The sequence below is a fragment of the Mobula hypostoma genome, unplaced genomic scaffold (genome assembly GCF_963921235.1).
Source record: "Mobula hypostoma unplaced genomic scaffold, sMobHyp1.1 scaffold_36, whole genome shotgun sequence".
Lineage (NCBI taxonomy): Eukaryota > Metazoa > Chordata > Chondrichthyes > Myliobatiformes > Myliobatidae > Mobula > Mobula hypostoma.
The window spans coordinates 188,625-332,803 of NW_026948187.1; the positions used below are offsets into that span (position 1 = coordinate 188,625).

The following is a 144,179-nucleotide window of genomic DNA, read 5'->3' on the forward strand; positions in this document are numbered from 1 at the left end:
GGCTACGAAGGCTGGTTCTGGCCCCAGTCCCGCGCAACGCCCCAGTCAGCTGGTCGTTTCCGCCATACCTGTGCTTCTTAGAAAAGTTCTTCCAGGAGAACGCCTTTGACCACAGGGCCATCAAGCAGTGGTCGGCACGTAATGTCCTGCAGGCACTGCAGGAGAAGGACGTGATGGACACAGTGGGGTGATTCCCTGAGCAGACCGTCCAGTTCATCTGGCAAAATGCCTCATTGCCAGACCTCACCAACAGGCACCAAGACCTCGCCTGGCTGGCGGTGAGAGGGGCCCTCCCAGTCAGAGCCCTCCTGTACGTCCGGAACGTTGTCTCCACACCCCACTGCCCATGGGAGGACTGCAGTGAGGAGGAGTCTGTGACCCACCTCTTCACACACTGTCATTTCACAAAGAGGGTGTGGAGGAGGATGGACGGGCTACTGTCACGTTACATCCCCAGCAGCTGCGTAACAGAGGACTCTCTGATCTACGGGCTGTTCCTGGGGACGCACACGGAGACCAACATCCGGTGCTGCTGGCAGATCATCAACTCGGTGAAAGACGCTTTTTGTTCGGCCCCGAAACTTGATGATCTACCAGCACATGGGAGAATGCTGCCGGCTGGCACATTCTCGACTGCAGGAGTACGTGCTGAGGGATGCACTGAAACTCGGTCCAGCCACCGCATGGGCCTGGTGGGGAAGGACCACAGTTTAAGGTTAATCAGCCGTGGGAGTGGGAGGGGTCGGGTGGGCAGTATACCCTTCATCAGCGGTGTGGATAGATAAAAAATACATAGTGCCACAGGAGTGGCTGGAAATGTGGAAAGGTATGGACTGTAAAGGAACTTCAATAAAGAAATGAGAGTCAACGGCTGACTTTTTATTGTAAATAAGTTTTATTCTTGACTAAGGTTTGAGAGTCAACGAATGATTTATTGTAAACATCTTTATTTTGAATAAGGACTGAGAGTCAACACATGATTTATTGTAAATAACTTTATTTATGGAATAAGGACAGAGTCAACGAATTTTTTTTTGTAAATATACTTTATTCAGAAATATTACAAAATAAAGTTATTTTTGGAAAAAAAAAATTGTGAAGCGTCTTCTGCGGCAGGAGTCTGATGTTTCGCTGAGGGGTAGGATGAGACCGCTCGGCCCATCGGAGATTCCGGCTCCCCGGGGTGGGTGTGAGGGTGTGATCCCGGCAGAAGAAGGAGGGAGAGGGGGGATTTTATTGAAAGGATGAAGACGGTGAGAGAGGGGGCGGACAGGATGTTTGTCCCGGTGGGGACAGGAGGGGCTCATCTGTGGAAATGTCTGAGCCCACGGTCGTGGCGAGCAGACGGATTCACCACATTGGGGGGGCAAACACCGGCAGACTGTTGCCGTGCAAGCGGGGCCAATGGTCCGGGCAAAGTGACAATTATTTGTGTTTTGTTGAGATTGTACCGGGAATATGATGTAAAATCCTGCTCCCCACACTAACACGGGTTATACAGACCAAAGAACAAACTGCCGGAGGAACTCAGTGGGTCGTGCAGCATCTGTGGAGGGAAATGGACCGTCAACATTTCGGAACGAGACCCTCCCTCTGGACTGAGGGTGGACGAGAAATAGTCAGAGAAAAGAGGTGAGGGGTGGGGATGGGGCAAGAGCTGGGGAGTGAGAGGCGGATCCAGGTGAGGGGGGAGGTGGGAAGGTGGAAATAGTGACGGGGGTGGGAGGTGTTGTGTTCACTGTTCAGTCAGCTGGTCGGGCTCATTATCCAACCCCCGATGCAGTGTCGGCCTTCCACTTGTTGGACAATACACATGTTGCATTAAGATGCACCTAACAAATTCTGCTCCATCTAAATCACTTACAGTCAGCAGGTCCCAGTTTATATTTGTCTGTTAGTTCGTCATGTACTGTGTCGCATGATAAAGGTGATTGTGGTCTTTCCATGACCGTGATTGCTCAGCAAATATTTCTACTGAGGTGGTTTGCCGTTGCCGCCTTCTGGCCAGTGTCTTTACAAGATGTGGGACCTCAGCCATTATCAATACTCTTCAGAGACTGCCTGTCCGCTGTCAGTGGACACAGTGGAACCTGTGACATTCACCGGCTGCTCATAAGATCAGCCTGATCCCATGGTTGTGCTAAGTAGGCGCCACACCTTGCCCAAGGGTGACCTGCAGGCCAGTGGATGGAAGGAGCGCCGTCAAATTCGTCCTTCCAAAGTGAGTCACTCCACACTTTACTGTGTTGAACCCCACCCGGCACTTCTCATCCCTGTTCTGCATCCTGTCAATGTCCTGTAACAGGATGCAGAACAGGGATGAGAAGTGCCAGATGGAGTTCAACACGGTAAAGTGTGGAGTGATTCTACGACAACCTTCTACACTAACCACAATTCTAGCAATCTCCATATCATCTGCAAACTTACAAATTCCACTCTTCCACTTCCTCGAACTAATCATCTATAAAAAAACACTAAAAACAGGGGATCACAGAACAGATCCTTGCACGTCACCACTGGTCATATGCATAATTATCATCTGCCTTCTGCGGACAAAAGCCAATTCTGAATGCACCAGCTAGTTTCAAAGGACTCTGCCTCAGACAGCTGGGTTGTTGCAATGCGTCTCTAAAGTCTGACAGCAGACTAACGAGTGAATCTTCGATGGAGCAGGGTCAGAAACCAAAGAGTTACCAGCCTGAGTCACAGCTTTGGGGCTCCAGAAAGAGATGGGACCTAGAGTTTACAAGAAGGAGGAAGAAGAGGAGTCAGACCAGCAGGATGTGACTACAAATGAAAGATCAGAAACATTTGGAAATTGGTTGATCGAAAAAAAAGGTGGTAATTTCTGCAAAATACTGGTGGAAATCACAAGATCAGGCAGCAGATATGGAGAGTAATAAATAGACAACGTTTGAGTCGAGCCGCTTCAGAATGCCTAGACTCTGTACTCCTCTGCTTAGTTGTTGCCTGAACTGCAGAGTTCGTCCAGCATTTTGAGTGTGTGCGTCTCCGTATTTCCAGCAACTGCAGAATCTCTTGTGTTTTATATCTGCATTTGTAAGAGGGTTGTACTTTGGCATTAGATATACGTTGATATTCAGTATATTGTTAATGGGAGCCGCTTTCTCCGTTAAAACAGCTGCTGAGTTTTCTATACAAATAAGAACTGAGGTATGGACATGGAACCGGTGTTTGCCTAAACTGTTAATGGCACCTTGATTACCCAGAAAGGCCCGCGTAAAGAAAATTCTCCGTCTCCGAAGCACCGATCAAATGCGCAAGCGTCAAGTTTGATGACGTCAGCAAATATCACGCATGCGCGCAGTGCAGAAAAGGCCGTGGATGTTCCGTTACAGGTAAGAGTAAGACTGACTTCGGGACAATTACTGTGACTCCGGACACCGTGACCCGCAATCCCGGGACAGTCCTGATCTCTTCCCTCTCTCAGCCCCACCATCCGTACACGGGCCCCGGGGAGCTTCCGGCTGATGAGGGAATGGGAACCGATGGATCTCTCAGACAGAGCTGAGCTCCAGCTGTCTAAATGCAAGGACTGGGAACTCGGAGAAAGGGAACAAAATCTTTTACATCAGCTGTTGGGAAAATCACCTTTGTTCTGCCTCCAAAAACAAACAAGAGAAAATCTGCAGATGCTGGAAATCCAAGCAACACACACGAAATGCAGGAATTCAGCATTAGTACTCTTCCTTAGATGCTGCCTGGCCTGCTGAGTTCCTCCAGCATTTTGTGTGTGTTGCTTCTTCTACCTGCTCTTGTTCTGGACTTTTCTACCCATGAGAACATGTTTTGACCAATTCTCTAAAGGTACGTAATGATATCAAACACCTTTGCCTTGGGCAACACGTAGCTTTCACATCACAAATGTGCCAGACTCCAATGAGACAGACTACTGCCCTTCCCTTCATATTCATTGGCATTACCATCAATGAGTTCAGCACCGTTAGTCACCTGGGGGGAGGGTTCAGGGGAAATATTTATGTACCATACAGAAACTGGTGTTACCTGTGTGCATTGTGGTGATGCAAAAGTTGCTGGAGAATCTACAAGTGGGAGGAAGTGGAGTGATATTTGGAAATCTGACTTTTTAAAGCGTCATTTAGCAAGCAAATCAGATATGGACAGTGTGCAAAAGCTGGAGTGAGAAAATTCTTCCTAACCCTCCACAGGCCTGCTACATAGGTTGTGTGAGAATGCAGATGAACTTGATCAAACCCAGAGGATATCAAAGTTCTTACTGACAGTGATTTACTAGCTGTTAAAATGAATACCTCTATTTAAAGTTCAGTGTGCACATATTGTTGTCACTGGGTAAAAATTGCACAGCCCAAGATTTTTTGGCACACGGCTCATTACAAATATTAGATGGGACATTGGTGGGAAGGTGGGGAGACTTCCAGTGTCCTTGGCATCGTCACCTACAAGATGTGCATCCAGCTGCAGCTTGTAACCCTGCACGTTCGGGAGTTTGAGCTGGAAATGGATGAATTCCAGATCATTTGGGAGTTGGAGGGAGTGATGGATATGACATGAAGAGAGGTGAGTTGCACCCAAGGTGCAGGACACAGTAAACTGGGTGAGAGTCAGGAAGGGGAATGAGGTTAAATAACCATCGCAGAGAACTCTTGTTGCTATCCCACACAACAACAGGTGGACCACTTTAGAAACTGTTAGGGGGGATTACCTAGCAGAGGAATGTCAAAGGGCTGATAGGGGATTGGTTAGTTAGGGAATTAAAACTAGCAGAGGTCTAATATACTAGTGGTAAGGCTTGCTAGTTAGTGCTAGTGTGTGGCAGGGGGTGATGGTTAAATTAAAGTTGCAGGCGGGATTAGAGCCAGAATGTGAGAACAGATGGTGGAGAGGGTGAATTGAAATGACTTATATCCGTAATATACATGAGGAGTAGAAATCTTTACATTAATTCTCCATCTAAATGTGCAATGTGTAATTTCTAGTAATTTATAATAAATAGTTCAGTCATTATAACATAGAAATACAATTGCATCAGTATGAATTAATCAGTCTGATGGCCTGGTGGAAGTAGCTGTCCAGGAGCCTGTTGGGCCTGGCTTTTATGCTGCGGTTCCATTTCCTGGAGGGTAGCAGCTGGAACAGTTTGTGGTTGGGGTGACTCGGATCCCCAATGATCCTTCGGGCCTTTATACGCACCTGTCTTTGTAAATGTCCTAAATAGTGGAAAGTTCACATCTACAGATGCGCTGGGCTGTCTGCACCACTCTCTTCAGGTTCCTGCGATTGAGGGAAATACAGATCCCATACCAGGCAGTGATGCAGCCGGTCAGGATGCTCTCAATTGTGTCCCTGTAGAAAATTCTTAGGATTTGGGACTCCAGACCAAACTCCTTCAACCATCTGAGGTGGAAGAGGTATACAGCCACATACCACACAGCCGGTGTGCACAGACCAGAGGAGATCCTCGGTGATGTTCATGCCAAGGAACTTAAAGCTGTTTCCTCTCTCAACTCCAGATCCATTGATGTCTCCATTCCTTCTGTAGTCCACAACCAGTTCCTTTGTTTTTGTGACATTGAGGGAGAGGTTGCTTTCTTTACACCCAGACAGATGTTGTTCACACAAAGTCAGCAATCAAAAGGTTGAGCATGGTGTGATGAATGTGCAGAGCTGAGTATATCACAATGCAAGAAGCATCGTAGGAAAGCCAGATGAGCTCAGGACAGGGAATCATGATATTGTAGCCATTACTGGGACTTGGTTGCATCCAACAGTCTGAGAGATTTAGAGGAACAAATTTGAAGACAGATTGCAGACTATGCCAAGAAATATGTGTTGATATAGTAAGTGATTTTAACTTTCCAAATATTGACTGGGTCGACCATACTGGAAAAGGACTATCTGGGGTAAAGTTTGTCAAATGTGTCCTTAATCAACATAGAAGTTGATTAAGAACCAATGTAGAAGTGTGCAAAAAGCTATTAGGAAATGATCCAGGGCTAGTGACAAAAATTAGTGTATGCGAACACTTTGTATCTTGGTGATCATAATGCCATGAGATTCCAAGTCAATATGGAAAAAGAGAGGTCTGGACCACAGGTTGAGATTCTTGGGAGCCCTCGTACAGGTTACCCTTAAAGTTAACCTGCAGGTTGAGTCAGTGGTGAAGAAGGCGAATGCAATGTTGGCATTCATTTCTAGAGGAATAGAATATAGGAGCAGGGATGTGATGTTGAGGCTCTATAAGGCGCTGGTGAGACCTCACTTGGAGTACTGTGGGCAGTTTTGGTCTCCTTATTTAAGAAAGGATGTGCTGACGTTGGAGAGGGTACAGAGGAGATTCACTAGAATGATTCCGAGAATGAGAGGGTTAACATATGAGGAAAGTTTGTCCGCTCTTGGACTGTATTCCTTGGAGTTTAGAAGAATGAGGGGAGGCCTCATAGAAACATTTCGAATGTTAAAAGGCATGGACAGAGTGGATGTGGCAAAGTTGTTTCCCATGATGGGGGAGTCTAGTACGAGAGGGCATGACTTCAGGATTGAAGGGCGCCCTTTCAGAACATTAATGCGAAGAAATTTTTTTAGTCAGAGGGTGGTGAATCTATGGAATTTGTTGCCACAGGCAGCAGTGGAGGCCAAGTCATTGGGTGTATTTAAGGCAGAGATTGATAGGTATCTGAGTAGCCAGGGCATCAAAGGTTATGGTGAGAAGGCGGGGGAGTGGGACTAAATAGGAGAATGGATCAGCTCATGATAAAATGGCGGAGCAGACTCGATGGGCCGAATGGCCGACTTCTGCTCCTTTGTCTTATGGTCTTATGGTCTAAATTGCACAAAGGTCAATTTTGATGGCATCAGAAAGGATCTGACAAGTGTGGTTTGGGACAGGCTGTTTTTTGTCAAAGGTGTACTTGGTAAGTGGGAGGCCTTCAGAAGTGGAATATTGAATATGTAGAGTTTATATGAGCATGCCAAATTAAAAGTTGAAAGGTAACTGGTGCAGGGATCCTTGGTTTTCAAGAGATATTGAGGCCCTGGAGATCTTGTTCCTCTAAATTCCTCAGACTGTTGGGTGCTACCAAGACTCATTAATGACTACAAATCATAAATCAATGTCCTGAGCATATCTGATTTTTTTTTTTAGTTGTCTCCTGTTGGTTTTAAAAACTTTCCAGTAGATTTTTTTGTATTATTTGCCCTCTCTTTGTCTTTTTTATTGGCTTTGGCTTCTCATTTCAGCCACGGTTGTGTCCTCCTGCCTTTCCAATGCTTCCACTTATTTGGGATGTATCTACCATGCGCCTCCCGAGTTGCTCCCAGAAACTCCAGCCATTGCTGCTCCGTGGTTATTCCAACCAGTTTCCCCTTCCAATCAAGTTTGGCCAGCTTCTCTGTCATAGAAACATGCAGAAATTCTGTGCAGAAACAGGCCATTTGTCCCCTCTAGACAATGATGATAACATTTAAGCTGCCTAATGCAACCACCTGCACCGGGACCATCGCCCTCCATACCCCTACCATCAAGGTACCTATCCCAGCTTTTCTTAAATGATGAAATTGATCTGGTATGAATCACTGGTGCTGGCATCTCATTCCACACTGTCACAACCATTTCAGTGAAGAGTTTTCCCACATATTCCCCTTAAATTTTCACCTTCACCACTTACCCATGACCACTGGTTATAGTCCCACCCAACCTCAGTGGAAAAAGCCTGCTTGCATTTACCTTTGTAATTCTGTATACTTTGAACAAATCCTCAAAGCAAAGTATAATTTCCTTGTTTATGTTCAGAGCCTTTTTTACGTGTATAAGATGATGAGGAGCATTGATTGTGTGGATAGCCAGAGACTTTTTCCCAGGGCTGAAATGGCTAACACGAGGGGGCACAGTTTTAAGGTGCTTGAAAATGTGTATCAAGGGGATGTCAGAGGTAAGTTTTTCACACAGAGAGTGGTGGGTAAGTAGAATGCACTGCCAGCAATGGTGGTAGAGGCGGATACAACAGGATCTTTTAAGAGACTCTTCGATAGGCACATGGAGCTTAGGGAAACAGAGGACTATGCGTTAGGAAAATTCGAGGCAGTTTCTAGAGTAGGTTACACGGTCGGCACAACTTTGTGGCCTGAAGGGTCTGTAATATGTTGTAGATTTCTATGTTCTATGTTAAACAGCGAAACAACATTGGCTGTTCTCCAATCCTCTGGTTCCTCCCCCTGTCACCAAGGATGATTTAATTATCTCTGCTAGGGGCTCCGACAATTTCTGCACTTGCCTCCCGTAGGGTCCGAGGGAGCACCTTGTCATGCCCTGGAGATTTATCCATCCTAATCTGCCTCAGGATAGCAAACATCCCCTCTTCTTTAATCTGTACAGGGTCCACGATGTTAATACCGCTTTCCCACACTTTGATAGACTCTGTGCCCATCTCCTGAGTAAATAGAGATGATCTTCCCCGTCTGCTTTGGTTCGAAACATGGATTACCATTCTGGTCTTTCAGAGGACTAACATTGTCCCTTGCAATACTTTTGTTCTTAATCTATCTCTGGAATCCCTGAGGATTATCCTATATTTTTTTTGCGAGGGCAAACTCATGCCTTCTTTTAGACATCCTGATTTATTTCTTATGTGTTCTCTTGCTTTTCTTATACTCCATAAGAACCTGCCTGCCTATCCCTGTTACACAACTCCATTTTGTGCTTCACCAGGGTCTCAATATCTCTTGAAAACCAAGGTTCCCTACAGTTTCTATCTTTACATTTTATTCTGACAAACACATATCCACTTTGTACTTCCAAAATTTCGCTTTGAAGGCCTCCCATTCACCAAGCACACCTTTGCCACAAAGCAGCCTGTCCCAGTCCACAGTTGCCAGATCCTAGTGTCATAATTCCAGTGTTGTTCCATGCCCTGAACACATCTGCCTTTCCTACGATGCTCCCTGTATTGAAATATACAGGATTGAGCATATTCACTGCACCATGCTCAACTTTTACATTCCTGACTTTGTCTGAGGACTGAACAACATCTGTCTCCACAACCCTCCACTATCTGTTCTGTTATTCAGGCTCCCATTCCCCCTGCAACTTTAGTTTAAACATCCCCCCCTACCCCTGCCTCTCGACATGCAGCTCTATCACCCCTTTGGCTTTCATCTCCCCGATCAATAAAAAGGAGGTGCATACCAGGTACAGGAAAATAGGAACAAATGGGGTACTTATGAAGTTCGAGCCTCAGCTGTGGCAGCGTGTTTGTGTCCTTGAGCAAGGCACTTAACCACACATTGCTCTAGTGTCTGTGTGAGGAGTGGCACCCCACACAGACTTCCAACCTGTGCCTTGTAAGGCATGAAAATGCCCGACGCAGGCCTCTCATGGTCTGAGTCGACGTTCCTTCCTTCCTTCCTATGAAGTACAGGAAATTCAAGTGAACACTTATGAAAGAAATAAAAGAAGGCATGAGGTTGCCCCAGCAGACAAGGTGAAGGAGACTCCTCAGGGATTCTGCAGACATGTTAAGAGCAAAAAGGTTGCAAGGGAAAAGATTAATCCTCTGGAAGATCAGATGGTAATCCATATGAGGAGATGGGGGAGATTTTTTTTTGCATCCGTATTTACTCAGGAGATGGTCACAGGGTTTATGGAAGTGAGGCAAAGCAGCATCAACTTCATGGACCCTGTACAGATTACAGAGGTGGAGGTGCTTGTTGTCTTAAGGCACATTAGCGTGGATAAATCCCCAGGGCCTGACAAGTTGTTCCCTGGGACTCTGCGGAAGACAAGTGAAGAAATTGTCGGGGCACAAGCACAGATATTTAAATCATTCTTAGTGACAGGTGAGGTACTGGAGGATTGGAGGACAGCCAATGTTGTTCCGCTGTTCAAGAAAGGCTCTAAAAATAAACTAGGAAATTGTATGTTGGTGAGCTTGACGTCAGTAGGGGAAAAGTTATTGGAACGTGTGTGCAGGAACCGGATATATAAGTACTTGGATAGATGAGGACTGATTAAGGATGGGCAGCATGGCTTTGTGCACGGTAGGTCATGTCTAACCAATCTTATAGAGTCTCTCGAGGAAGTTATCAGGAAAGTGGATGAAGGCAAGGCAGTAGATGTTGTCTACATGGACTTTAGCAAGGCACTTGACAAAGTCTCATATGGGAGGTTTGTCAAGAAGGTTCAGTCACTCAGCATTCAAGATGAGATAGTAAATTCGATAAGACACTGTCTTTGGGAGAAGCCAGACTGTGGTAGCAGACTGGAAGCCTGTGACTAGTGGTGTGCCACAGGGATCAGTGCTGGATCTGTTGTTGTTTGTCATCTATATCAGTAACCTGGATGATAACATGGTTAACTGGATCAGCAAATTCATGGATGACACCAAGATTGGTGGTGTAGTGGACAGCGGGGAAGACTACATGGCTTGTAGTGCAATCTGGACCAGCTGGAAAAATGGGTTGTGAAACCAAAAAATGGAATTTAATGCAGACAAGTGCGAGGTGTTGCTTTTTGATAGGGCATAGGCTGTACTCAGTGACTGGTAGGGCACTGAGGAGTGTTGTAGAAGAAGGGGATCTGGGAATACAGGTCGATATTTCACTGAACGTAGTATCACAGTTAGATAGGGACAGAAGTTAGAAGATGATTTCTCTCTCCAACTTGGGTTGACCCTCACTGTAACAGTGATGTCAGATCACTCCTTGGTGACTAAAGTGATCTCATCTGAAATGTTGTCCTTCACCCACTGATGGATTTTGTAAATGTTTATACAGGTTAAAAACGACAAGGAATCTATCTACAGGAATCTCGAACACAACACGCCAGTTTTTCTGTCTCTGTCCAGATATTTAAGAAGTGGGGCAAGGGATTCACTCGATCATCCTTCCTGCTCAGACTGTGGGGAGGGATTCACTCGACCTTCTGACCGACTGGCATGCCCGTCACTTCACACAGGAGAGATCCCGTTCATCTGCTCAGACACTGGGAATGGATTCAGTCCCTCATCTCAACTGAATGTACGTCAGCAAGTTCACACTGGGACAAGGCCATTTACCTGTTCTGTGTGTGAGAAGGAATTCAGTTGGTCATCCCACCTGTGGACACACTAGTCAGTTCACACTGGGAAGAGGCTGGTCATCTGCTGAATTTCTGGGGAAGGATTCACTCGGTCATCTGACCTAATGGCTCACCAGCAAGTTCACACTGGGGAGCGACCATTCACCTGCTCGGACTGTGGGAAAGGATTCACTCGGTCATCCAAACTACTGGCACACCAGTCAGTTCACACAGGGGAGTGGCCATTCACCTGCTTAGAATGCGGGAAGGGATTCTCTTTCTCATCTAATCTGAAGGTACATCAGCGAGTTCACACTGGAGAGAGGCCGTTCACCTGCTCAGACTGTGGGAAGGGATTCACTCGGTCATCCTACCTACAGAGTCACCAGCGAGTTCACACTGGGGAGAAGCCGTTCACCTGCTCAGACTGTGGGAAGAGATTCACTCGGTCATCCTACCTACAGAGTCATCAGCGAGTTCACACTGGAGAGAGGCCGTTCACCTGCTCAGACTGTGGGAAGGGATTCACTTGCTCATCTAATCTGAAGGTACATCAGCGAGTTCACACTGGAGAGAGGCCGTTCACCTGCTCAGACTGTGGGAAGGGATTCACTTGCTCATCCCAGCTACAGAGTCACCAGCAATTTCACACAGGGGAGAGGCCATTCACCTGCTCAGACTGTGGGAAGAGATTCACTCGGTCATCCTACCTACAGAGTCATCAGCGAGTTCACACCGGAGAGGGGCTGTTCACCTGCTCAGACTGTGGGAAGGAATTCACTCAGTCATCCCACCTACAGAGACACCAGCGAGTTCACACTGGGGAGAAGCCGTTCACCTGCTCAGAATGTGGGAAGGGATTCACTCGGTCATATGAACTGAAGTTACATCAGCGAGTTCACACTGGGGAGAGGCCGTTCACCTGCTTAGACTGTGGGAAGGGATTCACTCGGTCATCCCACGTACAGAGTCATCAGCGAGTTCACACTGTGGAGAGGCCGTTCACCTGCTCAGACTGTGGGAAGGGATTCACTGAGTCATCCAGCCTACAGAGACACCAGTCAGTTCACACTGTGGAGAGGCCATTCACCTGCTCTGACTGTGGGAAGAGATTCACTTCGTCATCTCACCTACTGAGACACCAGCAAATTCACATTGGGAAGAGGCCGTTCAACTGCTCAGACTGTGGAAAGGGATTCACTCAGGCATCTCACCTACTGACACACCAGTCAGTTCACACTGGGGAGAGGCCGTTCACCTGCTCAGTCTGTGGGAAGAGATTCTCTCGGTCATCCAGCCTACAGAGACACCAGTCAGTTCACACTGGGTCGAGGCCGTTCACCTGCTCAGACATTGGGAAGAGATTCTCTCAGTCATCTCCACCAAATGTGCATCATTGAGTTCGCACTGGGGAAAGGCCATACACTGCTGTGAATGTTGGAAGGGATTCGCTCAGTAAACTAAACTTGTGACACACTACAGGGTTCACACTGGGGAGGAAGTTTCAGTAAGCTGCATACCAGATATTTGTCCATCACCGTTGCTGAATGCAATTTCGAGAGTGACTGTTGGTGCTGAACTCTGCAATTACTGCTGCTGGTCACCACACCCAGTTCTGCACCATCAGCACCCAGGGCATGCCCTTTTCTCACTGTTGCCATCAGGTGGGAGATACAGAAGCCTGAAGGCACACACTCAGCGATTCAGGAACAGCTTCTTCCCTTCTGCCATCCGATTCCTGAATGGACTTTGAAAGCTTTGGACACTTTTTTAATATGCAGCATTTGTGTTTTTACACATTTTAATGTATTCATTATGCATATTTGATTTACTTGTTTATTTACTATGTTTTAATTTATGTATCATTATTATTATCTATGCCAAAATATGTATTGCATTGAACTGCTGCTGCTAAATCAACAAATTTCACTTAAAATGCTGGTGATAATAAACCTGAAACCTGAAACCCTGGTCACTGGGCACGGGAGGAGTTTCTTCTGCTACACATTCACCTTTAATGGGACTGGAGTTTAATATTCTGGATCTGAGACAAATAAATCAGTTCTATTGTAAAGTCTGTCTCCGGTACTTAGTGAATTTATGACACACCCTGTGTACAGTAAAGAGTCAACTCAGGCCGGCTGGACCCTGCCAGTGATTCTGTTCCATGACAGTCCTTTTCAATCCTCCCCTGTTGTTCCCCTCTCGCTCTCCCTGTGGTGATGGGTTCCAAAAGTCTCCACTCTGTGGGTGAAGAGGTTCCCCTTGAATTTTCTGCAGACTGAAGAAGTCAAGTTGAGGCAGTTCTATCTGACCTGTTCTTCATTCCTCAAATCTCTGGGCTGAGGAAGAATGACATTGGTAGTTAACCTCCTTATTCATGGCTCATTTCCACATTATGGGTCATTTTCCCTGCTTCTGAAGTGTTAACATAGAATAACGTACAGCACAATACAGGCCCTTCAGCCCACAAAGTTGTGCCGAACATGCCCCTACCTTAGAAATTACTAGGGTTACCCATAACTGTTTCTAAGCTCCATGTACGAATCCAAAGTCTCTTAAAATTCCCTATAGTGTCCGCCTCCCCCACTGTTGCCAGCAGCCCATTTCACGCACTCACCACTCTCTGCATACAAATCTTACCCCCGACATCTCCTCTGTACCGACTCCCAAGCTTTGTACCTACTCCCTGTGCCCTCTTGTGGCAGCCATTTCAGGCCTGGGGAAAAGCCCATGACTATCCACACAATCAATGGCTCTCATCATCTTTAACACCTCTATCAGGTCACCTCTCATCTTCCTTCGCTCTAAGGAGAAAAGGCCGAGTTCAGTCAACCTGTTTTCATAAGGCATGCTCCCCAATCCAGGCAACATCCCTGTAAATCTCCTCTGCACCCTTTCTTTTGTTTCCACATCCTTCCTGTAGTGAGGTGACCAGAACTGAGCACAGTACTCCAAGTGGGTTTTGACCAAGGTCCAATATAGCTGCAACTTTACCTCTCAGCTCTGAAATTCAATTCCACGATTGATGAAGGCCAATACACCGTATGCCTTCTTAACCACAGAGTCCACCTGTGCAGCTGCTTTGAGCGTCCTATTGACTTGGACCCCAAGATCCCTCTGATCCTCCACAATGCCAAGAGTCTTACCATTGATACTACATTCTGTCATCATATTTGACCTACCAAATTGAACCATTTCACACTTGTCTGGGTTGAACTCCATCTGCCACTTCTCAGCCCAGTTTTGCATCCTATCAATGTCCCACTGTAACCTCTGACAGGCCTCCACACTCTCCACAACACCCCCAACCTCTGTGTCATCAGCAAACTTACTAACCCATCCCTTCAATTCTTCATCCAGGTTACTTCTAAGAATCACGAAGAATAAGGGTCCGAACAGATAACTGAGGCACTCCACTGGTCACCGACCTCCTGGTTGTGCCCAGCTGGGGATCAGCATTTCTGGATTTGGTGTTGTGCAATGAACGGAATGAGATCACTTAAGATAAAAGAACCCTGAGGGGAAAGCGATCATAATATAATTGAATTCATCCTGAAATTTGAGAGGGAGAAGCTAAAGTGAGATGTATCAGTACAACTGTGGAATAAGGACAATTACAGAGGCATGAGAGAGGAATTGGCCAAATTTGATCGGAAAATAAAACACTGGTAGGGATGACGACAAAGCATCAATGGCTGTAATTACGGGAAGCAATTCTGAAGACACAGGATATATACATTCCAGAAAGGAAGAACTATTCTAAAGACAACATCATACAACCACGGCTGATGAGAAGGCAAAGCCAACGTAAAAGCTAAAGAGGGGGCAGATAACAGAGCAAAAATTGGTGGGAAGTTAGATGATTGGGAAACTTTTCTATACCAACAAGAGGCAACTAAAAAAGTAATTAAGAAAGAAAAGATGGAATATGAAGCTAGCTAATTACATCAAAGATGATACCAAATGTTTCTTCAGATACATAAAGTGTAAAACAGAGGCAAGAGTGGATATCGAACCAGGGGAACCGATGCCTGGGGAGGGTGGGGTGAGTAGTAATAGGGGACAAGGAGATGGCGGGTGAACTGAATTAGTATTTCATATCAGTCTTCATTGTGGAAGCAACCAATGGGAAGGTGGAAGACCAGATGTCCGTGGTCAGAAGTGTGTGAAGTTGCCATTACTCGAGAGAAGGTTTCTGGGAAACAGAAAGGTCTGAAGGTAAATAGATCACCTGGACCAGATGGTGTACATCCCAGATTTCTGCAAGAGGTGGCCGAAGAGATTGTAGAGATATTATTAATGATGTTTCAAGAATCAATCAAGTCTGATATGGTTGCGGAAGACTCCAAATTTGGAAATGTCACTCTGCTATTCAAGAAGGGAGAGAAATAGAAGAACGTAAGTTTTAGGACGGTTAGTCCGACCTTATTGGTTGGATAGATATTAGTGTCGGTTGTTGGAGATGTGTTTTCAGGGCACTTCGAGGCACATGATAAAATAGTCTTTCAGCATGTTTGCCTCAAGGGAAAATCTTGCCTGAAAAGTGTGTTGAAATTCTTTGAATTTATTGAAGTGGTAATAGCAAGATAGATAAATGAGAATCGGTTGATGATGTGCACCTGCACTTTCAGAGGCTGTTTGACAAGGTGCTGCACATGACGCTGGTTAACAGGTTATGAGCTGATGATATAACAGGTGTTGCATACCTCATGGGTATCTTGTGACTGTCTTATGACCATGATGATACAATGATACAAAGATTGGAGGTGTAGCAGACAGTGAGGAAGGTTTTCAGAGCCTGCAGAGGGACTTGGACCAGATGGAAAAATGGGCTGAAAAATGGCAGATGGAGTTTAATACTGACAAGTGTGAGGTATTGCACGTTGGAAGGACAAACCAAGGTAGAACATACAGGGTTAATGGTAAGGCACTGAGGAGTGCAGTGGAACAGAGGGATCTGGGAATACAGATACAAAATTCCCTAAAAGTGGCGTCACATGTAGATAGGGTCGTAAAGAGAGCTTTTGGTACATTGGCCTTTATTAATCAAAGTATTGAGTATAAGAGCTGGAATGTTATGATGAGGTTGTATAAGGCATTGGTGAGGCCGAATCTGGAGTATTGTGTTCAGTTTTGGTCACCAAATTACAGGAAGGATATAAATAAGGTTGAAAGAGTGCAGAGAAGGTTTACAAGGATGTTGCCAGGACTTGAGAAACACAGTTACAGAGAAAGGTTGAATAGGTTAGGCATTTATTCCCTGGAGCGTAGAAGAATGAGGGGAGATTTGATAGAGGTATATAAAATTATGATGGGTATAGATAGAGTGAATGCAAGCAGGCTTTTTCCACTCAGGCAAGGGGAGAGAAAAAAAAGAGGACATAGGTTAAGGGTGAGGGGGGAAAAGTTTAAAGGGAACATTAGGAGGGGCTTCTTCACATAGAGAGTGGTGGGAGTATGGAATGAGCTGCCAGATGAGGTGGTAAATGCGGGTTCTTTTTTAACATTTAAGAATAAATTGGACAGATACATAGATGGGAGGTGTATGGAGGGATATGGTCCATGTGCAGGTCAGTGGGACCAGGCAGAAAATGGTTCGGCACAGCCAAGAAGGGCCAAAAGGCCTGTTTCTGTCCTGTAGTTTCTATGGTTTCTATGGTTTCTATGATGTAATTAAGTATGTGATGAGCATGATGTAATCATCTTGTGGAGATAACATGATGTAATTTTCCCACCAATGTGAGGTCATGTGATGACATGTTCTCACCAGGTATATAAAGGGAAACCTCTGGTGCGATATAGATAGTTTTTCCAGTTGAGTTTTAAGTTTAGTTTGTTATTTAATTCGTCAGATACTCCGTTATGCTGCATATTCGTTTACTTTCCCTCTAAAGTGGAGGTCTACTTTCTATTGTAAGTAGTATTGGAGAGTGAAGACCTTACTAAAGTATAGGAACTCACAGAGTCAAGTAAAGCTGATGTCGTTCGGCTATATTGGAGAGGATTGACCTTTATTGAATCTTCGTTCAAGAAATAGTGACCTGCATCTGACATATCCTCTGCTAAAGCGGGAAGAATTGTGCAGTATCTATTCTCCAGAGGAAAAGGTCAGTTCCTTTAAACCATTTTATTTCCGTCGCCGTGAATCCTGCGGACAAGGCAGGTTCTGGCTGGGATCAGCAGTAATGTCACGTCCTCGAGGAATTCTTTACTTTCGGAAAGTCTCTCCGAACTGACTGTATAAATCTCTCGGACTTTCGAATTTACTATTCTATGAACTGGGTTCGAATTTACCACTTTAACAACTGTTTTCGCAATTACCCTTTTAAGAACTGTTTCAGAGTTGCCGTACAGCAGTTAACTTCCGGTTCAGTTAGTCGTTAAAATACATTTCGCTACTTTTGAGCAGAGTTTAATAAAATGTTTGTTTGTTTTTATAAAACCTGACTCAATTCTATATTCATTGTTACTGGTCACTTGACACGGGAAAGATTATTGCATGGATGAAACAGTGGCTGATTGGTAGTTGCAAAGGATAGTAATAAGGGGACATTTTCTGGTTGGCTGCCGGTGACTAGTGATGTTCCACAGGACTTGGATGACAGAATTAATAGCTTTATTGCAAAGTTTGCCGATCATATCAAGAGAGCTGAAGGGCCAGGTAGTTTTGAGGAAGCAGAGAGGCTATAAAAGGACTTTGGCGATTAGAGGAAAGGGCGTAAATGAAGCAGATGGAATACTGTGTCGGGAAGTGTATAGCCATGCACATTGGGGAAAGAAATACCGAATACACTGTTTTCCAAATAGTCTAAATTTGGCAGCACTTGTACAGGATTCCTTAAAGGATAATTTGTAGGTTGAGTCGGCGGTGAGGAAGACACCGAGTCCCAGACCAGACCCTGAGTCCCAGCCTAGCCCAAGGCCTGAGTCCTTGTGTTGTCATGGTCCGGTCCGTGAAGTCCGCATTCCGGTTCACGGTCCGGTCCGTGGACTCAGGACTCCGGGTCTTCCAGCTGGCCCTCGTTTGGTTGAGTTAATCATAGGCACCTGATTCCCATCTTTAGGCTTGGAATATAAGTATCGTTGGGGTTGAGTGTGGTCTGCTGGTTTGTCTCGTCAGTCCCCCTTGGAGCAACCTGCTGATGGAAGGCGAGTGAAACCATTCATGATCTATAGGCCTGGTTGGAGGACCACAGCTTCATGGAGCCTTGTTGCCACTGGTCAGAGCAGTCATCGTGGTATGGATTTGGCCGTTTCTGTAGCCAGCCAAGGTTGCTGGCTGCCATGAGATCAGAGCCACCCCGGATTGAGCTCCTTTCCTGTCCTTGCCTCTGTTGGGAAAGCCAGGCTGTAATTGCCGTTACCCTGCGGTTGGTTCCGTCCCTCCCTGTCCTTGCCTCCGTAGGGTGAAGTTCCACGTCCTGCCCAGGAGTTCCACATCCTGCTCAGGAGAAGCTCCAAGAATCCAACCCTCGAAGATCCCAAGCCAAGCTCCAAGAACGCAAGCCTTGAAGATCCCAAGCCAAGCTCCAAGAACCCAAACCTCGAAGATCCCAAGCCAAGCTCCAAGAACACAAGCCTCGAAGATCCCAACCCAAGCTCCAAGAACACAAGCCTCGAAGATCCCAAGCCAAGCTCCTAGAGCACAAGCCTCGAAGATCCCAGGCCAAGCTCCAAGAACACAAGCCTCGAAGATCCCAAGCCAAGCTCCTAGAGCACAAGCCTCGAAGATCCCAGGCCAAGCTCCAAGAACACAAGCCTCGAAGATCCCAAGCCAAGCTCCTAGAGCACAAGCCTCGAAGATCCCAGGCCAAGCTCCAAGAACACAAGACTCAAAGATCCCAACCCAAGCTCCTAGAACACAAGCCTCGAAGATCCCAAGCCAAGCTCCAAGAACACAAGCCTCGAAGATCCCAAGCCAAGCTCCTAGAGCACAAGCCTCGAAGATCCCAGGCCAAGCTCCAAGAACACAAGCCTCGAAGATCCCAAGCCAAGCTCCTAGAGCACAAGCCTCGAAGATCCCAGGCCAAGCTCCAAGAACACAAGACTCGAAGATCCGAACCCAAGCTCCTAGAACACAAGCCTCGAAGATCCCAAGCCAAGCTCCAAGAACACAAGCCTCGAAGATCCCAAGCCAAGCTCCTAGAACACAAGCCTCGAAGATCCCAACCCAAGCTCCAAGAACACAAGCCTCAAAGATCCCAAGCCAAGCTCCTAGAGCACAAGCCTCGAAGATCCCAAGCCAAGCTCCAAGAACACAAGACTCGAAGATCCCAACCCAACCTCCAAGAGCACAAGCCTCGAAGACCCAAGACCCCAGCCTGCAGCCAAGCTCAAGACCCCAGCCTGCATCCAAGCTCAGGACCCAGGACCCCAGCCTGCAGCCGCGCTCAAGGCCCAGGTCCCAGCCTGCAGCCAAGCTCGAGGCCCAGGACTCCAGCCTGCAGCCAACCTCAAGACCCAGGACCCCAGCCTGTCTCCAAGCTCAGGCCTCTAGACCCCAGCTTTGTCCTGCTCTGAAGCCATGTCATGTCCTTGCCTGGTTCTGGAGTCCGAGCCCGAGGCAAGACCCAGGTTCTGGGTCTTTGTCCAGTCTCGGGCTCGGAGTCGAAGCCTTGTCTCCTAGTCCATGGTTTCTAGTCTTGGTCCCGCTTTCCGTAGCCCAAGTCTGCGTTCTTGTCCCTGCTTCTTGCCTGTATCCTGTCACGTCCGTACTCTAATCAAGTCATGTTCCTTGTACTTCAGTGTCTGTGTCTTCCATTTACATCCGTTCCCAACGGCCCCTTTGTGACATGTCCATTACGCTTATTCCTGCTTCCGTTTTGCTCTTCCTATAACGAATAATAAAATCAATTTAGTTAACCCTACAAAACGTGTTTGTGACCTGTATTTGGGTCCGCCCCAGCTCCTCCATTATGACAGAAGGCAGGCAAGTCTCCCGGACAAATGGTGTACATTCAAGGGTTTAGAAACAGTTAGCTAAAGAGTTTGTGCAGACGTTTGGGTCATAGAGCACTACAGCACAGAGTAATGCCATACGGCCAATCTAGTCTGTGTCAACCCGTCAATCTGCCTCATTCCAGTAACCTCCACCGTGAACATATTCCCCCATACCCCTCTCATCCATGAACCCATCCAAACTTCTCTTAAATGTTGAAATCCAACCGGTCACTTGCTCTTGCAGCCCATTCCACAATATCACCACCTCTGAGTGAAGAAGCTCCCCCTCATTTTTCTCTTAAAGAATGAGCCATGATCTTTGAAGAATCACTAGATTTGGGAATGGTTATGGCGGACTAAAAAGTTGCAAATGTCACTCCATTCTTTAAGAGGGGAGGGAGGCATAAGAAATGATATTATAGGACAGTTAGTTTGACCTCAGCAGTTGGGACGATGTTAGAGTCCATTAACGATGAGGTTTCAGGGTACTTGGAGCGCATGATAAAGTACGGCCAAAGTCGGTATGGTTTTCCTCGGGAGAAATATTCCCAGATAAATCTGTTGGAATTCTTTGGTGAAATAAGAACGGCGGTGAATGTTGTTTGTTTGGATTTTCAGATGGTCTTTAACAAACAAGGTGCTGCACATGAGGCTGATTAACAAGACCACAGCTCATGGTATTTGGTGTTTTTGTGCCTGTTCCCGCTGGAGTTTAGAAGGGGGAGTTCCCGAATACTGAAAAGCCAAGATAGGGAGGATGTGGACAGGATGTTTCCCTTAAGGCAGAGCCCAGGACCGGGGGCACACCCCCAGACTACAGGGAAATCAATTCAGAAGGGAGATGAGGAGGAAGTCTTGTGGTAATATGTTTATTCAACACGGCCGTGTCTGATCTATGCTTCTGTGCCCATTCCCCTCTATCTCCACCTCAAATGTACCCAGACACCCGCCTTCACGCCCTCGGGGCAGCGAATCTTAAGAAAAACGTACATTCAACTCAGCTAGATAGATAGATAGATAGACACTTCACTGATCCTAAAATAAATTACAAGGAAGATTTAGAATTCCAATAATTTCCATATGTCTCAATTTAAAATGAACTGCCCTTTCGATCCCTCTTCGTTTCTCTCCTACTGATCCACAGAGATATCTAATAGCCTGTCTCTTACCCTCGTTTATCTCCCACCATCTCAATCTCTAGTTTCCATCGCCGTTTAACTCCCACTGCCCATCTCTCTTCCCTCCCATATTCCCTCCAATCTCTCTCTTCCGTCATTCCCTCCAACGCCACTCTCTGCCCCCTCACTTGCTCCTGATTTATTTCTCACCCCCGTCCATCTCACTTCCCGCCATTCTCTCCCCTCACTGGTTGTCGCCGCTGTCTGTCTCCCTCTGTTTCTCGCCTCGGACACTTCCCTCCCATCTCTCCTCAGTCTGTCCCGCTCACTCTCCCTCAACCAGTCTCCCCCTTCCTCTTGGTTCTCTCTCCCCCAGTGTCTGCTTCATCCGACTCCGAATGTCAGTGAGTTCCGGTGTCTAGACAGAACACCAAGGCTGGTTGCCTTGTCGACAATTGTGTCTCTGTCACCATCGCACATTGTGACGTGGGACGGGGTGCTATCCTGGTGTGAACACGGGCCGAGATTCAGTGTCGGTCTGTCATGGTTGGGAGGGGTGGGGAGCGGGTCAGGATGGTGGTGGTTTGTAGACAGAAAGGGAAGAGGAGAAGTGAGAGTGAGCGAAAGTTGAGGTGAGCGAAGTAAGAGAGGGAGGTGAGGGAGACGGAACGGGTGTAAAAGTGTGAGCGGAAAGGAGTAGAGCAGGAAGGGGAGAGTGAGAGAAGATGGAGGAGAGAAACAGGATGGTGTGCTGAGGAGTGAGAGGATGGTGAAGGGTAGGGAAGAAAGGGGTGACAGATAAAGTGAGCGCACTATGGAGAGAGGAGGGAGCAAGATGTTGAGGAAGCTGCACACATTCAGTGTTGAGGGATTTCTATTCCCTCTGTCCCACTCACAATAACTCTTCAAAGGATGTATTTTCATCAACGAAAGCAGGATCCAACACGGTGCGAGCATGTGCTATACTGAACTGAAATGAAAGGCCAACCCAGAAATATGAGGAAATTATCACAGTAGAGCAGTGATTCCCTCTGGGGGCGGTTACATGTCCTAAGACGGCTTAAGGAACAAATAACACTTGCCAGGGGGGCGTTCAAGATTCTTGGTGGGGTGGTAATCTGCTCTATCTTGAGACACCAGACCTGACCGACCGTTAGTAGAACAGGCACTTCCAAAAAAGGATGTGGCGCTGGGACACAGGAAGAAGCCTAGCACTGCAGGCCTTGAGCATTCATCATCACAACGCGTCTGACACTCGGCAATCTCGTCCGACCATACCAACGTAACAAACGTTGTTGGGGATGCATAAATTAGCAACGAGGGTGCTCGACAGTTCACCTTGACCCACGGCACTCCGGGTGAAATAGACTGGGAAACACTGCTATTGAAAAAAATAGTTAGCCAATAGATGAGTGTAATTGTCCATGGATGAGATCCCCACGATGTCAGTAAATGAGGAAAGCGTCCAACATCAGGCTCAAAGCTGGAGACCTTTTCCCATTAACTGAGTGGTTTCTTGTGCCAATACAGGACCAGGCAGTTGACACAAAAATAACGAAAATACACATTAACAGACTAACAAGTTCAAGACGAAGTGTGTTGTGCCTCTCTCGGGCTCCAAAGCAGAACCTGCCAATTGAAACGAGAAACATTAGAGTCTCCAACAACAATTAATTTCAATCTAGTTACTTACACAGGCGCCATCAAGTGGCAAGCATCATTCACCAAAATCTTGCTTTAAGACACTACAGATTACTATAAACACACGCCTGATCCCGTTTTAGAGTCAGTCTGACAATTATATTACGACCGATCCATTACACTGGATAACAAAGATTTTGCTTCCTGAATACCTTTAGGTGTATCTTTTGAATTCTGGGCTACTGATCAAGAAAATCACCATGAAATTTCCCTATCACACACCATTTTTTAATAAGCATATGTCTATTATTTCAATTCATAATTCAACTCAATTAAAATGTTGCCAACAACGTAAGCTGGAAAGTTTCTTATCTTCTCCAGGCATGCTTGGGCATACTTAGGCGGCGTGGCTGCTGCACGGCAGGACAGGTTTCAGTAATAATTATTGGGCTCAGGACTGTAAGGATGGATTTTGCTGTCACCAGGCACAAAAACTTCTATGAAGGATTTTGAAATTTGAGACAGATGCTTCCCAGAATAACTGATGCCAAGATTAAGGAAAGCCTTTTTGTTGGTCCACAAATCAAACAGGTCATCAATGACAGGCAATTTGAAGAACTTCGACTGGGTCTGGAGAAAATCACATGGACGTTGCTGAAATTTTTTTCGGCATCTACAGAGCACCAAGCTACATGCAGCTGTTTGAAAGCATGCTTCAAGCATATAAAACCATGAAATGCAACATGTCACTAAAGATTCATTTTCTGCATTCCCATTTAGACTTTTTCCCTGCAAGTCTTGGTGCTGTTAGTGATGAACATGGTGAAAGGATTCACCAGGACATCACGGTCATGGAGAAAAGTTGACAGGGCAACTGGAATCCATCAATGCTGGCGAATTATTGTGGGACGCTTAAGTGAGAATCCTCAAACACTGAGTACAAATGAAAATCATAAACAAAATATGTTTAACTTAGTTGAAGCATCAGCTCCATTAAGCAATTGAACACATTATATTCAATAAAGGTTAATTTGTTGTTTCTTCAAATCCCTACGTGAGACAAGCAGTCTGAATTTATATTTCTGTTCATCTTCAAGCAGTTATTATAGGGTGATGGACGATCACTGGACGTAAAGTCTTGGTCTCCAGAAATGCCCGTGGCAACGAATTTCACAGATTCACCACCCTCTGTCTAATCTCATCTTCGTTCCAAAAGGACGCCCCTCTGTTCTGAAACTGTTTCCTCTGTTCCTAGACTCACCCACCGTGGGACACATCTGTCTATTGAGGATTTCAACATTCGATAGGTTTCAATTATATCACCCTTCATTTTTTGAATTCCAGTGACACAGGCCCAGAGTCATCAAACACTCTTCATATGGCAATACATTCAATCCTGGAGTGATTTTCGTAAACTCATTCCAGTGTCAGCCTATCCTCTCTAAGGGGCCAAAAACTGCTGACAATATTCTAGGTGAGGTCTCACCAATGCTCTACAAAGCCTCAGCATTAAATTCCTGTTTTATATTCTCGTCCTCTTGAAATGAATGCTAAAATCGCATTTGTCTTCCTCACTGCTGACTCAACCTACAAATTATCCTTTAGGCAATCCTGCACAAGTGCTCCCAAGTTTAGAATATTTGGAAAATAGCGTACCCCAGTATTTATTTTTCCCAATGTGCATGACTATACACTCCCCGACACGGTATTCCATCTGTTCATTTACACCTATTCCTCTAATCGTCGAAGTCCTTTTATAGCCTCTCTGCTTCTTCAAAACTACCTGGCCCTCCAGCTATCTTGATATCATTAGCAAACTTTGCAATAAAGCTACCAATTCTGCCATCCAAGTCCTGTAGACATCACTAGTCACCGGCAGCCAACCAGAAAACGTCCCCTTTATTACTATCCTTTGCATCCTGCCAAACAGCCACTGTTTTATCCATGCAATAATCTTTCCTGTAATATCGTGGGTTCATAACTTGTTAACCAGCCTCATGTGTGGCATCTTGTCAAAGACCTTCTGGAAGATTAGGTGCACATCATGAACAGATTCTCATTTGTCTATCTTGGTTATTACCACTTCAATAAATCCAAAGAATTTCAACACACTTTTCAGGCAAGATTTTCCCTTGAGGCAAACATGCTGAAGGCCGATTTTATCATGTGCCTCGAAGTGCCCAGCAAACACATTCCCAACAACCGTCTCTGATGTCTACCCAAACAGTGAGGTCAGACTAACTATCCTAAAATTTCCATTCTTCTCTCTCCCTTCTTGAATAGTGCAGTGACATTTCCAAGTTTGCAGTCTTCCAGAACCATACCAGACTTCACTGATTCTTAAATCATCTTTACTAATATCTCCATAATCTCTTCAGGCACCTCTTCCAGAACTCTGGGATGTATACCATCTGGTCCAGGTGATCTATTTACCTTCAGACTGTTCTGTTTCCCAGGAGCCTTCTCTCGAGTAACGGCAACTTCACACACGTCTAACCACAAACATCTGGACTTCCACTATCCCTCTGGTTGCTTCCACAATGAAGACTGATACAAAGTACTTATTCAGTTCACACACCAACTCCTTGTCCCCCATTACTACACACCCCATACTCCCCACGCCTCTTTTCCCCTGGTCCGATACCCACTCTTGCCTCTGTTTTACACTTTATGTATCTGAAGAAACATTTGGTATCAGCCTTAATGTAACTAGCTTGCTTCATATTCCATCTTTTCTTTCGTAATTACTTTTTAAGTTGCCTCCTGTTGGTATAGAAAAGCTTCCCAATCATCCAACTTCCCACCAATTTTTGCTTTGTTATCTGCCCTCCTTTTGGCTTTTATGTTGGCTTTGCCTTCTCATTCACCAAGGTTGTATGATGTTGTCTTTAGAATAGTTCTTCCTTTTTGGAATGTATATATCCTGTGTCTTCCGAATTGCTTCCAAAAATTACAGCCATTAATGGTTTGTCGTCATCCCTGCCAGTGTATTTTTTTTTCCGATCAAATTTGGCCAATTCTTCTCTCATGCCTCTGTAATTGTCCTTATTCCGCGGTTGTACTTAGCTTCTCCCTCTCAAATTTCAGGATGAATTCAATTATATTATGATCGCTTTCCCCTCAGGGTTCTTTTACCTTAAGTGATCTCATTCCGGTCATTGCACAACACCAAATCCAGAAATGCTGATCCCCAGTTGGGTGCAACTAGGAGTCGGTGACCAGTGGAGTGCCTCAGTTATCTGTTCGGACCCTTACTCTTCGTGATATTTAGAAGTAACCTGGATGAGGAATTGAAGGGATGGGTTAGTAGGTTTGCTGATGACACAAAGGTTGGAGGTGTTAAGGATAGTGTGTAGGGCTGTCAGAGGTTACAGCGAGACATTGATAGGATGCAAAACTGGGCTGAGAAGTGGCAGATGGAGTTCAACCCAGATAAGTGTGAAGTGGTTCATTTTGGTTGGTCAAATATGATGGCAGAATGTAGCATTAATGGTAAGACTCTTGACAGTGTGGAGGTTCAGAAGGATATTGGGGTCCAAGTCCATAGAATGCTCAAAGCTGCTACGCAGGTTGACTCTGTTTTGGTGTAATGGCCTTCATCAATCGTGGGATTGAATTTAGGAGCTGGGAGGTAACGTTGCAGATATATACGACCCAGGTCAGAACCCACTTGGAGTACTGTGCTCAGTTCCAGTCGCCTCACTGCAGGAAGGATATGGAAACCATAGAAAGTATGCAGATGAGATTTACAAGGATGTTGCATGGATTGGGGGAGCATGCCTTATGAAAACAGATTGATTGAACTCGGCCTTTTCTCCTAGCAGAGACGGAGGATGAGAGGTAAACAGATAGAGGTGTAGAAGATGATGAGAGGCATTGATCGTGCAGATAGTCAGAGGCTTTTTCCCAGGGCTGAAATGGTTGCCACAAGAGGACACAGGTTTAAGATGCTGGGGAGTAGGTACAGAGGAGATGTCAGGGGTAAGTTTTTACTCAGAGAGTGGTGTGTGAGTGGAATGGGCTGCCAGCGACGGTGGTGGAGGCGGATACGATAGGGTCTTCTGAGAGACTTTTAGATAGTTACATGGAGCTTAGAAAAATAGAGGGCTATGGGTAACCGTAGTAATTTCTAAGGTAGGAATATGTTCGGCACAACTTTGTGGGCTGAAGGGCCTGTATTGTGCTGCAGGTTTTCAATGTTTCTATGTTAACCCTCTAGAAGCAGGGAAAATCACCCATAATATGGAAATGAGCCATGAATAAGGAGGTTAATTACCAATTTTATTCACCCTCAGCCCAAAGATTTGAGGGGAGAAGAACAGGTCAGAGAGACTTGCAGTCAACTTGACTTCTTTAGTTTTCAGAACATTCAAGGGGAACCCACAGGTTGATGACTGTTTGGAACGCATCACCACAGGGAGAGCAAGAGGTGAAAAACAGGGGAGGATTGAAGAGGACTGTCATGGAACAGAATCACTGGCAGGGTCCAGCCAGCCTGAGATGACTCTCTACTGTACACGAGTTTTGCTATAAATTCACTAAGTACCGGAGACAGAGTTTTAAATAGAACTGATTTATTTGTCCCAGATCCCGAATATTAAACTCCAGTCCCATTAAAGTTGAATATGCAGCAGAAGAAACTCTTCCCATGCCCAGTGACCAGGGTGCAGAACTGGGTGTGGTGAGCAGCAGCAATAATTGCAGAGTTCAGCACCGACAGTCACTCTCGAAATTGCATTCAGCAACGGTGATGGACAAATATCCAGCATGCAGTTAATTGAAACTTTCTCCCCAGTGTGAACCTGGTAGTGTGTCACAAGGTTAGATTACTGAGTGAATCCCTTCCCAAATTCACAGCAGGTGAATGACCTCTCCCCAGTGTGAACTCAATGATGCACATTTGATTGAGAAGGCTGAGAGAAGCTCTTGCCAATGTCTGAACTAGTGAATGGCCTCGACCCAGTGTGAACTCGCTGGTGTCTCTGTGGATGAGATGACCATATGAATCTTTTTCCACATTCACAGCAGGTGAACGGCCTCTCCTGTGTGGACTGACTGGTGCGCCAGTAGTTGGGATCAGTGAGTGAATCCCTTCCCACATTCTGAGCAGGTGAATGGCTTCTCCCCAGTGTGAACTCGCTGATGACTCAGTAGGTTGGATGACTGAGTGAATCTCTTCCCACAGTCTGAGCAGGTGAATGGCCACTCCCCACTGTGAACTGACTGGTGTGCCAGTCGTTTGGATGACTAAGTGAATCCTTTCCCTCATTCTGAGCAGGTGAATGGCTTCTCCCCAGTGTGAACTCGCTGATGACTCTGTAGGTGGGATGACTGAGTGAATCTCTTCCCACAGACTGAGCAGGTGAATGGCTTCTCCCCAGTGTGAACTCGCTGGTGACTCTGTAGGTGGGATAACTGTGTGAATCCTTTCCCACATTCTGAGCAGGTGAATGGCTTCTCCCCAGTGTGAGCTCGCTGATGACTCAGTAGGTTGGATGACTGAGTGAATCCCTTCCCACAGACTGAGCAGGTGAACGGCTTCTCCCCAGTGTGAAAACGCTGGTGTCTCTGTAGGGTGGATAACTGAGTAAATCCCTTCCCACATTCTGAGCAGGTGAACGGCTTCTCCCCAGTGTGAACACGCTGGTGTCTCTGTAGGGTGGACGACTGAGTGAATCTCTTCCCGCAGTCTGAGCAGGTGAATGGCCTCTCCCCAGTGTGAACTCGCTGGTGTGCCAGTAGGTCAGATGACTGAATGAATCCCTTCCCACAGTCTGAGCAGGTGAATGGCCTCTCCCCAGTGTGAACTCGCTGATGTTCCTTCAGGTTAGATGAGCAAGTGAATCCCTTCCCACACACTGAGCAGATGAACGGCCGCTCTCCGGTGTGAAATCGCTGATGTACCTTCAGTTTAGATGAGTAAGTGAATCCCTTCCCACAGTCCGAGCAGGTGAACGGCCGCTCCCCGGTGTGAACTCGCTGGTGAGGCATTAGGTCAGATGACCGAGTGAATCCTTCCCCACAAATTCAGCAGATGACCAGCCTCTGCCCAGTGTGAACTGACTGGTGTGTCCACAGGTGGGATGTCCAACTGAATCCTTTCTCACACACAGAACGGGTGCATGGCCTTGTCCAGTGTGAACTTGCTGATGTACCTTCACTTGAGATGACCGAGTGAATCCATTCCCACTGTCTGAGCAGGAAGGATGATCGAGTGAATCCCTTGCTCCACTTCTTAAATATCTGGACAGAGACAGCAAAACTGGCGTGTTGTTCTCAAGATTCCCGTAGACAAATTCCTTGCCGTTTTTAACCTGTAAAAAGATTTACAAAATCCATCAATGGGTGAAGGACAGCATTTCAGGTGAGATCACTTGAGTTGTCAAGGTGTGATCTGACATCACACTGTTACAGTGAAGTTCAACCCAAGTTGGAGAGAGAAATCATCTTCTAACCGGGCACAGTGCTGGTATCTGGAATGACCATCAAATTCTCTGATGCTCTTCCTGTCTCTATAAGAATGGGGCATTTCTACTGTCTCCAGTCTGTTACCTGGCTCAGTTTCTCTCTCCATTGGTATTATTCCCTGTTCCTGCTGAGCTGCATGGGTGCCTGGCCCCACAGTAACTGAAACACTCTCACGCAAATAGCTGGCAGTGTATTCCACATACCCACTACTCTGTGTAAAAAAAAACTTACCCCTGACATCCACTCGGTATCTATTTCCAAGCACCTTAAAACTATGCCCCCGCTTGTGTTAGCCATTTCAGCCCTGGAGGAAAAAACTTCTGACTATTCACATGATCAATACCCCTCATCATCTTATACATCTAAAAAAGGAAATTACATATTACTTTGGGATTTGTTAGACGTACACAACAGTATGAGGGTATAGATAGGGTAAATGCAAGCAGCTTTTCCCACTGAGGTTGGGTGGGACTACAACCATACGTCATGGGGAAGTGGAGAAGGTGAAAATTTAATGGGAACATGTGGAAAAGCTCTTTACTGAAATGGTCATGAGAGTGTGGAATGAGATGCCAGCACAAGTGGTGAATATAAACTCGGTTTCACCATTTAAAAAAAGTTTGGATGGCAGCCTGGATGGTAGGGGTATGGAGGGCGATGGTCCCGGTGCAGGTTGTTGCATTAGACAGCTTAAATGTTATTTACGCATTGACCAGATCAGCTAAATAGCCTGTTTGCATACTGAACTTCTCCATGTTTCTATGACAGAGAAGCTGGACAAACTTGTTTGGAAGGGAAAAGGTAGGAGTGACAACGGGGCAGCAATGGCTGGAGTTTCTGGGAGCAATTCGGGAGCTGAGTGATCGATACGTCCCAAAGAAGTGGAAGCATTGGAAAAGCAGGAGGACACAACCGTGGCTGAAATAAGAAGCTAAAGCCAATATAAAAGACAAAGAGAGGGCAAACAAAAGAGCAAACACTAACAGGGAAGCTTTTAGAAACTAACAGAAGATGACTAAAAAAAAGTCAGATGCGCTCAGGGGTGGAATTATGATATTGTAGTCATTAATGAGTCTTGGAAGCACCCAACAGTCTGAGGCATTTTAGAGGAACAAAATATCCCAGGCCTGAATATCTAATGAAAACCAAGGTTCCCTGCACCAGTTACCTTTCACCTTTTATCTTGACGGGCTCATACAAACTCTACTCACTCAAAATTCCACTTCTGAAGGCCTCCCACTTACCAAGTACTTCTTTGCCAGAAAACAGCCTGTCCCAAACCACACTTGTCAGATCATTTCTGATACCATCAAAATTGACCTTTCTCCAACTTCTACATCAGGAATTCTACGTACTGATTAAGGGCACATTTGACAAACTATCCCATCTAGTCCTTTTACAATATGGGAGTCCCAGTCAATATATGGAAAGTTAAGATCACTTACTGAATCAACTTTTGTTCTTGGCATCGTTTGTGATCTCTCTACAAATTTGTTCCTCTCAATCCCTCAGACTGTTGGGTGCAACCAAGTTCTAATAATGGCTACAATATCATAATTCCCTGTCCTGAGCTCATCTGGCTTTCCTACGATGCTTCTTGCATTGTGATATACACAGCTCAGCACATTCATCGCACCATGCTCAACCAATTGATTGCTGATTCTATCTGAAGTCTGAACAACATCTGACTGGTGTCAAGAAAACAACCTCTCCCTCATTGTCACAAAAACAAAGGAGCTGATTGTGGACGACAGGAGGAATGGAGACAGGCTAACCCCTATTGACATCAATGGATCTGGGGTTGAGAGGGTGAACAGCTTTAAGTTCCTCGGCATAAACATCACCAAGGATCTCACATGGTCTGTACATACCGGCTGTGTTGTGAAAAAAACACAACAGCACCTCTTTCACCTCAGACAGTTGAATAAGTTTTGGATGGGCCCCAAATCCTAAGAACTTTCTATAGGGACACAATTGAGAGCATCCTGACTGGCTGCATGACTGCCTGGTATGGGAACTGTACTTCCCTCAATCGCAGGAACCTGCAGAGAGTGGTGCGGACAGCCCAGATCATCTGTAGATGTGAACTTCCCACTATTCAGGACATTTACAGAGACGGGTGTAAAAAGGGCCCAAATGATACTGGGTACCCAATTCACCACAACCACAAACTGTTCCTGCTGCTACCATCCAGGAAATGGTACCACAGCAAAAGGACCAAGAGGCTCCAGGACATCATCTTCTACCAGGCTGCAGACTGATTAATTGATTTCTCTGTTATATAGACTGTCCTATGTACAAACTATATATTATAAATTACTATAAATTACACATTGCACATTTATACAGAGACATAACAGTAAAGATTTCTACTTCTCATGTATTTGAAGGATGTATGTCATAAAATCAATTCAATTCAATTCACCCTCTCCACTGTCGGATCTGTCATTCTTGCTCCCATTCTCCCTGCAACTTATTTTAACCACATCACTCCCCCACACTAGCTCTAGCAAACCTTACCAATAGGATATTAGTCCCTTCTTGTTCGGTTCCCCTAATTAACGAATCCCCTATCACCCCTTTGACTTTTCTCTGCCAGGTAATCCCCCAACAGTTTCTAAAGTGGTCCACCATTGTTCTGAGGGATGAACACAAGAGTACTCTGCGATGGTTATTCAACCTCATTCCACTTCCCGACTCTCACCCAGTTTCCTGTATCCTGCACCTTGGGTGTAACTCACCTCTCTTCATGTCATATCTATCACCCCCTCCAACACCTGGATGATCAGGAATTCATCCATTTCAAGTTCCAACTCCTCCAAGTGCAGGGTTACAAGCTGCAGCTGGATGCACATCTTGTAGGTGAGGGCATCAGGGACACTGGAGGTCTCCCCACATTCCCACCAATGTCCCCTCTAATTTGTAACAACCAGCGTGCACAAAAATCTTGTACTGTGCATTTTTCCACCCAGTGACAACATGTGCACACTTAATTTTATATAGAGAGGTATTCATTTTAACAGCTAGCAAATCATTGTCGATAGGAACTTTAATCTCCTCTTGGTTTGATCGAGTTCATCTGCACTCTCACACAACATATGTAGCAGGCCTGTAATGGGTAATGAGGTATTTTCTTACCAGAGCTTTTGCACATTGTCCATATGTGGTTTGCTTGCTAAATTACACTTAAAAAAGTCAAATTTCCAAATATCACTCCACCTCTTCCCAGCTGCAAATTCTCCAGCAACTTTTGCATCACCACAATACACACAGGTAACACCAGTTTCTGTATTGTACATAAATATTTCCCCTGAACCCTCCCCCAGGTGACTAACGGTGGTGAACTCATTGATGGCAATGCCGATGAATATGAAGGGAAACACAGTAGTCTGTCTCATTGGAGTCTGGCACATTTGTGATGTAAAAGCTATTTCTTGACCAGGACAAAGGGGTTTGATATCATTATCTTCACAGAGTGAAGACGGTCAAAACATGTTCCCACGGGTAGAAAGGTCCAGAACAAGAGGAGGTAAAACAAGCAACACACACAAAATGCTGGAGGAACTCAGCAGGCCAGGCAGCATCTACGGAAAAGAGTACTAATGCTGAATTCCGGCATTTTGTGTGTGTTGCTTGCATTTCCAGCATCTGCAGATTTTCTCTTGTTTGTGATTGGAGGTAGAAGAAAGGTGATTTTCTCACCTGGTGATGTAAAAGATTTTGTTCCCTTTCTCCGAGTTCCTAATCCTTGCATTTAGATAGCTGGAGCTCAGCTCTGTCTGAGAGATCCATCGGCTCCCATTCCCTCATCAGCCGGAATCTCCCTGGGGTCCGTGTACGGATCGTGGGGCTGAGAGAGAGGGACGAGAGCAGGACTGTCCCGGGATCGCGGGTCACAGCAATTGCCCCTCAGTCGGTAGTGGAAACGGTCTCACGGAGAAACACTCACCGGCAGCGATATCCGAGGCCTTTTGTGTACTGCGCATGCGTGATATTCGGGACCATCCGCAACCCTGACGCCTGCGCATTCGATCGGTGCTTCAGCGACGGCGAGAATTGTAACGCGGAGTTTTCAAGTTAATCACGGAGCCATTGAAAGTTTCTGCAAGCACCGGTTCAAGTACATACCTCAGATTTGTTTGTGTGTAGAAAACTCAGCACCTCTTTTAACGCAGAAAGCAGCTGTAATAAAACAATACACTTAATATCAGCAAACGTTCCGCGTGTTTAATGCCAAAGTAGAACGTCCTTACAAATGCAGATATAAAACACAAGAGATTGTGCTGTTGCTGGAGTGTGGACACATTCACACAAAATGCTGGAGGAACTCTGCAGTTCAGGCAGCGACTTGGCAGAGTACACAGTCTAGGCGTGCTGCAGGGGCTCGGCCTAAACGTTGTTTATTTGTTCCTCTCCACATTGGCTGCCTGATCTGTTGATTTCCACCAGTATTTTGCAGAAATTAACCTTTTTTTTGATCAACCAGTTTCCAAGTGTTTTTGATCTTTCATTTGTAACCACATCCTGCTGGTCTGATTCCTCTTCTTCCTCCTTGTAAACTCTAGGCCGCATCTCTTTCCGGAGCCCCAAAGCCCTGACTCAGGCTGGCAACTCTTTGGTTTCTGACTCGCTCCATCGAAGATTCACTCGCTAGTCTGCTGTCAGACTTCAGCAGTGCATTGCAACAACCCAGCTGTCGACGGCACAGTCGTTTGAAATTAGTGAAAATGGCCCCAAAAAGTTAAAAAGAGCAGGGAAGAAGGTGTTTAACCACCTCAGTCCAGAGCCCTGAAGAACGCCAAAACCACAGTGAGCTCATTGTCTTATTCAGCCTGGAGAAAATCATGCAGGAAATTCATGCAGGTGTATAAGAGGATGAGAAGCATTGGTCGTGTGGATAGCCAGAGGCTTTTCCCAGGGCTGAAATGGCTAACACGAGGGACATGGTTTTAAGCTGCTTGGAAGTAGGTACAGATGAGAAGTCAGAGCTAAGTTTATTAAACAAAGAGTTGTGTGTGTGTGGAATGCACTGCCAGCGACGGTGGTAGAGGTGAATACAATATGGTCTTTTAAGAGACTGTTAGATAGGTACATGGAGATTAGGAAAATAGAGGGCAATGTGGTAGGGTAATTCCAGGCAGTTTCTAGAGTAAGTTACATGGTCGGCACAACATTGTGGGCCGAAGGGTCTGTAATGTGCTGTAAATTTCCATGATTCCATAATATTCAAGGGAAATTTCCTATCCCACGGGGTGGCGACTAGTTGTAACCTGTCATCACAGGGAGAGTGAGAGGGGAACGACAGGGATAGATATTGATATACTGATATGGAACATGAAACATGGGCAGGGACCAGATGGGCCGAGTGGCCTCTCTAGTGTACATTGTGAGTGTGGTAGAGACAGCAAGTACCTGAGACACGGGAGTGAATACAGAACTGATTCATCTTTCACAGATCCAGAATATTAAACACTCGTCTAGTTTAAGGCTAACATCAGCAGAACAGACTTTTCCAATGCTCAGTGACCAGGGTTCAGTCCTGGGTGCGATGAGCAGCTGCAAGAACTGCAGATTCTGACAGTAACAGTCCCTCATGAACCTGCAGCTGCCTTCAGTCACCGTGATGGTTAAACATTTAACACAGAGCTGATTTGAACTTCCTCCCTGATGTGAAGTTGCTGGTGCTGCAGCAGCTGGGATGGTTTAGTAAAACTCTTTGCTCACTCCGGACAGAAATGCGGCCTCTATTTATTGTGAACTCACCGGAGCATCACAAGGTGGGTTAACTGAATGAGTCTCTTCACACACACGGAGCAGGTGAACGGCCGCTTCCCAGTGCGAAGCTGTTGGTGTATCTGCGATGGCGACTGAATCCCTTCCAAAATGAGAGCCAGTGAATGACGTCACACTGCTATCAACGTCATGGCGATGTATCCAATCAGATCACGGACATGGACACGTGATCGGGCTCTCCTTGTAGCGAGTGGGACGCTGTCTTCTCCAGCATCTCCACCTCCACATTCAAGGATCGGCGGCATTCAAGCGCTGGTGAACTGACAGATACAGCGGAACGAACGTGATGTTGTGTTTGTGATTCCCATACACAAATCCGTTTACTTTTCTACACTGTTAAAAGTTTACATAGCACGTCAGTGGGTGAAGGACAACATTTTAACTTAGATAATTTTAGTCTCCATGGTTAGTTCTGATAAAAAAAATACTGTCACAGCTCAAAACAAATTGGAGGAACAAGAAACACACACAAAAAATGCTAGTGGAACGCAGCAGGCCAGGCAGCATCTATAGGAAGAGGTACAGTCGATGATTCGGGCCGAAACCTTTCGTCAGGACTAACTGAAAGAAGAAATAGTAAGAGATTTGAAAGTGGGGGGGGGGGGGGGATCCGAAATGATAGAAGAAGACAGGAGGGGAGGGACGAGGCTAAGAGCGGGAAAGTTGATTGGCAAAAGGGATACGAGGCTGGAGAAGAGAGAGGGTCACGGGATGGGAAGCCTGGGGAGAGAGAAGCGGGAGGAGTGCCCGGAGGGTGGAGATCAGGCAAGGAGTTATAGTGAGAGGGACAGAGGGAGAGAAAAGAGAGAAAAAAGGGGGAAAATAAAAATATATATTAAATAAATAAATAAGGGATGGTCTGTGAAGGTGGGGGGGGGGGGGGAGATGCATTAACGGAAGTTAGAGATGTCAATATTCATGCCATCAGGTTGGAGGCTACCCAAACGGAATATAAGGTGTTGTTCCTCCAACCTGAGTGTGGCTTCATCTTGACAGAAGAGGAGGCCGTGGATAGACATATCAGAATGGGAATGGGACGTGGAATTAAAATGTGTGGCCACTGGAATAACAAGACCTTTCTTGGGCCTGCAGGATGTCCCAGTCGGTGTTGTAGGGGCCGGTGCTCGGAGCCCAGTTGTTCCCAAACTGTGTCAACAATTTGGCTGAGGGACCAAATCAACACTCCTCAGTCTGCTATTGACAAAAAAATGTACATTTATATCCTGAAAATGAAACCAACTGTATATTAGATCCCGAGAGTTTCGGGAGTTTGGAAAAATTAAATAAGGGTGTCTGTGGGTTTTTGTTTCCCGGGGTTTGTTTCCACGCCCTGATATCGATGGAGTGAAGCGGGAGTTCAGAGCCGACACAGCGGGGTCCGATACCGGTCAGACGGGGTAAGTTACAGGCGACACTCCGCTCCGGGACCATCAACACCGGAGCATTTAGAGTAGCGCCGCAGTAATTCAGAGCGGGTCAGGGAGAATATTAAATAAAACCAACATGGGAACTTTCTGATCCGATCCCCTGACAGAGTGTGAAGGAACCGCGGCGAAGAGTAGGTGCAGAATTTAAAATAAGTGAGCCGAGCCGGGCCCGTGTGGGCGGAAGCCGAGGAGGAGATCGATGCCTGCGAACGGGGAAAGTAAATCTGCAACGAGCTTTGGAAACTGTCCGTGGATAAAGTCGGAGACAGCGGGGCTGAGCGGTACCGGACAGTGTGAACAGATGTGACCGGATCGCGGGAATCACTGTCGCTGAGAAAGTTGCCGAGGCTTTCTCGGCTTTGCATATCAGTCAGAAACCTGATGGAAAGAGATTTACACTGATTTCCAAAGCGTTCCCGGCCTCCTTCCCGAACCCTGCTCTCCGTGCAGTCAGCGCCCCGGACCGTAACATTTCTCCCGGCATCGGCACCTTTGAGGCGCCGGCGATCCCCGCCTTCCGCGTTTTAAACCTCCGGGAATGAGCTGCTCTCCATTTCCAGCATTTCCCTGCCCCGGGACCCACGGAGCGGACAGACAGTAACTCACTCGCTCTCTCTGTTGTTTCCCAGTGAATTTAGTGGCGATGGTGATCCTGTCCCGGGGAAAGTGCGGCCTTTCCACCCGCACCACTCGCTACCTGGTGGCCACGGCAGCGGCGGATCGACTGACCATCGTGTTTGCGGTAATATTGTGGCGGGTCGGTTATTATTACTTCCCCGGGACTTTCCTGGACATCACCCCAGTGTGCAGTGTGATCTCTGTCCTGGCAGAGGCAGCCACAGAAAGTTCTGTGTGGTTCACCGTCACTTTTACATTTGATCGGTTTGTCGCCATTTGTTGCCAGATGTGGAAAATAAAATATTGCACCGGGAAAACTGCGGCTGTGGTTCTGACAACAACAGGCGTTTTGCTCTGTTTTAGTAATGTGCCCGAATTTATTATATCTCGTCCTGTGAAAGTGGTTGACAATATACCCCGGGACTGTATTGAAATACCGGGCTACTATACGGATCCCGGGTGGGTGGGATATGACCGGCTTTCTACCGTCCTAACGCCATTACTCCCGTTCGTGTTAATACTACTGTTCAACGCTCTGACAGTCAGACACATTTTAGTGACTAGTCGCGTCCGTAAGGGGCTGAGGGGTCAGAGCAAGGCGGAGAACCGCAGTGACCCGGAGATGGAGAGCAGGAGGAGGTCTGTGATCTTACTTCTCACCGTCTCCGGAAGCTTCATCGTCCTGTGGTCGGTGAGTGTTTTTGAATTCCTTTATAACACCATCGCCGGACTGGATCAAAATAATTACAACGATTCTGAATACAGTTTTCAACACACCGGAGACATGCTGATGATATTAAGTTGCTGCACAAACACGTTTATTTATGGGGTAACTCAGTCCAAGTTCAGAGAGCAGTTCATCAGCGCAGTGAAATATCCGCTCACATCAATTATTCAACGAATTAATAAACAAAATAACTAAGCTCTTCTTGGCGGCGGTTGCAATGTTTTCGATCTTGACTCTACAGAACCAACGATCATCGGAGAACGTGGCAGAGGGGAGAGTAAATCTGGTTTCGAGCCCGAGAGAAACACAGCACAGGAACAGACTCTCCGACACCCGCACCCCGCGACCTCCACTCCTACCAATTATTAAACTCATCCTACCTTTTATTTTCAGTTTTCCACTATATTCCAGCCCTCGTCACCGCCAGACCCTTTTCGGTCATGAGAAAGCGAGACAGGTTCTGGGGACATTCAAGACCAAATCGGCATAAAATGCCGCTTATTCGTTACTTTAGTCTTTTGCATAAGAATGAATGAAAAAAAAGAAAGTCAACACGAACTTACAGTGAAGCTTGGACATGTCCGTCGCATTAGACAAAGATGTTACAGAGAAATATTTAACACCACAGAACTCATTCATAATTGTGCAAATTGTTACGGAAATCTCCGGTGCCTACTCTGCTTCAAGGAAAATAATGTCATCTCACTTCCTGATTTCTAATAAATGCCCGTCGGATCAAATTGCGTGTTGACTCTCCTCTGCATTCACTCCAGTAGAATCGCATGTTTATTATTTTTACTTTTTATTTCAGCTAAAACTGATAAAAATTGCGTTATGGACATAGACGAGCACACTTATTTCTCAATCGCTTGGAACTTTTGGACTATTCTAGTGCTTTTTATTATTGTGCCTTTCTGGAGATTTGAATAAATATTGCCGTGCAGGTCGAAATGTTTAGAGCTATTGTGCAGTGATTTGGGGAAGATGCCAGTCGTGTATATTACAACTGAACAATGTATACCCTCTTCATGTACCATAGTCGTTCATTTCCCTCTTTCATCAGCTTATTTCTGGTGTTTTACACTGACTGATTTCCGTGGGTTGTATGTGTTCGGAGTGGCCATACCCATTAAATAAATTATTACTGCATATTTATCCTGTAATATTATATTCGGGCGGGTACCAGGTATTATCCCATCTCCAATAATGTATCGGTCGTAATATAATTGTAGGGTCCTGACTCTAAAACTGGATCGGATTGTATTTATAATAATGCATGGTATGTTTCATGATTTTGTATCTTAAAGCAAGAATTTGGTGAAAGATGTTTGTCGCCTGATGGTGCCTGTGTAAGTAATCGGATTGAATTAGATTGTTGCAGGATACTGTAATTGTGGGATCTTTTTTTTCCGGTTTCACATGGCATATTCTGCTTTTATCGTCTTGAATTTGTTAGCCTTTTATTGCGCATCTTTGATGTTTTTGTCTTAACCACCTGGACCAGTATTGCCAGAAGGAAACATCCAGTTTCTGGGAAGAAGTCTCCAACTTTGAGCCTGTCGTCGGACACGTTCTCGTTGACACCTAGTCTGCCATGATCGTGGGGATCCCATCCATGGACGGTTATGCTTTCCCATTGGCTAACTCTTTCTTCCAGAGCAGTGTTTGCCAACCCAACGCCCACATACTTGCTAATGCCCTCCTGAAGACCTTCATAGTCGCCATACTCGCCCCTCTGAGACCGAATATACTTTCCAGCGTTCCCATCGTGTAAAAACATGGCTATCATATGCCAGCATGAAAGAAATATTCTGCTTTGACTTTTTATTTATCTTTAAACCTAGTTTTCACAGTACCTTTACCCTGCACAGTAGCTGCGGGGTGTTGACAATGAATGACACCACGGACTTGCAATTTAAGTTTCAGAAATTCCACTAAATGGCGACCTGTCCTATATGCCGCTCTATCCATTGCACAAGAAATCCTGTTCCTAATCAAAAGAATTTTGTCATCAATATACATTTTGAGCTCTCATAGATTTATTCCATGTTAATATCTGTTTTCAACTATTTACAATAGGAAATCTCGTCATCAACGTTTCCATTTTTGATTAACCATACATATGCCATTAGCAAGGCCTCGTTGTCCCGCATAATTGACTCATACAGTTGGCTCCCAAATTCTGTTGTATTTTTTTTGTGTGTAGTTCTGTGCGTAGCGATACTTAATGTCCTTACTCATGTCATCAGTACGACGAGACACAGAGTCATTACTCAGGGGAATTGATTTTAAAATACTGGTATCCGTTTTGAGAACAGTGGCGAGCACTTCTGATACAACAGGCATTAATAATCTTTATCTAATTGTATGAGATCTTTCACACTTTGCTATCATTTTGGAAATGTTATGAGAAGCAATGAGATTGCGATCAAGGATATTTTTAGCTTTCCTGGCAAATGACTCGAGTGTACAACGCCTGTCAAACGCTTCTTTCATCCTCTGGAACTGAGTAATAACATAGGTAGCCTTTTCGGGGTGTCTTTTACGGAAGTGTTCCTGCAATCTTGATAGTTTCAGTGTTTCTTTAGACAGTACAGTATCACGAATAAGACACATGGGGCGTCGCTGATCTGACAGAAATAGAGTAAATCCATACTCCGTGTACATAAAGACGCACTTTTTGTAGTTTCTGATTCTTAGCAGAATTAGAATTCAAGTCCTCATCGCCTTAAGATTCACAGAGATCCTGCCGTACGTACTAATCCATCATTATCGGGGTTGGACTGTTAAATTGCATGAACTCGTTCCGTGCCGCGAGTCAAGGGGAATTGTTGAGCACTCTGGTTGCTAATTTATGCTTCCCCAATAATGTCTGTTAGGCTGGTAAGGTGGGAAGAGGCTGCCGAGTTTCAGACGGTTGAGACGACGAGCGTTTGCTGTCTGCGGAGCTACGGCTCTTGCTGTGGTCCAGGGCCTGCTCTACTAACAGTCGGTCAGGTCTGGTGCCTCATGTTATAGAACATAGAAACATACAGCACATTACAGGCCCTTCGGCCCACAATGTTGTGCCACCCACTTGACTTACTCTAGAAATTGCCTGGAATCTCCCCAGCGCACAACCCTCTATTTTTCTAAGCTCTATGTACCTTTCTCAGAAGCTCTTAAAAGACCCTTTTGTATCGGCGTCCAGCACTGCCGCCGGCAGTGTATTACATGCACCCACCACTCTCTGCATGACAAACTTACCCCTGCCACCCCTCGATAAGTTCGCGGCCTAAGGTAGCAGGAGATGAGTTATACAGCTCTCATTACATGCACATGCAGTCCAACTCTTTGAGTGATTATGCAGAAAGTTTGAAGTTAATTATTCATCTCCTTCTACCTTAGGCCACGAACTTATCATTCACCCCTGGTATCGACTACTTCTGCAGGTCCAAGGCGCCGGCTTCTACAAAGAAGGGATCCGTATGCTCCACCACCGCTGAACTAAGTGTGTAAATGTAGGAGGGGACTATGTTGAAAAATAAATGTGCTAGGGTTTCTAAAATTGACTCCCTCTACCTTAGGCCACGAACTTAACAATCACCACTCTTATCACGGGCTCATAACTTGTTAAGCAGACCCATGTGTGGCATCTTGTCAAGGACCTTCTGAAAGTCCGGGTGCACAACATCAACCGATTCTCCTCTGCCTGTCTTCCTTGTAACTTCGTCAATGAAATCAAAGAATGTCAACATGCTTGTCAGACAAGATTTTCCCTTGAAGACAACATGCTGAAAATGGCCGATTTTATCATGTGCCCCAGACACCCTGAAAACACATCCTCAATATCCGACTCCAATATCTTCCCAACCACTGAGGTCAGACTAACTGGCCCATAATCTTGTATCTTCTACCTCTCTACCTCCTTGAGGACTGGAGTGATATTTCCAAATTTCCAGTCTCCCAGAACCATACCAGAACCCACTGATTCTTGAAGCATCGTTACTGATCCCTCCACAATATTTTCAGCCACCACTTTCAGATGTTCACCATCTGGTCCAGGTGACCTATTTACCTGCAGACCATTCTATTTCCAAGAACCTTCTCCTGAGTAATGTAAATTTGCACAATTCAGACCACTGACATCCAGACATCCATCGTCCTACTAGTGCCATCCAGAGTGAAGACTGATGCAAAATACTTATTCAGTACTTCCGCCAGTTCCATGTCCCCCAGTACTACCCGTCCAGCATCGGTTTCCAGTTGTCCAATATCCACACTTTCCTCTCCTTAACACTTAACGTATCTGAAGAAACATTAGGCATCCTCTTTAGTATTACCGTCTAGCTTAAACTGGTGAATATGGAGCAGAACAAACTATTCCCCTGCCCAGTGACCAGGGTGCAGATATCGGTGTGGTGAGCAGCAGCAATAATTGCAGAGTTCAGCACAGACAGTCACTCTCAAAATTGCATTCAGCAACGGTGATGGACAAATATCCAGCATGCAGCTTATTGAAACTTTCTCCCCAGTGTGAACTCAATGATGCACGTTCAGTTGAGACCACTGAGAGAATCTCTTCCCACATTCTGAGCAGGTGAACGGCTTCTCCCCAGTGTGAATTCGCTGATGACTCTATAGGTTGGATGACCGAGTGAATCTCTTCTCACCGACTGAGCAAGTGAATGGCTTCTCCCCAGTGTGAACTCGCTGGTGTCTCTGTAGGTTGGATGCATGAGTGAATGTCTTCCCACAGTATGAGCAGGTGAATGGCCTCTCCCCAGTGTGAACTCGCTAGTGTGCCAGCAGAGCAGATGACCAAGTGAATCCTTTCCCACATTCTGAGCAGGTGAACCGCCTCTCCCCAGTGTGAACTGACTGGTGTCTCAGTAGGTGAGATGCCTGTGTGAATCCCTTCCCACAGACTGAGCAGGTGAACGGCCGCTCCCCAGTGTGAACTCGCTGATGTACCTTCAGTTGGGATGGCCAAGTGAATCCCTTCCCACAGTCTGAGCAGGAAGGATGATCGAGTGAATCCCTTACAGAGACAGCAAAACTGGCGTGTTGAGTTCGAAATTCCCGTAGACAAATTCCTTGTCATTTTTAACCTGTAAAAAGAGTTACAAAATCCATCAGTGGGTGTCGGACAACATTTCAGATGAGATCACTTGAGTTGTCAAGGTGTGATCTGACAACACACTGTTACAGTGAAGTTCAACCCAAGTTGGAGAGAGAAATCACTTCTAACTGGGCACTGTGCTGGTATCTGGAATGACCATCAAACTCTCTGATGCTCTTCCTGTCGCTAAAAGAATGAGGCATTTCTGCCATCTCCAATCTGTGACCTGGCTCAGTTTGACTCTCTCCATTGGTATTATTCCCTGTTCCCACTGAGCTGCATGGGTTCCTGGCCCCACAGTAACTGAAACACTCTCACACAAATAGCCAGCAGGCATTCCACGCAACCACCACTCTCTGTGTAAAAAAACTTACCACTGACATCCCCTCGGTATCTATTTCCAAGCTCCTTAAAACTATGCCCCCTCCTGTTAGCCTAATATCGACACCTCCCCCCCCCAAAAAAAAAACCCTACCCAGTACAACTGCGGAGGAGCTAAATATAATTCCTCTCTTTGATCAGCTGTCTGAGTGATTCCCTGACTCTGAGAGGAAGGGGTGTCTATGATCCACATTGTCAGGGTGTTGAGTTTACCAGGAGACAGAGACTGCAGGGACGGGAGGTTTTCTGTTCACTAATACACTGTGTGTGGACCCCGCTGGCAATTCTGGTGTTGTGACCCGAATCGAGACAAACACCACGCTGCCCACTCCACCAACAACACGGCACAGCCGGACACATAACAGGGGACTTTACATCTCACAACACTGGATTCGGTGATGAAACCCGGGATTAATGTTGTTGTCCCACTGAAATCAGAAGAAATGTCCATTCAGGTGTTTTTAAATACCAGCGCTCCCCCACAGGTGACGTCACACAGTTTCCACACGCGCGTACCTGACGTCACACACGCGCTGCTGCGCTCGCGCTGAGACAGTTTAACGGCTGAGCTACCGACCCCTCCACCCCAACCCCACCTCCGCTGCGCTGTAGTCATTGGCACGAAGCGATGTCAATCACTGTTTACGCCCAATAGTGGAGGCGGACCAGCCGAGAGGGCGTTACCCTGCTGACATCTCCAACCGCCGGTCAATGTTCTTCCATAAAATCGGAACAAATCCCAAAGAAAATGTCCGCTTTCTGATTTATTTCCATTTCCCTCCGAGGGAAGTTGGGGCGTTTGTGAAGCGTCTCCTGCGGCCGGAGTCTGATGTATCGCTGAGAGGTAGGAGGAGACCGCTCGGCCCGTCGGTTTGATGCCGGTTCCCCGGGGAGGGAGAGGGGGATTTTATTGAAAGGATGAAGACGGTGAGAGAGGGGGCGGACAGGATGTTTGTCCCGGTGGGGACAGGAGGGGCTCATCTGTGGAAATGTCTGAGCCCACGGTGGTGGCGATTCACCACATTGGGAGGCAAACACCGGCAGACTGTTGACCTGCAAGCGGGGCCAATGGTCCGGGCAAAGTGGGGGTGGGAGTGGTGTTGGGGGGGCGGGGGGGTCTTATTGAATGACAGGACGGTGTGGAGGGGCCGAGTGGCCTTCCTGGTGTCTGTGTGTTCAAATACAAGGAATAACCAGACCCTTCTTGGGCCTGCAGGATGTCCCAGTCGGTGTTGTAGGGGCCGGTGCTCGGAGCCCAGTTGTTCCCAAACTGTGTCAACAATTTGGCTGAGAGACCAAATCAACATTCCTCAGTCTGTTATTGACACAAAGTGTATATTTATATCCTGAAAATGACACCGACTGTATATTAGATCCCGAGAGTTTCGGGAGTTTGGAAACATTAAATGAGGGTGTCTGTGGGTTTTTGTTTCCCGGGGTTTGTTTCCACGCCCTGATATCGATGGAGTGAAGCGGGAGTTCAGAGCCGACACAGCGGGGTCCGATACAGGTCAGACGGGGTAAGTTACAGGCGACACTCCGCTCCGGGACAATCAACACCGGAGCATTTAGAGTAACGCCGCAGTAATTCGGAGCGGGTCAGGGAGAATATTAAATAAAACCAACACGGGAAGTTTCTGATCCGATCCCCTGACAGAGTGTGAAGGAACCGCGGCGAAGAGTAGTTGCAGAATTTAAAATAAGCGAGCCGAGCCGGGCCCGTGTGGGCGGAAGCCGAGGAGGAGATCGATGCCTGCGGACGGGGGAAGTAAATCTGCAACGGGCTTTGGAAACTGTCCGTGGACAAAGTCGGAGACAGCGGGGCTGAGCGGTACCGGACAGTGTGAACAGATGTGACCGGATCGCGGGAATCACTGCCGCTGAGAAAGTTGCCGAGGCTTTCTCGGCTTTGCATATCAGTCAGAAACCTGATGGACAGAGATTTACACTGATTTTCCAAAGCGTTCCCGGCCTCCTTCCCGAACCCTGCTCTCCGTGCAGCGCCCCGGACCGTAACGTTTCTCCCGGCATCGGCACCTTTGAGGCGCCGGCGATCCCCGCCTTCCGCGTTTTAAACCTCCGGGAATGAGCTGCTCTCCATTTCCAGCATCTCCCTGCCCCGGGACCCACGGAGCGGACAGACAGTAACTCACTCGCTCTCTCTGTTGTTTTCCAGTGAATTTAATGGCGATGGTGATCCTGTCCCGGGGAAAGTGCGGCCTCTCCACCCGCACCACTCGCTACCTGGTGGCCACGGCAGCGGCAGATCTACTGACCATCGTGTTTGCGGTGATATTGTGGCGGGTCGGTTATTATTACTTCCCCGGGACTTTCCTGGACATCACCCCCGTGTGCAGTGTGATCTCTGTCCTGGGAGAGGCAGCCACGGAAAGTTCTGTCTGGTTCACCGGCACTTTTACTTTTGATCGGTTTGTGGCCATTTGTTGTCAGAAGCGGGAAATAAAATATTGCACCGGGAAAACTGCGGCTGTGGTTCTGACAACAACCGGCGTATTGCTCTGTTTTATTAATGTGCCCGAATTTATTATATATCATCCTGTGAATGTGGTTGACAATATACCCCGGGACTGTATTGAAATACCGGGCTACTATGCGGATCCCGGGTGGGTGGGATATAACCGGCTTTCTCCCGTCCTAACGCCATTACTCCCGTTCGTGTTAATACTGCTGTTCAACGCTCTCACAGTCAGACACATTTTAGTGACTAGTCGCGTCCGTAAGGGGCTGAGGGGTCAGAGCAAGGCGGAGAACCGCAGTGACCCGGAGATGGGGAGCAGGAGGAGGTCTGTGATCTTACTTCTCACCATCTCCGGAAGTTTCATCGTCCTGTGGTCGGTGAGTGTTTTTGAATTCCTTTATAACACCATCGCTGGACTGGATCAAAATAATTACAACGATTCTGAATACATTTTTCAACACACCGGAGACATGCTGATGATATTAAGTTCCTGCACAAACACGTTTATTTATGGGGTAACTCAGTCCAAGTTCAGAGAGCAGTTCATCAGCGCAGCGAAATATCCGCTCACGTCAATTATTCAACTAATTAATAAACAAAGTATCTAAGCTCTTCTCGGCGGCGGTTGCAATGTTTTCGATCTTAACTCCACAGAATCAATAATCATCGGAGAACGTGGCAGCGGGGAGAGTAAATCTGGTTTAGCACCCGAGAGAAACACAGCACAGGAACAGACTCTCCGACACCTGCATCCCGCCACCTCCACTCCTACCAATTATTAAACTCATCCTACCTTTTATTTTCAGCTTTCCACTATATTCCCGCGCTCGTCACCGCCAGACCCTTTTCGGTCATGAGAAAGCGAGACAGGTTCTGGGGACATTCAAGACCAAATCGGCAAAAAATGCCTCTCATTCGTTACTTTAGCCTTTTGCATAAGAATGAATGAAAAACAAAGAAAGTCAACACGAATTTACAGTGAAGCTTGCACATGCCCGTCGCATTAGACAAAGGTGTTACAGAGAAATATTTAACACAACAGAACTCATTCATAATTGTGCAAATTGTTACGGAAATCTCCGGTGCCTACTCTGCTTCAAGGAAAATAATGTCATCTCAGTTCCTGATTTCTAATAAATGCCCGTCCGATCAAATTGCTTGTTGACTCTCCTCTACATTCACTCCAGTAGAATCGCATGTTTATTATTTTTACTTTTTATTTCAGCTAAAACTGATAAAAATTGCGTTATGGACAGAGACGAGCACACTTATTTCTGAATCGCTTGGAACTTTTGGACTATTCTGGTGCTTTTTATTATTGTGCCTTTCTGGAGATTTGAATAAATATTGCCGTGCAGGTCGAAATGTTTAGAGCTATTGTGCAGTGATTTGGGGAAGATGCCAGTCGTGTATATTACAACTGAACAATGTATACCCCCTTCATGTACCATAGTCGTTCATTTCCCTCTTTCGTCAGCTTATTTCTGGTGTTTTACACTGACTGATTTCCGTGGGCTGTGTGTGTTCGGAATGGCCATACCCATTAAATAAATTATTACTGCATATTTATCCTGTAATATTATATTCGGGCGGGTACCAGGTATTATCCCATCTCCAATAATGTATCGGTCGTAATATAATTGTAGGGTCCTGACTCTAAAACTGGATCAGGATTGTATTTATAATAATGCATGGTATGTTTCATGATTTTGTATCTTAAAGCAAGAATTTGGTGAAAGATGTTTGTTGCCTGATGGTGCCTGTGTAAGTAATCGGATTGAATTAGATTGTTGCAGGATACTGTAATTGTGGGATTTTTTTTTCCGATTTCACATGGCATATTCTGCTTTTATCGTCTTGAATTTGTTAGCCTTTTATTGCGCATCTTTGATGTTTTTGTCTTAACCACCTGGACCAGTATTGCCAGAAGGAAACATCCAGTTTCTGGGAAGAAGTCTTCAACTTTGAGCCTGTCGTCGGACACGTTCTCGTTGACACCTAGTCTGCCATGATCGTGGGGATCCCATCCATGGACGGTTATGCTTTCCCAGTGGCTAACTCTTTCTTCCAGAGCAGTGTTTGCCAACCCAACGCCCACATACTTGTCAATGCCCTCCTGAAGACCTTCATAGTCGCCATACTCGCCCCTCTGAGACAGAATATACTTTCCAGCGTTCCCATCGTGTAAAAACATGGCTATCATATGCCAGCATGAAAGAAATATTCTGCTTTGACTTTTTATTTATCTTTAAACCTAGTTTTCACAGTAGCTGTGGGGTGTTGACAATGAATGACACCACGGACTTGCAATTTAAGTTTCAGAAATTCCACTAAATGGCGACCTGTCCTATATGCCGCTCTATCCATTGCACAAGAAATCCTGTTCCTAATCAAAAGAATTTTGTCATCAATATACATTTTGAGCTCTCATAGATTTATTTCATGTTAATATCTGTTTTCAGCTATTTACAATAGGAAATCTCTTCATCAACGTTTCCATTTTTGATTAACCATACATATGCCATTAGCAAGGTCTCGTTGTCCCGCATAGTTGACTCATACAGTTGGCTCCCAAATTTTGTTGTTTTTTTTGTGTGGTTCTGTGCGTAGCGATACTTAATGTCCTTATTCATGTCATCAGTACGACGAGACACAGAGTTATTACTCAGGGGAATTGATATTAAAATACTGGTATCCGTTTTGAGAACAGTGGCGAGCACTTCTGATACAACAGGGATTAATAATCTTTCACTGATTGATTGAGATCTTTCACACTTTGCTATCATTTTGGAAATGTTATGAGAAGCAATGAGATTGCGATCAAAGATATTTTTAGCTTTACTGGTAAATGACTCGAGTGTGCAATGCCTTTCAAACGCTTCTTTCATCCTCTGGATCTGAGTAATAACATAGGTAGCCTTTTCGGGGTGTCTTTTACGGAAGTGTTCCTGCAATCTTGATAGTTTCAGTGTTTCATTAGACAGTACAGTATTACGAATAAGACACATGGGGCGTCGCTGATCTGACAGAAATAGAATAAATCCATACTCCACGTACGTAAAGACGCACTTTTTGTAGTTTCTGATTCTTAGCAGAATTAGAATTCAAGTCCTCATCGCCTTCAGATTCACAGAGATCCTGCCGTACATATTAATCCATCATTATCGGGGTTAGACTGTTAAATTGCATGAACTCGTTCCGTGCCGCGAGTCAAGGGGAATTGTTGAGCACTCTGGTTGCTAATTTATGCTTCCCCAATAATGTCTGTTCGGCTGGTAAGGTGGGAAGAGGTTGCCGAGTTTCAGATGGTTGAGACGACGAGCGTTTGCTGTCTGCGGAGCTACGGCTCTTGCTGTGTTCCAGGGCCTGCTCTACGAACAGTCGGTAAGGTCTGGTGCCTCATGTTATAGAACATAGAAATATACAGCACATTACAGGCCCCTCGGCCCACAATGATGCTTACTCTAGAAATTGCCTGGAATCTCCCCAGCGCACAACCCTCTATTTTTCTAAGCTCTATGTACCGATCTCAGAAGCTCTTAAAAGACCCTTTTGTATCGGCGTCCAGCACTGCCACCGGCAGTGTATTACATGCACCCACCACTCTCTGCATGACAAACTTACCCCTGCCACCCCTCGATAAGTTCGCGGCCTAAAGTAGAAGGAGATGAGTTATACAGCTCTCGTTACATGCACATGCAGTCCAACTCTTTGACTGATTATGCAGAAAGTTTGAAGTTAATAACTCATCTCCTTCTACCTTAGGCCACGAACTTATCGATCACCCCTGCTGTTTGCAGGTCCAAGACGCCGGCTTCTACAAAGAAGGGATCCGTACGCTCCACGACCGCTGAACTAAGTGTGTAAATGTAGGAGGGGACTATGTTGGAAAAAATAAATGTGCTAGGTTTTCTAAAATTGACTCCTCCTACCTTAGGCCACGAACTTGACAATCACCCCTTGTATCACGGGCTCATAACTTGTTAAGCGGACCCCTGGGTGACATCTTGTCAAGTACCTTCTGAAAGTCCGGGTGCACATCATCAACCGATTCTCCTCTGCCTGTCTTCCTTGTTACTTCGTCAATGAAATCAAAGAATGTCAACATGCTTGTCAGACAAGATTTTCCCTTGAAGACAACATGCTGAAAATGGCCGATTTTATCATGTGCCCCAGACACCCTGAAAACACATCCTCAACATCCGACTCCAATATCTTCCCAACCAGTCAGGTCAGACTAACTGGCCCATAATTTTGTATCTTCTACCTCTCTACCTCCTTGAAGAGTGGAGTGATATTTCCAAATTTCCAGTCTCCCAGAACCATACCAGAACCCACTGATTCTTGAAGCATCATTACTGATCCCTCCACAATCTTTTCAACCACCACTTTCAGATGTTCACCATCTGGTCCAGGTGACCTATTTACCTGCAGACCATTCTATTTCCAAGAACCTTCTCCCGAGTAATGTAAATTTGCACAATTCAGACCACCGACATCCAGACATCTACCATCCTGCTAGTGTCTTCCAGAGTGAAGACTGATGCAAAATACTTATTCAGTTCATCCGCCAGTTCCATGTCCCCCAATACCACTCCTCCAGCATCGGTGTCCAGTTGTCCGATATCCACACTTTCCTCTCCTTAACACTTAATGTATCTGAAGAAACATTAGGCATCCTCTTTAATATCACTGTCTAGCTTAAATTGGTATTCCATCTTTTTCTTCTTAACCTCTTTTTTAAAAATTTGCCTTCTGTAGGTTTATAAAAGCTTCCCAATCCTCTAACTTCCCACCATTTTTGCTCTGTTATATGCCCTCTCTTTGGTTTTCATGTTGGCTTAGCCACGGTTGTTTCATCTTGTCTTTAGAATACATCTTCCTCTTTTTTACATATATATCCAGTGCCTGCCAAATTGCTTCCAGAAATTCCAGCCATTTTGTCATCATCTCCGCCCATGTTCTTTTCTTAACAACATTGGCTAATTCTTCTCTCATGCCTTTATAATTCTCTTTATTCCATGGTTACACTGGAATACCTCACTTTAGCTTCTCCTTCTCACACCTCAGGGTGAATTCCATTACATTAAGATCATTTGCCCTTATGGGTTCTTTCACCTTAGGCACTCTAATTAATTCTGGTTCATTGCATAACACCCAATTGGGAATGGCTGATCCCCAGCTGGGCTCAACCAGGAGCTGCTCTAAAAAGCCATCTTGTGGGCATTCTAGGAAACCTCCTCTTGGGATCCTGCGCCGACCTGATTTTCCTAATATATCTGCATGACTATCTCCCATGACTATTGTACATTGCTGTTTTAGCATGCATTTTATTTCTCCCATTGTAATTTGCAGACAATATACCTACTACTGTTTGGGGGTCGCAAAACAAATCAAGATCTTTTCACCCTTGCTGTTTCTTAGTTCCACCCACAATGACTCAGCACCTTCCAACACCATGTCAACTTTCCGATGATTTGATTTAAATTTTTACCAACAGAGCCACAGCACCCTCTCTGCCTACCTGCAGTCCTTTCCAGAAACATACAAGCAAATGGGCCACAAGAGATACTGCAGATGCTGGAAATCTAGAGCCATAACAGAACGTGCTGGAGGAGCTCAGCAGGTCAGGCAGCATCTATCGATGGGAATCAACATTTTGGCCCAAGTATCTGCAATATTAACAGGCAAAGAACATAGAAAATAGCAAGAAAACCAAAAAAAAAAACAAACAACATTTGACAAAATTTAATTCAGGGCTTAATAAGATTTCCCAAGCAGATCACCAGATTCCCAAGCAGATTCGTGGAACGGAATCACTGGTAAGGACCAGCCAGGCAGACTTGACTCTCTACTGTACACTAGTTATGTTAGAAATTCACCAAGTACCGGACACAGAGTTTAAAATGGAAATGATTGTTTTGTCTCTGATCCAGAAAATTAAACTCTAGTCCCATTAAAGGTGAATATGCAGCAGAGCAAACCTTTCCCCTGCCCAGTGACCAGGGTGCAGATCTGGGTGTGGTGAGCAGCAGCAATAATTGCAGAGTTCAGCAAAGACAGTCACTCTCAAAATTGCATTCAGCAACGGTGATGGACAAATATCCAGCATGCAGCTTATTGAAACTTTCTCCCCAGTGTGAACCCAGTAGTGTATCACAAGTTTAGATTACTGAGTGAATCCCTTCCCACATTCACAGCAGGTGAATGGTCTCTCCCCAGTGTGAACTCGCTGATGACTCCATAGGTTGGATGATTCGATCCTTCCATTTTTCCTCTTTCATCTCCGTCTGACTCTGAGTGTCTGTGTCCTTGGTTAAATCTAAACAAGCTGCGAGCGATGTAAACAAGCTGCAAGTTGGACTGATTTGCCTTCTTAATCTCTCTCTCTCTCTCTCTCCTAAATTGACAGTCCACAGCAAACGTAACCTAGGGATTCATAACAATGGCCACTCCCCATTGTGAACTGACTGGTGTGCCAGTAGTTGGGATGACTGAGTGAATCCTTTCCCACATTCTGAGCAGGTGAGCGGTTTCTCCCCAGTGTGAACTCGCTGATGACTCTGTAGGTTGGATGACCGAGTGAATCCTTTCCCACATTCTGAGCAGGTGAATGGTTTCTCCCCAGTGTGAACTCGCTGGTGTCTCTGTAGGCTGGATAAGTGAGTGAATCTATTCTCACAGACTGAACAGGTGAACGGCCTCTCCCCTGTGTGAACTCGTTGGTGACTCTGTAGGTTGGATGACTGAGAGAATCCTTTCCCACATTCTGAGCAGGTGAACAGCTTCTCCCCAGTGTGAACTCGCTGGTGTCTCTGTAGGGTGTAAGAGTAAGTGAATCTCTTCCCACATTCTGAGCAGATGAACGGCCTCTCCCCAGTGTGAACTCGCTGATGACTCTGTAGGTGGGATGACTGAGTGAATCTCTTCTCACAGACTGAGCAGGTGAATGGCTTCTCCCCAGTGTGAACTGACTGGTGTGCCAGTAGTTGTGATGACCGAGTGAATCCCTTCCCACATTCTGAGCAGGTGAATGGCCACTCCCCAGTGTGAACTGACTGGTGTGCCAATAGTTGGGATGACTGAGTAAATCCTTTCCCACATTCTGAGCAGGTGAATGGCCACTCCCCACTGTGAACTGACTGGTGTGCCAATAATTCAGATGACTGGGTGAATCCCTTCCCACATTCTGAGCAGGTGAACAGCTTCTCCCCAGTGTGAAATCGCTGGTGTCTCTGTAGGTGGGATGACTGAGTGAATCCCTTCCCACATTCTGAGCAGGTGAACGGCCTCTCTCCAGTGTGAACTCGCTGATGACTCTGTAGGGTGGATGAGTGAGTGAATCTCTTCCAACAGACTGAGCAGGTGAATGGCTTCTCCCCAGTGTGAACTCGCTGGTGTCTCTGTAGGTTGGATGACTGAGTGAATCCCTTCCCACATTCTAAGCAGGTGAATGGCTTCTCCCCAGTGTGAACTCGCTGATGATTCTGTAGGGTGGATGACAGTGTGAATCTCTTCCCACATTCTGAGCAGGTGAACGGCCTCTCTCCAGTGTGAACTCGCTGATGACTTTGTAGGTGGGATGAATGACTGAATCCCTTTCTACAGACTGAACAGGTGAATGGCTTCTCCCCAGTGTGAACTCGCTGGTGACCCTGTAGGGTGGATGAATCAGTGAATCTTTTCCCACAGACTGAGCAGGTGAATAGCTTCTCCCCGGTGTGAAGTCGATGGTGTCTCTGTAGGGTGGAAGAGTGAGTGAATCTCTTCTCACAGAATGAGCAGGTGAACGGCCTCTCTCCAGTGTGAACTTGCTGATGTACCTTCAGTTTAGATGAGCAAGTGAATCCCTTGCCACAGTCTGAGCAGGTGAATGGCAGCTCCCCGGTGTGAACTCGCTGGTGAGCCATTAGGTCAGATGACTGAGTGAATCCTTCCCCACTAATTTAGCAGATGACCAGCCTTTGCCCAGTGTGAACTGACTGGTGTGTCCACAGACGGGAAGACCGACTGAATCCTTTCTCACACCCAGAACAGATGAATAGCCTTTCCCAGTGTGAACTTGCTGATATACCTTCAAATGAGATGACTGAGTGAATCCATTCCCACTGTCCGAGCAGATGAATGGCCTCTCCCCTATGTAAGATGACGGATGTGCCATTCGATCAGATGACCAAGTGAATCCCTCCCCACAGTCTGAGCAGGAAGGATGGTCAATTGAATTCCTTGCTCCACTTCTTAAATATCTAGACAGAGACAGCAAAACTGGCGTGCGATGCTTGAGGTTCCTGGAGACAAATTCCTTCTCATTTTTAACCTGTAAAAAGATTTACAAAATCCATCAGTGTGTGTGCAGGACAACATTTCAGATGAGATCATTTGATTTGCCAAGGTGTGATCTGACATCACACTGTTAAAGTGAGGTTCAACCCAAGATGGAGAGAGAAATCATCTTCTATCTGGGCACAGTGCTGGTATATGGAATGACCATCAAATTCTCTGATGCTCTTCCTGTCTCTATAAGAATGGGGCATTTCTGCCATCTCCAATCTGTGACCTGGCTCAGTTTGACTCTCTCCATTGGTATTATTCCCTGTTCCCACTGAGCTGCATGGGTTCCTGGCCCCACAGTAACTGAAACACGCTCACGCAAATAGGCTTTCTTGATTGCAGCTGGGATTTTCTTTTATGTATTATTAACTTAAAGTATCACAGTTTTAATGCCATGTAAAAAATTACTGCTGAGATGAATGTTTGGTTCGTCCACATAATTAAAACAAATAATATGGATTGGCCTGACTATGATTGAAATTGAATGCGATGAGCTTTGACATATTACTGGAACCCTGGGACCAGTGAACAACCGACAGCTTCCCCAGTTACCGACCCCCCCAGTGGTGGTCACTTAATCAGGACTCCACTTCATTTGAAACCCCAATGCCAGCGGTCCACCCACCGTGACTCTGTGCTATGACCCTATGGCGTACTCAACTGAGGAAAGCCAATATTATGCACCCCTCGAGGGACAGAAGTTCCCAGTCACGGTGATTGGAGAGGCTATAGGAAGAGAGGGCACTGCATTACTGGCCGAAGTTCCGGATTTCCTTTGGCGACAGACGGGACTGGTGGTTCCCCAGACCACCATTAGGGTTTGCCCTGGGTTCAAGCCAAAGAACCTGGGTTCCTTGCCTATACCTCAATGAAACAAGCCTCCAGCACCGAGGGAGACTGGCAAGACTTGACCGCGGGCCAATTCCGATACTGGAAGGAGTCTGAGGTGAAGACGGGACATCTGGTAAGACATTCTTTTAATATTGACCGAACTCAAGACATTGTACCCCACCTCTGGGCAACTTCAGGCCATGAATTCGACTACACCAACTGCCCCCCTGTCTGGAGCACCGTGAAAGAAGGACAGAATCTCCCATCCATTCCGCAATACCCCCTGAAGCCTGAGGCAACATTTTATGAGGATGAAAGCTCTTTTGTGGATCCAGCAGGAAAACGATATTCTGGCTATGTGATAGTGACAGACAATGAAATAGTTGTGCAGGCCTCTTTTGAAGCAGCTGTCTCTGCCCAGAAAGCTCAGCTGTTTGCTCTGACTCGTGCCTGTATCCTAGCAACAGACAAAAGTGTAAACGTTTACAGAGACTCCTGTTACGCATTTGGAGTTGTACATGACTACGGGGCTCTCTGGGAAGATGGGGATTCCAGACTTCCTCTGGCCACCCCATTAGCAATGCCACCTTTGTAAACAACTTTACTCACAGTTCTACAGTTACCTTGAGTTTTGGCTATTGTTAAATCTGCGGCCCACACAGGTCACGAAAGGCAATGCTTTAGTGGATGAGACAGTGAAAAGTGCGGTACAATCCTCGGTAGTTGTGGTGCTCTCGGGTTCCCGTCAAGCAACGTTTCGTGACTTAAGCAGAACGAGTTTGCCAGACATGCGGGAGGTACATCCTTTTCAGGGGGACGCCTCTGAGGAGGAGCACAAACTGTGTTCCCAGATGGGTGCCAGAAATACCCTGACCTAGGTTTTTGGATCACCCCAGTGGGGCAGATTTATTTTCCTGCAGAGTTTTTATCAATATCGGTCAATTAAATACATAATTGTACACACCTGGGAAAGGAGGGAATGGTTGGTAACCTGTACCCTGCACACCGGGTACAACTCCCTTGACAGGTGAACCTTATTCATGTCTACAAGTTGATTTTATTGAATTGCCTGCACTACATTGCTATAGATACTGCTTAGTTATTATAGATGTGTTTAGTAGATGGATTGAAGCTATTCCAACTACCAATAATACCACTATGACTGTTGTGAAGGTATTATTACAGGAAATAACTCTCAGGTATGCTGAGCTCTGACAATGGCCCACACTTTGTGGTGAAAGTAAATGAAGGGCTATGTAATGAACTAACTATGAAGCAACAATTCCACTGTGTACACCACCCACGGGCCGCTGGCATAGTGGAAACAGCCAATGGCACTCTGAAGAGTAAATTGGCTGAACTAACAGTGGAGACTGGACTCACTTGGTTGAAGGTCCTACCGTTACCCCTATTCCACATGAGGGTTACCCCAGAGGGGAAAACACTGTTGTCACCAGCTGAAATCTTTTATGGACGGCCCATGAGGACACCCTGGGGACCAAGACCTTGTGTACCATTGCTCCCAGAAAGTCTACCAGCAAAATTGGATATGCATACCCCAGGAGAAGAGATGGGGAAATATATATGCCAACTAACCAAAATTTTCCAAGCATTACATTCACAGATACAACAGGCTTACAAGGAAGAGAACCACTCTGCAGAGAGGAGTGACTATCCCACTATAGAACCTGGAAATTTTGTCCTGATCAAGAACTGGGATTGAGGGAAACTCGGACCTCGGTGGAGAGGACCATATCAGGAGTTACTGACCACTCCCACAGCTGTGAAACTGAAGGGGCAATTTCGGTGGATACATCGAACAGACTACAAACGTGTTACTGAAGGAACTGAGTAGAAGGACTCTCTCGGACTAAAGGAAAATGTATTGGTTGATAGTGGTGTTCTTGTTTATGTCTTTGAGAGGGCTCACCCCAGCATCCGGGGAAACCCATGTTAACACCTTTCTGTCTCTCTGTCACACCTATGCCAAACAGGTAGAACTAGGGGCCTGCTGGGTTTGTGGTGAAATCCCGCAGCATGATAAAACTATGATTCCAATGTCAGTAATCCCGCTCAACCAGACTGAGGAACTCCCAGCCTGGGCTTTCTCAAATATCACCCGGGGAAGTGAGGTGAGGAACTGTGTCCAGTCAGAGATGACTGTGGCTGTCAGTGTTTTGAGGGATGGTATCTCAGGCTCCCACCAAACAGAACTTCCTATACTGGGAAACATGCATCCTGGCCATACTTGCAGGTGCCCAGCAGCAGAGAGGAATAACTGAGACTGAGCGATTTTGGATGATCAGTTTTCTCTCCTATGGAGTAGCCAGGAATTCACGAGAGATAATCAATTTGGCTACAGCACTTGAGGAGCTGGCCACAATACTGCAGGGGTCCTGACAGAAACACAGGCCCAAGTAACAGAAATATCCACTGAAATGATTGCAATCTGGCAAACAGTCCCACAGAATCGTATGGCTTTAGATTTTATCCCAGCTGAGAAAGGGGGAACCTGTGCTATTATTGACACAGAATGCTGCACCTATATCCCTGATGACTCTACTAACATTACATCCCTCTCCGAGCACACTGCCAAGGAGACTGACAGCATCAAGAGAGTAGGGCAGGATTTACACGGGTTCACCGAAGGGTCGAAATGGTGGTCTTTGAATTCCTGTTCGGTAATATGTGGGGCATGATATTGCATTATGGCCTAATAGTTGTACATATTATTGTTATAATTACTGTTGTATGCTGGTTTTACCCACTGATAAGTCAATGCCCTACTCGTTTGCTTTCTCTGTAAAAAATTACTGCTTTGTTGATCATGTAAAGTGGGAATGATAAAGTACGTAAAAGGCTCAACACTTCGTTAAACAATAGCAGCCTGTTTTCCTGAAAGAAACTGCTGATGATCAACAGATGTGCTAAGCCACGCTGAGCCATATTTCTTCTTGAGGGTCGCTAGCTGGGGTTTCAGGATGCTTATCTCCTTGTGCACTCATGCGTAGAGACAGGACAGCTTCAGTCTGTTCCGTGTGTGAAAGCCATTATGACTACTTTGTAATTTGTCTTTAGGGGCTATCATGTAGTAAATAACTTTGGCTCCAGCCTGTCTTGTGTGGGGGGTATCTGGACGGATATACCTGTGGTGTAAGGGGAATTGTTAGTCAGTTAGTGGATTGGGCGAGAACAGTCATAGACTGTTCCTGTTTGAGCGAATAACGGAGTAAGCCCCAGGTGCTTGGAAAAACGGGTTTGTACTTATGCGGTCTCTGAGTGACTTTATCCGGATTCCACTTCCACAGAATGGGAGTGGTTTTAAAGGGCTGGGCTGCTGGAAGCACATTACCAGACCTGGAGTGATTGCAACTGGGTCTGACAGAGGCATAGCTGGTTCTTCCGGGGACATTCCTACCTTCCTTTGTACAGGTATGTAATGTCTAAAGGACCAAAGTTTGAGTAAATGAGACTCACCAAACTTTCTCCTGACTGAATCACTGGATTCTCCGAGTGAGATGGGTTCTCTCCAGTTGATGCTCTCAATCCTCGGGCTGGTTCACTTGTTGCTGTTCCCTCGTCTTCAGTCGTGGTTTGCTTCCAGTTGGGGTTTTTCTTCCAATAAATCTCTCACCGCAGGTCTAACTTTAACATGAAAGATAATGAAGCACATTAACAATAGAAAGGAGAACCAAACGTTTCTGCTTAATGTTGCTAAGAACAAAACTCACCGAAATTTAAATGTTAAAGGTAAATATACTGTAATGATCTCAGTGAACAATCTTTTATTTTCCCTCACACGTCACAAAACGATATGGGATAAGAAGGAGCCATCAGTCAGACATGGTAAGACATAAGACACAGGAAGAGAATTAGGTGATTCGATCCATCTGGTCTGCCTCACCACTCAACCATGGCTGATTTTCATTCCAACACCATATTCCTGCCTTCCTCCTGTGACCCTAAAGCTACTTAGCAATCATGAATATATCAATCTTTGTCATAAATATACCCAAATGGCAGCCTCAACTAACCTCTGCGGTAACAACTTCCACAGATCAGACTTCTTTAGGCCAAAATATTTTCCTCATCACAGTTTTAAAGGGAAGCATATCTATTCTGAGACTGTGCTGTCAGATCAGACTCTCTGTCCAATGGGCACATCCTCTCCATATCCATTGTATCCAGGCTTTTCAGCATTCGGTAGGTTTACTTAACCATACATCTCTCCACCACCCCCACTGTCCCTCTGAACTCCATTGAGCACAGGTTCTGAACCATCAAATGCTCCTCATACATAAAACCGATCATTCCTTATATTATTCTTGTAGACCTCGTTAGCAACAACTGCACAAAACACATTTCCAGGAATAACAGACAGATTGGTACCTGTATCATTTACAGGGAAAAGTTGTGCTTTCTTTACTGTACTACTGTCACAGAACAAGCCATTTCCATTCCCAGATTAAAACAGGTCCATTTCAGGAAATATAAACCAGTCCAGGGTGAATGTAATAAAAAGAAACTGGAATTACCAGAAATGCTCAGCAGGTAAGGAACAGCTGTGGGGAGAGGAACAAACATTACAATTCAGGTTAATAACATTTTGTCAGAATGACTTCAAACATTTTCTGTTTTTAGTGCAGATCTCCAGCAACTCAAGATTCTCTCTGATTTCCACCAAGTGACAGACAGGTGACAGTCGGGGGGGGGGGGGGGTTTCCAAACACAGTTTGAACACCAAACTCACAGGTCTATTTCTACTGTTGTAAACATGGACCAGCCCATTTACTCATAGCCTCTCCCTGTGAGGATGGAATGGGAACTCATCCTCTCCTCAGATTAGCAATCATTGCTTCCAAAGGAACTCCAGAAACAAGCATCTGATCCCAGACCAGAAATACTCACTCAAAACCTTATAAGCCCAAGCAGCTCGATCCCCGGATCCATTTTACCTGGGTCAAAAACTGTGATAACCCAGGACCCAAACTCAGAGTCACACAGCTGAATCTGCCACTCACTAACCCTGAGAGTCTCACACATTGCCCCCACATCTCACACTGGGTAGTGCAATCCGGGATTTCCCCACAACCAATGTCCAGCTGCTCAAAATTTCTGCTTCATTTCAGAAGGACGACCATCCAGCCCCATTTCTAGAAGCATTAAAGCCAAAACACTGACAGTTCCATATGCCTGTAATGTAGATCACAGAATTATAGCGCAAGCACCAACTCTCCCAGTACTCTTTCCTGCCAGTAAAATGCTGCAGTGTGTCAGCCAGTCACAATTCAATAACTAGCACCTCCACACCAATGCACAACAGAACTGGTACCTGATGACCCTCTGGCATTCTAGCTAAACTGATTCTGGAAATAACACAGCAAGGTCAAAGTTGTAAATGAATACTTCACAATAAAAACAAGGGTTAGAAGAAAGATTGCTGATATATAATATTGAGGTTGTGAGATACAGGGTGGACCAAGGTTGATCTAGATGGTTTATGTACATCACTGAAGCTGGGGTGGGGGGTGGGGTTGGGGATTAGGAGACTGGACAGAGGTTGAACAAGATGGGCAGGGATGAGCAGATGGAACCAGGTGGGAGAAGGGATCAAGGACAATCACTGATGGTCCTCCAGCAATACACAGATACTGAATTAATAGTATCATAGTCATAGTCATACTTTATTGATCCTGGGGAAAATTGTTTTTTGCTACAGTTGCACCATAAATAATAATTAGTAATAGAACCATAAATAGTTAAATAGTAATATGTAAATTATGCCAGTAAATTATGAAATAAGTCCAGGACCAGCCTATTGGCTCAGGGTGTCTGACCCTCCAAGGGAGGAGTTGTAAAGTTTGATGGCCACAGGCAGGAATGACTTCCTATGACGCTCTGTGTTGTATCTTGGTGGAATTACAATAGTACATACTACTGTATAAAATGACAAAGTTAGAACAAACAACAAGAACTTTGCCATATATACTTTGATCCTCACCAATTTTTTATCAATACACCATAGAAAATTTCCAATTCGGACACTTCATATCTTTGCATGGTAACTACTCTGCCTATGACTGTGAGGGACTGCAGAGACCTTTGGATACAGATCAGCAATCACAGAAACCATTCTCCTCCCTGGACTTCCCAATCCTTCTGTAAAGCAGACAGTGAAATCAAAGATCCCCATAACCTGGATCGTTCTCCTTTCTCACCCTCCCCAGTCCGGGAGAAGACACAACAGCCATAAAGCTCAAAGGACAAATGCGAGGAGCCTCAGGAAGAGAGCCGACTTGGGGGAAGTTAACGGGACTCAGGGGCCAACATCAGATTCCCCCAACACAACAAGGAGGAAACATCACCATCCATCCGGGGATAGTTTAAAGACGCCAAGTGATCTTGCGTCACGAAGCGGAGGGCGGGCTGATCTGCGGTAAAAAGCCTCACGTGACCAGTTGGCGGGTCTTCCATTTCAATTCTGCGGAAATAGACAGCCTGGGCTCCTGGTTTGGATCGTTCAGTGCAGATTAAGTGAAGTCGACACATTTCTGACGAGCCCAGATAATTGGAAAATAAATGAGTTCGTTCGGGCCTCACGGCCAACATCAGGTCTCCCCGCTCGTGATCGGTCTCAATACTCACCAATGGGAAAGTGATATCTTCGGCCCGCAGACAGTGATCCCGATCCCCGGCGCCCCGACCCAGGAGGCGATAAGCCTTTGCCGATCCCGCAGACGGACTCACTTCAGCACTGAGCGGAAAGGCAAACACCGTCCATATGGGGACTGTGAGCAGGCGCGGAGTGATTGTTGCGTCATCCGGAGGGCGGGGCCTCGGGAACAGACGCGCAGCTGCTGCCCGCCTGCGGTTCAATGGGAGGGGCGAATGGGATCACGTGACCTGTGGGGTTCCAACCCAGGCAGAGACTCCAGCAACCCGCCACTCTGTGGAAAGACACAAACTTGTGTTATGTACCTGCAGTAATAGACCACAAACTCAGTTTTAATGTAAACTACTGTCTTTATTAGTATATAGAAAATTAAACAAACTACTCACCGAAACAGAAGTTAACAGTATTCTGCGTTTGTGGCTCCCACACTGTCAAGTTTAGGAACAAGTACTTAAAGTTTCAAGATGGCAAGTTTCAGTTATCCACGGAATGGGAAAAGTTGTAAATCCACATTAAAATGCAACGAGGAAGTAATCACGAAGAATTTCACTGGTTCCACGCTGGGAAAACGAAGTAACAGTCACAGAAGATTTTTAGTCACCGAGTCGTATTCCAAAATCCACGAAGAGATTGTACAAGGTGACAGTCACAGGAATATTCTTTAGAACAAGTGGTTGTTACACAACACCCGAATCCATGCAAGTGTTAACGAAAGTGGTCGCTACAGAAAAACTCCAACAGTCCACTTATGGATCAAAACAGTGACAATCACACATTCAATATGCACTGCGCGCCGCTCCTTCACCCAGTCCTTTTGGCATGGGAAAAGTATCAAACTTTTACCCATTACTTTAGCAAACTTCAGCTTGCAGTCCTCCCTCTCTCTCTCTCTCTAGACTGAGAGCTCCAGCAGTCAGTGTAGTGACGTCACACTCCCGCCTCCTGCAGACTCTCTTAAAGAAACACCCACAGCAAAATGAAACCTGTGATCATGTAACACTTGCCCCTCATATCTCCTCTCACCATAAATGCATTAGACATTTCAACCCCCAGAAAAAATACATCGTCTGCCCGCTCTATCTATTCCTCTCGTAATCTTATAAACGTCCATCCAGTCTCAGACCAGCCTGCGCCGCTCTGCAGAAAACAACGCAAGTTTGTGTAACCTCTCGTTATATCTCTCTTAGCCACCCGATCAATCTGTGCAGTCTCTTTCAGGGAGCTGTGAACTTGGATCCAATATCCCTCTGCTCATCGACACTGTTCAGGGTCTTGCATTTAACAGTGTACTGTCTCTCTACATTCGACCGACCGAGCTGCCAAGATGATCATCACTAATCAAATCTCACTGAGATTTCTCAGGTCCTGTTGAATTTATTGCCAAGTGCACAAGTACGGGAAGGTACAGGTACAGAGAAACACTGACTTGTGGCAGCATCACAGGCAAGTACATTCAGATAACACACGGAACACAAATTATACGATTCTCTGTCAGTAACAATCTATAAATATGTTGTGTCCTGATCAATATTAAAATGTGCATTTTGTGTCAATAACAGACTTGGAAATGTTGAACTTGATCTCTGTCTCCATTCCTCCTGTAGTCCACAACCAGCTCCTTTGTTTTTGTCACCATGAGGGAGAGGTTGTTTTCTTGACACCAGTGTGTCGGGGTGATGATTTCTTCTCTGCCGGTTGCCTCGTTATTATTTGAGATTAGGCCAATCAGTGTAGTGTCGTCAGGGAATTTAATTAGCAGATTGGATCTGTGAGTGGCGACACAGTCATGGGAATACAGAGAGTAAAGGAGGGGGCCAAGGAGACAACCCTGTGGGGTATGAGTGCTGAGGGTCAGAGAGACAGAGGTGAGGGAGCCCACTCTTACCACCTGCCGGCGATCTGACAGGAAGTCCTGGATCCAGCTACACAAGGCAGGGTGAAGGCCGAGGTCTCTGAGCTTGTCGATACTTCACGCCTTCGTATGGCTACTGCTCTGCCCATGACCGCAAGGAACTGCAGAGAGCTTTGGAGAGCAGAGAACATCAGAGAAACAAACCTCCCCTCCATGGACTCTTCCTACACTTCCCCTGCATCGGAAAAGCAGGCCATGTACTCAAAGATCCTCACAACCCGGACATTCTTGCTGCAAACCCGCTCCACCAGCGGGGAAGAGATACAAAAGCCTTAAAGCCCGTAACACCGGGCTCAAGGACGGCTTCCTGTCTGCGGTTATAAGCCAAATGAATGGTCTCCAGTCCAATAAAATGGACTCGACCTCACAATGTAACCCGACGTGACCCTGCACCATATGTCTATCTGCACTGCACTTTCTCTGCAGCCATAATGCTTTGTTACAGTTATTGTTTTGTCGTATATCAGCTCAATGTATTGTTGTAACGTGTAGATCTGTGTGGATCGTACGTCAGGCAAGATTTTCACTGTAGCTCAGTAGGTGATAAAAATAAACAAATTCCCCATCTCTGTTCTAAATGGACGTCCTTCAATACGGAAGTCTCTTGTCCTAGAATCCCCTATCATGGGAAATCAGCTTTGCCATATCTAATCTGTTCAGGTCATTTAACAATCAAAATGTTTCTATGAGATCCCCCCTCATTCTCCTGAACTCCAAGGAATACCGCCCAAGAGCTGCCAGACATTCCTGATACGGTAGACCTTTCATTCCTGGAAACATTTTCGTGAATCTTCTCTGAACCCTCTCCAATGTCAGTATATCATTTCTAAAATAAGGATTCGAAAACTTCACACAATAGTCTGTGTGATCTCAGGAGTGCCTTATAGAGACTCGCCATCTCATCTCTGCTCTTATATTCCATACCTCTAGAAATGAATGTCAACGTTGCATTTGACTTCTTCACCACCGACTCAACCTGGAAGTTAACCTTTAGGGTATCCTGCACAAGGACTCCCAAGTCCATTTCCACCTCTGCATTTTGAATTCTCTCCCCATCTAAATAATAGTCTGCCCATTTATTTCGTCCACCAGAGTGCATGACCATACACTTTCCAACATTGTATTTCATTTGCCACTTCCTTGCCCATTCCCCTAAGCTATCTAAGTCTCTCTGCAGGCTCCGTAATCTCTCCAGTTACTTCCTTCCGAACCTGAGGGTGCATTCCATCAGGTCCAGGAGATTTATCCACACTCAGACTATTAAGCTTCCTGAATGAAGTCGAATATTGAAAGGCCTGGATAGAGACGTCGTGGAGGGCTGCAGTATCTGGTTATCACAATGCCATAAATACAACTTAAATATACAAACGATAGGCTTGCTCCCCAGCTTGAGATTCTAAATTGGAGAATGGTGCTTTATTCACAAAATCCTCATAGCCCACTGTGACTGTGCACTGATCCCAGCAATGGAACGCGCCACTGTAGCCCCACAGTGAACTATGTACAGATTGCAAAGCTACGAAATTGCATGTGAATAGCGCCCCCCACCCCCCAACTGCACTCTTTCTGCGTTACCAGCAGACTGGGACATCTCACATCCGCCCGGCCATTAAACTGTGAACAACTGTGGTCAGGGACTGATCTCTGGGGTACTCCAAACGCTACCCGCTTCCAGTCTGAAAACGACCCACTCATCCAGCCACACACTACCGGCAGTTTATCGATCTCCAACGAGAAAGCATAATAACCTACTCCTGAGGTTCAATACCATTGCTGACTCTGAGTTTACCACCGTGAGATGCCGAGGGACATAATAATCAGAAAGTCTCTAGTTGCAGCCGTGTATATAAAACGTGATCTCAGTGGGTGTGTGGCGCACGTTCAGAATGCGAAGGAGACAGACAAACTGAGCCAAGTCACAGACTGATGAAGGGGATGAATGATCGATTTTGATACAGATAGGGAAGCAGAGAGTTTGATATTGTGCCTGATGCCGGAACTGTAGCCAGTTAGAAGATGAAGTGTTTTTCCTCCAAATTGTTTTGAGCTGTGACAGTGTTTTTATCAGAAGGCACCAGGGAGACTAAAATTTTCTGAATTGAAATACTGTCCTTCACCCACTGATATGCTTTGCAAACTTTTAACAATGTAGAAAAGTCAAAGCATTTGTGCATGGGAATGACAAACACAACATCACATTCGTTCCGCTGTATCTGTCAGTTCACCAGCGCTTGAATGCCGCCGATCCTTGAATGTGGAGACGGAGATGCTGGAGAAGACAGCGCCCCACTCGCTACAAGGAGAGCCCGATCACGTGTCCATGTCCGTGATCTGATTGGATACATTGCCATGACGTTGATAGCAGTGTGATGTCATTCACTGGCTCTCATTTTGGAAGGGATTCAGTCGCCATCGCAGATCCACCAACAGCTTCGCACTGGGAAGCGGCCGTTCACCTGCTCCGTGTGTGCGAAGAGACTCATTCAGTTAACCCACCTTGTGATGCTCCGGTGAGTTCACAATAAATAGAGGCCGCATTTCTGTCCGGAGTGAGTAAAGAGTTTTACTCAATCATCCCAGCTGCTGCAACATCAGCAACTTCACATCAGGGAGGAAATTCAAATCAGCTCTGTGTCAAATGATTAACCATCACGGTGACTGAAGGCAGCTGCAGGTTCATGAGGGACTGCTACCGTCAAAATTTGCAGTTCTTGTGGCTGCTCATCGCACCCAGGACTGAACCCTGGTCACTGAGCATTAGGGGAGTCCATTCTGCTGATGTTAAATATTGTGGATCTGTGAAAGATAAATCAGTTCTGTATCAAATCCCGTATCTCGGGTACTTACGGTCTCTGCCACACTCTCAATGTAAACTAGGGAGGCCACTCAGACTATTTGATTCCTGCCCATGTTTCTGTTCCATATCAGTATATCAAAATCTATCCCTGCCGTTTCCCTCTCACTCTCCCTGTGATGACAGGTTGCAACCAGTCACCACTCCGTGGGATAGATTTCCATTGAATTTCACGGAATCATAGAAATCTACATCACGTTACAGGCCCTTCGGCCCACAGTGGTGTGCCGACCATGTACCTTACTCTAGAAACTGCCTAGAATTTCCCTTCTGCATAGCCCTCTATTTTCCTAATCTCCATGTACCTATCTAAGAGTCTCTTAAAATACCCTATTGTATTCGCCTCTACCACGGTTGCTGGCAATGCATTCCACAGACACACCACTCTTTGTTCAGAAAACGTAGCTCTGAAATCTCCTCTGTACCTACTTCCAAGCACCTTAAACCTATGACCCCTCGTGTTTGCTGTTTCAGCCCTGGGAAGAAGGCTCTGGCTATCCACACGACCAGTGCCTCTCATCCTACATGCCTGCATCAATTTCCTGCATGCTTCTTTCCAGGCTGAATAAGAGAGTGAGCGCACTGGGGTTATGACGTTCTTCAGGGCTCTTGCTAAAGTTGGTTAAACTCCTTCTTCCCTCCTCTTTTCAACGTTTTGTGTCATTTTCACTCTTTTCAAAGGACTGCGCTTCAGACAGCTTGGTTGTCCCCCGTGTTTTATATCTGCATTTGTAAGAAGGTTCTACTTTGGCATCAGAAACGCGGAAAGTTCGCTGATATTAAGTGTATTGTTTATGGGAGCTGCTTTGTGCGTTAAAAGAGCTGCTCAGTTATCCACATTTAAAAAAGAAACTGAGGTACGGACGTAAAACCTTTGCTTGCAGAAACTTTTAATGGCACCTTAATTACCCAGAAACCTCAACGTTCCAAATTTCGCTCTCGCTGAAGCATCGATCGAATGCGCAGGCGTCAGGGTTGAGGTTCGTCCCGAATATCACGCATGCGCGCAGTATGCAAATAGTCTCGGGTATCCATAGGCCTCCGGAAATCGGCTCAGGTGAGATATGAGCTGCAGGTAAGAATGAATCCCTGGGCGCGGGTTTTTCAACACCGACTTCTGGGACATTTGCTGTGAACTCTGGACATCGTGACCCGGAATACCGGGATAGTCCTGCTGTCTTCCCTCTCTTTCAGCCCCACGCTCCGAACACGGGCCCCTGATGAGGGAATGGGAGCCGATGGATCTCTCAGACAGAGCTGAGCTCCAGCTAACTAAATGCAAGGATTGGGAACTCGGAGAAAGGGAACAAAATCTTTTACATCAGCAGTTGAGAAAATCACCTTTGTTCTGCCTCCAATCACAAACAAGAGAAAGTCTGCAGATGTCCAGAGTGAATGGGTCAAAACATGTCCTCACGGCGAGAAAGGTCCAGAACAAGAGGAGGTAGAACGAGTAACACACACAAAATGCTGAAGGAACTCAGCATTAGGACTCTTTTCCATAGATGTTGCCTGGCCTGCTGAGTTCCTCCAGCATTTTGTGTGTGTTGCTTGTTCTACCTCCTCTTGTTCTGCACCTTTCTACCCGTGAGGACATGTTTTGACCCATTCTCTCTGGTTACATAATGATACCAAGCACCTTTGCCCTGAACAACAAGTAGCTTTCACATCACAAATGTGCCAGACTCCAGTGAGACAGACTACTGCCCTTCTCTTTGTACTTCATACTTCGTTGTCGCCAGACAATTGATACTAGAACGTACAATCATCACAGCGATATTTGATTCTGCGCTTTCCGCTCCCTGGATTACAAATATTAAATATTAAAAATAGTAAAAATTAGTAAATGTTAAAAATTTAAATTATAAATCATAAATAGAAAATAGAAAAATAGAAAGTAAGGTAGTGCAAAAAAACCGAGAGATAGGTCCGGATATTTGAAGGGTACGGCCCAGATCCGGGTCAGGATCCATTCAGCAGTCTTATCACAGTTGGAAAGAATCTGTTCCCAAATCTGGCCGTATGAGTCTTGAAGCTCCTGAGCCTTCTCCCGGAGGGAAGAGGGACAAAAAGCATGTTGGCTGGGTAGGTCGTGTCCTTGATTATCCTGGCAGCACTGCTCCAACAGAGTGCGGTGTAAAGTGAGCCCAAGGACGGAAGGTTGGTTTGTGTGATGTTCTGCTCCATGTTCACAATCTTCTGCAGCTTCTTTCGGTCTTGGACAGGACAACTTCCATACCAGGTTGTGATGCACCCAAGAAGAGTGCTTTCTACAGTGCATCTATAAAAATTAGTGAGGGTTTTAGGGGACAGGCCAAATTTCTTTAGTTTTCTCAGGAAGTAAAGGTACTGGTGGGCCTTCTTGGCAGTGAACTCTATTTGGTTGGACCAAGTCAGGTCATTTGTGATATTGACCCTGAGGAACTTAAAGCGTTTGACCTGTTCCACTTGCGCACCACTGATGTAAATTGGGTCGTGCGGTCCGCTACTCCTTCTGAAATCAACAACCAATTCCTTCGTCTTGCTGACATTGAGGAATAGGTTATTGTCTTCGCACCATGCCACCAGGTTCTTAATTTTCTCTCTGTACTCAAACTCATCATTACCCGAGATATGGCCTACAATTGTTGTGTCATCAGCAAACCTATATATTGAGTTTGATGGAAACTTGGCTACACAATCATGGGTGTACAGTGAGTACAGCAGGGGGCTGAGTACATAGCTTTGTGGGGCACCGGTGCTCAGAGTGATTGTAGAGGAGAGCCTGTCCCCTATTTTTACAGCCGGGGTCCGGTCTGTGAGGAAGTTGAAGATCCGGCTGCAGATCTGAGTGCAAAGGCCCAGATTCCGGAGTTTAGGAATCAGTTTATTTGGAATGATGGTATTAAAGGCAGAGCTGTAGTCAATGAAAAGGAGCCTTACGTATGCGTCTTTATTCTTCAGGTGTCCTAAGGAGGAATGTAGGTCCAGAGAGATGGCATCTGCCGTTGACCTGTTGCTCTGGTAGGCGAATTGCAAAGTGTCGAGGTTGACCGGTAGGCTGTGGTTGATGTGTGCCATAACCAATCTCTCGAAACACTTCATAGCAATTGATGTCAGAGCCGCAGGTTGATAGTCATTCAGGCAGGCCGCCTTGCTCTTCTTCGGCACTGGGATTATCGTTGCCTTCTTAAAACACCAGGGGATCTTAGACTGAAGCAAGGAGCAGTTGAAGATGTCCGCAAACACTCCAGCTAGCTCGCTTGCACAGCCCCGGAGAACCCATCCTGGGACGCCATCTGGGCCCGTCACCTTCCTTGGATTTATCTCAGGAAGGCCCTTCTGAAGTCCTTCTCGATGCCACCAGGTCTGGTTCATCCGGAGGAAGTGGGACGCTCCTTTTCTGCTCGAATCTTGCATAGAATACATTTAGTTCATCAGGAAGAGAAGCGCCACAGTTATTGATATTCCCAGCCTTTTCTTTGCTCTCAGTGATCTCATTTAGACCCTGCCATAGTCTACTGGCATCCCTCTGGTTAGCCTGGACTTCCAACTTGGCTTGATATTGCCTCTTGGTGCCCTTAATGGCTTTCCGGAGTTCACGCCTGGATTCCGTGTAGCAACCGGTATCCCCGGACCTAAAAGCCACAGCTCTAGCCTTTAAAAGGGACGACCTCATAATTCATCCAAGGTTTCCGGTTAGGGAATACCTGGATCGTCTTGCGAGATAATATCCATTGGCATTGCCATCACTGAGTTCACCACCGTCAGTCACCTGAGAAAATACAACACAGAAACTGGTGTTACCTGTGTGTATTGTGGCGATGCAAAAGTTGCTGGAGAATTTGCAAGTGGGAAGAAGTGGAGTGATAATTGGAAATCTAACTTTTTAAAGCATCATTTAGCAAGAAAATCACATATAGGCGGTGTGCAAAAGCTCTGGTTAGAAAATCCTTCATTACCCGCTATAGGCCTGCTACATAGATTGTGTGAGAATGCAGATGAACGTGATCGAACCCATAGGAGATCAAAGTTCTTATCGACAGTGATTTGCTCACTGTTGAAATGAATACCTCTCTATATAAAGTTCAGTTTACAGATGTTGTCACTGGGCAAGAATTGTACAGCACAAGATTTTTGCACACTCTGGTCATTACAAATTACAGCAGACATTGGTGGGAAGGAGGGGAGACCTCCAATGTCCCTGATACCCTCACATTCCTGACTCCCTATAACCCTGCACGTTAGGGAGTTGGAATTTGAAATGGATGAATTCCAGATCATCCAGGAGTTGGAGGGGGTGATAGATATGACATGAAGAGAGGTGAGTTACACCAGAGGTGTGGGATACAGGAAACTGGGAGAGGGTCAGGAAGGGGAATGAGGTTAAATAGCCACTGCTGAGAACACTTGTGGCCATCCCACACAACAACAGGTAGACCTCCTTAGAAACTGCTGGCAGGGAATTAGCTGGCACAGGAAAGACAAAGGTGTGATAGGGGATTCATTAGTTCGGGGAACAGAACTAGAAGGGGGACTAATATCCTAGTGGTAAGGCTTGCTAGTGCTAGTGGATGTTAAACTAAAGTTGCAGGGCAGATGGGAGCCAGAATGCCAGAACAGATAGTGGAGTCATTGAATTGAATTGACTTTATTACTTACATCCTTCATGTACATGTGGAGTAGAAATCTTTATGTTCCGTCTCCATCTAAATGTGCAATTTATAGTAATTTATAATAAACAGTATTTAAAACAGGACAGTCAGTATAATATAGAAATACAATTGTATCAGCATAAATATATCAGTCTGATGACCTGGTGGAAGGAGCTGTCCCAGAGCCTGTTGATCCTGGCTTTCATGCTGTGGTACCGTTTCCCAGATGGTAGAAGCTGGAACAGTTTGTGGCTGGGCAGACTCGGGGCTTCGGTGATCCTTCAGGCCCTTTTTACACACCCGTCATTGTAAATGTCCTGAATAGTGGAAAATTCACATCTACAGATGCGCTGGGCTGCCCGCACCACTCTCTGCAGGTTCCTGCGATTGTGGGAAGATACAGTTCCCATACCAGGCAGTGATGCAGCCACTCAGGATGCTGTCAATTGTGTCCCTGTTGATAGTTCTTGGAATTTGGGGGCACATTCCAAACTTTTTCAACCATCTGAGTTGAAAGAGGTACTGTTGTGCTTTTTTCACCACACAGACAGTATGTACAGACCACGTGAGATCCTTGGTGATGTGGATGCTGAGGAGCTCAAAGCTGTTCACCCTCTCATCCCCAGATGCATCGATGTCAATGAGGGTTAGCCTGTCTCCATTCCTTCTGTAATACACAACCCATCTCCATTTCTTCTGTAATCCACAACCAGCTCCTTTTATTCTGTGACATTGAGGAAGTGGTTGTTTTCTTGACACCAGTCAGATGTTGTTCAGACTTCAGACAAAGTCAGCAATCAAAAGGTTGAGCATGGTGCGGTGAATGTGCTGAGCTGTGTAAATCAAATGCAAGAAGCATGGTAGGAAAGCCAGATGAGCTCAGTGCATTGAATGGTGATATTGTTACCATTACTGGGAGTTAGTTGCACCCAACAGTCTGAGGGATTGAGAGGAACACAATTACAGAGAGGTCACAGACTATGCCGAGAAACAAAGGTTGTTAACTTTCCATATATTGACTGGGACTCCCATACTGTAAAAGGACGAGATGGGGTAGAGTTCGTCAAATGTGCCCTCAATTAATAGAATTCCTGACATGGACGTGTGCAATAAGCTGTTAGGAAATGATCCAGGGCTAGTGACAGAAATTAGTGTATGGGAACACTTTGTACCTAGTGATCACAAAGCCATGAGATTCCAAGTAGATATGGAAAAAGAAAGATCTGGACCATGGGTTGAGATTCTAAATTGGAGAAAGGTCAATGTTGATGGTATCAGGAAGGATCTAACAACAGTGGATTGGGACAAGCTGTTTTCTGGCAAAGGAGTACTTGGTAGGTGGGAGGCCTTCAGAAGTTAATTTTTGAGGGTGTAGAGTTTGTATGTGCCTGTCAAAATAGAAGTTGAAAAGTAACTGGTGCAGGGAACCTTCCTTTTCCAGAGATATTGAGGCCCCGGATATCTTGTTCCTCTAAGTGCCTCAGGCTGCTGGGTGCAACCAAGACTCATTAATGACTACAATATCATAATTCCGTGCCCTGAGCTCATCCGTTTTCTTTTGTTTTGTTGTCTTCTGTTGGTTTCTAAAAGCTTTCCAATGGTTTTTATGCTATGATTTGCCTTCTCTTTGGCTTTTATGTTGGCTATGGTTTCTCATTTCAGCCACGGTTGTGTCCTCCTGCCTTTCCAATGCTTCCACTTTGGGATGTATCGATCACTAAGCTCCCGAATTGCTCCCAGGAACTCCAGCCATTGCTGCTCCGTTGTCACTCCTACCTTAACCCTTCCAAACAAGTCTGGCCAGCTTTTCTACAATAGAAACAGGAAGAAGTTCAGTACAGAAACATGTCATTAGGCCCATCTAGTAAATGCTGAAAAACCTTTTAAGCTGACAAATGCAAAGACCTGCACCAGGACCAAAGCCCTCCATACCCCTACCATCCAGGTACCTATCCAAACTTCTCTTAAATGGTGAAATCGAGCTGGCATGAACCGCTTGTGCAGGCATCTCATTCCACACTGTCACAACCATTTCAGTGAAGAGGTTTTCCACAGGTTCCCTTAAATTTTCGTTAAATGTGGGAGGCACTTACCCATGAACTTTGGTTACAGTCCCACCCAACCTCAATGGAAAAAGCTGCTTGCATTTACCCTATCTATACCCTCATAATTGTGTATACTTCGAACAAATCTTCAAAGCAATGTATGATTTCCTTGTTTATGTTTAGAGCCCATTTTAGGTGTATAAGATGAGGGGCATTGATCATGTGGATAGCCAGAGGTTTTTTCCCAGAGCTGAAATGGCTAACACGAGGGGGCACAGGTGCTTGAAAATAGGTACCAAGGGGAAGTCAGGGGTAAGTTTCTGACAGAGTAGCTTGTGTGTGGATTGCACTGCCAGCAGTGGTGGTGGAAGCGGATATAATAGGGTCTTTTAAGAGCCTCTTAGATAGGTACATGGAGCTTAGGAAATTAGAGGGCTATATGCTAGGGGAAATTCTAGGCAGTTTCTTGAGGAGGTATCATGATTGACACAACACTGTGGGCCGAAGGGCCTGTAATGTGCTGTAGGTTTCTATGTTCTACGTTAAACAGCGGAACGACATTGACTGTTCTTTTCAATCCTCTGGTACCTCCCCCTGTCACTAAGGATGACTTATTTATCTCCACTAGGGACCCAACAACTTCTGCACTTACCTCCCGTAGCATCTGAGGGAGCACCCTGTCATGTCCTGGAGATTTATCTACCCTAATCTGCCTCAGGATAGCAAACATCTCCTCTTCTTTAATCTGCACAGGGTCCACGATTTTAATGCCGCTTTCTAACACTTCCATGGACTCTGATCATATCCTGAGTAAATAAAGATGAAAAAAAATTAAGATCTTCCCGACCTGCTTTGTTTCCACACATGAATTGCAATTCTGGTCTTCCAGAGGACCAACTTTGCCCCTTGCAATCCTTTTGCTCTTAATCTGTCCATTAGGATAATGCTTCATCTTCTCTGCGAGGGCAACCTCATGCCTTCTTTTAGCCATCTTGATTTATTTCTCATGTGTTTTCTTGCATTTCTTACACTCCACTTACATTACAAGAACCTGCCTGCCTATCCCTGTTCTGCAACTCCATTTTGTGCTTCACCAGGGTCTCAATATCTCTTGAAAATCAAGGTTCCCTACAGTTTCTATCTTTACCTTTTATTCTGACAAACACATACCCACTTTGTACTCTCAAAATTTTGCTTTAAAGGCTTCAATTTACCAAGCACACCTTTGCCATAAAGCAGCCTGTCCCAGTCCACAGTTGCCAGATCCTAGTGTCATAATTCCAGGTGTTGATCCATGCCCTGAACACATCCGCCTTTCCTACGCTGCTCCTTGTATTGAAATATACAGGGTTCAGCATATTCACTGCACCATGCTCAACTTTTTCATTCCTGGCTTTGTCTGAGGACTGAACAACATCTGTCTCCACAACCCCTCCACTATCTGTTCTGTTATTCAGACTCCCATTCCCCCTGCAACTTCAGTTTAACCCCCTTACCCCCACCTCCCACCACGCAGCTCTATAACCCCTTTGGCTGTCATCTCCCAGATCAATAAAAAGGAGGTGCATACCAGGTACAGGCAGATAGGAACAAATGGGGTACTTAAGAAGTACAGGAAATTCAAGTGAACACTTATGAAAGAAATAAAAGAAGGCATGAGGTTGCCCCAGCAGACAAGGTGAAGGAGAATCCTCAGGGACTCTGCAGATATGTTAAGAGCAAAAAGATTGCAAGGGAAAAATTAATCCTCTGGAAGATCAGAAAGGTAATCCATACAAGGACACAAAATATATGGGGGAGGTTTTACTGTATTTATTCCAGAGAGGGACACAGTCATTAGAAGTGAGGCAAAGCAGGACCCTTTGTGGACCCTGTACAGATTACAGAGGTGGAGGTGTTTGCTGTCTGAAGGCAAATTAGCATGGATTCTCAGGGCCTGAGAATTTGTTCCCTGGGACCTACTGGAAGACAAGTGCAGAAATTGTCGGGGCCCATTCACAGATATTTAAATCATCCTTAGTGACAGGAGAGGTACTGGCGGATTGGAGGGCAACCAATTTTGTTCCGCTGTTCAAGAAATGCTCTAAAAATAAACTAGGAAGTTACACACTGGTGAGCCTGACATCAGTAGTGGGAAAGTTATTGGAACATATGTGCAGGAACCGGATATGTAAGTATTTGGATAGATGTGGACTGATTAAGGATAGGCAGCATGGCTTTGTGCACAGTAGGTCATGTCCAGCCAACCTTATTGAGACTCTCAAGGAAGTTGTCAGGAAAGTGGATGAAAGTAATGCGGTGGATGTTGTCTACATGGACATTAGCAAAGCATTTGACAAAGTCTCATATGGGAGGTTGGTCAAGAAGGTTCAGTCACTCAGCATTCAAGATGAGATAGTAAATTGGATGAGACACTGTCTTTAAGAGATGCCAGACTGTGGTAGCAGATGGTTGCCTCTCTGACTGGAGACCTGTGACTAGTGGTGTGCCACAGGGATCAGTGCTGGATCTGTTGTTGTTTGTCATCTATATCAGTAATCTGGATGATAGTGTGGTTAACTGGATCAACAAATTTGTGGCTGACACCAAGATTGGTGGTGTCGTGGACAGTGAGAAAGACTATCATGGCTTGCAGTGAGATCTGGACCAGCTGGGAAAATGGTTTGAGAAATGGGAAATGGAATTTAATGCGGACAATTGCAAGGTGTTGCATTTTGGTAGGACCTTGATCTTACACAGTGTCTGGTCGGGCACTGAGGAGAGCTGTAGAAGGAAGGGATCTGGGAATACAGGTCGATAATTCACTGAAAGTGGTGTCACAGTTAGATAGGGACGGAAAGAAAGATTTTGGCACGTTGGCCTTCATAAACCAAAGTACTGAGTACAGGAGATGGATGTTTTGTTCACGTTGTACAAGACATTGGTGAGGCCTAATTTGGAGTATTGTTGCAGTTTTGGTCACCAACCTGCAGGAAAGATGCAAAAGAGGTTGAAAAAATTCAGAAAAAATTCACAAGGATGTTGCCAGGTCTGGAGGACTTGGGTCATAAGGAAACATTGAACAGGTCAGGGCTTTATTCCTTGGAATGTAGAAGATTAAGGGGAGATTTGATGGAGGTATACCACAGTTATGAGGGGTATAGACAGGGTAAATGAAAGCTAGCTTTTACCACTGATATTGGGTGGGACTACAACCAGAGGCCATGTGTTAAGGGTGAAAGGTGAAATGTTAGGGGGAACATGAGGGGAAACTTCTTCACACGGATGGTCATCCGGGTGTGGAGTGAGCAGCCAGCACAAGTGGTGCCTGCGAGCTCAATTTCAACATTTACGAGGTTCGTATCGGTACCTGGATGGTAGGGGTATGGGAGTAGAAAGTTTGAATAGCTCGGCACCAGCTAGATGGGCCAGGCATGTTTCTGTGTTGTTCTTTTCTATGACTGTGAGAAGAATCTTGAATAATACTGATATTCACTCTCAAAGTTGCTGGTGAACGCAGCAGACCAGGCAGCATCTCTAGGAAGAGGTACAGTCGATGTTTTGGGCTGAGACCCTTCGTCTGGAGAATTCCTCGTGTTTGTGCTGATATTCACTGTAATTCCATTTAACAGCTGTGCAGACCAACCATACATCTCAGTAGGAGATATTTACATGGCGTTAAAACTGTGGCACTTTAATTTAACAGTACATAAAAGAAAATCCCAGCTGCACAAAGGCTATTTGTGTGAGAGTGTTTCAGTTACTGTGGGCCCAGGCACTCATGCAGCTCAGTGGGAACAGGGAATAATACCAATGGAGAGAGTCAAACTGAGCCAGGTCACAGATTGGAGACAGCAGAAATGCCCCATTCTTATAGAGACAGAAAAAGCATCAGAGAGTTTGTTGGTCATCCCAGATACCAGCACAGTGCCCAGTTAGAAGATTATTTCTCTCTCCAACATGGGTTGAACTTCACTGTAACAGTGTGATGTCAGATCACACATTGGCAAATCAAATGATCTCTTCTGAAATGTCCTTCACCCATTGATGGATTCTGTAAATCTTTTTACAGGTTAAGAATGACAAGGAATTTGTCTACAGGAATCTCAAACACAACACGCCAGTTTTGCTGTCTCTGTGCAGATATTTAAGAAGTGGAGCAAGGGATTCACTCGATCATCCTTCCTGCTCAGACCGTGGGGAGGGATTCACTCGATCATCTGACCGACTGGTACGCCCGTCATTTTACACAGGAGAGATCCCATTCATCTGCTCAGACAGTGGGTTGGATTGACTCGATCATTTGAACTGAAGGTACATCAGCAAGTTCACACTGGGCAAGGCTGTTCATCTGTTCTGTGTGTGAGAAGGGATTCAGTCGGTCTTCCCACCTGTGGACGCACCAGTCAGTTCACACTGGGCAGAGGCTGGTCATCTGCTGAATTTGTGGGGAAGGATTCACTCGGTCATCTGACATAATGGCTCACCAGCAAGTTCACACTGGGGAGCGGCCGTTCACCTGCTCATCGTGTGGGAAGCGATTCACTCGGTCAGCTAAACTGAAGGTACATCAGCGAGTTCACACCGGGGAGCGGCCGTTCACGTGCTTATTGTGTGGGAAGGGATTCACTCAGTCATCCACCCTAGTGCTGCACCAGCGAATTCACACTGGAGAGAGGCCATTCACCTGCTTAGACTGCGGGAAGGGATTCACTCAGTCATCCACCCTACTGGCACACCAGTCAGTTCACACTGGGGAGAGGCCGTTCACCTGCTCAGTGTGTGGGAAGGGATTTACTCAGTCATCCACCCTAATGGTGCACCAGCGAGTTCACACTGGGGAGAGGCCATTCACCTGCTCAAACTGTGCGGAGACATTCACTCGGTCATCCAACCTACAGAGACACCAGCGAGTTCATACGGGGGAGAAGCCATTCACTTGCTCAGTCTGTGGGAAGAGATTCACTCGGTCATCCAACCTACAGAGACACCAGCGAGTTCACACTGGGGAGAGGCCATTCACTTGCTCAAACTGTGGGAAGGGATTCACATCGTCATCTAAACTGAAGGTACATCAGCGAGTTCACACTGGAGAGAGGCCGTTCACCTGCTCAGATTGTGGGAAGGAATTCACTCAATCATCCCACCTACAGAGTCACCAGCGAGTTCACACTGGGGAGAAGCCGTTCACCTGCTCAGACTGTGGAAAGGGATTCACTCGGTCATCCTCCCTCTCGGCACACCAGTCAGTTCACACTGGGGAGAAGCAATTCATCTGTTGAGACTGGGAAGGGATTCACTCGGTCATCTGTTCTACAGAGACACCAGCGAGTTCACACTGTGGATAACCCGTTCACCCGTCAGACTGTGGGAAAGGATTCCCTCACTCTTCCACCCAACAGATGAGATGTTGAAGGATAATTTGTCCTGTTAACTTGCTGGAAATTAGATGCTCTCAGGTGATTAAGTGGTCTTTGTCAAGTACTATTGAGATTTTAAAGGGTTAATTTGTGCTGATGACATGCAAGAATTTTGATACTAATGACACACATAGTACTTGGATGGATGACCTTTGCTTCTGCTTTAGGCGCTAAAGTATTCTTTGTCTCATACTATTAGTGTTGCCAGGCACGTGACTGTGGGTGTAGCTAAAATTTGTATCTTGCATACGTGACCAACTGTGGTGTAAAACCCTATAAAAGGGGAGGACTGTTCCCCTGTTCGAAGAGCATCGCTTGACAGGGCTCTGCAAGTACTGCGAAGTTTGTTAAGTGATCCTCCAAAAAGCTTGTACTTGCTTAAATAAAGAACCGTGGCTATCCACAGAAGTTGGCATATTGCATTTGTATCAACTGTGTAAGAATCTCAAGAAAACAAACCAACATGACATGTGGCGACGAGGATGGGATTATAACATAAACAGAACTCCTAGGCAGAATGAATAAGTGATCAGTTGTGTGACGGTGACGTGAGACGGATGGGCCCACAAGGTAAGATTTACCTTGATCTCTCTCATTAACCTATCACTCAGTCGACCCCTCGTCCCATAGAGCTCTGTAGTGACGGAATCCCTGGGATACCTTACGCACTTGTACGCCAATGGATTCGTCTCAGCAAGGTTTGAGTCCCCCGGAGTTCAGAGGTTAGAGTCCTCAGAGCTGTAAGTTTTCGGAAAAGGAGGTTAGAGTCATCGGATAGTGGGGTTTGAGTCCCCGAAAATAAGGTTAATTACAGTGTCCGTTTCAACCACCCTGCCTCAGACCGGTTGTTAAGACGGGAAGTCCCCCACGCAAAGGTCAGGACCCTGAAGTGTGTGTGGAGAGCAAAGACACTGGGCTAGTGCATAGAGATAAGTGAAGGAGTTGGCACTTTAAGACTGGGACAGACATTGGATAAGCCGGGAGTCGGAACCCTTTTGTATCGGTTATGTTGGGATAACCCCAAAGCTGAGGAACGGTTCAGATGCCTGTCGCCATGCTGAAATTAAAACATTGAGAAATGAAATTTTCCCAATACAGGGAACTTAGGATTTAAATAAATGTATAAAAGCAGAAGAGGCAATTTGGAAATGTAACACAGGGACTAAATGGAAAACTTTAATATCCACGTGGAGGAAGTAACAAATAAATCTATGCAGACCAGCTGGGAGAATAACACACGTCGGAGAGGGATAAGCTCATGTGATCTAAGCCAGGATTCCCCAATTAGTTTTCCACGAGGGCCAAATTATGTCAAACATGCCAAGCCAAGGACCATAACGTCCAGGGTTTTTTTTTCATTGCGCCAGTAAGTTGTTTTATGAGCAGGTGTTGTTGTTGTTGCTATTATCATTAATAGTATGTTATTATTATTTTTATTAGTAGTAGTAATAATAATATAGGCCTGGGATTCTGAAAGCCTGAGTTGTGGGTCACTCAAGAAAAAAATGCACTCTTGAAACAAAATAAGTCCAAAACCAACCATTTAGTTATAACTGTAGCTCTCGCAGCTGTCAGCTGTCACATTGAGATGCCACAATGGGGGCGCTGGTAGCGGACCCAAATACAAGACACAGACACTGAAGTACCAGAACAGGACAAGGATGCAGGACCTGGGCTAAGACATGGACAAGAAACAGGGAAACCGGACAAGGAACTATGAACTAGGAGCCTGGGCTAGGGAGAGCGGGACCACGACTAGAAACTATGGACTAGGAGACAAGGCCTGGACTCCGAGCCAGAGACTGGACAAGGACCCAGAACCTGAGTCTTGCCTCGGGCTCGGACCCCAGAACCAGGCAAGGACATGACGTGGCTACCAGACAGGATGTGGCTGGGGTCTTGGCTCTTGACGCTTGAGCCTGGGGTCTTGGCTCTTGAACTTGGAGACAGGCTGGGGTCTTGGCTCTTGACTTGGAGACAGGCTGGGGTCTTGGCTCTTGACTTGGAGACAGGCTGGGGTCTTGGCTCTTGAACTTGGAGACAGGTTGGGGTCTTGGGTCACGAGGCTGCAGGCAGGGGTCTTGGGACTTGGAATGCGGAAGCTGATATCTCGGAGGCTGGAGCTTGGAGACAGACTGGGAAATGTGCATCAACATAGAGCAGGGAGTTATCCTTCGAAAAGGTGGGACTTATCTTTAACACGACACCAACATGAGAGAAGACAGTACATAGACATAGAACCGGGATTATACTTAGACAAGCCGGGAATCAACCTCTCCACACCAAGGTGGGACAGGACCATCCGTCGGGTAACGGCAGAACTACTGGACTTACCCAACAGAGGCAAAGACAAAACAAGACAGGTCCCCCAATCAGGGCAACAGCAGAACGTCCCGACTTACCCCATGGAGGCGAGGACAAGACAAGACATGACATCCCCCTGCAGGGCAATGGCAGAACGGCCTGACTTACCCCACGGAGGCGAGGACAAGAAGAGACAAACACCAAAGAACGACAGACAGTTCCATCTCTGCATCGGGGTTGCTCCGAGTAGCAGTTACGGCCAGCAAACTCGGCTGGCTACGGAAACAGCCGGATCTCTATCTAGCTCGGAGTGACTGACGGCCACTCGGCTGGCTCAGGAAACGGCCGAATCCATACTGCAAAGACAGCTCCGACTACTGACAGCAAGGCTCAATGAGGGGATGGTTCCCCAATCGCGGCCTAAAGATGGCAAGTGGCCGCTCCAGCCTTCCATCGGCAGGTTGCTCCCAGGGGATCTTGACAAGACAAATCAGCAGCCCACACTCAACCCCAAGGCTACTTATATTCCAAGACCCAAGTTGAGAATCAGGTGCCTATGAATAATTCAACCAAAGGAAGGGACAGCTGGAAGACCCAGAGTCCCGAGTCCACGGACCGGACCGTGAACCAGAATGCGAACTTCACGGACTGGACCATAACATGAGACCTCATCTGGGAGTTAAAATACACACACACACACACACACACACACACACACACACACACACACACACACACACACACACAGTAGTCTTCACCACTTCTCTTCCATACAAAGAACACTTCTTCCACACGGAGTTTTAGTAGTGCTGCCTTTTCCACTGTTTCTCTTCTCTCATTCAATTTAAAATAAGAAATAGATTAAGCTATGTAGCATTTGAAGTATGAAGTGTAGGTATAAATGAAATTATCAGTATTATTGTTGTTGTAATATTATACTGCAATAAGATTGACAAATGGAGAAAATAAATTGATTCACTCACCAATCAGTGAGAGAAGTGACAGTGACGGGATGAGGCAATCCTTCTGATGTCGGGCCTGTATTCTGTTGTGGGAATCTTGAGGCACTGGCCGAGATGTGCATTGGAGAGTCTGTTTCTGTCCTGGTTCTTGATAGAGTTCTTTGAAGAAAATGATGACTCACATATGTACACTCCTCCGCTAAAACCTCGACTCTTCTCGTTGCCATGTTAGCTGACAATGGCACCGTCTTTAATAGCTCCACAACTGTTTTCTTGGTTTTCTCATCATGACTTAAGACTTCGCCAAGTGTATCAATTGCACATGTTTTAATCAACTCGGCATCAGCGAATCTTAGCTTTGGCAAGATTCCATGACACATGCAATGATGCAGCTGTTGTGCTCTCTTGTGCAGATGTTGACTTATAGCTAATAGAAATGGAGTGCTTTATGATGTTATTATATTTGCGATTTTTTGTTAGCGTTGATCTGATTTTGCAGGGTATTTGGCATTGAAACTGGCAGCATGCGTAGTGTTGAAGTGCCGCTTTAGATTTTCTGTTTTGCAGACAGCCACGGCAGCGGCAGATCTACTGACCATCGTGCTTGCGGTGATATTGTGGTGGTTCAGTTATTATTACCTGCCCGGGACTTTCCTGGACATCACCCCCGTGTGCAGTGTGATCTCTGTCCTGGGAGAGGCAGTCACAGAAATTTCTGTCTGGTTCACCGTCACTTTTACTTTTGATCGGTTTGTCGCCATTTGTTGCCAGAAGCGGAAAATAAAATATTGCACCGGGAAAACTGCAGCTGTGGTTCTGACAACAACGGCGTTCTGCTCTGCTTTAATAATGTGCCCTTCTTCTTTATATATCATCCTGTGGAAGTGGTTGACAATATACCCTGGGACTGTATTGAAATACCGCGCTACTATACGGATCCCGGGTGGGTGGGATATGACCAGCTTTCTACCGTCCTCACGCCATCACTCCCGTTCGTGTTAATACTACTGTTCAACGCTCTGACAGTCAGACACATTTTAGTGACTAGTCGCATCCGTAAGGGGCTGAGGGGTCAGAGCAAGGCAGAGAACCGCAGTGACCCGGAGATGGAGAGCAGGAGGAGGTCTGTGATCTTACTTCTCACCATCTCCGGAAGCTTCATTATCCTGTGGTCGGTAAGTGTTGCCGAATTCCTTTATAACACCATCGCCGGACTGGATCCAAGTGTAAGGCGTTTCTTCTTTGTTATGTTATAATTGAAATGGCTTTTTTATTATGTTAACTGCTGAGAAAGTCCTCCCGCTACCAGTTTGTTTGGATTATGTTACAGATAAGAGGGTGAGCAAACCAATTGGGATAGATGTTATTCTTTCTGTGTGTCTGTAAGTTATTGTGATGCGCGGGTTTTTGGGAGAAGGCGGGAGAGAGAGACAGAGGATGGACAAGGTGCTGTGAGTCCGCTAACAGGGTCGGACCCCGCGCAGGAGTCCGAGGTCCAGGGTGTTCAGCGAGGAGAGGAGACGGACTCGTGTGGCACGTCTGGTCGACCATTGTTGTTGGTCCCAGCCGGCAGGTCGAGGTGGTCCGAGGGAAGACGCAGGGTGAAGAAGGAGCGTCCTGAGCTCCAACTGTTTGTGCACGAAGAGATAGAACTTTGATGGGTGTGGCGCCTTTTATTTTCCTTTTATATTTTATTCTTCATTAATTATATAGTTCCAGTAATATCTATAAAAATGTAATTCATTTAATCGTATCTGGTGTACTGTCTGTCATTTGGGCGGGGTGGGGTACATCACACCGCATCCACACAAACTAATTACCCAGTTTGGCAGGGCCGAGGGCTGTTTCCCTAGACGACCGCGAGCTGAGCGACCCTGAGGCTGGCCATGGGGGCTACATCTGGGGGCTCATCCGGGATTTGAACCCGGGACCTCTCGCACCCCGCCAGCTTCTTCCACCCTGACCTGAAAAGCAGCAGGTAAAGGATGTTCCGCCTCCAGTTTTTTTCTTCCTGATGACTTCTTTTTGGTCAACTTTCAGTTTTTCCACTTCATTTAAACTGTCGATAGTATCTTTTCCGAGGTCTGTCCTCCATTGCTTCATCTCCTCTGGAGTGTAGTCAAACTCCCCTCTCTGGGCTCTCGGTTTTCTGTTCGCCTTAGTCAGACCACTTCCTTGATCTTCCCCAACTTGTAAGTCTTCCAATCTGTTCTGGATTAATTCATCAGTACATGACCGCAGTGTCGGCTCGGAATTCTGTTTCTCCTCACGGTCTCTCCTCCAACTCCCCGCCAAAAGCCCCTGGTTCCCAGCCATATGTTCCATCAACAGGAAATTCAACTGGTTTGTCCAGCCATTTTTCTCACATTGCACCAAACATCGCCAGCCAGTCCTGCAGACACAGAAGACTGTTATGGGAGAAGTACTTTGTTCATTATGGCCTCCCCCGGTGGATCCATAGTGATCAGTGACGGGACTTCTAGAGCAGACTTATCCATGAATTACTGGGTATGCTTGGGTTTGAGAAATCCAGGACCACACCCTATCACCCGCAGAGTGATCCTCAGCCCGAGAGGTTTAACCGGACCCTGCTGGACATGCTCGGCACTGTGGCGATCGGATAGAAGAGTAAGTGGAGTCAGCACATCGGCCATTTGGTTCACTGTTACAATTGTACTCGCAATGACGCTACGGGGTACTCGCCTTATTATCTGACGTTCGGGCGGGAAGCGAAGTTGCCCATTGACCTGTGCTTTGGGACTGAAGTGGGTGAATTACCTTTGAAGCCATATCTGAAGTATGTGTCCGATATAAGGAGAGAGTTGAAAAGGGCGTACGAGTTAGCTGAGACGGCAGCCACCAAGCAGAATTAGAGGAATAAGAAGAGGTATGATCAAAAAGTAAAATTCTCCCAACTATTGCCGGGAGACCGGGTCTTTATCCGGAATTTAGGACTACCTGGTAAGCCCAAGTTGGCTGATCGCTGGGCGGCCACCCCTATGTGGTAGAGAGCCAGATGCGGAATCTGCCTGTTTACTGGGTGAGACCCGAGGATGGGAAGGGGCCTGTCAATGTACTCCATCGGAACCACTTGTTGCCTCTGGGTCGAGAGGTGAAGGTAGACCCAGAGCCCGACTGGGAGTTTACGCCTCGTATGAGGACTCTGCAAGGGGGCAGGGCGAGGGAAGAGCCCGCTGCAAAAGGGACGGGGCCGGTCCCAACCCCGAAAAGGGATACGTCATCGGAAGACGATGATTCGGACGTGTGGCACCTCTTTCCGTTCACTGATTCCCCGGTACCGGAAGAAGAGGCCCCTGGCCCTTCCCCCACTGAGTTAGGGGAGAGGAGGGAGGGTGCTGAGGAGCCGCCTGAAATACAGCCGGCATTGGGGAAAGAGAGGGTGAAACCAGAGCCCGAGGCAGAGGGCTCACAGGTGCCGAGGGATCCCAGTGAGGGTGAGGGTCCGACAGGTAGGCCCGGAGTGTCACCTGTGGAGTCTGAGCCGGAAGAGTCAGCTGAGGAAGTACAGAGGTCTCAGAGGAGTAGGCACCCCCCGGAGAGGTTGACGTATACAGTGCCGGGAGAACAGGGTGTGATCTCTACAACCCTGGGAAGTTATGTCACTGCTTTATGCACCTGGGTTGGGTGTTGTGTTTTGTAAGGAGAAATGGTGAACTCTGTTAATGTCATGAGGACATGACTTTTATTTGGTGGGAAGAGTGTAAGGCGTTTCTTCTTTGTCATGTTATAATTGAAATGGCTTCTTTGTTGTGTTAACTGCTGAGAACGTCCTCCCGCTAGCAGTTGGATTGGATTACGTACGGATAAGGGGGTGAACAAACCAATTGGGATAGATGTTATTCTTTCTGTGTGTCTGTAAGTTATTGTGATGCGCGTTTTTGGGAGAAGGCGGGAGAGAGACAGAGGATGGACACGGTGCTGTGAGTCCGCTCACAGGGTCGGACCCCGAGCAGGAGTCCGAGGTCCAGGGTGTTCGGCGAGGAGAGGAGACGGAGACGGACGCATGTGGGGCGTCTAGTCGACCATCGTTGCTGGTCCCAGGTGGCAGGTCAAGGTGGTCCGAGGGGAGACGCAGGGTGAAGGAGGAGTGTCCTGAGCTCCAGCTATTTGTACACTAAGAGATAGAACTTTGATAGGTGTGGCGCCTTTCATTTTCCTTTTATATTTTATTCTCTATTAATTATATAGTTCCAGTAATATCTATAAAACTAATTCATTCAATCGTATCTGGTGTATTGTCTGTTATTTGGGCGGTGTGGGGTACATCACACTGCATCCACACAAACTAATTATCTAGTTTGGCGGGGTTGAGGGCTGTTTCCCCAGACGACGGCGAGCTGAGCGACCCTGAGGCTGGCCAGGCGGGGCTACACGAATAATTAAAATGATTCTGAACACATTTTTCAACACACCGGAGACATGCTGATGATATTAAGTTGTTGCACAAACACGTTTATTTATGGAGTAAAGCAGTCCAAGTTCAGAGAGCGGTTCCTCAACGCAGCGAAATATCCACTCACATCAATTATTCAACTAATTAATAAAAAAATCTAAGCTCTTCTCGGAGGCGGTCGCAATGTTTTCGATCTTGACTCCACAGAACCGGCGGTCATCGGAGAACGTGGCAGCGGGGAGAGTAAATCTGGTTTAGCACCCGAGAGAAACACAGCACAGGAACAGACTCTCCGACACCCGCACCCCGCGACTCCACTCCTACCGATTATTAAACTCATCCTACCTTTTATTTTCAGCTTTCCACCATATTCCCGCACTCGTCACCGTCAGACCCTTTTCGGTCTGAGAAAGCCAGGCAGGTTCTGGGGACATTCAAGACCAAATCGGCAAAAATGCCACTCATTTGCTACTTTAGTCTTTTGCATAAAAATTAAATGGAAAAAAAAGTCAACGGTCTACACGAACTTACAGTAAAGGTTGTACTTGTCCATCGCATTAGACAAAAATGTTATGGAGGAATGTTTAACACCACAGCACTGATTCCGAATTGCGCAATTTTATTTTACCGAAACCACCGATGCCTACTCTGCTTCGAGGAAAATAATGACATCTCACTTCCAGATTTCTAATAAATTTCCATCCGACTCTCCTCTACATTCAGTCCAGTAGAAATGCATGTTTCCTCTTTTTACTTTTTATCTCAGCTAAAAATTCTGTTCTGGACGCTGACAAGCACACAATTGCTTGGAAAAGGCAATGGGCTGAAAAGTAGGAATCTGACAGCATGGGAGAGTGGATCGCGGGAGAAAGGGCAGGAGAGGAGGCACCAGAGAGAAATATGAGGCAGTGGAGGAGAAGCGAGGAGGGAGGACAGAATGGGAGAGGGAAAGGAGAAGGTTGAGGTGGAAGTTAAAGGAATCGATGCTCATGACGTCAAGTTGGAGGTGACTCAGATGCAATATAAGGTGCTGATCCTCCAACCAGAGAGTGGCCTCATCTTGTTAGTGGAACAATGAACCGGCATGTCACATTGGGATGAAGCATGGATTTTAAATGGTTGTTCATCGGGAAATACATTTCGTTGCGGACGGAACGAATGTGCTTGATAAAGCCGTCTCCCAATCTACATCGGGTCTCACTGCTGTACGGGAGGCCGCACTGGGAACGCCGGATACAGTAGATGAACCCAACAGACCCGCAGGTGAAGTATTGCCTCACCTGGAAGGGCTGATGGTGATCCTGAATGGAGCTGAGGGAGGAGGCAAATAGGAAGGTGTAGCACTTCCCTCGCTTGGAAGGACATGTTCCAAGAAAGGGATTAGTGGGGAGGAGAGAATGGACAGGGAAATCTCTCTGGAAAGCAGAGTTTTGGCGTGGGGGGGGTGGTGGGATAAAGGTGTGTTTGGTGGTTGGAGATGAGAGAAGTTGTGGATGATGCCTTGGATGTGGAGGCTCATGGGGCTACAGGTGAGGACAAGAGGGACTCTGTCAATGTTAAGGTGACTATAAGATGGAGTGAAGGTAGATTTTCAGGAAATAGAATCGATTGGACTGAGATCAGCCTCAATGCTGGAGGAAGGGAAACCCATTCTGTTCAGGAGGAGACCATCTCTGGTGTCCTGGAAAGGAAAATCTCATCCTGTGAGCAGATATGGTGTGGACAAATGAACTGAGAAAAGGGAATAGTGTTCTTTTTTTTTTACAAGAGACAATGTGGGAAGAGGTTTAGTCAGGATAACCATGCAGATCCAAAGGTTTACAAAGAGAAAGTGTGAGGGTGTTTTATGAGCCCTGCCTTCTGCCACGGGCAGTGTCTTTCTCGGGTCAGCTGTCGCCGGAATGCACCAGGGTGGATGGCGGAGGGTTTTGCAGAGATAACGAGTGCTGTCGGGGTCAGAGGGGTTTACAGTGATGGGGTATGGTGAAGGGGTTGGAAGGGTTTTCACAGATGGTGAAGGGTGTTTGAGCGTTTCTCCACCACTGTGGAAATGTACTTTACCTCTAGTTCCAAAATGGCATTTTTGTCTGTAACAAAATGAAGCACGTATTGTATCGGAGTGTTTGGCTGATAACGTTTGGCAACATAATCCTGAGGGAACCCGAGTACCTAAATGCAGACCTGCAGTCCCTACACTGTATTTCATCTGCCACTTTTATTTCCTTTCCAAAAGTGCATGCCTATACACTTCCCTACACTGTATCGCATCTGCTATTTCTTTGCCCATTCCTCCAATCTGTCGAAGTCCTTTTGTAGTCTCTCTACTTCCTCAAAACTACCTGTCCCTCCACCTATCTTGGTATCATCGGCAAAATTTGCAACAAAGCTATCCATTCTGCCATCTAAGTCATTACCATATAATATGAAAAGAATCGGTCCCAACACAGATCCCCATGGAACACCACTAGTCACCGGCAACCAACCGGAATAGGTTCCCCTTATTTCTACTCTTTGCCTCCTGCCAATCAGCCACTGTTTATCCATGCAAGAATCTTTCATGTAATATCATGGGCTCATAACTTTTAAGCAGACCCATAGTTGGCACCTTGTCAAGTACCTTCTGAAAGTCCGGGTGCACATCATCAACCCATTCTCCTCTATCTTGCTTGTTACTTCTTCAATGAATTCAAAGAATGTCAACATGCTTGTCATACAAGATTTTCCCTTGAAGACAACATGCTGAAAATGGCTAATTTTATCATGTGCCGCAGACACCCTGAAAACACATCCTCAACATCCGACTCCAATATCTTCCCAACCACTGAGGTCAGACTAATTGGCCCATAATTTTGTATCCTCTACTTCTCTGCCTCCTTGAAGCGTGGAGTGATATTTCCAAATTTCCAGTCTTCCAGAACCATACCAGAACCCACTGATTCTTGAAGCATCGTTACTAATCCCTCCACAATATTTTCAGCCACAACTTTCAGAACTCTCAGATGTACACCATCTGGTCCAGGTGACCTATTTACCTGCAGACCATTCTATTTCCAAGAACCTTCTCCTGAGTAATGTAAATTTGCACAATTCTGACCACTGACATCTGGACATCCACCATCCTGCTAGTGTCTTCCAGAGTGAAGACTGATGCAAAATACTTATTCAGTTCATCCGCCAGTTCCATGTCCCCCTTTACTACCCATCCAGCATCAGCTTCCAGTTGTCCAATATCCACTCTCGCCTCTCCTTTACACTTTATGTATCTGAAGAAACATTTGGCATCCTCTTTAATATTACTGGCTAGCTTAACTTAGTATTCCATCTTTTTCTTCTTAATTACTTCTTTTAAAGTTGCCTTCTGTTGGTTTTTACAAGCTTCCCAATCCTCTAACTTCCCACCATTTTTGCTCTGTTATATGCCTTCTCTTTGGTTTTTATGTTGGCTTCGCCATGGTTGTTTCATGTTGTCTTTAGAATACATCTTCCTCTTTTTTACGTATATATCCCGTGCCTTCTGAATTGCTTCCAGAAATTCCATCCATTCTGTCGTCATCCCAGGCCATGTTCTTTTCTTATCAATTTCAGCCAATTCTTCTCTCATGACTTTGTAATTCTATTCATTCTATGGTTATACTGGTACATCTCACTTTAGCTTCTCCTTCTCACATTTCAGGGTGAATTCCATTATATTAAGATCATTTGCCCCTATAGGCTCTTCTTCATTAAGTAACTCTAATTAATTCCGGTTCATTGCACCCAGTTGAGAATAGCTGATCCCCAGCTGGGCTCAACCAGGAGCTGCTCTAAAAAGCCATCTTGTGGGCATTCTAGGAAATCCCCCTCTTGGGATCTTGTGCCTACTTGATTTTCCCAATATATCTGCATGACTACCTCCCATGACTCTTGTAACTTTGCTGTCTTGGCATGCATTTTCTATCTCCCGTTCTAATTTGCAGACAAGATACTTACTACTGTTTGGGGTCTCCAAAAAAATCAAGATCTTTTCACCCTTACTGTTCCTTAGTTCTACCCACGATGACTCAACACCTTCCAACACCATGTCAACTTTCTGATGATTTGATTTACAAATGTTAGTAATTTTTTACCAACAGAGCCACAGCACCCTCTCTGCCTACCTGCATGCCTTTTCATAAAAATACAAGAATATGGGACACAAGAGATACTGCAGATGCTGGAAGTCTTAAGCCATACTCACAATGTGCTGAAGGAGCTCAGCAGGTCAGGCATCTATTGATGGGAATCAACGTTTTGGCCTAGGTATCTGGAATATTAACAGGCAAAGAAAATAGAAAATAGGACGAAAATGAAAAAAAAAAACTTTTGATAAAATTTACTTCAGGGCTCAATAAGATTTCCCAAGCAGATCTGTATGGCATATCAAATACAACAAAGGTAATATACACCTTTGTTATACCCAATTTAGCGTATTCTTTCATCAAAATATCTTGGTCGCATTCCAATCTGGAAACTTCACAAATAAAAATAAGAACTTAAATGGCAAATTTAGAAAAGACTATTTACACTCAAACACAATTAGATTAACACTACTGAGAACAGAAGGAGAAAGAGCTATAACAGACATTTAAAAAATCACCCAACTATCTGATAATATTTCTAAAGTATATATTTTCATACAAAATAAACAGGATTCAGCACTCCATGCAGAAATACAGACCAGAAAACTTAAATGAGAGGCCAACTCAGAAAAATGAATCATCACTATGGAAGAACACGTTAACCGGTGGAATGAGTATGACCTTCCATGGGAAACATCCCAATGATCTGAGCAGACTAGATGGTGACAGGGAAACATTGAGAGCCTGACTCAGAGTTGGAGACCTCTTCCCAGAAACAGGGTTTCCTTGGGGAAATACAGAACAAGGTGGTTAACATTTTAAAATATAAAAAATTTCTTCAGCTGTTCATCGATTTTCGATGATGACTGCTGTATGGGCAAGGTTGTATGGTAGACCGGCAGTTGCCCAAGCTGCAAGTCTCCTCTCTGCACGCCACCGATGTTGTCCAAGGGAAGGGCAGTAGGACCCATACAGCTTGGCACCGGTGTTGTCACAGAGCAATGTATGGTTAAGTGACTTGCTCAAGGACACAACACGCTGCCCAGGTAAGGCTCAAACTAGCAACCTTCAGATCACTAGACCAATGCCTTAACCACTTGGCCACGTGCCACGCATATATCAAAAATATATAAGAGACAAACAGACCAGGCAATAAATGCAGAAAATGCCAAGAGAAACCAGACACAATCCAAGACATTCCAGGATCCTGCAGCAGTTTAACTCAATCTGATTACTTACAAAGGTACAATCAAGTGGCAAACATCATTCGCCAAAGTCTTGCTTTAAAATACAAACTCAAGAATGACCACCTTAACTTCATTAAGGTACCATAAATTCAAGCCTGGTCCAGCTTTAAGAGTCAAAATCTTACAAATTATATGATAATCAATACATTATTACGTTAAGGACAATTCATAATAACCATCCGGATATAATATTTCAGGATAAACAAGCAGGAACAACTCCCTGAATAGATATACCCATTCCCATCACACACATGTTCCTCGACCAGTGGAGCACCTCACAACAGGCATTGTTTGTGTCACCAGTCAGACAACCAAATTGTTTTCTCTGTCGATCAGCTTCGAAATATTGCAGCTCTGACATTCGTTGCCATGCCCCGCTGCTGATTCCCTTCTCATCATCATACGTTCTTACCCCAACCATCGTCCAGACCCCAAACTCTGCCTCTGGTTTCTGAACCTGCTCTGTTGAACATCCATCTGATGGTTTTCCATTCTGCATTCAGTCTTTAGAGGACAGTGTTGTTTTCTAACAACCCTTTAGAAGCAGGGAAAATGACCCATTATGTGGAAATAAGTCAACTACCAATGTCATTCTTTCTCAGCCCAGAGATTAGAGGGGCGAAGAGCATCTCAGGCAGAACTGCAGTCAGCTCGACTTCTTCAGTCTGCAGAAATTTCAAGGGAAACCTCTTCACCCACAGAGTGGTGACTGTTTGGTACCCATCACCACAGGGAGAGCGAGAGATGAACAACAGGGGAGGATTTAAACGGACTGTCATGGAACATTATCACTGGCAGGGTCCAGATGGCCTGAGTCGACTCTCTATTGTACACTAGGTGTGTTATAAATTCACTAGTACCAAAGACAGAGTTTAAAATAGAACTGATTTATGTGTCTGAGATCCAGAATATAAAACTCCAGTCCCATTAAAGGTGAATGTGCAGTAGAAGAAACTCCTCCCATGCCCAGTGACCAGGGTGCAGAACTGGGTGTGGTGAGCAGCAGCAATAATTGCAGAGTTCAGCACCGACAGTCACTCTCGAAATTGCATTCAGCAATGGTGATGGACAAATATCCAGCATGCAGCTTATTGAAACTTTCTCCCCAGCGTGAACCCAGCAGTATGTCACAAGTGTAACATGATGTAAGGTTCCACTGCTAATGTAACGGCCTCTCAGCAATGTTTCACTGCTGAGGTAATGGTTTCTCTGTAACAGCAATGTTTAGGTTACGACTAGAGATAACAGGGTTTTGGAGTGCGGGACTATCCAAAGGCAGAAGTGTTCTTTGTTGTGAGTCTGGAAGAGAGATTTGCATGGTCTTTTGCTCAGGAGAGATGAGAAGACATGAATGGAGAGAGTGGGCCATTTTTTTCTTTTGTTTACTTACCAAACCATATAGTCAAAGTAAGAATTATAAATCTCAATCATTTAATCACATATTGTGTACTGTTTGTTATTTCGGGGTACTGATTTGTAACAGGGGACACATCGCGCAGCATCCACCCAAATGAGATTTCTTAAGTTTGGCCGGGCTGGGGGGCTATTACCCCCTATATTAATCTGCTAGCCGAAGGTTAGATAACTGAATGAGTCCCTTCCCACATTCACAGCAGGTGAACGGCCTCTCCTCAGTGTGAACTCAATGATGCACATTTGGTTGATTTGGCTGAGAGAAGCTCTTCCCAAAGTTGGAGCAGGTGTTCGGCCTCTACACAGTGTGAACTCGCTGGTGTCTCAGTAAATGAGATGACTGAGTGAATCCCTTCCCACAGACTGAGCAGGTGAAAGGCTTTTCTCCAGTGTGAACTCGCTGATGTAGCTTCAGATTAAATGACCTAATGAATCCTTTCCCACAGACTGAGCAGGTGAACGGCCTCTCCCCAGTGTGAACTCGCTGATGTACCATCAGTTGAGATGATTCAGTGAATCCTTTCCCACAGTCTGAGCAGGTGAATGGCCTCTCCCCAGTGTGAACTCGCTGATGTAGCTTCAGTTGAGATGACCTAATGAATCCTTTCCCACAGTCTGAGCAGGTGAATGGCCTCTCGCCAGTGTGAATTCGCTGATGTACCTTCAGTTGAGATGACGAAGTGAATCCCTTCCCACAGTCTGAGCAGGTGAAAGGCTTTTCTCCAGTGTGAACTCGCTGATGTACCTTCAGTTCCGATGATCGAGTGAATCCCTTCGCACAGTCTGAGCAGATGAACGGCCTCTCCCCAGTGTGAACTGACTGGTGTATTTGTAGGCTAGATAACTGTGTGAATCCCTTCCCACAGTCTGAGCAGGAGAATGGCCTCTCTCCAGTGTGAACTCGCTGATGTACCTTCAGTTGAGATGATTCAGTGAATCCCTTCCCACAGTCTGAGCAGGTGAATGGCCTCTCCCCAGTGTGAACTCGCTGATGTACCTTCAGTTGAGATGACCTAATGAATCCTTTCCCACAGACTGAGCAGGTGAACGGCCTCTCCCCTGTGTGAACTCGCTGATGTAACTTCAGTTGAGATGACAGAGTAAATCCTTTCCCACAGTCTGCGCAGGTGAATGGCCTCTCTCCGGTGTGAACTCGCTGATGTACCTTCAGTTGAGATGATTCAGCGAATCCCTTCCCACAGTCTGAGCAGGTGAATGGCCTCTCCCCAGTGTGAACTCGCTGATGTAGCTTCAGATTAGATGACTGAATGAATCCCTTCCCACAGACTGAGCAGGTGAACGGCCTCTCCCCCGTGTGAACTCGCTGATGTACCTTCAGTTGAGATAACAAAGTGAATCCCTTCCCACAGTCTGAGCAGGTGAATGGCCTCTCACCAGGTGAACTTGCTGATGTACCTTCAGTTGAGATGACAAAGTGAATCCCTTCCCACAGTCTGAGCAGGTGAACGGCCTGTCCCCAGTGTGAACTGACTGGTGTGCTTGTAGGCTAGCTAACTGTGTGAATCCCTTCCCACACAACAAGCAGGAGAATGGCCTCTCTCCAGTGTGAACTCGCTGATGTACCTTCAGTTTCGATGAGCAAGTGAATCCCTTCCCACAGTCTGAGCAGGTGAATGGCCTCTCTCCGGTGTGAACTCGCTGATGTACCTTCAGTTGAGATGATTCAGAGAATCCCTTCCCACAGTCTGAGCAGGTGAATGGCCACTCTCCGGTGTGAACTGACTGATGTCTCAGTAACTGAGATGACTGAGTGAATCCCTTCCCACAGTCCGAGCAGGTGAATGGTTTCTCTCCAGTGTGAACTCGCTGATGTACCTTCAGTTGAGATGATTTAGAGAATCCCTTCCCACAGTCTGAGCAGGTGAATGGCCCTTCTCCGGTGTGAACTGACTGGTGTCTCAGTAACTGAGATGACAAAGTGAATCCCTTCCCACAGTCTGAGCAGGTGAACAGCCTGTCCCCAGTGTGAACTGACTGGTGTGTTTGTAGGCTAGCTAACCGTGTGAATACCTTCCCACAGTCTGAGCAGGTGAATGGCCTCTCTCCTGTGTGAACTCGCTGGTGAGCCATTAGGTCAGATGACTGAGCGAATCCTTCTCCACAAATTCAGCACATAACCAGCCTCTGCCCAGTGCGAATGACTGGTGTGTCCACAGGTGGGATGACTGACTGAATCCCTTCTCACACACAGAACAGGTGAAGGGCCTCATCCCAGTGTGAACTTGCTGATGTACCTTCAGTTGAGATGACCGATTGAATCCATTTCCACTGTCTGAACAGATGAATGGGTTCCCCCCCTATGTAAAATGACGGGTGTGCCAGTCGGTCAGATGATCGAGGGAATTCCTCCCCACAGTCTGAGCAGGAAGGATGGTCGATTGAATCTCTTACTCCAATTCTTAAATATCTGGACAGAGACAGCAAAACTGGCGTGTTGTGTTCGAGATTCCCGCAGACAAATTCCTTGTCATTTTTAACCTGTAAAAAGATTTACAAAATCCATCAATGGTTGTAGGACAGTATGTCAGATGAGATCACTTGAGTTGTTGAGGTGTGATCTGACATCGCACTGTTACAGTGAAGTTCAACCCAAGTTGGAGACAGAAATCATCTTCTAACTGGGCACAGTGCTGGTATCTGAAATGACCATCAAACTCTCTGATGCTTTTTCTGTCTCTACAAGAATGGGGCATTTCTGCCATCTCCAATCTGTGACCTGGCTCAGTTTGACTCTCTCCATTGGTATTATTTCCTATTCCCACTGAGCTGCATGGGTTCCTGGCCCCACAGTAACTGAAACACTCTCACACGAACAGCCAGCAGTGAATTCCACTCACCTATCACTCTCTGTCTAAAAAGGTTACCCCTGACATCCCCTCAGTATCTATTTCCAAGCACCTTAAAACTATGCCCCCTCGTGTTAGCCATTTCAGCCATGGGAAGAAACCTCAGGCTATCCACACGATTAATGCCCCTCACACAGAGAGTGGTGAATCTGTGGAATTCTCTGCCACAGCAAACTGTTGAGGCCAGTTCATTAGCTATGTTTAAAAGGAAGTTAGATATGGCCCTTGTGGCTACAGGGGTCAGGGGGTATGGAGGGAAGGCTGGGTTCTGAGTTGGATGATCAGCCATGATCATAATAAATGGCGGTGCAGGCTCGAAGGGCCGAATGGCCTACTCCTGCACCTATTTTCTATGTTTCTATGTTTCTATCATCTTATACACCTAAAAAATGCTCTAAACATAAAAAAGAAAATTATACATCGCTTTGAGGATTTGTTAGAAGTAAACAAAATTATCAAGGTATAGACAGGGTAAATGCAAGCAGCTTTTTCCACTGAGGTTGAGTGGGATGACAACCAGAGGTCATGGGTAAGTGGGGAAGGCGAAAATTTAACAGCAAAATTTGGAAAAGCTCTTTACTGAAATGGTCACGAGAGTGTGGAATGAGATGCCAGCACAAGTGGTGAATATGAGCTTGGTTTCACCATTTAAAAGAAGTTTGGATGGGAGCCTGGATGATAAGGGTATGGAGGGCAATGGCCCCAGTACAGGTAGTTGCATTAGACAGCTTAAATGTTTTTTCAGCATTGACTAGATGGGCCAAATAGCCTGTTTCCGTACTGAACTTCTCCATGTTTCTATTACAGACAAGCTGGCCAGACTTGTTTGGAAGGGAAAGATAGGAGTGACAATGGAGCAGCAATGGCTGGAGTTTCTGGGAGCAATTTGGGAGCTGAGTGATCGATACATCCCAAAGAAGTGGAAGCATTGGAAAGGCAGGAGGACACAACTGTGGCTGAACTGAGAAGCCAAATCTAATATAACAGCCAAAGAGAGGGAAAATAATAGAGCAAAAACTATCGGGAAGCTTTTAGAAACCAACAGAAGACGACTAAAAAAAAAGTCATATGAGCTCGGGGCATGAAATTATGATATTGTAGTCATTAATGAGTCTTGATAGCAGCCAACAGTCTGAGGCATTTAGAGGAACAAAATATCCAGGGCCTCAATATTTCTGGAAAACCAAGGTTCCCTGCACCAGTTACCTTTCAACTTTTATTTTGGCAGGCACATACAAACTAGACACTCTCAAAATTCCACTTCTGAAGGCCTCCCACTTACCAAGTACTCCTTTGCCAGAAAACAGCCTGTCCCAAACCACACTTGTCAGACCCTTTCTGATACCATCAAAATTGACCTTTCTCCAATTTAGAATCTCAACCCGTGGTCCAGACCTCTCTTTTTCCAAATTTACTTTGAATTTCATGGCATTATGATCACTAATTTCTGTCACCAGCCCTGGATCATTTCCTAACAGCTTATTGCACACTTCTACATCGGGAATTCTACGTACTGATTAAGGGCACATTTGACAAACTCTACCCCATCTAGCCCTTTTCCTTTTAGTATGGGAGTCCCAGTCAATGTATGGAAAGTTAAAATCACTTAATAAATCAACCTTTGTTTCTTGGCATGGTCTGCGATCTCTCTACAAATTTGTTCCTCCAAATCCTTCAGACTGTTGGGTGCAACCAAGTCCCAATAATGGCTACAATATCATAATTCCCTGTCCTGAGCTCATCTGGCTTTCCTATGATGCTTCTTGCATTGTGATATACTCAGCTCAGCACATTCATCGCACCATGCTCAAACATTTGATTGCTGACTCTGTCTGAGGTCTGAACAACATCTGACTGGAGTCAAGAAAACAGCCTCTCGCCCATTGTCACAAAAACAAAGGAGCTGATTGTGGATGACAGGAGGAATAGAGACAGGCTAACCCCTATTGACATCAATCGATCTGGGGTTGAGAGGGTGAACAGCTTTAAATTCCTCGGCAGAAACATCATCAAGGATCTCACATGGTCTGTACATACTGGCTGTGTTGTGAAAAAAGCACAACAGCACCCCTTTCACCTCAGACGGTTGAAGAAGTTTGGGATGGGGCCGAGAATCCTAAAAACTTTCTACAGGGACACAATTGAGAGCATCCTGACTGGCTGCATCACTGCCTGGTATGGGAACTGTACTTCCCTTAATCACAGAAAGCTGCAGAGAGTGGTGCGGACAGCCCAGCGCATCTGTAGATGTGAACTTCCCACTATTCAGGACATTTACAGAGACAGGTGTGTAAAAAGGGCCAGAAGGATCATTGGAGACCCGAATCACCACAACCACAAACTGTTCCTACTGCTACCATCCAGGAAACGGTACCACAGTAAAAGGACAAACAGGCTCCGGGATATCATCTTCCACCAGGCCATCAGACTGATTAATTGATTTCTACGTTATATTGACTGTTCTTTGTACAAACTATCTATTATCAATTACTATAAATTCCACATTGCTCATTTAAATGGAGATGTAACGTAAATATTTCTACTCTTCCTGTATATGAAGGACGTATGTGATAAAGTCAACTCAATTCAATTCACCCTCTCCAATATCTGTTCTGTCATTCTGGCTCCCATTCCCCCAAAAACGTATTTTAACCACATCACCCCTCCCCCCACACCAGCACTAGCAAACCTTACCACTGGGATATTAGTCCCATCTTGTTCTGTTCCCCTCACTAACAAGTCCCCTATCACCCCTTTGACTTTCCTCTGCCAGGTAATCCCCCCCGCCAACATTTTCTAAAGAGGTCCACCTGTTGTTGTGTGGGATAGCAACAAGAGTACTCTGCAGTGGCTATTTAACCTCATTCCCCTTCCTGACTCTCACCCAGTTTCCTATGTCCTGCACCTTGGGTGTAACTCACCTCTTTTCATGTTCATATCTGTCACCCCGTCCAACTCCTGGATGATCCGGAATTCATCCATTTCAAGTTCCAACTCCTTAAAGTGCAGGGTTACAAGCTGCAGCTGGATGCACATCTTGTTGGTGAGGGCATCAGGGACACTGGAGGTCTCCCCACCTTCTCACCAATGTCCCCTCTAATTTGTAATGACCAGTGTGCACATAAATCTTGTACTGTGCATTTTTATACCCAGCGATAACATGTGCACAGTGAATTTTATATAGGGTGGTATTCATTTTAACAGCTAGCAAATAACTGTCGAAAAGCACTTTGATCTCCTCTGGGTTTGATGGAGTTAATCTGCACTCTCACACAGCCTGTGTAGCAGGCCTGTAACAGGCAATGAAGGATTTTCTCACCAGAGCTTTTGCACACTGTCCGTATGTGGTTTGTTTTCTAAATTAAGCTTCAAATAGTCGGATTTCTGGACTTCCGGGTCATCAAAGGAACGACGGCGTAAGGAAAAGGTCTCTCGACAAAAAAGGTAAACTGCCCCAAAATCGAATTTTAGACAAATACTTAATATTGCATAACTATATTAATAAAAGGGGCAAGGATGATGTCTAAGAACAAGATTAAAAAGTCTGCTCCGAAGGCTGATAAACATAGAGACGCAGCAAGGCGACGGGCCTAGCTCCCCCACGGCAAGCCAGGACGGAGATAATGAGGGGGAATCGGTGACTCTGTCTTTGATTCTCGGAGAGATTCGCGAGTTCCGACAAGATAACAGCAAACAGCTGGAAGATATTAAAGGAGAAATAGTAAAAACTAACTCGCGGATAGATGAAGCCGAAGCGAGGATTGTTGGAATTGAAGAGAAGCTACAAAACGCCGAGGAAGTGATAGCAGAAATGCTGAAGCTGTAAGACCAGCTCCAGTGGAAACTAATAGATCAAGAAGGCCGCTCAAGAAGGGAAAATGTGAGGATTTACAGAGTTCCCGAAGGAACTCAAGGTAAACCCGGATTGATGATTCCCTTCATAGAGAAGCTGCTTAGAGAGAACCTTGTTATACCGGCCGCAAAAGACCTACAGATAGAAAGGGCTCACCGCGCGTTGGCACCACAGCCTCCGGCAGGCGCCCAGCCCAGATCGATTCTGGTCAGATTTCTCAGTTACAGAACGAAGGAAGAGGTGCTTAAAAGGGCATGGCAAAATAAAGGTTTCATGTGGAACAACTGTAAAATCAGTTTAGACCACGACTACGCACCGGGGATTCTTGCCAGACGGAAGGAATATACGGAAACACTGAGAGTCCTGAAGGAAAACAACATCAGATTCCAGAGTTTGTATCCAGCTCGGCTGAAAGTCTTTTACGACAAAGGGACAAAAACTTACGCTACGGTGGAGGAGGCAACGTCGGACCTGGCGGACCAGGGACTACCTGTTAAAGTTATCACCCAACCGGAGTCGCTACTGGAGAGGATTTGGCAGAAGTCGTGGCAGTTACTGGGGCGAGGACGCTCCACACGACCCAGAGTGTCAAACTGCAAGGAAAAGCTGCAAATATTCAGACGCGAATGTACAGACAATACAGATTAATTAAAAGAAATGACTGGAAAGAGTAAATCGGACTTAAAGGTAAAATGAAAACTGGTAACTGAAAATAAACTAGACGGAATAACTTGAATGATAGCAATATGGTCGAGACATAAATAGGAGAAAATTCTCTATGATTATTCAAACTGCTGAGGGCCCTCTAACACAGGGTGAAGATAGAGGTTATCTCTCTGAACTGAGGCGGGATGGTGCTCAGGCCTCACTGTGGGAAGTCGGGAGAAATTTTCAAATGTTACACGTTCAAAAATGTCTAGGCTGTGGTTATATGTCTTGGTTTACTGTTGAGAAGGGATTGCTTTCTGTTTGGTTAGAAAAGGAGAGTGTTTTTTTTCTACTAGAGAAAAATGCAAACTGAATTGGTAAAAATAATTTCCTATCATGTTAATGGGGTTTTGAATCCAATTAAAAGAAATAAGATTATGTCTAAATTGAAAAAAGAGAGGGCACAAATAGCTTTCCTCCAGGAAACACATATGAGCCAATCTGAACAAGGAAAATTAAAAAGAATGGGCTTTAAGCATGTATTTTATTCATCATATAAGTTGAGTCACAAAAGAGGGGTAGCTACTTTAATAACAAGTACTCTTAATTATGAACATATTTCAGAGACTAAAGACAAAGAAGGACGGTTTGTAAAAATCACAGGAAGAATAGAAGGTACAGAAATAACATTGCTAAATGTTTATGCTCCTCCAAGTTGTGAATGGTCATTTTATAGACATATTTTTGACCTAATGGTCAGTTCTCAAGGGGTAGTAATTTGTGGAGGGGATTTTAATATTTGATTAAATCCTGTATTAGATTCTTCAAGAATAGTTACTCAGAATAAACCTCTGACTCAGAAAATGAATTCATTGATGGAGGAGTTGGGAATTATAGATGTCTGGAGGGAATTACACCCTACTAGTAAAGATTATACACATTACTCTTTCCCTCATTCAGCCTATTCAAGGAAGGACTATTTCTTTATCTTTAATACAGATAGACTCAGGATAAAAAACTGTAATATTGCAACAATTGATCTGTCGGATCATAGCCCAGTCTCTATGTCTCTAATCCTGGTAAGGAAAATGAGGAAAACACTATGGAGGCTAAACTCACATATACTCAATTACCCGAAAGTAATGGAGAGATTAAGGGGAGAAATCAAAGAATATCTAGACCTTAATGACACGGGAGAAACATCACCAGTGATCTTATGGGATACATTGAAAGCTGTACTGAGAGGGAAAATTATTTCCATTACCACTCACATGAAAAAAATCAATGCACAAAAATTAGCAGACCTTCAAGGAAAATTAAAACAACTTCAAGTTGTAGATAGCAACAAAAGTAATTCAAATCGAAAACAGGAAATTAGGAAATTGCAAAGTGAAATTGACGATATTTATACGTTGGAAACTCAAAGAAATTTTCTTTATCTGAGACAAAAGAATTATGAAGTATGAGGTAAATCAGCTAGATTATTAGCATATAAATTACGAAAACAACAAGCAGACAATACAATTCATAAAATAAAGAATCCAAAGACAAAGCTTGTGGAGAGTACAATAGGGAAAATTCAAGAGAGTTTTGAAACATATTATCGAGAGCTGTACTTCCAACCCCGGGCCCCCAATGAGCCCTATATAGACAGTGTATTGAATTTTTTAGATCTACCTAAACTTACAGATTTACAAAATGAAAGTTTATTAGAACCAGTAACTGTCAAAGAACTGAACGTGGCCATCTCTAGGTTAAAGGCTGGAAAGTCCCCGGGTTCTGATGGGTTTACCTCAGAGTGGTATAAGTCCCTGAAGACACAGTTAGCCCCATTACTACTTAACACCTTTAATTGGATCTTGCAGAGAGGAGAAACTCCACCTTCCTGGAGAGAAGCGATTATTTCAGTTATTCCTAAAGAGGGTAAAAATAAACTAGAATGTGGCAATTATCGGCCAATTAGTGTTCTTAATTTAGATTACAAACTATTTACATCTATATTAGCGCGCAGATTGGAAAAGCTTTTACCTGGCCTAATCCATTTAGACCAGACTGGATTTATTCAACAAAGACAAACACAGGACAACATAAGGAGAACTCTGCACATATTAGTACAGGTTAATAAGAACGAGACAGAGACAATGGTAGTAGGATTGGACGCTGAGAAAGCTTTTGATTCGGTTAGTTGGGCATTCCTATACAGCGTGTTAGGAAGATTTGGCTTTCAAGAAAAGTTTATTAAAGTAATTCAGACTCTATATGACAGCCCTACAGCCCGAATTAAGATAAATGGGGACCTCTCTGACTCCTTCATCTTAGAGAGAGGCACTAGACAGGGATGCCCAATTTCTCCTCTCCTTTTTGCGCTATATATTGAACCACTTGCCCAACTAATAAAGACAGAGCGAAATCGTAAAAGGTATCAAGGTGGCAGGGATTGAACAGAAAGTGGCGTTATTCGTAGATGATGTTTTGGTTTATCTGAGTGAACCAGAAAAATCATTTATAGGATTGTTTACACTGTTGGATGACTTTGGGAAAATATCAGGTTATAAAATAAATGTAAAGAAAACACAGGTTATGTCCCTAAATTATACACCATCCAAAAAATTGCAGGATACGTACGATCTTAAGTGGGAAGCTAAATCATTAAAATATTTAGGAATAACCCTGCTGAAGGATCTTTCAACACTGTCACAGGTAAATTATGGGCCATTAATCTCAGAGATAAAAGCAGATATGCATAGATGGAATCTTATCCCCTTTTTAAGTTTAAATTCAAGGATAAATACTATAAAAATGAATATTCTTCCTTGGTTATTGTATCTTTTCCGTACTTTACCGGTGGAGGTGGATGATAATCAATTCAGGGAATGGAACAAATGGATTTCCCGCTTCATTTGGCAAGGAAAGAAACCTAGAATTCGATATAACACCTTACAGTTAGGGAAGGAAGGAGGAGGTATGGTTCTTCCTTGCCTGAGAAATTATTTTTATGCCTCACAGATAACCCCTCTGTTATATTGGTGTAATAGGGAATATAAGGCTAGATGGAAGGAAATAGAATTTGGATTAGTTGACAGTTTTCCTCTACAGGCCTCAATAGCTGACAAAGGATTGATGGCCCAGTTGGAAAAATTTAAAAACAGTTGGATAAATCTTACATTAAAAGTACGGCAGAAGGTGGTTAATTCATGTGGAATTAATAACATGTTAAAACTCTTTAGATGGTGTGCATATGATACCAAATTCCTTCCCAACAGAGGAGATAAAAGATTTGAGCTATGGATAAAGAAAGGTCTTACAACCTACCTCTCATTTATAGATAAAAGAGTATTACAAAGTTTCCAAATCCTGCAGGACAAACATGGCCTAGAACACAATGACTTTTTTAGGTACCTTCAAATACGAAACTATGTTAACCAGAGTTGTAGATATACAGACCTATCAACAGTAGAATTAGAATTTTTCAAGATTCTGAATTCAGCTTGCAGTTCAATACCTAGTAAATCAGTTTCTCGATTATATAATGCACTCTCCCATGCTAAAAATGTAAATACACTGTATATTAAAGAGAAGTGGGAGAAAGAAGCGGGGTTGGTACTTTCAGAGGAGGCTTGGGGGAAAATCTGCAGCTTTCAATGGTCCTCGACTAATTCTTTGACTTGGAGAGAACATTGTTGGAAAAACATTATAAGATACTGCAAGACCCCATATCAGGAAAAATATAAAGATACAAACGTGACGTGTTAGAGAAGGTGCGGCTCCAAGGAGGCAAATCATTTTCATATTTTCTGGGATTGCCCTAAATTAAGTCTATATTGGGAAGGTATTCATGGAACATTAGTTAAGGTACTTGGGTCCCAGATACCTCTGAACTTTGAGACACTCTATTTGGGGCATGTATTGTTTCTTGAACAGAAGGAAGATATAAAGTTGCTGCAAGCCCTCTTAGTGGCAAGCAAGAAATCAATCACTAGAAAGTGGCTAAATCCAATACCACCTACATTAGAAGATTGGCACGAAATTATCTTGGAAATATTTAAAATGGAAAAGTTTACTTACTCCCTGAGAATTCAAAAAGAAAAATTTTATCAAATCTGGAATAAATGGATTGAATATATAACTCCAATGCGAGCAGACTTTAGATGACTCTCCTAATGATTTATACTGCTCTTCTCATCAACACAGTAATATTGCTAACGTAAGCACCCCTCGTCTAAATGTCTTTTTTTTGTTTTCTTTTGGAAAATAGAGAATTAACACAAGTAAAGGGAAAGATTTGGGAAAAGGATAAAAAATGAAAAAATTAAGTAAATAAGTACATAGGGATTGGATAATTATGTCTGCGGGCAGGAGCAAGCATGAACAAATTAGGATATAAACACCTACAATGGTTGTTACATAGGCTTACATACAACATTTTGGACCAGTGGAAATGGTCCAGAAGAGTTATATGGAAACTATTATTACTATTTTTCTCAACAACTAATACCATTACTTAGCCTAATAGATTAGAATTACCACAGTACATAATTATCTATTTAAGTGTCTAATTTCCTTTTATATCATCTCAATGTGTACTTAAGAATGTATAAATAATTATAGTTTTATACATATAAAAAAATGGAAAAGGTTATATGTGTGAAAAAAGTACATGATATTTGTGAATTCCTTATCCAAATAAAAATAAAATTAAAAAAAACAAATAGTCAGATTTCCAAATATCACTCCACTTCTTCCCACTTGTAGATTCTGCAGCAACTTTTGCGTCGCCACAATACACACAGGTAACACCAGTTTATATATTGGACATAAATATTTCCCCTGAACCCTCCAGAGGAATCGAGGATATATAAAAAAAATCATTTTGAACCTATGCAACCTCTGGCTAAAAGAATAATTGGGACTGAATAGGAATGTTGAACTGAAGTAAACTCTGTCGTCAGTGGTTAGCTAAGACAGGCTCATTACCAGTTCTCTGCAGCTTGCAGAGAGACAGACTGAGAGCTGATAACATTATACATTGTACTCTCATTAGTTGATAACATTATACATTGTACCCTCGTTTGAGTGAAGAGAGGAGGACTCGCCAATAAGAACAGGAATGAACATCTGTTGGTAAGTAAATCAGGGCCTTGCAAAGGGAATGACTGATAAAGACTGGACATCCATCTGTAATTAAAACCTTGATTTAGTGAACTTTCTTATCTAATTAATTAAATTTTGCACCAACAGACTTTGTGGGCATACCAGTTCAAATGACATCTTTCTATAGTAATGTATGAGGCTTACTATGTATAAATATACAGCTGTAACCTAAGTCAGTCCACTTGTCAGTTTGTGGCAATGTTTACGTGCCTTTCCTTTGAAAACTGGGTCTCAATCTCCTGCAGGAGAATGTGCAATAAACTCTGGTGATGATAAGAAGCTGGTCTCCCGAGTTTTATTCAGATTCAACTTTAACATTTGGAGTCACGAACAGGATCCCAATATCGGGAGTGCCAAGCAGACTGTGGTGGGATATTACCTCATGAGAAAAAGCAGTAAATTTGATATAGAAAAAGAACTGTGGAAAGAAGTTGAAACTGTTGAAAAGGGAATGGAAGGAAAAGGCAGATGTAAAGTGGAACAGTATATTATTAGCAAGTTGGAGGAAAACTGCATGTGAGAAAGGGATCGAGGTATGTACTGCAGAAGGAACGCCAAAGGTTGGGAGACACTAAAAACAGAGTGTGAACGGGTGGATGGGCACCAAAAACGAGAGCAGGGAAAACAATATAAGCAAACCAAGGGCAGCCTAGATAGGAGAGAAGGGCAGGAACGGCGGTCTAAACTTCTAACTGATAGGGAAACAAAGGATCCCGAACCCATGTCTGGCATACCGACCCTGTTTGAGGACAGTGACCGTGATGAGGAGTCTCTGCTGCATGATTCTCTCAGCTGAGGAGGGGGAAATGAAAGGCAGAATTGAGATACCAAACCTATCAGGAGTTACCAGTGGGAAACCATAATGAGAATGAACAGACAGACCAGATTATTCAAGTCTTGGAAAGGGCTCTCCAACAACCTGTAAACATCACTAAAGTACTCGAATGCAAACCTAAGCCTGGGGAATCGGGACCAGACTATTGGGAGCGATTTGTGGCCTGCTATGGCACTTTCGCAGGAGACCAAGCCTTTAATGATGGGAATCCGTTCCCCCAGTTTAATGCCTTACTGCTCCAATGCTTACCAACTAAGTTAGCCAACACGATTAAAACAAATAATAAGGATTGGCCTGACAGTGAACGAAATCGAATGCAACAAGCTTGGACATACTATTGGGACCTGGCTTTCGAACCCGATCAACCCTGAAGGGAACTAATATTGAAGGTGAATATGTTTAGCGGGAAGCAGGATGCGAGTGGACTATATCTGGGGATCAGAAATGGGAACAAAAACCTACCAAGGGACAGGTGGGGACAACAACCCGTTTAGAAATTGACAAGCAAGGATGCTTTCTACCGAGAGTGCCACCCCTCAGGAAATGTAATATTGCAGGTTTCTGGAATTCCAATTCCATTTAATGATTGATATGGGGGCAACCACAACTACTCTCGATCAGGAAATAGTATTGGGAAAGAGATTCCAGCTATCAGACGGTACAATCACTCTATCTGGGTTCAAAGGCGTGGAACGTACGTATTCACGTACCCAGCCACTGCAGGTGGAATTCCAGGGGAACCAGTGTGAGGTTTCATTTGCAGTCACCACCAGTCGGGGGTGTAATCTAGCAGGGAGAGACTTTCTCTGTCCATTGGAAGTTGAGATTCTATGCACGGACAAGGGTATCACCCTGGGACTAGCAAACAACCGACAGCTTCCCCAGTTTCCGACCCCCCCAGTGGTGGGAAATTAATCTGGACTCCACTGCCTTTGAACCCCTTCTGCCCAGCGGTTGACTCTCATGTGACTCTGTGCTATGACCCTACGGGGTGCTCAGCTGAGGAAAGCCAATACTATGCACCCTTTGAGTGACAGAAGTTCCCAGCCACGATGACTGGAGAGGTGAAAAGAAGAGAGGGCAGTGCATTACTGGCCAAAGTTCCGGATTTCCTTTGGCGACAGATGGGACTGGTGGTTCCCCATACCACTGTTAGGGTTTGCCTTGGGTTCAAGCCAAAGAACCTGGAGTTCCGTGCCAACACCCTGATGAAACAAGCCTCCAGCACCAAGGGAGACTGGCATGACTTGGCCGCGGGCCAACTTCAATACTGAAAGGAGTCGGAGGTGAAGATGGAACATCTGGCAAGACATTCTTTTAATATTGACCGAACCCAAGATGTTGTTCCCCATCTCTGGGCAATTTCAGGCCATGAAGTCGGCCATACCACTGCCCCCCTGTCCGGATCACCGTAATAGAAGGACAGACTCTCCCATCCATTCCGCAATACCCCCTCAAGCCCGAGGCAACGTTTTATGAGGATGAAAGTTCTTCTGTGGATCCAGCAGGAAAACGATATTCTGGCTATGCGATAGTGACGGACAGTGAAATAGTTGAGCAGGCCTCTTTTGAGGCAGCTGCCTCCACCCAGAAGGCTGAGCTGCTTGCTCCGACTCGTGCCTGTATCCTAGCAACAGACAAAAGTGCGAACGTTTACGAAGACTCCCGTTATGCATTTGGAATTGTACATGACAACGGGGCTCTCTGGGAAGATGGGGATTCCTGACTTCCTCTGGCCACCCCATTAGAGATGCCACCTTTGTAAACAACTTACTCACCGCTCTACAGCTACCTTGATTTTTGGCTATTATTAAATGTGCAGCCCACACCCACATGTCCAACCAGGTCACTAAAGGCAATGCTTCAGCAAATAAGACAGCAAAAAGTCAATCTTTGGTAGTTGTAGTCCCCTCGGATTCCCGTCAAACAACACTGTGTGACTGAAGCAGAACGGATTTGCCAGACATGCGGGAGGTACGTACTTTTCAGGGGGACGCCTCTGAGGAGGAGCACAAACTGTGGTCCCAGGTGGGGTGCCAGAGAGACACCGACCTAGGTTTTTGTATCACCCCAGCAGGACAGGTTTTTGTTCATACACAGTTTTTACCAATTTTGGTTGATTACTGGGAAAGGAGGGAATGGTTGGTAACCTGTACCCTATACACCGGGTACAACTCCCTTGACAGGTGGACCTTTATCATGTCTGCAAGTTGATTTTATTGAATTGCCGAGAGTACATTGTTATAGATACTGCATAGTTACTGCAGATGTGTTTAGTAGATAGTTTGAAGCTATTCCAACTACCAATAATACTGTTGTTAAGGTATTATTATGGGAAATAATTCCCAGGTACGGCCTGCCAGAGATGCTGAGCTCTGACAATGGACTACACTTTGTGGTGAAAGTAAACGAAGGGGTATGTAACGAACTAGCTGTGAAACAACAATTCCACTGTGTACACCACCCACGGGCCGCTGGCATAGTGGAAACAGCCAATGGCACTCTGAAGAGTAAATTGGCCAAACTAACAGCAGAGACTGGACTCACTTGGTTGAAGGTCCTACCGTTACCCCTATTCCACATGAGGGTTACCCCATAGGGGAAAACAGGTTTGTCATCAGCTGAAATCTTTTATGGACGGCCCATGAGGACACCCTGGGGACCAAGACCTTGTTTACCATAGCTCCCAGAAAGTCTACCAGCAAAACTGCACAGGCATACCCTCGGGGAAGAGATGGGGAAATACATATGCCAACTAACGTAAGCATTACATTCACAGGTACAACAGGCTTACAAGGAAGAGAACTACCCCACAGAGAGGAGTGACTATCCCACCAAAGAACCTGGGAATTTTGTCCTGATCAAGAACTGGGATTGAGGGAAACTCGGACCTCAGTGGAGAGGGCCATGTCAGGTGTTACTGACCACTCCCACAGCTGTGAAACTGAAGGGGCAATCTCGGTGGATACATCGAACAGACTGCAAACGTGTTACTGAAGGAACTGAGTAGAAGGACTCTCTCGGTCTAAAAAAAAATGTATTGGTTGATAGTGATGTTTGTGTTTATGACTTTGAAAGGGCTCACCCCAGCATCCGGGAGATCCCACGTTAACACCTTTCTGTCTCTCTGTCACACCTATGCGAAACAGGTAGAACTAGGGGCCTGCTGGATTTGTAACCAAATTCCCCAGCATGGTAAAACTATGATTCCAATGTCAGTAATCCCGCACACCCAGAGTGAGGAACTCTCAGCCTGGGCTTTCTCAAATAACACCCAGGGAAGAGAGGTGAAGAACTGTGGTCGACTCAGAGATGACTGTGGCTGTCAGTGTTTTGAGGGTTGGTATCTCAGGCCCCCACCAAACGGAACTTCCTATACTGGGAAACATGCATCCTGGCCATACTTGCAGGTGCCCAGCAGCGGAGAGGAATAACTGAGACTGAGCGATTTTGGATGATAACTTTTCTCTCCTATGGAGTAGCCAGGAATTCATGAGAGATAATTAATTTGGCTACAGCACTTGAGGAGCTGGCCACAATACTGCAGGGGCCCTGACAGAAACACAGGCCCAAGTAACAGAAATATCCACTGAAATGATTGCAATCTGGCAAACAGTCCTACAGAATCGTATGGCTTTAGATTTTATCCCAGCTGATAAAGGGTGAACCTGTGCTATTATTGACACAGAATGCTGCACCTATATCCCTGATGACTCTACTAACATTACATCCCTCTCCGAGCACACTGCCAAGGAGATTGACAGCATCAAGAAAGTAGGGCAGGATTTACATGGGTTCACCAAAGGGTCGAAATGGTGGTCTTCGAAGGTCTGTTCGGTAATATGTGGGGCGAGATATTGTATTATGGCCTAATCATCGTTATAATTACTGTTTACACTGTTTTTACCAACTGATAAGTCTGTGCTGTACTCGGTTGTGTTCTCTGTAAAAAATTACTGCTTTGTTGATCATGTAATGATGAAAAGGAAGGAATGATAAAGTATGTAAAAGGGTTAACACAGTTAAACAATAGCAGCCTGTTTTTCTGAAAGAAACTGCTGATGATCAACAAATATGCTAAGCCATGCTGAGCCATATTTCTTCTTGAGGGTAGCTAGCTAGGGTTTCAGGATGCTTATCTCCTTGTGCACTCAGGTGTAGAGATATAGAGATAGGACAGCTTCAAGCTGTTCTGTGTGTGTAGGGCATTTTGACTATTTTGCAGTTTGCCTTTAGGGGCTGTCATGTAGTAAATAACTGGCTCCAGCCTGTCTTGTGTCGGGGGTGGGGGGGGGGGCTGGTATCTGGACGGATATATCTGTGCTGTAAGGGGAATTGTGAGTCAGTTAGTGGTCTGGGCGGGAACAGTCAAAGACTGTTCCTGTTTGAGTGACGAGCTGAGTAGGCCCTGGGTGCTTGGAATAAAGAGTTTCTACTTATACGGTCTCTGAGTGACTTTATCCGGATTTGGCTTCCACAGAATGGGAGTGGTTTTAAAGGGCTGGGCTGCTGGAAGCACATTTCCAGACCTGGAGTGATTGCAACTGGGTCTGACAGAGGCATAACTTCTGGGGACATTCCTACCTTCCTTTGTACAGGTATGTAATGTCTAAAGGACCAGTGTTTGAGTAAATGAGACTCACCAAACTTTCTCCTGACTGAATCACTGGAATCTCCGAGTCAGATGGGTCCTCTCCCATTGATGCTCTCAATCCTCGGGCTGGTTCACTTGTTGCTGTTCCCTCGTCTTCAGTCGTGGTTTGCTTCCAGTTGGGGTTTTTCTACCAATAAATCTCTCACCGCAGGTCTAACTTTAACATGAAAGATAATGAAGCACATTAACAATAAAATTGAGAACCAAACATTTCTGCTTAATGTTACTAAGAATAAAACTCACTGAAATTTAAACGTTGAAGGCAAATATAATGATCTCAGTGAACAATCTTTTATTGTCTCTCACACGTCACAAAACAATATGGGATAAGAAGGAGCCATCATTCAGACATGGTAAGACATCAGACACAGGAACAGAATTAGGTGATTTGATCCATCCGGTCTGCTCCCACCACTCAACCATGGCTGATTTTTATTCCAACACCATATTCCTGCCTTCCTCCTGTAACCCTGGAGCTACTCATCCTTTCCAGAAACAAACATCTGACGTCACAGTCCCGCCTCCTCACTCCGGCGCTCTTAAAGACACAGTCACAGTCCGACCGCAGGCTTGCAACAGCCGCAACACAACTTCCCGACTTTTCAACTCAGTGCTTCAACTAATAAACACAACCACGCCATTTGCCTTCTTAACCACCCGATCAATCTGTGCAATCTCTTTCAGGGAGCGATGAACGTGGAGTCTAAGATCCCTCTGATCATCAACACTGTTCAGGGTTTTACATTTCACAGTGTACTGTCTCATACATTCGACCTACCGAGCTGCCATTATGATCATCACTAATCAAATCTCACTGAGATTTCTCAGGTCCTGTTGAATTTATTGCCAAGTGCACAAGTACGGGAAGGTACAGGTACAGAGAAACACTGACTTGTGGCAGCATCACAGGCAAGTACGTTCAGATAACACACGGAACACAAATTATACGATTCTCTGTCAGTCACAATCTATAAATATGTTTTATGTCATTAACAATATATAAAATACATTGTCCTGATCAATATTAAAATGTGCATTTTGTGTCGATAACAGACTTGGAAATGTTGAATTTGGTCCGTTTCCATTCCTCCTGTAATCCACAACCAGCTCCTCTGTTTTTTGTCACCATGAGGGAGAGGTTATCAGACATCCCACCTCTCCCGGAACTTCTGGGAGTCTCCCGCATATTAATAGTGGCTCCCTGATGCCCGCAAATTATATACAATATCACGGAAATTAAGTTTTTTGAGAGTGAGCTGGAGCGAGAGAGAGAGAGCACGAGCGAGAGCGTGTCATGGCAGAGTATTCAACAAAAATAAAACTTGCATCACCCCAGACCACACTAAAGTGTACCCCTGCCTAATAGGGGTCAAAATAATGACAGTGTTGCTCGCTGCACTGTTTGCAACAGTGACTTTTCTATTGCCCATAGTTGGTTAAGACCGTACAAGACATGTTGAGGTGAGTTTAACAGATGTCATTCGTTCATTAGCATAGCTAACGTTATTTAAACCAGCTGGCCAGCTGCTAAGGAGCTACTCTATTGCAGACATCCCACCCCTTGCAGAAGTCTCCCGAAAATTGATGGTGCTACCTCCCTGAAATGAGTTTTTGCAGGGTGGGATGTCTGGGTTATTTTCTAAGGTCAGGGTGATGACTTCTTCTCTGCAGGCTGCCTTGTTATTATTTGAGATGAGGCCAATCAGTGTAGTGTTGTCAGCGAATTTAATTAGCAGATTGGAGCTGTGGGTGGCGACACAGTCACGGGTACACAGAGAGTAAATGGAACGGGGTGTGAGTGAGTGTGCTGAGGGTTGCAGAGACGGTCACGGGTACACAGAGAGTAAAGGGGACAGGGTGTGTGTGTGAGTGTGTGCTGAGGGTCGGAGAGACGGTCATGGGTGCACAGAGAGTAAAGGGGACAGGGTGTGTGTGAGTGTGTGCAGAGGGTCGGAGAGATGGTCATTGGTGCACAGAGAGTAAAGGGGACGGTGTGTGTGTGAGTGTGCTGAGGGTCGGAGAGATGGTCATGGGTACACAGAGAGTAAAGGGGACAGGGTGTGTGTGAGTGTGTGCTGAGGGTCGGAGAGACGGTCATGGGTGCACAGAGAGTAAAGGGGACAGGGTGTGTGTGAGTGTGTGCAGAGGGTCGGAGAGATGGTCATTGGTGCACAGAGAGTAAAGGGGACGGGGTGTGTGTGAATGTGCTGAGGGTCGGAGAGACGGTCAGGGGTACACAGAGAGTAAAGGGGACGGTGTGTGTGTGAGTGTGCTGAGGGTCGGAGAGATGGTCATGGGTACACAGAGAGTAAAGGGGACAGGGTGTGTGTGAGTGTGTGCTGAGGGTCGGAGAGACGGTCATGGGTGCACAGAGAGTAAAGGGGACAGGGTGTGTGTGAGTGTGTGCTGAGGGTCGGAGAGACGGTCATGGGTGCACAGAGAGTAAAGGGGACGGGGTGTGTGTGTGTGTGTGTGTGTGTGTGTGTGTGTGTGAGTGTGTGTGAGTGTGTGTGCTGAGGATCGGAGAGACGGTCACGGGTGCACAGAGAGTAAAGGGGACGGGGTGTGTGTCAGTGTGCTGAGGGTCGGAGAGACAGTCACGGGTGCACAGAGAGTAAAGGGGACGGGGTGTGTGTCAGTGTGCTGAGGGTCGGAGAGACAGTCACGGGTGCACAGAGAGTAATCGGGACGGAGTGTGTGTGAGTGTGCTGAGGGTCAGAGAGACAGTCACGGGTGCACAGAGAGTAAAGGGGACGGGGTGTGTGAGTGAGCTGAGGGTCGGAGAGACGGTCATGGGTGCACAGAGAGTAAAGGGGACGGGGTGTGTGTGAGTGTGTGCTGAGAGTCGGAGAGACAGTCACGGGTGCACAGAGAGTAAAGGGGACTGGGTGTGTGAGTGTGCTGAGGGTCGGAGAGACGGTCACGGGTGCACAGAGAGTAAAGGGGACGGAGTGTGTGTGTGAGTGTGCTGAGGGTCGGAGAGACGGTCACGGATGCACAGAGAGTAAAGGGGATGGGGTGTGTGTGTGCTGAGAGTCGCAGAGACAGTCACGGGTGCACAGAGAGTAAAGGGGACGGGGTGTGTGTGTGTGTGTGTGCTGAGGGTCGGAGAGACGGTCACGGGTGCACAGAGAGTAAAGGGGACGGGGTGTGTGTGTGTGTGTGCTGAGGGTCGGAGAGACGGTCACGGGTGCACAGAGAGTAAAGGGGACGGGGTGTGTGTGAGTGTGCTGAGGGTCGGAGTGACGGTCACGGGTGCAGAGAGAGTAAAGGGGACGGGGTGTGTGTGAGTGTGCTGAGGGTCGGAGAGATGCCCACGGGTGCACAGACAGTAAAGGGGACAGGGTGTGTGAGTGTGCTGAGGGTCGGAGAGATGGTCACGGGTGCACAGAGAGTAAAGGGGACGGGGTGTGTGAGTGAGCTGAGGGTCGGAGAGACGGTCATGGGTGCACAGAGAGTAAAGGGGACGGAGTAGGTGTGATTATGCTGAGGGTCGGAGAGACGGTCATGGGTGCACAGAGAGTAAAGGGGACGGGGTGTGTGTGAGTGTGTGCTGAGAGTCGGAGAGATAGTCACGGGTGCACAGAGAGTAAAGGGGACTGGGTGTGTGAGTGTGCTGAGGGTCGGAGAGACGGTCACGGGTGCACAGAGAGTAAAGGGGACGGGGTGTGTGTGTGTGTGTGCTGAGGGTCGGAGAGACGGTCACGGGTGCAGAGAGAGTAAAGGGGACGGGGTGTGTGTGAGTGTGTGTGTGCTGAGGGTCGGAGAGATGCCCACGGGTGCACAGACAGTAAAGGGGACAGGGTGTGTGAGTGTGTGTGCTGAGGGTCGGAGAGACGGTCACGGGTGCAGAGAGAGTAAAGGGGACGGGGTGTGTGTCAGTGTGTGTGTGTGCTGAGGGTCGGAGAGATGCCCACGGGTGCACAGACAGTAAAGGGGACAGGGTGTGTGAGTGTGCTGAGGGTCGGAGAGACGGTCATGGGTGCACAGAGAGTAAAGGGGACAGGGTGTGTGAGTGTGCTGAGGGTCGGAGTGACGGTCACGGGTGCAGAGAGAGTAAAGGGGACGGGGTGTGTGAGTGAGCTGAGGGTCGGAGAGACGGTCACGGGTGCACAGAGAGTAAAGGGGACGGGGTGTGTGTGTGTGTGTGTGTGTGTGTGTGCTGAGTGTCGGAGAGATGCCCACGGGTGCACAGACAGTAAAGGGGACGGGGTGTGTGAGTGTGCTGAGGGTCGGAGAGACGGTCACGGGTGCACAGAGAGTAAAGGGGACGGGGTGTGTGTGTGTGTGCTGAGGGTCGGAGAGACGGTCACGGTGCACAGAGAGTAAAGGGGACAGGGTGTGTGTGTGATTATGCTGAGGGTCGGAGAGACAGTCACGGGTACACAGAGAGTAAAGGGGACGGGGTGTGTGAGTGAGCTGAGGGTCGGAGAGACGGTCACGGGGACACATAGAGTAAAGGGGACAGGGTGTGTGTGTGTGAGTGTGCTGAGGGTCGGAGAGACGGTCACGGGTGCACAGAGAGTAAAGGGGACAGGGTGTGTGTGTGTGAGTGTGCTGAGGGTCGGAGAGACGGTCACGGGTGCACAGAGAGTAAAGGGGACGGGGTGTGTGTGAGTGTGCTGAGGGTCAGAGAGACGGTCACGGGTGCACAGAGAGTAAAGGGGACGGGGTGTGTGTGTGTATGTGCTGAGGGTCGGAGAGACGGTCACGGGTACACAGAGAGTAAAGGGGTCGGGGTGTGTGAGTGTGCTGAGGGTCGGAGAGACAGTCATGGGTGTACAGAGAGTAAAGGGGACGGGGTGTGTGAGTGTGCTGAGGGTCGGAGAGACGGTCACGGGTACACAGAGAGTAAAGGGGACGGGGTGTGTGTGAGTGTGCTGAGGGTCGGAGAGACGGTCACGGGTGCACAGAGAGTAAAGGGGACGGGGTGTGAGTGAGTGTGCTGAGGGTCGGAGAGACGGTCACGGGTGCACAGAGAGTAAAGGGGACGGGGTGTGTGAGTGTGCTGAGGGTCGGAGAGACGGTCACGGGTGCACAGAGAGTAAAGGGGACGGGGTGTGTGAGTGTGTGTGCTGAGGGTCGGAGAGACAGTCACGGGTGCACAGAGAGTAAAGGGGACGGGTGTGTGAGTGAGTGTGCTGAGGGTCGGAGAGACGGTCACGGGTGCACAGAGAGTAAAGGGGACGGGGTGTGTGAGTGTGCTGAGGGTCGGAGAGACGGTCACGGGTGCACAGAGAGTAAAGGGGACGGGGTGTGTGAGTGAGTGTGCTGAGGGTCGGAGAGACGGTCACGGGTGCACAGAGAGTAAAGGGGACGGGGTGTGTGAGTGTGCTGAGGGTCGGAGAGACGGTCACGGGTGCACAGAGAGTAAAGGGGACGGGGTGTGTGAGTGTGCTGAGGGTCGGAGAGACGGTCACGGGTGCACAGAGAGTAAAGGGGACGGGGTGTGTGAGTGTGCTGAGGGTCAGAGAGACGGTCACGGGTGCACAGAGAGTAAAGAGGACGGGGTGCGTGAGTGGGCTGAGGGTCGGAGATACGGTCATGGGTGCACTGAGAGTAAAGGGGACGGGGTGTGTGAGTGTGCTGAGGGTCGGAGAGACGGTCACGGGTGCACAGAGAGTAAAGGGGACGGGGTGTGTGAGTGTGCTGAGGGTCGGAGAGACGGTCACGGGTGCACAGAGAGTAAAGGGGACGGGGTGTGTGTGTGTGCTGAGGGTCAGAGAGACGGTCACGGGTGCACAGAGAGTAAAGGGGACGGGGTGTGTGAGTGTGCTGAGGTTCGGAGAGACAGTCACGGGTGCACAGAGAGTAAAGGGGACGGGGTGTGTGTACTGAGGGTCGGAGGGACGGGGGTGAGGGACCCACTCTGACCACCTGCCCGCCATCCGACACCACACACCAGGCCGGGGTCTCCGATCTCCTTGTCGATACTCCACGCCTTCGTATGTCTCCTCCTACCTCTCAGCGACACATCAGACTCCGGCCGCAGGAGACGCTTCACAAACGCCTCCAACTTGCCTCGGCTGGAAATGGAAATAAATCAAAAAACGGGACATTTACTTTGGGATTTGTTCGCTTTGACGGACAGATCGACGCCAGAACGGAAGATGAATTCAGCGGGGTTACCGCCCTCACCGCTGTTTCCCTTCTGCTATTGGTTGTAACGGGTGATTGACATTCCGCTCCACCAATGGTAATAGAGTAGATTCTGAAAAGTTGGTTTTCAGTGTCACGTGATTAGTAGCTCAGCCGTTAAACCGATCAAGCTCAAGCACAGCAGCGCGTGGGTGACGTAAGGCACGTCGCACGTGAGGGAAGATCCGGTGTTGGGTCCCCAAGTATGACGTCAGGCGCTCGGGGGGGGGGTGCGGGGCGCCTGTGTGACGTCACATGTTGGAGAGCGTTCGTATTTAAAAACACCTTAATGGACGTTTCTTCTGATTTCAGTGGGACAACAACATTAATCCCGGGTTTCATCACTGAATCCAGTGTTGTGAGATGTAAAGTCCCCTGTTATGTGTCCGGCTGTGCCGTGTTGTTGGTGGAGTGGGCAGCGTGGTGTTTGTCTCGATTCGGGTCACAACACCAGAATTGCCAGCGGGGTCCACACACAGTGTATTAGTCAACAGAAAACCTCTCGTCCCTGCAGTCTCTGTCTCCTGGTAAACTCAACACCCTGACAATGTGGATCATAGATACCCCTTCCTCACCCGCTCTGTTTTTATTCAAATATTTCCCACATTCCTTCTCGTCCCTGAAGAAAGGTCTCAAATTAAAACGTCGACTGTTGACTCTTTTCCATAGATGCTGCCTGACCTGCTGAGTTCCACCAGCATTTTGTTTGTGTGTCTCTGGCTTTCCAGCATCTGCAGACTTTCTCATGTTTGTGATTTACCTCTGCGTTGTCCCTCCGGCCTCCGGTCACTGGTAGCGCTGCATGGACCTCCGGCCACCCACGGCGATTTGCAGATCTCCGGCCACTGGTGGCGCTGTGCGGACCTCCGGCCACTGGTGGCGCTGTGCGGACCTTCGGCCACCGGTGGCGCTGTGCGGACCTCCGGCCACCCACGGCGATTTGCCGATCTCCGGCCACTGGTGGCGCTGTGCGGACCTCCGGCCACTGGTGGCGCTGTGCGGACATCCGGCCACTGGTGGCGCTGTGCGAACCTCCGGTCATTGGTGGCGCTGCATGGACCTCCGACCACCGGCGGCGATTTGCCGATCTCCGGCCACCGGTGGCGCTGTGCGGACCGCCGGCCTTTGGTGGCGCTGTGTGGACCTCCGGCTATCGGCGGGGATTTGCAGACCTCCGGGCACGGTTGGTGCCGCCACGAACCTCCTGCTGAACGCAGCGCGGTGCCGACCGCAGCCGTCGCCGGCGGCCGTGAGGAAGGATCTGATCCCAATATTTTGTGAATCGTGGGCCTGCTGCAGTGGGAAAGGCCCGGGATCGAGTTCTGCCGGACGGCTGAAGGCTCCGGGCTCTCCGGTCCCGCAGCCCTTGTTTTAACTTTGCGCCCGAGCCCGGGATGTCAGATCAGTTCGTTGTGGTTCCCAGGCTGGGAGGGGGTTTGGCTGATCTGTATCCGAAGGTCTGTGCAATTCCTCGCAGTCAGGGGCAGAGTAATTACCATTACCAGAGTTAATACCGGCATGAAGTGTCCGGATGGGAAACTTTCAATGGTGTGTTGATTAAAAATGCGGTGAGGATCAAAGTTCATATGCCAAAGTTGTTATTGTTTGTTCTAATTTTGTCATTATGGATCTTTTGTGCAGTAGTATGTACTATTCATTCACTATCTGTGAACTGCTGGAGGATCATCAGCAGACATCCCACCCTGCAAAAACTCATTTCAGGGAGGTAGCACCATCAATTTGCAGGAGACTTCCGGGAGGGGTGGGATGTCTGCAATAGAGTAGCTCCTTAGCAGCTGGCCAGGTAGTTTAAATAACGTTAGCTATGCTAATGAACGAATGACATCTGTTAAACTCACCTCAACATATCTTTTACAGTCTTAACCCACTATGGGCAATAGAAAAGTCACTGCTGCAAACAGTGCAGCGAGCAACACTGTCATTATTTTGACCCCTATTAGGCAGGGGTACACTTTAGTGTGGTCTGGGGTGACGTACGTTTGCTTTCTCTCTTGCTCGATCTTGCTATCTCTCTCGCTCGCTCTCAAAAAAATTGATTTCTCTGATATTGTATATAATTTGCGGGCATCAGGGAGCCACTATTAATATGCGGGAGACTCCAGGAAGAGGTGGGATGTCTGCATCAGTGATCGTCCTAGATTTCTTCCCCACGTGGTTCCGTCTGCTCATTCCTGCCCATCTTGTTCAACCTTTGACCTATCTCCCCCCCCCCCCACGCCCACCCCCCCCCCCGCTTCAGTGATATACTTCAACCATCTGGGTCAATCTTGGTCCACCCTGTGTGCCACCTCCTCAATGTTATATATCAGCAATCTTTCTTCTAACCTTTGTCTTCATTGCGAAGTGTTCTTTTGCACATTTGGCCTCGCTGAGTTATTTCCAGAATCAGTTTTTGTTAGCTGGAATGCCAGAGGGTCATCAGGTACCAGTTCTGTTGTGCATTGGTGTGGAGGTGTTAGTTTTTAAGCTGTGACTGTCTGACACACTGCAGCATTTTACTGGCAGCCAAGAGTACTGGGAGAGTAGGTGCTTGGGCTATAATCCTGTGATCTACATTCCAGGCATATGGAACTGTTGGTGTTTGACTTTGGTTAGTGCTTCTACGGATGGGGCTGGATGGTCGTCTTTCTGCAGTGAAGCAGAAATTTCGAGCAGCTGGACATTGGTTGTGGGGAAATCCCGGATTGCACTACCCAGTCTGAGATGTGAGGACAATGTGTGAGACTCTCAGGGTTGGTGAGTGGCAGGTTCAGCTGTGTGACCCTGTGAGGTTGGGTCCTGGGATACTACAGTTTTTGATCCAAGTAAAATGGACCTGGGGATCAAGCTGCCAGGGTTTATGAGGTGTTGAGTGAGTATTTCTGGTATGGGATCAAATGTTTGTTTCTGGAGTTCCTCTGGAAGCAATGGCTGTTAATCTGAGGAGAGAATGAGTTTGTATTCCATCCCTCACAAGGACAGACTGTGATTAAATGGGCTGTTCTGTGTTTGCACCGGTAGAAATAGACCTGGGGGTTCAGTGTTCGAACTGTGTTTGGAAATTCCTCCTCACTGTCACCTGTCTGTCAGGCAGTGGAAATCAAACAGAAACTCAAGTTGCTGGAGATCTGCACTAAAAATGGAAAATTCAGAATCCATTCGGACAGAAGATTGTGAACCTGAATCGTTAAATTTGTTGCTCTCCCCACAGCAGTTCCTTACCTGTTGAGCGATTCTGGTGATTCCAGTTTCTTTTTATTACATTAACTCTGGAATGGTTTAAATTTCCTGATTGTCTGTTATACTTGGGAATGTGTTCAGTGCAATTGTTGCTCACAAGGTTCACATGAATAATCTCAGGAACGATCGGCTTTATGTATGAGCAGCATTTGATGGTTATGGGGCTGTGCTCAGTGGAGTTCAGATGGGGTGATGAAAAGGGAGGTGGTTAAGTAAACCTACTGAATGCTGAAAAGCCTGGATACAGTGGACATGGAGAAGATGCTTCTGTTCGACGGAGAGTCTGTGATCTGACAACACACTCAGAATAAAGATGCTTCCCTTTAAAACTGAGATGAGAAAAATTTCTTCAGCCAAAAGATGGCTGATCTGTGGAATTTGTTGCCACAGAGGTTGGCTGAGGCTGTCATTTGTGTATATTTATGGCAGAGATTAATATATTCATGATTGCTAAGTAGCTTCAGGGTTACAGGAGGAAGGCAGGAATATGGTGTTGGAATAAAAATCAGCCATGGTTGAGTGGTGGAGCAGACTCGATGGATCGAATCACCTCGTTCTGTTCCTACATCTCATGTCTTACCATGACTGAATGATGACTCCTTCCTGTCCCTTATCAGGTTTTGTGACATGTCAGGGGCAATTACAGATCTGTTCACTGAGATCATTATATTTGTCTTCAATGTTTAGATTTCAGTGAGCAGAAATATTTTGTTCTCCTTTGTATCGTTAACATGCTTCATTATCTTTCATGTTGAAGTTAGACCTGCGGTGAGAGGTTTATTGGAAGAAAAGCCCACGACTGGAAGTGAACCACGACTGAAGATAAGGGAACAGCAGCAAGTGAACCAGCCCGAGGACTGAGAGCACCGACTGGAGAGAACCCTTCTGACTCAGGGTTTCCATTGATTCAGTCAGGAGCAAGCTTGGTGAGTCTCATTTGCTCAAACACCGGTCCTTTAGACATTATATATCTGCTCAAAGTAAGGTAGAGAATAGTTGAGGTGAGAATGAATGTGCTCAGAAGTATCAGTTATGCCTCTGTCAGACCCAGTTGCAATCACTCCAGGTCTGGTAATGTTCTGTGAGTATCCCAGCTCTTTAAACTCACACACATTCCCTCAGTGTTTGTCATTTGAAGAACTTGCATCTTCTGAAGTAGCTTTTGGTCGGTTCTGAGTGTGGAGAGGGGGAGAGGGGAAGCTCTGCCTTTAATACCATCATTGCAAATAAACTGATTCCTCAGCCCCGGAACCTGGGCCTTAGCACTCAGATCTGCAGCTGGATCTTCAACTTCCTCACAGAAAGGACCCAGGCTGTAAAAATAGGGGACAAGCTCTCCTCTACAATCACTCTGTGCACCGGTGCCCCACAAGGCTGTGTACTCAGACCCCTGCTGTACTCACTGTATACCCATGATTGTGTAGCCAAGTTTCCGTCGAATTCAATATATAAGTTACTTGATGATGACAATTGTAGGCCGTATCTCGGGTAATGATGAGTTTGAGTAGAGAGGAAATTAAGAACCTGGTGGCATGATGCGAAGACAATAACCTATCCCGCAACGTCAGCAAGACGAAGGAATTGGTTGTTGACTTTAGAAGCAGTAGTGGACCACACGACCCAATTTACATCGGTGGTGCGCAAGAACCCGAGAAGAATGCTTTCTGTGGTGCATCTATAAAAAATAGTGAGTTTTAGGGGACAGGCCAAATTTCTTTAGTTTCCTCAGGCAGTAAAGGCGCTGGTGGGCCTTCTTGGCAGTGGACTCTGCTTGGTTGGACCAAGTCAGGTCATTTGTGATATTGACCCCGAGAACTTAAAGCTTTTGACCTATTCCTGATCTTTCTGTAGCCTCCCTACTTCCCCAAAATGACCTGCCCTTCCACCTATCTTTACATCCCCTGCAAACTTTACAACAAAGCCATCAATTCCATCATCCAAATCATTAGCATATAACATAAAACAAATCGGTCCCAACATAGACCCCTGTGGATCTCCACTCCACGAGAAACTGATAGCCAGCCAGAAAAGGTTGTCTGTATTCCAACTCGTTTCCTCCTGCCGATCAGCCACTACATTTTTCCTGTAATAACATAGGCTCAGAGCTCGTTAAGGAGCCTCACGTGTGGCACCTTGTCAAAGGCCTGAAAATCCAAGCACACAACATCAGCCAATTCTCCCTTGTCTACCCTGCTTATTATTTCTTCAAAGCATTCCAACAAATCTATCAGACAAGATTTTCCCTTGAGGAAACAATGCTGACTCCGGCCTATTTTATCTTGTGCCTCCAAGTACCCCGAACTCACATCCTTAACAATCGACTCCAACATCTTCCCAACCACTGTCAGACTGAGTGGCCTATAGTTTCCTTTTTTCTGCCTCTCTCCCTTCTTGAAGAGAGGAGTGACATTTGCAATATTCCAGTCTTCCAGAACCATTCCTGAATCAAGTGATTCTTGAAGGATCATTATTAATGCCTCCACAATCTCGCCGGCCACCTCTTTCAGAACTGTGGGCATAACCCATCAGGTCCAGGTGACTTATCTGCCTTCAGATCTTCAGTTTCCTGAGAACCTTCTCTTTTGCTGTGGTCCTTTCTGTACAGGTCCCACCTTCACTGGAAGAGAGCCATGGAACAAAAAGTCTTACCCCTCTCCTTCCCTCCCCCCACCACAAGCCTAATGTCATGCATGGGTTTGCTACGCCAGGGTCTGGTGTCATGTGTGTGGTTCCTTATGTCAGAGTTCCCCAAACTTCTTTGCACTGTGAACCGGTTTTTAATATTGGCCGACGGGGGAGGGTGTAGGGGGCATGTTCAAGTTCAACATTGTGTGACAGGGAATGAGGAAAGGTGCAGCTCACTCATATCACCAAATCATATCGTTTCCTGTCTCTCTGTGTCCTTCACCCTCACTCTCTCTCGTCTCCAGTGGTCTGCGCCCCGGTGGTTGGGGACCACTGCCTTACGTCTGTGGGTTTGTTTCTCGTGTTTGTGCTGTTTAATCTTTTTTTCATTTCAGACAAGGGAGACTGATCCAGATCTGTCACGTTCTCTCATTGTGGGTGGGGATTTTTTTCATTGACTCCATTCCACTGTTACAAATTGCAGAAGTGCAACCAATGTTTCGAGGTATATAGCCCTATTAATGCAAGAAGGAAGCCTTTTCTGTTTTTCTGGGCTTCTCAAACATTTGTACACTTCGGTGAAATCTTCCTCCAGAAGTTCCAGAGGAGAAGCTCAGTCTGTCTAATATTTCCACACAATTAAAGTGGGGAATCATTTATTATTGTCATGTACCAAGGTTCAGTGAAAATCTTGTCTTGCATACCATCCTCTCAGATCAACACATTACAACAGTAGATAATGGTAAAACATTAACAGAGTGTAACAAAGCATTATGGTTACAGAGAAAATCCATTGCAGGTGGACGTATGGTGCAAGTCACATCAAGTTACATTATGAAGTGAAGATTCCATCTTATACTGCTGAGGAATATTCAGTTTGCTTATAAAAGCAGAATGGAAAATGTCCCTAGGTCTGGTGGTATATCAATAAATAACAGGAATTCTGCAGACGCTGGAAATTCAAGCAACACACATCAAAGTTGGCTGGTGAATGCAGCAGGCCAGGCAGCATCTCTAGGAAGAGGTACAGTCGACATTTCAGGCCGAGACCCTTCGTCAGGACTAACCTTAGTCCTTCGTTAGTCCTGACGAAGGGTCTCGGCCTGAAACGTCGACTGCATCTCTTCCTAGAGATGCTGTCTGGTGGTATATTTTCTGTTTTTTTTTGTTTTCATTTATCTTCGACCCGATGGGTGGTTGAGAATCGAGAATGTCTGGTCTGGAGTTCTGGGAATCTTTAATTATATTGTCTGATTTACTGAGGCTGCAGGAAGTATAGAGAGAGTCCATGGAGGGGAGGCTCCATTCCCACCAAGTCTGTTGGAGCACAACTTAACTTTTTTAGATAAGAGAGTCCACTAAATCAGGGTTTTAATTACAAATGAATGTTCTGTCCAATCCTTATCAGTTATTCTCTTTCGTTAGACACTTCGTTAAATTCGTGTCTCATGAGAACTCAGCTCTACATAACGTTCCCAAGAGACATCTGAGAGTCGTTAATCTGAACAAGCTGCAAGCAGATTCCTCAGTGAAGGACAAAACAGAAATTTGCACACTATCTGGAACAGAGCACACATAAGTTTGGACTTAGTTTTAACCTGTTATTTACAAGAGTCCAAGAATCGTTTCTTACATCCTCCAATACCCTTAAAACTTCATCACCAGAGTGTTGTAGCAGATAGTTGCCTCTCTGACTGAAAACCTGTGACGAGTGGAGTGCCACATGGATCAGTGCTGGATCTGTTGTTGTTTTTCATCTCTATCAGTAACCTGGATGATAGTGTGGTTAACTGGATCAGCAAATTTGTGGATGACACCAGGATGGGTAGTGCAGTGGACAGCGAGGACGACTATCATGGCTTGCAGTGCAATCTGGACTGCTGGAAAAAATGGGATGAGAAATGGAAAACGGAAGTGTGAGGTGTTGTGCTTTGGTAGGACCTACCAGTGTAGGTCTTACACAGTGACTGGTAGGGCACTGAGAAGTATTGTAGAAGAAAGGGATATGGGAATACAGGTCTATATTTCACTGAAATTGGTGTCACAGTTCAATAGGATGGAAAAAAAGATTTTGGCATATTGGCCTTCATAAACGAAAGTGCTGAGTACAGGAGATGGATGTTATGTTGACTTTGTACAAGACATTGGTGAGCCATAATTTGGAGTATTATGTGCAGTTTTGGTCACCAACCTACAAGAAAGAAGTAAAAGCGTTTGAAAGAGTTCAGAGAAAATTCATAAAGATTTTGCCTGGTTGGGTTATAAGGAGAGATTGAACAGGTCTGGGCTTTATTCTTTGGAATGTAGAAGATTGAGGGGAGATTTGATGGAGGTGTACCAAAATTATGAGGGTTATAGATGGGGTAAATGCAAGCTGGCTTTTTCCAATGAGATTGGTTGGGACTACAACCAGAGGCCATGGGTTAAGGGTGAAAGGTGAAACATTAAGGGGAACATGAGCGGAAACTTCTTCACACAGATGGTCATCCAGGTGTGGAACGAGCAGACAGCCCAACTGGTGCATGTGAGCTCAATTTCAACATTTAAGAGTTTGTATAAGTACCTGGATGGTAGGGGTACGGGGGTAAACAGTTTAAATAGTTGAACACAAACTAGATGGGCCACGGGGCCTGTTTCTGTGTTGTACTTTTCTATGACTCTGTGACAAGGACATGAAATAATACCACTATTCATGTAATTCCTTTTAACAGCTGTACCTACCAACTATTCATCTGGGCAGGAAATGTTTACATGGCTATAAAACTGTGGCACTTTACATTGACAGTAGATAAAAGAAAATCCCATTTGCATGTCAACAAAGGCCATTTGTGTGAGAGTGTTTCAGTTACTGTGGGGCCAGGCACCCGTGCAGCTCAGTGGGAACAGGGAATAATACCAATGGAGAGAGTCAAACTGAACCAAATCACAGACTAGAGATGGCAGAAATGCCCCATTCTTATAGAGACAAGAAGAGAGTCAGAGAGTTTGTTGGTCATTCCAGATACCAGCACTGTGCCCAGTTAGAAGATGATTTCTCTCTCCAACTTGTGTTGAACCTCACTGTTACAGTGTGATGTCAGATCACACCTTGGCAAATCAAGTGATCTCATCTAAAATGTTGTCCTTCACTCATTGATGGATTTTATAAATCTTTTTTTCAGGTTAAAAACGACAAGGAATTTATCTACGGGAATCTCAAACAAAACGCGCCAGTTTTGCTGTCTCTGTCCACGTATATAAGAAGTGGAGCAAGGGATTCACTCGATCATCCTTCCTGCTCAGACTGTGAGGAGGGATTCACTCGATCATCTGACCGACTGGCATGTCTGTCAGTTTACACAGGGGAGAGGCTGTTCACCTTTGTAAACTGTGGGGATTCAAGGTCATCTCATGAAGGTACATCAGCAAGTTCACACTGGGACAAGGCCATTCACCTGTTCTGTGTGTGAGAAGGGATTCAGTCAGTCATCCCACCTGTGGACACACCAGTCAGTTCTCACTGGGCAGAGGCTGGTCATCTGCTGAATTTGTGGGGAAGGATTCACTCGGTCATCTGACCTAATGGCTCACCAGCCGGTTCACACTGGGGAGCGACCGTTCACCTGCACGGCCTGTTGGAAGGGATTCACTTGTTCATCTAAACTGAAGGTACATCAGCGAGTTCACACTGGGTAGAGGCAATTCACCTGCTCAGACTGTGGGAAGGGATTCATTTCATCATCCCAACTGAAGGAACATCAGAGAGTTCACACTGGGGAGAGGCCATTCACCTGCTCAGTCTGTGGGAAGGGATTCACTTTGGAATCCTCCCTACAGAGACACCAGTCAGTTCACACCGGAGAGTGGCCGTTCACCTGCTCAGACTGTGGGAAGTGATTTACTGACACATTTAAACTCAAGGCACACAAGGGAGTTCACACTGGGGAGAGGCCGTTCACCTGCTCAGACTGTGGGAAAGGATTCAAACGGTCAGCACACCTACTGAGACACCAGTCAGTTCACACTGGAGAGAGGCCACTCACCTGCACAGATTGTGGAAAGGGATTCACTGAGTCATCTCAACTGAAGGTACATCAGCGAGTTCACACTGGGGAGAGGCCATTCAGTTGCTCCGACTGTGGGAAGGGGTTCACTCTGTCATCCACCCTGCAGAGACACCAGCGAGTTCACACTGGGGAGAGGCCGTTCATCTGCTTGGACTGTGGGAAGCAATTTACTTGGTCATCCCAACTGAAGGTACATCAGCGAGTTCACACTGGGGAGGGTCCATTCACCTGCTCAGTCTGTGGGAAGGGATTCACTCAGTCATCTGCTCTACTGAGACACCAGTCAGTTCACACCGGGAAGAGACCATTCACCTGCTCAGACTGTGGGAAGGGATTCACTCAGTCATCTCAATTGAAGGTACATCAGCGAGTTCACACGGGGGAGAGGCCATTCACCTGCTCAGTCTGTGGGAAGGGATTCACTTCGTCATCTCACCTACTGAGACACAAGTCAGTTCACACTGGGGTGTAGCCATTCACCTGCTCAGACTGTGTAAATGGATTCACTTCGTCATCTCAACTACGGAGACACCAGTGTGTTCACACTGTGTAGAGACTGTTCACCTGCTCAGACTTTGGGAAGAAATTTTCTCAGCCAAATCAACCAAATGTGCATCATTGAGTTCACACTGGGGAGAGGCCATACACCTGCTGTGAATGTGGTGAAGGATTTGTGATGGAAATGGACTGTGCCTTTAAAAGAGAGAGAGAGAGACTGACTACAGTACTGCTGCCTGCTTCTTGGTTGCTATGGTGAGAGAGAGGTGGAGTTATGTGATGGACAGTTTGATGTTCACAGTTGCTTCACAGCGTGTTTATTTGAGCAAGGTCCCAGAGACACACAGTGGGACACCAGTTAAGGCAAACGGTCAATGAAAGGAGGCCAGTACCAGAAGAGTCACTTGGGGGAACTTCCGAGTGCTCACAAGGGTGTGTTGAGGATCGATCAGAAGAATCGATCAGTGGCTATCATGGTGTGTAGAAGGGTGACCCTGTGGAGGCTACCGGTGTGTCTACCCCTGCCTGGGTGGTAGCTTACCCTCGAAGACGGTCCCCTTAGTGATAAGCTATGTTTGGCTGACTCGAAAGTGGATTCGGAGCCCGATGATGGAAGATCAATGTCACATGTTTGCTCGTTCTTCTCCTGTTGTGGTTTTCACATTGGATTACAAATACGTCTCTCCCTCTCACACCAGTTCCGTGGATTGAACTGAACTTCCTTACATTACCATTGTAAGACTTTAACTCTTGCCACCCGAGCTTTAACCATTTTGGGAATTATGTTTGTACACATATATATGCATAACACTGCTAACATTTGATTTACCTGGTTTAAGTTACTATATTAAGTAGTTACTAATATATAAAGGTTTTTAACATCAAAACCAGACTCCAGGTGAGGTCTACTGCTAGTGGTTCATTTAAACTGCTGCGTGTACGAAACAGATTCATTCAGTTGTCTATCCTTATGGCACACTACCAGGTTCACACTGGGCAGTGACTTTTCACCTGCTCTGAATGTGGGAAGTGAGTCACTCAGTCATCTAACCTCATGTAACTCTTGCTTCCGCTAGCAGCTTAATATAGGGGGTAATAGCCCCCAGATCAGCAAAACTTAAGAAATCTCAGTTGGGTGGATGCTGTGTGATGTGTCCCCTGTTACAAATCAGTAACCTGAAATAACAAACAGTACACAATATGTGATTCAACGACTGAGCTTTATAATTCTTACTTTGACTATAGGGTTAGTGAAGTAAACAAAAAAAAAGAAAAAGGGCCCACTCTCTCTACTCGCGATTTCTCATCTCTCCCCAGCAAAAGACCATGAAAATCTCTCTTCCAGACTCACAAGGAAGAACATTTCTGTCATTGGATAGCCCCACACTCCAAAACCCTGTTATCTCCAGTTGTAATCTAAACATTGCTGCTACAGAGAAACCATTACCTCAGCAGTGAAACATTACAGAGAGGCCATTACATGAGCAGTGAAACCTTATAGCATGTTACACTTGTGACACACTACCGAGTTCACACTAGGGAGAAAGTTTCAATAAGCTTCATGCTGGATATTTGACCATCACCGTTGCTGATGCAATTTCGAGAGTGACTGTCGGTGCTGAACTCTGCAATTATTGCTGCTGCTCACCACACCCAGTTCTGCACCCTGGTCACTGGGCATGGGAGGAGTTTCTTCTGCTGCATATTCACCTTTAATGGAACTGGAGTTTAATATTCTGGATCTGAGACAAATAAATCAGTTTATTTTAAACTGTCTCCAGTACTTAGTGAATTTATAACATACACAGACATCCCACCCTGCAAAAACTCATTTCAGGGAGGTAGCACCATCAATTTGCAGGAGACTACTGGGAGGGGTGGGATGTCTGCAATAGAGTAGCTCCTTAGCAGCTGGCCAGCTAGTTTAAATAACGTTAGCTATGCTAATGAACGAATGACATTTGTTAAACTCACCTCAACATATCTTTTACAGTCTTAACCCACCATGGGCAATAGAAAAGTCACTGTTGCAAACAGTGCAGCGAGCAACACTGTCATTATTTTGACCCCTATTAGCCAGGGGTACACTTTAGTGTGGTCTGGGGTGACGTACATTTTATATATTTTTTGGAACACTCTGCCACTCTGACTTTTTTTTGGAACTCTCTCACTCGTGCGCGCGCGCTCTCTCTCGCTCGTGGTGGCTTTCACTCGCACTTGCTTTCTCGCTCTTGCTCTCGCGCTTGCTTTCTTGCTCTTGCGCTCGCTCTCCCTTGCGCGTTCTGTCACGCTCGCTCTCAAAAAAATCAATTTCCGGGACATTGTATATAATTTGCGGGCATCAGGGAGCCACTATTAATTTGCGGGAGACTCCCGGAACTTCCGAGAGAGGTGGGATGTCTGACATACATAGTGTACAGTAGAGAGTCAACTCAGGCCGGTTGGACCTTGCCAGTGATTCTGTTCCACAACAGTCCTTTTAAATCCTCCCCTGTTGTTCACCTCTTGCTCTCCCAGTGGTGATGGGTTCCAAACAGTCTCCACTCTGTGGGCGAAGAAGTTTCCCTTGAATTTTCTGCCGACTGATGAAATCGAGCTGACTGCAGTTCTGTCTGTCATGTTCTTTGCCCCTCAAATCTCTGGGCTGAGGAAGAATGACATTGGTAGTTAAGCTCCTTAATCACGACTCATTTCCACATTATGGGTCATTTTCCCTGCTTCTAAAGTGTTGTTTGAAAACAGTACTGTCCTCTACAGACTGTAAGCAGAAATGGGAAACCATCAGTTGGATTTTCAATGAAATAAGGTCAGAAACCAGAGGCAAGTCTGCACAGGGCAGAGTTTGGGGCTCTGGATGGTGGTCGGGGTATGAACGTATGATGAGGAGAAGGGAATTCAGCAGTGGGGCAACGAATGACAGTGTAGCAGCATTTGGAAGATGACGGACTGAGAAAATAATTTGGTTGTCTGACTGATGACACAAACAATGCCCTGTGATGTTGACCACCTCCATTGGTCGAGGGACCTGTGTGTTGGGAATGGTTATATCTATGGATTGAGTTGTTCCTGTTTGTTTGTCCTGTAATATTATCTCCAGATTGTTAATACGGATTGTCCTATCTGTAATAATATATTGATTAACTATAACTTGTCAGATTTTGACTCTGAAACTGGATCAGGCTTGAATTTATGGAGCCTTTATGAGGTTATGGTGGTCATTCACGAGCTTAAAGCACGATTTTGGTGAACTATATTTGCCACCTGATCGTATATTTGAAAGTAAGCAGGTTGAGTTCAACTGCTGCAGGTTCCTGGAAAGTGTTGGATTGTGTCTGGTTTCTCTTGGCATTTTCTGCATTCATCACCTTGTTTATTAGTCTTTTATGTATTTTTGATAATTTTTATGTTAACCACCCTGTCCTGTATTTCTGCAAGAAACTTCTCTCTCTGCGAAGACATCTCCTACTTTGAGTCAGTCGTTCGATGCTTCCTTGACGAACATCTAGTCTGCTCAGATCAGTGGGGTGTCTTCAATGGAGGGTCATAATCATTCCACTGGTTAAAATTTTCTTCAATAGTGATTATTCATTTTTCTGAGTTGGCCTCTCATTTAAGTTTTCTGGTCTGTACTTCATATTACAATTGCATATGCTTGCATGGAGTGATGAATCCTGCTTATCTTTGAAGAAAGTATATATTTAGGAGTTTTATCTGACAGTTGTGTAAGTTTTTAATGTCTGTAATTCCTCATCCTTCTTTTGTCCCAGCTAGTGTTGATCTAACTCTGTTTCAGTGTAGATACAGTTTTCTAAATTTGTCATTTCAGTTCTTATTTTTCTTTGTAAAGTTCCATTTCAGAATGGAACCAAGATATGTTTACATACAACAACACAGTTTCAGGCCCTTCGGCCCACAATGTTGTCCCGACCTTCCAACCCTGCCTCCCATATAAGCACCCACCTTAAATTCCTCCATATACCTGTCTAGTAGTCTCTTAAACTTCACTAGTGTATCTGCCTCCACCACTGACTCAGGCAGTGCATTCCACGCACCAACCACTCTCTGAGTAAAAAAACCTTCCTCTAATATCCACCTTGAACCTCCCACCCCTTACCTTAAAGCCATGTCCTCTTGTATTGAGCAGTGGTGCCATGGGGAAGAGGCGCTGGCTATCCACTCTATCTGTTCCTCTTATTATCTTGTGCACTTCTATCATGTCTCCTCTCATCTTCCTTCTCTCCAAAGAGTAAAGCCCTAGCTCCCTTAATCTCTGATCATAATGCGTACTCTCTAAACCAGGCAGCATCCTGGTAAATCTCCTCTGTACCCTTTCCAATGCTTCCACATCCTTCCTATAGTGAGGTGACCAGAACTGGACAGAGTACACCAAGTGTAGCCTAACCAGAGTTTATAGAGCTGCATCATTACATCGCGACTCTTAAACTCTATCCCTCGACTTATGAAAGCTAACACCCCATAAGCTTTCTTAACTACCCTATCCACCTGTGAGACAACTTTCAGGGATCTGTGGACATGTACCCCGATATCCCTCTGCTCCTCCACACTACTAAGTATCCTGCCATATACTTTGTACTCTGCCTTGGAGTTTGTCCTTCCAAAGTGTACCACCTCACACTTCTCCGGGTTGAACTCCATCTGTCACTTCTCAGCCCACTTCTGCATCCTATCAATGTCTCTCTGCAATCTTCGACAATCCTCTACACTATCTACAACAACACCAACCTTTGTGTCATCTGCAAACTTGACAACCCACCCTTCTACGCCCCCATCCAGGTCGTTAATAAAAATCACGAAAAGTAGAGGTCCCAGAACAGATCCTTGTCACCACTAGTCACAATCCTGCAATCTGAATGTACTCCTTCCACGATGACCCTCTGCCTTCTGCAGACAAGTCAATTCTGAATCCACCTGGCCAAACTTCCCTGGATCCCATGCCTTCTAACTTTCTGAATAAGCCTACCGTGTAGAACCTTGTCAAAAAGTGCCTTACTAAAATCCATATAGATCACATCCACTGCACTACCCTCATCTATATGCCTGGTCACTTCCTCAAAGTGCTCTATCAGGCTTGTTAGACACGATCTGCCCTTCACAAAGCCATGCTGACTGTCCTTGATCAGACCATGATTCTCTAAATGCCTAGATCCTATCTCTAAGAATCTTTTCCAACAGCTTTCCCACCACAGACGTAAGGCTCACTGGTCTATAATTACCCCGGACCATCCCTGCTACCTTTTCTAGACAAGGGGACAACATTTGCCTCCCTCCAATCCTCCGGTACTATTCCCGTGGACAATGAGGACATAAAGATCCTAGCCAGAGGCTCCATAATCTCTTCCTTCGCCTCGTGGAGCAGCCTGGGGAATATTCCGTCAGGCCCCGGGGACTTATCTGTCCTAATGTATTTTAACGACTCCAACACCTCCTCTCCCTTAATATCAACATGCTCCAGAACATCAACCTTACTCATATCGTCCTCACCATCATCAAGTTCCCTCTTATTGGTGAATACTGAAGAGAAGTATTCATTGAGGACCTCGCTCACTTCCACAGCCTCCAGGCACATCTTCCCACCTTTATCTCTAATCGGTCCTACTTTCACTCCTGTCATCCTTTTTTTCTTCACATAATTGAAGAATGCCTTGGGGTTTTCCTTTACCCTACTCACCAAGGCCTTCTCATGCCCCCTTCTTGCTCTTCTCAGCCCCTTCTTAAGCTCCTTTCTTGCTTCCCTATATTCCTCAATAGACCCATCTGATCCTTGCTAGCTAAACCTCATGTATGCTGACTGGATTTTCCACCTCACTTGTCATCCATGGTTCCTTCACCCTACCATTCTCTATCTTCCTCACTGGGACAAATTTATCCCTAACATCCCGCAAGATATCTCTAAACATCGACCACATATCCATACAACATTTCCCTACAAAAACATCATCCCAATTCACACCCGCAAGTTCTAGCCTTATAGCCTCAGAATTTGCCTTTCCCCAATTAAAAATTTTCCTGTCCTCTCTGATTCTATCTTTTTCCATGATAATGCTAAAGGCCAGGGAGTGGTGATCACTGTCCCCCAGATGCTCAGGCACTGAGAGATCTGTGACCTGACCCGCTTCATTACCTAGTACTAGATCTAGTATGGCATTCCCCCCTGGTTGGCCTGTCCACATACTGTGACAGGAATCCGTCCTGGACACACTTAACAAACTCTGCCCCATCTAAACCCTTGGAACTCATCAGGTGCCAATCAATATTAGGGAAGTTAAAGTCACCCATGATAACAACCCTGTTATTTTCGCACCTTTCCAAAATCTGCCTCCCAATCTGCTCCTCTGTATCTCTGCTGTTACCAGGGGACCTGTAGAATACCCCCAATAGAGTAACTGCTCCCTTCCTGTTCCTGACTTCCACCCATATTGACTCAAAAGAGGATCCTGCTACATTACCCACTCTTTCTGTAGCTGTAATAGTATCCCTGACCAGTAATGCCACCTCTCATCCCCCTTTTCCGCCCTCTCTATCTCTTTTAAAGCACTGAAATCCAGGAATATTGAGAATCCATTCCTGCCCTGGTGCCAGCCAAGTCTCTGTAATGGCCACTACATGATAATTCCATGTATGTATCCAAGCTCTCAGTTCGTCACCTTTGTTCCTGATGCTTCTTGCATTGAGGTACACACATTTCAGCCCTTCTACCTTACTGTATTTACAACGTTTATTCTGCTTCTCTTTCCTCAAAGGCTCTCTGTATGTTAGATCTGGCTTTACTCCATGCACTTATTTCACTGCTCTATCACTCTGGGTCCTATCCCCCTCGCAAATTAGTTTAAACCCTCCCGAACCATGCTCGCAAACCTACCTGCGAGGATATTGCTCCTCCTCGAGGATTTTCCGAAAGAATACTTTTCGTTAAGGAAAATATATACTTAGATAATATTTCACTTCAGTCCCAGGGGTCCTTACATTTTGTACTCTCACTTCTCATCATTTTGCTCCCCAACAATGTCAATGCTTCAAGAGTATCGGGGCAGAACTGAGTATAGATACTATTACTAAGGAGAAAATTTGGTTAGAAAGCTGAAAGGCTGGAGGTAGATAAAAGTCCTGGACCAGATAGTGTACATCCCATGGTTCAGAAAATGATACCTGAAGAGATTGTGAAGGTATTAGAGTCATAGAACACTACAATCTAGTCTGTGAAAAAGTATTTACCTGCCCAGTTCCAGCAACCTCCATTCCCTTCCATCCATGCACCCGTTCGAACTTTGCTTAAATGTTGAAATCGCCCCTGCCACTTGCTCTGGCAGCCCATTCCATATGCTCACCACCTCTGAGGGAAGATGTTCCCCTTCGTGTCTATCTTAAAGAATGGGCCATGACCTTTCAAAAATTACCAGACTTGGGAAATGGCTCTGGCAGACAAGAAAGTTGCAAATGTCACTCCATTCTTTAAGAAGGGAGGGAGGCAGAAGAAAGGAAATAATATGATATTTTCTGACCTCAGTGGGTGGAGTCCATTAAGGATGTTTTTTCGGGGTACTTGGCACACGATAATATCGGGCAAAGACTTCATGGTTTCCTTGAGGGGTAATCTTGTCTGTTGGAATTCGTTGATGAAATAACAGGCAGAATAGACAAAGGAGAGGCAGTGGATGTTGTTTGCTTGGATTTTCAGATGGTCTTTAACAAATTCTTTCTCCCATGAGCCTGCTTAACAAGATCACAGCTCATGGTGTTACAGGAAAGATACGACCATTGATCGAAGACTGGTTTACTGGCAGCAGACAAAGAGTCAGAACAATGCAAGCCTATTCTGTTTGCTGCCAGTAAATAATGGCGTTCCGCTGGGGTCAGTCTTGAGACCGTTTCTTTTCATGTTAGATATCAACAATCTGGATGACAGAATTAATAGCCTGGTGACCAGCTTTGTAGTTGATACAAAGGTAGGTGCCGGGCAGGTAGCTTAGAGTTAAGCGGGTGTCTACAGAAGGACTCAGACAGGTTTGGAGAACAGACAATGAAGTGCCAGATGAAATACAGTGTAGGGACTGCGGTCTACAGTCTCAGGTTCTCAGGTTCACTGAGCATAGTGTTGCACGAATTTATCAGTAAAACACTCCGATACCATACGGGTTACATTTTGTTACAGACAAAAGTGCCATTTTGGTAGCACAACTAAGGAACATTTCCACAGTGTTGGAGAAGCTTCCAAAATCCCCGCGCCATCTGTGAAAACCCTTCCAACCCCTACATCACTCCCCGTTTCTGTAAACCCCTCCGACCCCGACAGCACTCGCCATCTGTGAAAACCCTTCCAACCCCTACATCACTCCCCGTTTCTGTAAACATCTCCGACCCCGACAGCACTCGCCATCTGTGAAAACCCTTCCAACCCCTACATCACTCCCCGTTTCTGTAAACATCTCCGACCCCGACAGCACTCGCCATCTGTGAAAACCCTTCCAACCCCTACATCACTCCCCGTTTCTGTAAACATCTCCGACCCCAACAGCACTCGCCATCTGTGAAAACCCTTCCAACCCCTACATCACTCCCCGTTTCTGTAAACATCTCCGACCCCGACAGCACTCGCCATCTGTGAAAACCCTTCCAACCCCTACATCACTCCCCGTTTCTGTAAACATCTCCGACCCCAACAGCACTCGCCATCTGTGAAAACCCTTCCAACCCCTACATCACTCCCCGTTTCTGTAAACATCTCCGACCCCGACAGCACTCGCCATCTGTGAAAACCCTTCCAACCCCTACATCACTCCCCGTTTCTGTAAACATCTCCGACCCCGACAGCACTCGCCATCTGTGAAAACCCTTCCAACCCCTACATCACTCCCCGTTTCTGTAAACATCTCCGACCCCGACAGCACTCGCCATCTGTGAAAACCCTTCCAACCCCTACATCACTCCCCGTTTCTGTAAACATCTCCGACCCCGACAGCACTCGCCATCTGTGAAAACCCTTCCAACCCCTACATCACTCCCCGTTTCTGTAAACATCTCCGACCCCGACAGCACTCGCCATCTGTGAAAACCCTTCCAACCCCTACATCACTCCCCGTTTCTGTAAACATCTCCGACCCCGACAGCACTCGCCATCTGTGAAAACCCTTCCAACCCCTACATCACTCCCCGTTTCTGTAAACATCTCACGACCCCGACAGCACTCGCCATCTGTGAAAACCCTTCCAACCCCTACATCACTCCCCGTTTCTGTAAACATCTCCGACCCCAACAGCACTCGCCATCTGTGAAAACCCTTCCAACCCCTACATCACTCCCCGTTTCTGTAAACATCTCCGACCCCGACAGCACTCGCCATCTGTGAAAACCCTTCCAACCCCTACATCACTCCCCGTTTCTGTAAACATCTCCGACCCCGAACAGCACTCGCCATCTGTGAAAACCCTTCCAACCCCTACATCACTCCCCGTTTCTGTAAACATCTCCGACCCCAACAGCACTCGCCATCTGTGAAAACCCTTCCAACCCCTACATCACTCCCCGTTTCTGTAAACATCTCCGACCCCGACAGCACTCGCCATCTGTGAAAACCCTTCCAACCCCTACATCACTCCCCGTTTCTGTAAACATCTCCGACCCCGACAGCACTCGCCATCTGTGAAAACCCTTCCAACCCCTACATCACTCCCCGTTTCTGTAAACATCTCCGACCCCGACAGCACTCGCCATCTGTGAAAACCCTTCCAACCCCTACATCACTCCCCGTTTCTGTAAACATCTCCGACCCCGACAGCACTCGCCATCTGTGAAAACCCTTCCAACCCCTACATCACTCCCCGTTTCTGTAAACATCTCCGACCCCGACAGCACTCGCCATCTGTGAAAACCCTTCCAACCCCTACATCACTCCCCGTTTCTGTAAACATCTCCGACCCCGACAGCACTCGCCATCTGTGAAAACCCTTCCAACCCCTACATCACTCCCCGTTTCTGTAAACATCTCCGACCCCGACAGCACTCGCCATCTGTGAAAACCCTTCCAACCCCTACATCACTCCCCGTTTCTGTAAACATCTCCGACCCCGACAGCACTCGCCATCTGTGAAAACCCTTCCAACCCCTACATCACTCCCCGTTTCTGTAAACATCTCCGACCCCGACAGCACTCGCCATCTGTGAAAACCCTTCCAACCCCTACATCACTCCCCGTTTCTGTAAACATCTCCGACCCCGACAGCACTCGCCATCTGTGAAAACCCTTCCAACCCCTACATCACTCCCCGTTTCTGTAAACATCTCCGACCCCGACAGCACTCGCCATCTGTGAAAACCCTTCCAACCCCTACATCACTCCCCGTTTCTGTAAACATCTCCGACCCCGACAGCACTCGCCATCTGTGAAAACCCTTCCAACCCCTACATCACTCCCCGTTTCTGTAAACATCTCCGACCCCAACAGCACTCGCCATCTGTGAAAACCCTTCCAACCCCTACATCACTCCCCGTTTCTGTAAACATCTCCGACCCCAACAGCACTCGCCATCTGTGAAAACCCTTCCAACCCCTACATCACTCCCCGTTTCTGTAAACATCTCCGACCCCGACAGCACTCGCCATCTGTGTAAAACCCTCGCCATCTGTGAAAACCTTCCAACCCCTACATCACTCCCCGTTTCTGTAAACATCTCCGACCCCGACAGCACTCGCCATCTGTGAAAACCCTTCCAACCCCTACATCACTCCCCGTTTCTGTAAACATCTCCGACCCCGACAGCACTCGCCATCTGTGAAAACCCTTCCAACCCCTACATCACTCCCCGTTTCTGTAAACATCTCCGACCGACCCCAACAGCACTCGCACATCTGTGAAAACCCTTCCAACCCCTACATCACTCCCCGTTTCTGTAAACATCTCCGACCCCAACAGCACTCGCCATCTGTGAAAACCCTTCCAACCCCTACATCACTCCCCGTTTCTGTAAACCCCACAGCACTCGCCATCGTGAAAACCCTTCCAACCCCTACATCACTCCCCGTTTCTGTACTCGACCCCATCGCATCTGTGAAAACCCTTCCAACCCCTACATCACTCCCCGTTTCTGTAAACATCTCCGACCCCGACAGCACTCGCCATCTGTGAAAACCCTTCCAACCCCTACATCACTCCCCGTTTCTGTAAACATCTCCGACCCCGACAGCACTCGCCATCTGTGAAAACCCTTCCAACCCCTACATCACTCCCCGTTTCTGTAAACATCTCCGACCCCGACAGCACTCGCCATCTGTGAAAACCCTTCCAACCCCTACATCACTCCCCGTTTCTGTAAACATCTCCGACCCCAACAGCACTCGCCATCTGTGAAAACCCTTCCAACCCCTACATCACTCCCCGTTTCTGTAAACATCTCCGACCCCAACAGCACTCGCCATCTGTGAAAACCCTTCCAACCCCTACATCACTCCCCGTTTCTGTAAACATCTCCGACCCCGACAGCACTCGCCATCTGTGAAAACCCTTCCAACCCCTACATCACTCCCCGTTTCTGTAAACATCTCCGACCCCACAGCACTCGCCATCTGTGAAAACCCTTCCAACCCCTACATCACTCCCCGTTTCTGTAAACATCTCCGACCCCGACAGCACTCGCCATCTGTGAAAACCCTTCCAACCCCTACATCACTCCCCGTTTCTGTAAACATCTCCGACCCCGACAGCACTCGCCATCTGTGAAAACCCTTCCAACCCCTACATCACTCCCCGTTTCTGTAAACATCTCCGACCCCAACAGCAGCACTCGCATCATCTGTGAAAACCCTTCCAACCCCTACATCACTCCCCGTTTCTGTAAACATCTCCGACCCCGACAGCACTCGCCATCTGTGAAAACCCTTCCAACCCCTACATCACTCCCCGTTTCTGTAAACATCTCCGACCCCGACAGCACTCGCCATCTGTGAAAACCCTTCCAACCCCTACATCACTCCCCGTTTCTGTAAACATCTCCGACCCCGACAGCACTCGCCATCTGTGAAAACCCTTCCAACCCCTACATCACTCCCCGTTTCTGTAAACATCTCCGACCCCGACAGCACTCGCCATCTGTGAAAACCCTTCCAACCCCTACATCACTCCCCGTTTCTGTAAACATCTCCGACCCCGACAGCACTCGCCATCTGTGAAAACCCTTCCAACCCCTACATCACTCCCCGTTTCTGTAAACATCTCCGACCCCGACAGCACTCGCCATCTGTGAAAACCCTTCCAACCCCTACATCACTCCCCGTTTCTGTAAACATCTCCGACCCCGACAGCACTCGCCATCTGTGAAAACCCTTCCAACCCCTACATCACTCCCCGTTTCTGTAAACATCTCCGACCCCAACAGCACTCGCCATCTGTGAAAACCCTTCCAACCCCTACATCACTCCCCGTTTCTGTAAACATCTCCGACCCCAACAGCACTCGCCATCTGTGAAAACCCTTCCAACCCCTACATCACTCCCCGTTTCTGTAAACATCTCCGACCCCGACAGCACTCGCCATCTGTGAAAACCCTTCCAACCCCTACATCACTCCCCGTTTCTGTAAACATCTCCGACCCCGACAGCACTCGCCATCTGTGAAAACCCTTCCAACCCCTACATCACTCCCCGTTTCTGTAAACATCTCCGACCCCAACAGCACTCGCCATCTGTGAAAACCCTTCCAACCCCTACATCACTCCCCGTTTCTGTAAACATCTCCGACCCCAACAGCACTCGCCATCTGTGAAAACCCTTCCAACCCCTACATCACTCCCCGTTTCTGTAAACATCTCCGACCCCAACAGCACTGGTCATCTGTGAAAACCCTTCCAACCCCTACATCACTCCCCGTTTCTGTAAACATCCCCGACCCCAACAGCACTCGCCATCTGTGAAAACCCTTCCAACCCCTACATCACTCCCCGTTTCTGTAAACATCCCGACCCCACAGCATCGCCATCTGTGAAAACCCTTCCAACCCCTACATCACTCCCCGTTTCTGTAAACATCTCCGACCCCGACAGCACTGGTCATCTGTGAAAACCCTTCCAACCCCTACATCACTCCCCGTTTCTGTAAACATCTCCGACCCCAACAGCACTCGCCATCTGTGAAAACCCTTCCAACCCCTACATCACTCCCCGTTTCTGTAAACATCTCCGACCCCAACAGCACTCGCCATCTGTGAAAACCCTTCCAACCCCTACATCACTCCCCGTTTCTGTAAACATCTCCGACCCCAACAGCACTCGTCATCTGTGAAAACCCTTCCAACACCTACATCACTCCCCGTTTCTGTAAACATCTCCGACCCCGACAGCACTCGCCATCTGTGAAAACCCTTCCAACACCTACATCACTCCCCGTTTCTGTAAACATCTCCGACCCCGACAGCACTCGCCATCTGTGAAAACCCTTCCAACCCCCACATCACTCCCCGTTTCTGTAAAACTCTCCAACCCCAACAGCACTCGCCATCTGTGAAAACCCTTCCAACCCCTACATCACTCCCCGTTTCTGTAAACATCTCCGACCCCAACAGCACTCGTCATCTGTGAAAACCCTTCCAACCCCTACATCACTCCCCGTTTCTGTAAACATCTCCGACCCCAACAGCACTCGCCATCTGTGAAAACCCTTCCAACCCCTACATCACTCCCCGTTTCTGTAAACATCTCCGACCCCAACAGCACTCGTCATCTGTGAAAACCCTTCCAACACCTACATCACTCCCCGTTTCTGTGTAAACATCTCCGACCCCGACAGCACTCGCCATCTGTGAAAACCCTTCCAACCCCTACATCACTCCCCGTTTCTGTAAACATCTCCGACCCCGACAGCACTCGCCATCTGTGAAAACCCTTCCAACCCCTACATCACTCCCCGTTTCTGTAAACATCTCCGACCCCGACAGCACTCGCCATCTGTGAAAACCCTTCCAACCCCTACATCACTCCCCGTTTCTGTAAACATCTCCGACCCCGACAGCACTCGCCATCTGTGAAAACCCTTCCAACCCCTACATCACTCCCCGTTTCTGTAAACATCTCCGACCCCGACAGCACTCGCAACCCCTACATCACTCCCCGTTTCTGTAAACATCTCCGACCCCACAGCACTCGCATCTGTGAAAACCCTTCCAACCCCTACATCACTCCCCGTTTCTGTAAACATCCCCGACCCCAACAGCACTCGTCATCTGTGAAAACCCTTCTAACCCCTACATCACTCCCCGTTTCTGTAAACATCACCGACCCCGACAGCACTCGCCATCTGTGAAAACCCTTCCAACCCCTACATCACTCCCCGTTTCTGTAAACATCTCCGACCCCGACAGCACTCGCCATCTGTGAAAACCCTTCCAACCCCTACATCACTCCCCGTTTCTGTAAACATCTCCGACCCCAACAGCACTCGCCATCTGTGAAAACCCTTCCAACCCCTACATCACTCCCCGTTTCTGTAAACATCTCCGACCCCGACAGCACTCGCCATCTGTGAAAACCCTTCCAACCCCTACATCACTCCCCGTTTCTGTAAACATCTCCGACCCCGACAGCACTCGCCATCTGTGAAAACCCTTCCAACCCCTACATCACTCCCCGTTTCTGTAAACATCTCCGACCCCGACAGCACTCGCCATCTGTGAAAACCCTTCCAACCCCTACATCACTCCCCGTTTCTGTAAACATCTCCGACCCCGACAGCACTCGCCATCTGTGAAAACCCTTCCAACCCCTACATCACTCCCCGTTTCTGTAAACATCTCCGACCCCGACAGCACTCGCCATCTGTGAAAACCCTTCCAACCCCTACATCACTCCCCGTTTCTGTAAACATCTCCGACCCCAACAGCACTCGCCATCTGTGAAAACCCTTCCAACCCCTACATCACTCCCCGTTTCTGTAAACATCTCCGACCCCGACAGCATTCGCTATCTGTGAAAACCCTTCCAACCCCTACATCACTCCCCGTTTCTGTAAACATCTCCGACCCCAACAGCACTCGCCATCTGTGAAAACCCTTCCAACCCCTACATCACTCCCCGTTTCTGTAAACATCTCCGACCCCGACAGCACTCGCCATCTGTGAAAACCCTTCCAACCCCTACATCACTCCCCGTTTCTGTAAACATCTCCGACCCCAACAGCACTCGCCATCTGTGAAAACCCTTCCAACCCCTACATCACTCCCCGTTTCTGTAAAACTCTCCGACCCCGACAGCATTCGCAATCTGTGAAAACCCTTCTAACCCCTACATCACTCCCCGTTTCTGTAAACATCTCCGACCCCAACAGCACTCGCCATCTCAGTAAAACCCTTCCAACCCCTTGTCAGAACCACAGCCGCAGTTTTTCCGGTGCAATATTTTATTTTCCACTTCTGGAAACAAATGGCGACAAACCGATCAAATGTAAAAGTGACGGTGAACCAGACAGAACTTTCTGTGGCTGCATTTCCCAGGGCAGAGATCACACTGCACACGGGGGTGATGTCCAGGAAAGTCCGGGGAAGTAATAATAACCGACCCGCCACAATATCACCGCAAACACGATGGTCAGTAGATCCGCCGCTGCCGTGGCCACCAGGTAGCGAGTGGTGCGGGTGGAGAGGCCGCACTTTCCCCGGGACAGGATCACCATCGCCACTAAATTCACTGGAAAACAACAGAGAGAGCGAGTGAGTTACTGTCTGTCCGCTCCGTGGGTCCCGGGGCAGGGAGATGCTGGAAATGGAGAGCAGCTCATTCCCGGAGGTTTAAAACGCGGAAGGCGGGGATCGCCGGCGCCTCAAAGGTGCCGATGCCGGGAGAAACGTTACGGTCCGGGGCGCTGACTGCACGGAGAGCAGGGTTCGGGAAGGAGGCCGGGAACGCTTTGGAAATCAGTGTAAATCTCTGTCCATCAGGTTTCTGACTGATATGCAAAGCCGAGAAAGCCTCGGCAACTTTCTCAGCGACAGTGATTCCCGCGATCCGGTCACATCTGTTCACACTGTCCGGTACCGCTCAGCCCCGCTGTCTCCGACTTTGTCCACGGACAGTTTCCAAAGCTCGTTGCAGATTTACTTCCCCCGTTCGCAGGCATCGATCTCCTCCTCGGCTTCCGCCCACACGGGCCCGGCTCGGCTCGCTTATTTTAAATTCCGCAACTACTCTTCGCCGCGGTTCCTTCACACTCTGTCAGGGGATCGGATCAGAAAGTTCCCGTGTTGGTTTTATTTAATATTCTCCCTGACCTGCTCCGAATTACTGCGGCGTTACTCTAAATGTTCCGGTGCTGATGGTCCCGGAGCGGAGTGTCGCCTGTAACTTACCCCGTCTGACCTGTATCGGACCCCGCTGTGTCGGCTCCGAACTCCCGCTTCACTCCATCGATATCAGGGCGTGGAAACAAACCCCGGGAAACAAAAACCCACAGACAACCTGATTTAATTTATCCAAACTCCCGAAACCCTCGGGATCTAATATACAGTTGGTGTCATTTTCAGGATATAAATGTACATTTTGTGTCAATAACAGACTGGGGAATGTTGATTTGGTCCCTCAGCCAAATTGTTGACACAGTTTGGGAACAACTGGGCTCCAAGCACCGGCCCCTACAACACTGACTGGGACATCCTGCAGGCCCAAGGAGGGTCTTGTTATTCCAGTGGCCACACATTTTAATTCCACGTCCCATTCCCATTCTGACATGTCTATCCACGGCCTCCTCTATTGCCAAGATGAAGCCA

At 46.3% G+C, this 144,179-nt stretch overlaps 3 protein-coding genes and 3 pseudogenes across 7 annotated transcripts; 3 read left to right on the forward strand and 3 right to left on the reverse strand.

Annotated features, from left to right (window-relative positions):
- The first annotated feature begins 3,087 nt into the window (after window positions 1-3,087).
- Window positions 3,088-13,267, forward strand: LOC134341686 (zinc finger protein 229-like). 3 transcript variants are annotated; one of them, XM_063039611.1, is made up of 2 exons: window positions 3,088-3,359; window positions 10,771-13,267. In XM_063039611.1, the coding sequence occupies exon 2, from the start codon at window positions 11,179-11,181 to the stop codon at window positions 12,451-12,453; it is 1,275 nt and encodes a 424-aa protein (XP_062895681.1). In that variant the 5' UTR covers window positions 3,088-3,359; window positions 10,771-11,178; the 3' UTR covers window positions 12,454-13,267. The 3 variants fall into 3 exon arrangements, with proteins under 3 accessions (XP_062895681.1, XP_062895683.1, XP_062895682.1); XM_063039613.1 differs by lacking the exon at window positions 3,088-3,359 and adding an exon at window positions 3,368-3,828; XM_063039612.1 differs by lacking the exon at window positions 3,088-3,359 and adding an exon at window positions 7,796-7,931.
- Window positions 13,268-25,423: 12,156 nt separating this feature from the next.
- LOC134341590 (oocyte zinc finger protein XlCOF6-like) lies at window positions 25,424-35,348 on the reverse strand (annotated as a pseudogene).
- Window positions 35,349-42,266: 6,918 nt separating this feature from the next.
- LOC134341591 (oocyte zinc finger protein XlCOF20-like) lies at window positions 42,267-42,627 on the reverse strand (annotated as a pseudogene).
- Window positions 42,628-48,152: 5,525 nt separating this feature from the next.
- LOC134341527 (zinc finger protein 585A-like) lies at window positions 48,153-117,006 on the reverse strand (annotated as a pseudogene).
- Window positions 65,885-78,872, forward strand: LOC134341592 (zinc finger protein 214-like). Of its 3 annotated transcripts, none has more exons than XM_063039449.1 (2): window positions 65,885-66,006; window positions 77,081-78,872. In XM_063039449.1, exon 2 carries the CDS (start codon window positions 77,487-77,489, stop codon window positions 78,288-78,290), a length of 804 nt encoding a protein of 267 aa, XP_062895519.1. In that variant the 5' UTR covers window positions 65,885-66,006; window positions 77,081-77,486; the 3' UTR covers window positions 78,291-78,872. The 3 variants fall into 3 exon arrangements, with proteins under 3 accessions (XP_062895519.1, XP_062895518.1, XP_062895520.1); XM_063039448.1 differs by lacking the exon at window positions 65,885-66,006 and adding an exon at window positions 67,346-67,425; XM_063039450.1 differs by lacking the exon at window positions 65,885-66,006 and adding an exon at window positions 67,373-67,407.
- A 9,749-nt stretch (window positions 117,007-126,755) lies between the features above and the next one.
- Window positions 126,756-130,928, forward strand: LOC134341528 (zinc finger protein 239-like; the record flags this gene model as incomplete). Its single annotated transcript, XM_063039399.1, has 1 exon — window positions 126,756-130,928. A coding segment is annotated over one exon (639 nt), but the record flags the coding sequence as incomplete, so codon positions are not given.
- Between the last annotated feature and the right edge of the window lie 13,251 nt (window positions 130,929-144,179).

What these genes read in the sequence shown, in the direction of transcription:
- LOC134341686 (XM_063039611.1), top strand. Translation starts at nt 11,179, where the DNA reads ATGGCTCACCAGCAAGTTCACACTGGGGAGCGACCATTCACCTGCTCG.
- LOC134341592 (XM_063039449.1), top strand. Translation starts at nt 77,487, where the DNA reads ATGGCTCACCAGCAAGTTCACACTGGGGAGCGGCCGTTCACCTGCTCA.